This window comes from Mastacembelus armatus, chromosome 21 (assembly GCF_900324485.2).
Source record: "Mastacembelus armatus chromosome 21, fMasArm1.2, whole genome shotgun sequence".
Classification (NCBI taxonomy): Eukaryota; Metazoa; Chordata; class Actinopteri; order Synbranchiformes; family Mastacembelidae; genus Mastacembelus; species Mastacembelus armatus.
In genome coordinates, this window is record NC_046653.1 from 18,176,634 (window position 1) to 18,306,608 (window position 129,975).

A 129,975-nucleotide genomic window follows, 5' to 3' on the forward strand; every position below is an offset into this window, starting at 1 on the left:
CAGCATTGTCACTCAGCCATGCTACTAATCTGTCCCAGTGGTCACACACAGCACTGCAAAAAAAAAAAAAAAAAACAAATAAATAAATACATACATGCAAAGCAGCCCACAAACAATTTCCTTACAAGCACCATTACAAAAGAGATGTGTGACCTGTTCAGTACAACTTAAACTGCAATTTGATTATTGCTCTTTTTATTAAGATATTTTATTCAACTGAGATTTCATATTAAAGCAATGTTAAGTGGTAAAGGAAGTAAAACTTCCCAAAAGCCTAGAGAACTGATTTTCATATAAATGACATAATGTAGTTTGCTGTAATGACCCAGCTGAAACATAAGCTTTTACTAAATTTAATCGAAATGTTTGATTCATTCACCAACCTATCACACCTGTGACTTTCTTTCTCCACCTGAAAGCAAATAATGTTGGAACCTAGCATCTTATTCTTTTACTACAGAGCCTGGAGGGGGGAGGGGGAGCGTTGTCATTGTCTTACCTTCCATTGTTAATTGTCCTTTTCTCACTCTTTTAATAGCAATACACAATGTTGCTTCCTGTTGTGCTGTATTGTCCAAATAATCCCTCAGAGTGCAGGAACGATTGTCTTTCAACTAAAGTTGGGACACCTGTAGCAATTACTGAAGTGTGGGAATTCTCAAGGTTAAATTTACTTCCAATGCTGCAGAAAACTGTTGTAAATGAACATCACACAAAACAGAGCTACAGTCACTGGGGGCAGCTTGAAGCTGGTATCTCAATTATTTTGACTTCACTATGTAGATGTAGCACTATTTCTGGTTCGATTCTGCTGGCAGTGTGCTTTTTCTCTTATCACTGCCGACAGCAGAACTGCAGAATAATAAAATCTATTGTGTAGCTACTTGTAAAATTCTCCTCCCAACAGCCAGAGCTTGTGGGACATCTCCTGATATTAACATTTTAGTTCAGCTGGAAAAATATTGCACGGCAGTCAACACGTCATTGATGTGGTTTCATATAACATTCACAGAATATTTAGGTAACACTGGGACTAGATAACAAAATCATCCTATTGCAGCTATGGGTGTGTATGCGTCTGCGTGCATCTAGGTTCTTCCATCTTCCTACAATTATAAATACGTCAATTTGTTATCAGTAGAAACAGCTGTTGAAGAACACATTGTAAAATGATAATAAAATAAGCTGCAAGGACCTGCAGAGAATGGTGACAAGACAAATCTTCTACTCGGAAACATCTTTTTAGAAACCAAAGCGTGGTCCCTTGCAGTCGCTATCTCTACCTAGATCAGAAAATGAATTGCTGCTGTACATATATAGGAATCCCTCCTTTCTTTTCAGCTCTTCACACATGGGTAACACATCAGAACCTAATAATGTTTTTCATGCCAGTGTTTCTCTTAAAGTTAGGGCATGTGTGCATATGAGAGCAAGTGTTTGCCTTTACTGATGAAGAGAACATGATGTACTGATGGAGCAGAGATTTCCTTGATAACATCACATGCCATTTCTCTCTCACACACAGACACACACACATGCACACACACGCGGCTCCAGAGGGTGGTAGTAAGGGGCTAATAGCTTCATGAAGGATGAGATCCAACCTAATTTGCACCATGCAAATTCCCTGTGGTGACAGCACCTACAAGGCAACCATATTAATGTTCAGTCTGCATCTGTAGTCGCGTTGAAAATTTACTGTTCACATTTGTCGATTTAAGTGATGGAATAAGCTGGACTTCACGTGTGAAGACAGGGAGGGAAAACAAAAAGCCAAAAAAAAAAAAAACCTGAAAAGGTGTGATTCCCTGTTACTAACCTCTTTGACATCCTTGCTGTGACGATCTGTACCAGGCTGAGAAATGCTCAAATTATTCTTTTCGTTTTTTATTCATGACCTGAGGGACATCCTTACTTACCTTGTTACTGCTTTGCTCCTAGTAAGACTCAATCTCCCTCTGCCTCTCTCTGCTCCTCTTTTGCATTCTCCTCGTTTATTCATTTCCCGTCTTATCTTCCCTGTGTGTGATAACTCACTATAAGCTCATGTATTCATGGGTGATTGCTTATTTGCATAAAGTATAGAGTGCAGTAGTGGAGGTGGCATAAAGAGGCAGCCCTAAAAGAGTTAGCATGTATGTTTTTGTGATTAAAAGCACTGATAAAGAAGTGTCCATTTGATAAACTAATCATTAAGATATTTATTTAACGACTAGTAAAGTGGTTGCTGCCATCCCATTTTAAAAATATGAGAACATCTAGTTTAACATGTATTGTATCTTATTGTTTCTTAAAATTACTGATAAAACATAAAACCTTTACATGCAAGTGATAAGATGGTATGATACATATTATTTATATGTATTCTAAACAATTCACTTGTGCAATTCATTTCTTCTTTGTAGTGTTATATTCAGACTCTTTTCTGTCTTTTATGCAGGTGTTTCATTCTCATGGATTGATTAGGGTGAAAATACAAATGGGTTCCAGGTACAAGAACATTATTTAATTGGTTTACTTGTCATAATCTGCTGATAATGAAAATGTATCATGCTGTTTTCAGTTCAGACTATGAGTTGATAGCATGTGTTAAGCCACAGTGTAAATGCAGCTTCTGGGGAAATAAATCATCTTGAACCACAACAGTCAGTGCACACTATGATACTGATGGTTTATCTTTGGGAAGCATATCTTCTGGGTATGTTCCTATTGACTCGAAAAAGTTATCAACTGAACACATTCAGGGTTTTAATATCTGCATTTTTATGCACATAGAGAGCAGTGTGAATACTGTAAGCTATTTTGTTTGTTCATCATCTCAAGATTTTGCCGTCTGGTAACCCACCATTTGCTCAATACAAACACAAACATTTCTTCAAATGTAACTGCAGAAAAGTTTTATTTGTATTCATATGTTGCACTGGACCTATTGCATAACTTGGTATCTTTGAGCACTGAACTGTTATCCATCCATCCATCTTCTATACCCGCTTTTCCTGTTCAGGGTCACGGGGATCCGCTGGAGCCTATCCCAGCTCTCTCTCGGGTGGAAGGCAGGGGTACACCCTAGACAGGTCACCAGTCTGTCGCAGGGCCACATATAGACACACAAAGACAGACAACCTCACACACTCACACTCACTCCTACGGGCAATTTTAGAGTCACCAATCAACCTGACATGCATGTTTTTGGACTGTGGGAGGAAACCGGAGTACCCGGAGTAAACACTGAACTGTTATTTAAATTGAAATTCAGAGGTGAAGTGTCCCTCACACATCCAAAATAAACAACACTTTTTTGAAGGGTAGGAGCCATTGGTTTAATCTTAACAATACATTATCAGTTTATTGATAATACTTTGTTTTCTGGTCCTGTATTTTCCAGCATTTTCCTATTTTCTGGAAACGTTTCTCATAATATACTTTAAATTAGTTGGTATTTCCAAAAAAGCTGTAGTCAGGTGGGTACTATAAGCTAAATGAATAAATTGTAATTATAGTGCCTGCGTATAATTATTTTTAGTTTTAAAGAAAAAACAGGAAATCATGAAGTGTGAATACAGATCATAAATAGATGTGAATATATACACCATAAGGTCTTTGAGAAATTCTTAATTTAAAATTTTCATGACTTTTAACTGCCATTTAATAACCATCACCTTATACATAAATATTAATGTTTGTGCATATTGGTTTAATTACATGCTTATCTATAGCTTTCATCTGCATGAAACTGCTTTCAAACTGATATGATTAAGTGAAATGGAGATTTACTTAGGCTACATATGTCCTAAAATAAAGTGACTTTCTTGGAATTATCCCAGTTACGAGAGTCCTGGACCATAAAGCGTTAACAGTTTATCATATATTTTTTATGTAAAATCTAAATCTGAATCTTAATCTGAAAGTAAATAGTGACTGTATCTTCCTGATAAATGCAGTGAAGTAAAAACTACATACTGTATATCTAAGTCAACGTATTCTACTAATGATCTCTGAACAATCTCATCAGAAAATCATCTGTATGAACAAAATTCATATTTTAGTCATTGTATTCACCGTGTTCACCCAGTCTCCTATTTATTCATTCTGTTCAAATAGCATCAGGCTGGCATTAACAGATACAGTATGTCCCATCTAGTCTGTTACAATTCACTGATGCATTGATTCACAACAGAGAACATAAATTCAGAGGTCTGTAACAATGCACAGAATCGGATCTGTGTAAATGTCAACACTCTATTGTTGACTAACAATCAATAGAGGCAGTCATTTGAGGCATTTGGCCTAAGTTTATTCAATATTATTCTCACTGAGTTCCTAAGCAATTGCTCTTGATGGCCACTGAGAGCCTGACAGTGAGCTTGTACAGACTGCTGCTGTTTTTGAAATGGTCAAGTAAGATTAGGTCACATTGTTGGTATTTAAGACTGTTTTACTGTTGGACCAGTCATTTTTCTGTGCAATGCAATGCTATATTTGATTTCACTTTGGAGATTATTGGGTAATATGTTTGTGTAAAGTGAAGAATTAATGATTGAAAACATGTTAATTTTAAGCATGATTAAGCTTATGTTGACAAAACACAAAGTCCAAATAACCCTTAGACTGTTGAACTACTATACTGTAGTCGCCATTTTTAAAATTTCTTTTTCAAGAACTCCTTTTACCCTGTAGCAGGACTCTTAAATGTCATTAGAAAATGTGCAGGTGTGTGTTTTCAGATTTCAGAGAACATAAATTTTGTGTCAGAAAGCAAGGTCCAAAATACATTACATCCTTTTCTGCACCTACAGAAGCTGTAGCCAATTCATAAGCAGTCTGTATCCTACAAGTCTCATCTTATTAAGCTGGGTCACATAATGCCACACAGCCAGCAGGGTCCTATCTGACAGGTGCATTACCCAGACGTCTCCTCTCACCTTGTTTTGTGCCTCTGTGTCCCATTGGCGATGTATGTGTTGAGGCAAAAATATGTATGTGTTGCTAAGCCCCCAGCTGTGTGGATGGCCCTCAGCCCTATAACGCTGTCACTTCTGCAGCTAACAACAATCACTCTCATCACGTACCATAATTAGAAAGGGGACAAGATGTCATGTCAAACTGCCCACACTGCAGTCTCTGCTGTCTGCAGCATCAATAAGCTGTGTCCACACACTCAGATGTCTCACACAGGGGAGCTGCTATTCTGTACCATCTGCTGAAAACAAAATTATGTGAATAAGATGACAAATGTGGCATTAATATGTATGATCTCTTAGGTCAGTTTTGATAACTGTACTTGAACGTTGAAAGTTTTAACAGGGATGTTATATATCTTTTTCTGTTCATTTTCTAGAAAATCTTTGTGCCAGATACATTAGTTACCCAAATTAGCAATTACAGTTTGGCACTTTATTATCACTTTTATCAACTCACATAAAACTTGCAAAGGTTGCTGTGGCAGTTCACTGGAGAACTTACAGTATGTGCTTGCACTCAGGGCTAAGGTCATGTATTAAGTAATATTTCTAAGAAAAGTAGTTTTTGAAACATAAATTGTACAGTTGAAAAAATGGACATTTGATTTTTCATGTGGCTCTTCTAGAGAAATTTGGACTTTTATTACATAAATTTAATACATTTGTCAAGGACCATGTATTTAAAGAGTACTTTCAGTTAAGATGAATATTTGGGAGTATTAGTAGTGGCTATTGCAACCTTGAACTGCTATCCTTAAGCAGAGATAATAAACAGGCTACAGAGATCTGGTAATCCCAGTTATTTTTAACTCCACTCCAGAATCTCTTTCTTTTCAGCCTTGCAGTCTTCAAACCGAACTGACTCAGGTGGCATCACTGGAGGCAATCTAACAGTTTTTTGCACAGTCCCTCTGGAGCCACAAAAGACTTTATAATTAATTTTTTCACATATGGAGTAGTACACTGCAACACCTGTGATCAGACTTTGGTGTGTAGAGTTTCTCTTCTAACAGTTGAGAAAAGATCATTTTAGCAGGTTTAGCTACTTACTTCTTAGCATACTGTATGTAGTCCCTGTGCAGATAAACCTTTCTTCGTGAACTCAGTCTTTCTAACAGTCTTTCTTTGCTTGAACTTTTTCACCTCAACATGTCAACATCTCATCAGCTGTGGCTTTACATGTTTGAGACTGAGCTTGACAACATGTCATGCTATAACCTCTAAGATGTTGTTTCTTCTCCAGCACATTCTGTAGTATGTGCTGGAAACTAACCATGTGGTTAGACAGTTGTTGAGGTTGACTGTAACTGGGACCTATGCCATAACCGTCCCTGCTCTGAGATACCTCCCCTCTTACCTCTAACCCCCTGACACACCTAAAGGAAGGCATTCATTTGTTCATCCCATCTGTGGCCACAGACACATGCACTCAGTACCAGACACTCTTAGACAGTCCACTTCTATCATATATACTGACATATAAAAAATATTGTGAATATATATATATATATATATATATATATATATATATATATAACAATCACTCTCATCATATATATATATATATATATATATATATATATATATATATATATATATATATATATATATATATATACCTCAGGTTCATGTATATCAAACATGTGACATTTGCCATTATGAAATATTCCTAACCAACACATTTTTAAAAATATCTTTTGTCTTTTAATGTTAACTCATAATTTAAACACAGAGAATCCTTGAAACTCCAAAACATGACAGAAAGCAATAGCAACAAATTAATATTTGCAAAGTGTTTAGAATGCAGCCCATCTCCATGCAGGTCAGGATCAGCCAGATGCTCATTAATACAGCTCTAACTTGGAGACCTCCATGAGAAGTTATGTGTGATGAAGTTTTGAAAAGCTCAAGGTCGCTTCCTGTTTATTTGCACTTGGTCACATACTGGCTGTCAAGCCACTGACTACTTTGCTGACCCCCCTGTTCTGGCTGTGGCATAGCAACATGACAGTTACTGTATTTCATTTTATATTCATTTGAATCATCATTTTGCTCTTCAACTTTCGGGACTATTAGAGTTTACTTAAATACTTTATTCTCCTTGGATTGTTGTCCACTTATTAGACAAGGATATTGGACAATTATTCACATAATCAAACCATTTCCTGTTAATTAACTGTTTAATAGGTAAAACAAAGGGAATAAAATGACTTACTGTACAGATCTCAGATAAAGAAGAATCTACTCTTATCACAGTGGAAATACATAGTATGATAATATGGGATGCTGATGAACTTTTTCAAGACTGTAATTAGTTGGTGTCCATTCTCACTTGCTTTGTCATTCCTTTCTTTCTCCATATCAGGTAGGGATAAAATACTCAGTAAAAGAGAGTAGGATGGCATCCAAAAATAACACAACTTCTTGTAATCATTAAGATGAGAAAGTGGAGGAACAGCTGCTTACAACAAAATAAACACATTAACGCCAATGCTCCACAGTGTGCAATCACAGAGGCCCAAAGAGACAGCTGTAAGCCTTTAATTACAATGACATTCAGCTTCTCTTTCATTCTTTTTCAGCATTCTCACAAATTTCTTGTCTTATTTATATCCTTTTTTTCAGTGTTGCTACAGTATTATCAAACATAAATAAGAAGGATTTTCACTTAATGCATGCAGAAGTCTTCTCTATGAATAACAATATCCACAGACATATGCTCAGTGAAGTTCACTTCAAGTAAATTACCTTATTACCTTATCCATCTTCTCATCCACTTTTCAGCAGGAAAGTAAGTTAGTACATTTTTCAAACTATCAAACTATGAACTTGATTCCTGCTAAGTTTATTTTTGAGCATAATGTTGACAAGTATTTTCTCAAATGTGAAACTCCCTTATGATTGATTGAAGATTAAGGATGAAATAAAACAACAGGATTTTTGTTTTGGAAATTTAAACACAACTAAAACATTCTTTAAATTGTAGGTAACATATCATCAGTATTTTATTCCCCATTACAAAATGCACAGAATAACACTTTTTAATACTACCATTCCATCATCCATCATTCTTTTCAGTATTTTTTGCATTGTGAACTCTGCTATATGCTTTATTTTCCCACACTGTGCTTTCTCTGCTGCACACAGGTTGAATGATTAATACTGGAAAAGCAGATTTAGCAAGTAGCAAAAGTTTGGGGTTTTGGGTCTAGAGAAAAAGAGTTGTAAATTTTGTACAGAATATTGTGAAAATGAAGCTAAACAATGAACAGAGAGAATGACAAATGAGGAAGAGGCCTGTGTTCTACAGGAATGATGCTTAATTACATGCAAAGCTGCCATTTAGAGCCCATTGTCCCGCCTATATGTTGGCAGACCTCAGCGCAATGTGTTGACTGCATCCTTCCTTTTGCTTTCTTGATTTGTTTTTCTTCCCCCATTCTGAGGGTTACACAGCATAACCATTCTGAACCCTTTATAATTTTCCCAGTAATCAGTCTGTTCTTTTTTTGTGACAAAGCTTTAATCAAACATACATCTCATAGCCTCTACCAGCCAGAAATGTGCTATTCCGACAGAAACACAAAAAGGCATGCAATTACTCCCAGAGGACCTGTCCCTCCTCTCCGCTACAGCTGCAGAAAAGAGGGCACTATTCCAAACACGTCCTCCTCTTTTCTCTTCTTTTTCCTTTCTACTTCGTGTTGGAAAGCAATATCACCCAGCCCAAACCATAATGACAGAGGATATAAAGATGTGTAATAGTAGCTTACTGCTCTCTTCCTTTGTAGAAATCTCACCTTATTTCAAAAATTTTTATCCTGGAATTGTATATAGAATAAGTCATTTGTGCAAAGGTTAATATTTGAGGCCTTTCATTTGACACCTAAATAAAAGGCAGAAAGAACAAAGGCAACTGAAACAAAACGCTGTGTGTTTATTACTTTTTCATTTTTTGAAAATATTTTACAGTAGGGTATAGTGATAGGGAGAAGTATTATGGCAAATCAAACAGTCATATTTCTTCTGCTATCCCAGCAGTATGGATTTAATAAAATCTGAATCCGTAGTCTTGAGATGCTATATCTATTGAATGGCAAAAGAGAAAATAATGCAATTTGGTCTTTGTGACTATATAGCATTAAAATAGTCTTTAACATAAATTACACTCTCCTAAAACATGTCCTCCTAACTTTTAACAGCAAATTCAGTGGGAAAATTTAGTGATGCTTTAAAATGGCCCAGACTGTAAGGCAACAAAGAAGATGGAAAAGTCCTTGCTTGAAATAAGTGTCAAATTTAAAGTGATTCTGTGCACTCACAGGGGTGCAGACCAACTTAAATGAGGGCAGCAAAGTATTTAACATGGATCACTGATCTCAGTGCACGGCTCTCGCTAGGCTTTTTTGGTTATTCTACAGTCACTCTGTATGTTTATCTTATGCTTTGTGTAAATTATTAAATATTTTGAGTTTTTGCAGTCGTGGCTCTACCTCAGACAGATGACAAAGATTATCTTTATTAACCAAGTCCTATTAATGCAAAATGTACACATTTTGCCTAGGCTTTCCTTTTGCTATTAAAACAGAGAAAATGCAGGTTAAAATGCTGTGGCAAGCAAACACTGCTGACCAGGATTAACAATATCTGTCCATGTTTGGTTTTCAAGTTACTTTGCAGGCTGTTCTAAAATTAAAACTAAAAAGGCAAGTTACATTGAACGCATCATAATGTATGATAGTCCATCAAGCCCGTACACAAAACTTACAGGGGGGATTACTCATCACAAAGTAAAGTTAGGCTATTAAGTTGTGCATGGCGCAATCTCAGACCTATTTATTCTTCTAAAATGTTTAAGTTGCAATTTGAGCGTAACAAATCTATTAAAATTGGGTTTATGGTGTCTTGCTGATGAAACCACAGGCTAGCTACATGTTATCAACGTGTGGCCCGTGAACGCACCGCGGACCGTCTCTCAGCGGCACATTTGGATTGGGCCGAGCAGCGCTGGGGGAGCATGGGAGACGACCTGGGTGACGAGTGGTGGGAACACCAGGGTAAATTAGGTATTTTCTGCACTCTGATATTTTTTGTTGGCTTGTGCTTTTGAATCTTGGTTTCTGAGTCGTAACGTTAGCATGTAGCCGTTGCCATAACGCCGGTTTATTATTGCTAGCTGTAAGCTAACGCTAGCTAACTAGCCGCAATGTGTTGCAGTCAAACTTTAGCTGCACTCTGTTAACAACACACCATGGCAAGAACTATAAAACACAAACTACCGCTCGGTCTTTTTAAATAGCTTACATCTTATGTGTTAGGGCAGGGAAAGTTAGCATTGGCAGTGTATAAACACGTGTATGCATGTGGCTTGTGTTTGCGTTACCGCAGAAGGTAATTACGGTAACGTGTGTCCTATCTTTACCCATTAGCTTTCATTGAATGTAAGTGCTAACAGTTAGTTAGCTCCCTTTTACATTTTAGTGTCTATATGTTCACTCTGCTGTGAACCATCATCTTCATCTACAACATCCACAGAGAAAGTTTTCCTCGGGTGTTTCTTGCATAGTTTCATGCACTCTGCATACCAATAGAGGGCAGTCACGTATTTTAGGGCTTATTTCATTGGCCCGATGTGCTGTGTAGGACAAAATAGTGCCGAGCACAATGTGAATTAAGGTGTTAATAAAATGCAGCGTTTATATTTAGCCCGTTCATACTCGTTCTCTTTGTTTTCTCTTACCTGTTTAACCATACAAGCTCTCATATTCAGTCTGTGACACAAACACACATTTAAGCTGGCTCGGCTCTTCTGTTTGTTTATATACGGTATAAAAAGACGCTCTGGTAAAGGGAATGTGAGTATTAATTAGTATTTTTTATTCTTTCACTCTTTATTAGACCTAATAGTTTCATTTTGTAGTATGATCAACCTTTGAATATGCAACACTGTTGATTTTTTTTTTCTTTCCATTGCTGGATTAAAAAAGTAAAAGTCCATTACATTTAAGAGATGGTCTTGGTTTTGGTCTTAATGTCTGTTTTCTGCATCACAAAATTTTTTCATACAACTGTAATTGTTATAATATTTCAGACTTGTTTTTCAACCAAACTCCACCGTGGAGCAGTTTATGATGCCTGACCAGGCCTCAGTTGTAGTTTTATTTAAATAAGTTATGGTTGTTTTGCACATATTACTTCTTAAATAAATGGATGGTAAGCCATTTATCCTTTATCCTAAGTAATAAGCCTTGAAGATATTTTTGTTGGTGGTTTACCATCAGTAGTTTGCTTTTGTTGCCTAATACATTTCAGTTCAGTGCTATTAAAATTTTTACTACAGTGCACTTTTTGCCTTGACTTTCCTTTTTGCATTATAAATACAAGGGACATCAACGGATCACTTACTAGTGCTTGTTCCTGTTTATCTTGCAGTGTCCTTCTGATAATCACTATACATTTTATAAATAAGAATCACAATTTTTTTTTTTCCTTTTCACATTTTCAACATGAAAGTTGTTCTCCTGTAACATCTAGCTGCAGTGCTAAATATTGTTTGCAGGCAAGTTGGACATTCTGAGTTTGTTCTGAGTTTGGTGTTTTCCCAGTGTGCACTGTGGAAGTTTTTTTCTGTCCTGTATCAAGACTTCTGTTGCTTTTTTGTTCGTGCTGTATGCATTAGTCTTGGGAATCCTTGCTAAATCAGGCTTCTGTAGTGACCCCAGAGAAGCATAACTCTGTTAGTCAGCCTTTACTGGATATACACTTGTGCAGATTTATTTTTGTTGAATCATTTGTGTTTTTTGTGCAAAATGTAGAACTATAGTGCTTTTGAAAGAGCAGCATGTGGCTTTTTTTCCATAGGCCTGGTATGGCATGCTTGACCCAGCATGGGTATTGCATCATTATGGAAAATGCCAGTAGACTGGGAATACACACAGATGAACACAAACATAATCAATGTGAGCACGCACTTATTTGTTTAGATTGGCATTTTTGTAAGAATGTAAACGCAACGTGTAGAAAATGTGAATCTTAATATATTTATCATAGCATGTAAGACTTAAACCTTTATGTGATCACATGTATAAATCCATGTACTTCTTATGTTGAGAGATGTGCACAGTTGTTTCTTTTTCTAGGCTGCTCCTTTTACCCTGACTGACATACTGTCCTTACTTGTATTTATATCACAGAAACGCTTGACATAAAAGCCTTTAAGGCTGACTGAAAACTGACAAGACAGAAACAGAGCTGAAGTCTGTTAGACAGAGCAAAGGATTGACTTTGAAATCTTAAAAATGAAGTAGAGATTTGTAGAGGCATTGTGACTTTTATGTTGATGTGTCTTGTGGCAAAATGCTTACACTAATGATAAAGATTCTCATGAGAAACTCTGCCCTGCCACAGTCTGTCCCAAACTGTCATCAAATAGCTCATCTGGCCTCCACCTTGCCAGTTGGTGATGTCAGGGGAATTAATGTTTTTCCATGTTTGTCATCATGTATCTGCTATGTAGGCTCTGTGTCAGTTTCTCCTACCACAGAAGGTTTGATGGTACCCTCCAAAAGTGCCAGCTAAGTTCTTATTTAGGTGACAATTCATCACATCCCTTAAAAGCAGATAATTTTAAGTTTGTTATTAAAGCTTATTTACAAACTGAATAGTGCCTTAGGATGTTTATTTCTGCCACTCTGTGTAACCATACATTGTCCATGTATGTCCTCATGTGTGTGAATTTCTTTTTTTTTTAATTTTGTGTGTTTATTTGAAGGTTGAGAAACTATTCTTGTTTCTAAAATGGACTGCAAATTGCATAGCATTTGCTGCTCTTTCTTTGACCAGTTTTGCAATAAGTGTGAAAAAGCTGAGGAAATATCTTGGTTTCATACAAAAGTTGAAAAGTATTTCAGTTGTCAATTGCACATGATCATTTGAATTTAAGCTTGTAATTTCTACTTAAATAGCAAAGGCTCTTTGTAGTCCCTAACGCCTGAACATTCTCACCACTGCTAAGTGTTCCAGGTTTTATTGCAGTCAGCAAGATAAGTTGAGCTCAGTTTTTTTCTCACGCACACAAAGTTGTGAGGAATTTTGAATTTTGTGAGGTGTGGTTGAGATAGTAAATGACTCAACCTTTCAATTAAGATAAGATTCTAGCATGTTTTGGAACTATCTGATTTGTTGTGTTTTGCCATGTAGAGGAGGTTAAAAAGAAAAACATAAAACCAGCCTTTTACTGTTTTATGTACGTTCTAACATCCTGCAGCTCTGCTGATGCCAAATCTGTCATAAAAGTATTGAAGGTGAATAAATAAAAACAACACAACACACTTCTGTAAGTAAACTCAGGACACAGCAATTTTAATGAACAGAAGATAATATTAATGAAACAGAAAAAAAGCACACACATTTGGTTCTGATAGTATCTTATTTAACACTAATATAAGCACCAGACACTTCATACAGTCAGGCTGTTGATGACAGTAAACCTAGGGACCCACTAATTACATCAAGCAGGTTTTACATAGGCTGTCGTAGGACAAACGCCACCAAGCATTTATTGTGACCACTTATACCAAAACAAAACAAATTCTCATAAGAGTAAGTATGCAGTCATAGTTATCTAGTCTAGGAATGTCACTGAGAACACAGTACTGTATCTTCAGAATATACATGTCTGTGTTTTCAACTAATCACAAAGCCCACTTACTGTAATATTCGAGTGTGAGGCTGGAGAGGTAGCAGGGGATATAGTGATGCTACTTGTAATCTTGCCAACACCTTTTAAATGACAACCATTGGCAAGTACTTGAGTTCGTTGCTCATGTCGGAGATAGTAAGGTCCAACAGGTTGTGGGATGCTCTGGGTCATATTGTTCAGCGAGTGGATGTATGGACTTCCCAGGTGGATATGAATCTTATTATCCTCTGTGGTGATGATACTGGGACTTGAGTTGGTGCTGTTGGACTTCTGATTTTGCCAGCTGTTTGACCGCTCTGGAGTCTTGCAGTAGACCGCCTGACCAGTGGTCTCTGGTGGCTCTGGGGAACAGGTCCTGACTGTTACAATCTGAATGGGTGAGGTGTTGTGGTCAGGTGTCACAGAGCGTGATGAATTTGGACTTAATATCTGAGTGATGGGTGTTCCATTAAGTGGGGAGATAGTACGTTCAGGGCTTGAAGGCGGGCTCTTAACTGCACCAACACTTGTGTTCTGGATGATGGTAATTCTCTGTTTTGGTGAAGCGCCACTTGTTGGGACAACAGCCGTGCTGTTGTAGGATGTGGCTGTTTCTCCAGTGGGGCTGCTGATCTCAAGCATCGCTGTGTTGAGCATATGATTTGGTGTTACCTTGATGTGCAAAGGTTGCCCTGGTGTGTGTGTTAACATCATCACCTCTCCATTAAGTGCCTGGTGCATATCAATGCCCTTGCCTGAACGGCTGCTGTACTGGTTTATGTTGTTTGCACTGTTCAGGCTGTTCAGATTGTTGACCAGAGAGCTTCTTCTGTTTATGACTTCTGCATTGTGGTTTGGGTCCTCACCATTATTTTCTTCATCTAGGTTCTCATTGTGTGTGTTACAGTCAGGAAGCAGGCTGTCTGCTGTCTCAGTTTGTACCTCTTTAGTGGTCTGACGGTGGTCTGAAAAGCGTGGTCTGTTAACACCAGGTGTGTGACTCTTGATTTGTCGATATCTGTCTAACTCGCTGCTCAGGTCTTTCATTTCTCTGGCCAGCTCTCTGTTCCTAGCTTCTTGTTGTGTAAGTTTCCTCTGCAGTGAAGAATGGTCTGTCTGCACCCTGCAGATAGATTCCTCCGTCCCCATCAGCTTCTTGAGTTTCTCCTTCAGGGTATCTACTTCTCTGGCTAAGAGTCTGGATTTAACCTGCTCCTTCTGAAGACGGCAAAGGAGAAGGTGTTCCTGGTTGACCTCCTGCTTTTCTGCCTGCTCGTACCTGGAGAGTTCCCTCTTTGCTATCTCTAGTTCTTCTGTTAGAGCCTGGGACCTCCTCTGTTCATCCTTAAACCTTCTTTCCAGGCACTCAAAGTCCTCCTCCACCTTCAGCAATTCTCCTTCCAACACTTCCTTGTCCTGGAGTCTCTTTCGTAACCTGTCCAACTCCTGGGTCAGTTCTTTCATTTTGTTGTCCTCTGCTTGGCACTGACGGTTAGTGTTGTTTGTAACACAGCTGTGTGTGTACTTTTCCTCTTTCTCTTTCCTGTTCTCCAATACCTGTAACCTTTTCTTCATTATGGCTAGTTTACTCTGTAGCTCTCTGTTCTTCCCCTCCTCTGTTTTCAGTCTGTCTTGGAGGCCATCCTTTTCTTTTGCTATGTCTTTAATCCTTTCCTCCAAATCTGCTTGTGAGCTCAGTGCCTGCTGCTTCTCCTCTCTCAGTCTTTCTGACATTGTTGCCAAATTGCTTTGCTCATTTCGTTTGCCCTCCTTTCTATTGAGTTTTTCCTCAGCCTGCCGGAGCCTCTCTGCCATGGTCTTTCTGTCCTCCACCAAAGCTACAGTCAATGACCTCAGCTTGGCCAGATCCTGCTTAATTGTCGCCTCACTCTTTTCCAGTTGACCTTCAGCAACTTCTAGTTCTTGCACCCTAATTTTTAAAGTGTCAAACTCAACTGACAGCATCTTGCTAACCTCTCTCTCTCGCTCCAAGCTGCCCTTTAGAATGCTACAGTCCTGTTTGCTCTTGCCTAAAGCCTCCTCTATTCTGTCCAATTCACTGATCCGGCCGTTGAGTTTATCGACCTCAACTTTCAGGCTACGGCATTGACTGGTCTCTCTCTGTAGTCTGCGGTCCAGGTCTCGACACTGGTCCCCCATGCGTATCAGCTCCTCATCCTTCCCCTCCATTTCCACCACCCTTCTCCTCAGTATCTCCACCTCTGACAGCAGGCCTGGGGCTGTCATGGTGTTCTGGCTTTGGTTAAAGATGGAAACTTGGCTACAGTGCTCCACCTTCAGATGCAGGGATTTGAGCTCCTCCTCCTCTGCACTTGAGAAAGCAGGGCCAACCTCCTGCTTGATGTGGTCAGTGATGGCGGTCAGTTCTTTGACACGATGCCTCTGCTCCTCCAGCAGTTCACTCAAACACTCTTGCTCCTTTACAACCAGAACTGCAAAAGCCTTTAGCTTGGTCAGCTCCTCTTTTAGAGTTGATACTTCTTTTTCATTTTTCTCCTCCTTTATATCCTGGTATTCTCTCTCCTTAACAATCAGGAGCTTGAGTCTGAAAACAAATGAAGCAGATGTCAAACAATGCTTTACCATTTACTTTCATTTGAGTAACTTTTTAGTGTTAATATCACCATCTTGGCTACAACACATAATTTTCAGTTTTCTCCTCATCTTCTCTTTTGAATATCTATCTGTGTGTGTCTGTGTGTGTGTGTGTGTGTGTGTGTGTGTACATGCCTTGTTGTTTGTGGCCCTATTTCAAAACTCTTAAGTCATATAGATATGTCTGTGTATTTCCTTGTTGTTCTCCCACTAGGCGGCATGAGTTCTGTAGGATGTTTTGACTAGCATGGCAGATGGTCCCTTGGCAGGGAGTGTTTGTTAATTAAGAAGTTCCTATACCCTTGAGTACGCTCAACACTGCACCCAATCACCCTCCTTCTGTGCACCTTAAATGCTGTCCCATTTCCAGCAAAGAGACAGGATTTCCACCTGTTCCATAAGTAAGGACAGGCTGTCTACATTTACCAAAATGCTGTGGCTCCTCAGCTAATGCATCCCAGCAATGTAGAAATGCCTTTAATACATGTCATTTCACCTCATGTGTTTAAGGACCATTTGTTATGAGTGTTGCATACCCAAGGTATCCAGAGTGCTCGTTTTTATGTGCAAAAATATGTAGATACATAATTGGATTGCTTTCCTGTTTCCATCTTCCCAGTGTTTTGTTTTTTTTTTTTGTACTACAATTAGTACTATGTGGGAAGTTGTGCATCTGAAGTTAAGTGTAGAATATGAGACTATGCATAGTAGATAGTGAGCAGGATCTGAAAATCTAAAATGTATACTTTTTAATGAGGTACATGTCAGCCTATCTATCTCTGGACTAAATTAGCAAAGATGTGATGTTCTGAATGGAACAGATGGCAGGTCTGACGATTGGAGTTATACTATTGTAATATAGATTGGTAGGCTACACCACTTAAAAATTAAGATCTCTTTTCTGTAGTCTCACTTTTAGGTGTGAGGCTTGTTAATTATGTTTCTTTAAAAAGAACAGAATTGCAGAGTTATAAGCTATTTAAATACCTTAAACATTTCAAAGTGAGGTTAACGTTTTGGCTACATTTTTTAAATGTTCTTTGGTTGTTTGACAGGAATTTGGCATTGTAAAACTATCTAATCTATGCAGAGCTACGCAGCAGTTACTTTGTCCATAACAGCTCACATTGCAGTTACAAAGAAAGTTTCTTTTGAAGTGACAAATGTTCTGAAATGCATGTATCTTTCTGCAGTTCACAAGTTTTGTAGTTGTTCCTACCTGTTCTGTGCTGTTGGCTTCTGTCCTTTTAAAATTCTCAGAGAATAAATTGCCTCTAGTTTTTCACCTCTCCCTTTCCCGGAGATCCCAGTGATGTGGACATTCCATCCAGAAAACCAAACATTATGAGAAGGTCTCTGCACACGGAGTCTCACTTGCACTCAGTGGCGCCCATTACATCATCAACAAGTCCTTATATGGGACTGTGCAGGCTCTGCTGCTCTGTGTGTGTGTGCGCGCTTTTACTGGAGTTCGGCCCATTCCACATGAGGTCATTGTGTAACCATGCCAAACAGGCTAATGGGAAGGACAGAATGTATTTGTGTGTGTCTGTGTGCAAAGAAACTTCAATCACAATTGAAGCTCAAAAGCCTAACACTCGCAGTTTAAAAGAATAACCTGAGCAAACATGTTAACTTTGCTCTAATAAGTACAAAACCTTTTAGCAGGTCCCAGGAACTGTAGCTCATCTAGAAGCGTGCAAACTGGATTACATGTTTGTGTGTCGTGTTCTCATATGTTTTATAAAAAGACATGTTTTGGGAGTTGTTAGCTGCTTTGCCTGGGGCTTGATAACCTGACTGGGAGATGACATCATCAGTTCATTGACCCTCAATTACATCCATATGTCTCTTTTCTCTTTCCATTACCCACACCCCTCTCTCCTTATACTCTTTCTCTTATTTTGTCCTTCTCCGTCCTGTTTTTACTTTTACAACTGCAAGTTTTACCTTTCTTTTCAGTTGAGCAGTTTTTTTTCTATGTTCCCATGTTCCTCTGTGGTGTTACATGATTCAAATAGAGCTGGGAGGGATAAAGGATATTATCAGCATTATTTTCAGTGCTAGTTTATTTGCTACAATAAGAATGATAAAAGTCATAATGGAGAATAAATATTTTGGCTTTCTAGATAATAGTACTACCAGCGCTATAGGAAATAAACAAATATAGTATAATGTATATAGGTCTGTGTGTGACACATTTTTCCCTCTGAGAGCACTATGGCTCCTAGTTTCAGCTTTCACTGGTAAAAATATACCACATGCTGTATTTCTTGCTGTCAAGCAAACCCATTTAGTAGTAGTTCCCCTGAGTAATGTTATCATCACGTACAAATTTTAAGAACAGCCTAAAAGACACACTTATAGCTCACTTTTATGTTCCCAAGTTTTTCTATATAACATTGCTGTACGTGCCACTTATGTAAGTTAATGATGTAAGGCCTGTACTCTGCAGCTTGTTGGCATTCTGTCTCCAGATTCATTAACTGATTCAGCATAATGTTGGCTGCCGGTTTCGTAGTCGGAGATTACTGTGGTTGATAACATTACATCTTGCTTTGTTTTTCATTTGTTACGGCAATTATGAGTTTTATTCTATTACACTGAGTGCTGTTTTTAATATGACTCCCCGATTCACATACATTGTAACCTTTATGAATGTAGGCCTTTTGTATTAGGCTGTATGAGTTTTAGCTGAATGTAGACAACTGTGTATTTGTTTATACTCTGCAGCATTTAACCATCTGATGCTATGGTCTAGTGACAATACGTTAAATAATGCAGCACAAACAATTCATATGTGTGTGTGTGTGTGTGTGTGTGTGTGTGTGTGTGTGTGTGTGTGTGTCCGTCCGTCCGTCCGTCTGTCCGTGTCCTCCTTATTCCTTGGAATCTCTCCCAGAATAACCATTTCCCCACCCGAGGTCCTGTTTTCCTTAGAGGAGGGGCTGGTATTTGTATCACTTGCCCTCAATTACAAGCATGATCCAATCCCTCAAAAGCATTTCCAAGAAAGCCCTCAAACATTGCTAATATGTAATATTCCCCATATATAAGAGGAGCACTCCCTTCTCTGTTGTACCCTCTATATACAGCAAACAGTGTAATTTAAAGACAGGTTTTTTTTTTTTTTTTTTTTCTTAGCTGCTGTCTTTGATAAATCCTCTAGCTGTACTCAACTCTGGGTCATAGAAAAGGCATACTGATGATGCGAAAAGAAAAGCAGCTGGTCACACTCTGTCCTGGCTTTCTTCTCTTCATTTATCAGCACATTTAATAAGATTGAAGGAAAGACTATACTGACCTCATTATTTCAGTATAGCAAAAAATGGGCCCAACAGCTTACGATCACCCCAGCAGCTCTGCTCTGAAGTGCCAGACTCCTATGGTAATTTATGGAGATCTTCTAGTGACACATTATTGGCTGAGGAGGCAGATGTGTGAGTGTGAGGGATGGACAGAACAGCTGTGAGTTTCCGCTATGGCACAGGCAGTTTAACTTCTTTTTTTTTTTTTTTTTTTTTTTTTTTACAGATGTTTGTGGTCACCATAAGAGAAATCCTACTAACTTATATGACTTCTTGTCCTTTCCTTTTGCACCATTGCAGGTTCACACTTTAGTGAGATGTCATTTTAAACACAGAGGCAAAGCATTAACATGTTAAAGTACAGCCTAACAGAACAGTTAGTGTAGCATTCCTTTTTTGTATCAAAGCCACTTATTGATGAGAAGGAAACATCAGTGAGGGAGTGAAAACATGATTGATTTTAAAAGTGGTTTGCGGGTGCATGGCAGAGTCTGTGAAGTGTTTGTGATTCAGAATTTATGTGGACAGATGAGAGCATAGATGTCTTTTGTGTGTTGAACATGTGTGTGCAGTTAATGCTGAGATGCTGTCAACCCAGTGACAGACCATAGGAAACACACAGGCTTAGAATATGTTCAGATAGCTGAGGTTGGAAGAAGCAGATTGCTGCATTGTGATGTGAAGATGTAATCATCCTTTAACACGCAACAGGGATCATACCATGGCATAAAGAGATTATGTGCCTTTACTAGAATTTACCATAGAGTTCACAGTTAAAACAGGTCATCTGTTCTGCACATGGCACCTTGTGAAGCTACTTTTTCAGGGAAATGAAAAAGTCAGAGTGGTGTCGATTTTAAGCCAGGCTGAGTGTTTCTACTGCCTCAAAGCATATGCTTTGAAAAGAAACATGGAAGTAGATTGAAAAATAGTTGAAGAGGATTTGGAGTAGGAGGGGAAATTCTTTCAGTTAAATATTTAGGCTACTGCAGAGCAAAATGTTAGAAGAACAGTATGGAAAGAGAGATGAAAGAGACATGGATATCACCATGTGCCCTGTGTGGTTAACCCTGTTGATAGCTGTAAGAAATTACTCAGCTCAAACCTATTCTCACCAAGCTCAATGAAGTGCATTTGGCAAAAGTAAAAGAATGGATTATAAGCTTTTTTTTTTCTTTTTTTTTTAACACAAGCACGCCCCAGAAAAAATATAAATATATACGGGCCAGAGAGCATTGCTATGTGTATTGATGCGTGTGCAATGGGGATGAGGTCATTTATTCAGTTTTAGGGATAAGATTAGAGCTGCAATGAACGTTTATTTATCAGATCAGTCATTCTGCCATTTATTTTCTCAAATAACTGATGTATAAAATCTCAGAAAATAGTAAAAATGTTTGTAAAACAATATAGAACCCAAAATGTTAACGGCTAGCAATCCAACATTCAAAGATATTCATTTTTAGTATAAGACAAGGAAATACAGCGAATCCCTCAAAATGTAGAAGTGAATATTAGATAATGTTTGCTTTAGATTGGAGTGAACCAATTTATCAAGATGGGTTCTGATCATTTTTTTGTCAGTCAACTCATCAGTTCTTTCAGTGTCACAGCCTACGCTTGAGGTTATGTGATAAATTCAGATGTGATGTTTTAGAAATGTCCTTAAAGGAAATTCATAGAAGAGGGCAGGCAGGGATGAAAATCTTCTGCGCTCAAGCGGTCAGGAATGTAAGAGCCACACAGGGTTCACACCACACCACAGACATGCTGTCTACTCATGTATTAATCATCATTAGGCCAAGATGAACCACAAAGCCTTTATGTTTGCATGTTTAGGGTTTCCACATTGTATTTGAATAGACAGTGTTCTAGTAAACTTAATCACTCTGCTGGCATAACTATTTCAGGGCTTTAATTGCGTGTTTGCCTGTGGTAGATCAGTAAAGCATTTTTACTTTGACACACGGATGCAGACAACTAGTCTCCTCCCAGGGCTGCATGCCCAGTGTGAGTCCAGTCTCTACACAACAAGATTACAGAGTGGACTGGTGGTACATGAACCGAGACAACTGGGGGACTTTGACACAACATCCCTGTTGTAAGCCTCTAATTGTATAGGAGAACCAATAACCTTCATGTTAGACCTAGTTATACACATAGGCCACATCTAAATCTGCTCTGTATTTGGGAAAGGACTCTTTCTACCCACCAGCAAACCCTCATCCCATTTACTTAGTTTAGCAGAAGGCTTCATCCTGTGCCTTGTGGTATTGTTGAAGGGTGCCAATTTGGACTGTACATGTAATTGCATGTGAGAGCATGTTTATGTGTTTACAAGGGAGAGTGAACAGAGCCAGCCTGGCCACAAGGTCTAACCAAGTCCAGAATGTAATGGACTGTGTCTGAGTGGAGTTACTCTAAGTACAGTCTTGAGGTCGCATACCCTGTCTGGTAGAAATGCAGCAGCCAATAGTATTTTTTCTCTCTCACTCAGCCGTGAAGAGCATTATAGACCAACATAGACTAAAAGAATCTTAGCCTGCACAAGTGTACATCACAGAGCTCAGATCTGGCTTGTCCCAGTGTGCTGAAATACTTTAATCCCTTAGCTTCTTCTATCCTAGCTGTAAATCCTCATCTTTTTTACATTAGGAGGGATTCTGAAAGGCATGGGTGGATATTTCTATAAGTTTAGCTTAAGCTCAGCCTACCAATTTAGTGGGAGCAATAAAATATCAATGTTGTCTTTTCTTAGGCATTCAAAAGAGTGTGTAGGGTTTGGCACACCAACCTGTCTCTGTCCTGCTCCAGCAGAGTGGTAAGGCAGTTGCTCTTATGGACAAAAGCCCTGTGGCTCCTCTCTTGCTCCTCCAGCCTGCGTAGGGCACGCTTGTGAGAGCACGATACCTCTAGAAGCTGCTCCAGCATATGTTTGGATGCATGTTTCTGGGCCTCCACCAGGTGTTTTACCTAAGGAAAAGGGAAAACAAAACAGTGGGCTGTTAAGACAATGTTAGTGTACCTTGACTAGTGGAATGGCTGCCCAAGGTACATCATATGTAGATGTGGCAAGTCAAGCTCTTACAATAATAATAATGGCCCAATGCCAGGCTTACATTTCTGTGTGTCTCATTACCAGCTGTAATGATAAAGAATAATTTTACTTAAATATAATTTACAGAAAGCATATTTTCCATATGAGCCATGTAGAGAATTTGGGTAATTTTCTGCTATATTGTTAAGACCTTCACCTCACTTTTTTTGATATTATGTTCTTAGGAAATTATCCTTACAAAATTTGTGGACAGTGAGGTGTGTAGATTTGTACAAAATGAGATGAAGCAGCACGTTAGTTGACAGATGCATTATCATTGCTGAAAAATAGATCAGTACATGTAACACCTGCAGTGCAAAATAACAAATGTGTGCAATGATGCGGCAGCGATAGATGCTCTTTTGTCAGACAGTAATGCATTCATCTCATTAAATTTGATTATCCACTCCATATGGTGTTTGGTGTCTTACTATTGGCTGTTGGTACCTCAGCAATTGGTTTCTCATAGACATCCTGCAGGTGGTCCTGCTGGGCCCAGAGGGAGTCTCTCTGCAGGGCACGGAGCACATTCTCCGGTCCGCTCAAACCATAGTGAACCCCCAGTCGAGCTGAATCTGTCTTCTCTGATTTCAACACTGCAATTACCTCATCTCTGGCCTAGTGTGACAAGCATTGCAGTAGAAACATTGCTTTACCTTAAATATATTGAGGTAGCTGTTACAGGTAATAGTCTCACTTTAGTTTTTACATGCGCAAGGATCAACAACAGAATGAATGTATATGTGAAAGTGGGGAAGCTCATCCTACCTGTAGTTCTCCCTCCAGAATACTCAGCAGAAACAACAAATCATCATGGGACATGTCCTCTCTTGTGTGTCTTCCCTCCCATCTGTTCCTCTTGTGTCTCATATCAGACCTCTGGACAGTGATTTTTGCAAGGTGGGGTGTGGTGGAAGAGAGGCTCTAAATTCTGGCTCTTTGGCGCACCTTTATACCAAAATGACAAACAATTGAGAGTGACACCTGAACATGGGGACAAAGTGTAAGGTGTGACTCCAGTTGAAGAGGTTAAGCAAGGTCATACTTTGTATCTTTACATTACAAATAGTTATTGTGTGGCTTTAATAAGGGACCAGCTGATTCAGATTATTATTCAGCCTTTCTGGACTAATCCAAAATCTGAAGGCCTCTTGTCATAACAGTGTTACTGAAAGGGATAGGCCTGTATCTGGCATTACTTTCTGTGAGGATTATGTCATCTCATAGCCTCAGTCTTAGCACATTTACAGCAATCACAAAAGGATTAAAGTGTGCCACGAAGTAGGAAGTTGATTACTTCTCTAAATATGACTGTGTAGTGTGTTTGTGTATATATGTGTCTTTTTAAAGTATTATCACATTAACTCAACAGTATTAGCTAGCCAGCTTTCTGCCATTTGCTGTTTGGAACCCGTATTTAAAGAGTAAAAGCAAGCAGGTTTATATTAGTGAAAGGTGATGTCATCTATCTGGTCTTCGGCTCTGCTTCTCTAGTCTAAGCTCACACAGAGGCTGGGAATGCCTCTTATTCCCTGGTTGTTGGTTGGATTTCTTTAGATAACTAAATAAAGGACTGTGTGGTTTCCTGTCTTGGGTAACTTTCTGAACACAAATGTAGTCAGACTCTTTCGCATGCTCTCTCTCGCTCTCTCTCCCCACTTGCAGTACCTTCTCTTGTACAAACACATACAGACAAGCAGCATCTGCTTGTTATCACCAAGGCCTGAGAGCAGCCATGAACCTCTCTAAACAAGATGAACGCTGGTACATAAAGGACGAACATTGTGCAATAAAAAAAAAAAAAAAGACAGAACACAAAGCAAACCCTTCAGCTGGCTCAGATTGTAATCAGTAACATCTTTGAGATATTGAATTCTTATTACAGTGCTGGTTTACTTAATAAATGGTGTCAGAATAGAGATATCTTTATTGCTCTTGTGTGAAAATAAAAAGTATGCAGTTTTTTAAAAGTCTCTCCTTTGCTTTTGATACCCACTCAGTAGCATTTAGGAAGCCTGCGTTGTCTCTGTGTTCCTTTGCTTCACTTGTTTGCAGTGATGTGAAAGGATGATAGAAGCTCATAACACAATTGGAGAAGAGCTTTGGTCCTTTTTAAAGGTCCCTTTAAAACTATTTAGATTTATTGGACTCAGACATCATAACTACAAAATCTAGTCCTCCCTACTTCTACTGGACCAATCTCAGTAAATTAATTACATGGACTGAACAAGCTGGTTATATGTACTAGTCATTTGATATGCTTCGTCTATAGGGCCAGATTCCACAAAAGGCAGTGGTTTGGGCTAAAGTGATCCTTCATTGGTCAGTTGACATAAGTTTAGCCTGGGGTTTGTACACATCAACATGAAGACTTGCAGTAGAACTGATGTGAGTTGGTGATCTTTGGCACATATTTTCTCTGGTGGCCTCGAGTCTGATTTTCTTGGACATGAGTGTGTGTATATTTCTTTACTCTGCCCATTCAGTGGTCCTGCTAATGTGAGCAGTCAAGCCAAGACACGTGTGGCTGTTTCCTTGCCCTCGGCCTTCAGTTGACTGATGTTGATGGGGTCTGACCACCTTGCCTTTCTTTCTCTCACACATGCTCACACAGATGGCATGATTCAGACTGTGTTCTTTCTTTCGTGTGCTCAGTGTCTAGACGAGCACATGCATACTGATGTCTAAGCACACTCCCACACAATGCCAGGCATGTGAAAATACCTCTTGAGTTGAGGCTCAGAGCCAGAGTCAGACTTAATAATGGTTGCCAGGGTTGCCCCACGGAGGACTGTGCGCTTGCAGGCAGGTTGGCCGTCGCACATGTGGCTGGTTGCCTCTGTTTATTTATGTGAACGCTACCCAAGGCAACATGCCTGCATCCTCCTGTCTAGTCGAAAGGGCACCGTCTGCCTTAAGAATAAACTATTAACACTTACTAAACATTATCTCACTCACCACACCCTCTCTCAATATTAAATCTGGACACAGGTGACATCTTAACAGTACAGTACAGTAAAATTTGATCATTGGAACAGTAAACTGCTCTTTGTTCACTGTCACAAAAACTGATAAAAGGAGCCTTGTTCACCACTAGTGGCTTCTCTGTTAGCATCAGTGGTTTCATGCTAGTTCACTAATTGATAGCTTGTAATAATAACATGGCAAGAGATGCAGCAGTATTCCCATCAGCAAGGAAGGCGATAGCTTATAACAGGCAGATATGAATGTAGACAATATGGATTGAGTTCTTCAAAAAATAGGCTTTGCAGATGGTATGCAGGGAAGAAAATGCGTTCAGCACTGTTTCAGTAGAAGTGGACAAAACATTGGGTTGTTTGTGTGTGTCTTTCATTTTGCAGCTCTGTATTTTTGCTTACTACCTCATCTGCAAGGAGAAAGCTTTTCTTCTGATGGAATACAATATCAATTGTCCTTAAGGGTTTAGTTATACTTCTTGTAAACTGCATGACGTCTGGTCTGTTAATGTCTGTGTCCAAGTATTTGCCAAGTTTCTGAAATCCATAATTTGATCACCCACCCACTTGTCTACCTATGATTTCTGACATGGAAGAACAGCACATTTTAAAAGTTCTGAGAGACCACAAACCAGCACTTACTTTACTAAGCAGCGGGGGAGAGGAGAGGCAAAGGAACACTGCCCAGCTTCAGAGTGTATCCAGTGGTTGAAATTTATTGTTAGGAACAAAAACACCACTTTTTTTTTTTTCTTTTCTATTTCTTCTCCCACTAAGAGCAAACAACCTGGCCTGTAGCCCCAAGATAATTTAACTTTGAGACCCCTACTCTAGCTATTCATTCCCAACAGACAGCTCATATTCACTTTATATCCACCTGTCATGGAGGCTGGCTCAGCCTGTGCCCTGGAGCCCTCTTTGGCCTCTAATTTCAAGGGTCAAGTTGGCACAATACTTTGTAATTCACATTCTGTTTGACTGATGTATGTTTTGGCAGGAGCATGGTACAGCAGACATTATTGGTAAGAGTGTTACAACTGGAAAAATTATACAGTTAGCAAGCCAGCTAGAGAGAATGGAAGATGTTGACCAACCCATAAATTTATCTTGTCGCCAGCAATGCCGCTGTTGTATTTTCTGATTATGCGTGTGGTTAGGCTGCACATGCTGCTAAATGCTTTATACACTGTTAAAAAGAGAGAGCGCAGCGGCTGACCCCACCAAGCCATTTTTTTTTATCTCACAGGTTTCTTTAAGGCTTCATTTATAATCTAGATCTTTGCCTGCCACCTCTGTTGGAGATTTAATTTTAACAGTGATTTAATTTTGGCAGCTACTACATTATGCAAAGGTGCCATATACAACCAGCCCATGCAGTTCAACACAGGTGGACTCCAGTCAAGTGCTAGACAGCTCTTGTGGAAAGGTAACACAAACAGCCATCCATCTGACCACAAAGAGTGACACTTCTCTTAGTGCTTTTGTAAATGACAGATGTTAATGTTCAACTTTCAATCAATTTGTGAAATATTCTGCTCACAGGGTGTTGAGATTGATGGGCATAAATGGCAAACGCAGTAAGCATGTTTTCTAAAGCACCACACTTGTCAGGCCTTAAGTGATCTTTTTTACACTACTGATGTGAGCAAAACAGTTTAAGATAGTATAAGGTAATAAAGTAGAATGGGATAGATTTTAGTCTTCTTTTCAAAACTGTGCTTGGTTATTTGCTTTTTATGGCAAAATTCTTATAACTGTTTTTTTTATTATCGTAACTGGTTTGTGAATCTAATCCTAACAATAGCTGTGTAATGGAAAACAACAACCATTTCGTGGGCAGTGATGTAATGAAATATGGTCTAAATTGTTGTGCTCTGAGGTAAGCTGTGTCCCCTAGGAGTCATTTTTGTTCAGCAAGACATCTCTGGCAAAAACGTTTGTTCATTTACCATTGGCTCTGTGTACACTAGTGTTTGTGGATGTGCTTGTACACAGGCATGAGTTTTTCAAACAAACACACTTAACCCCTTAACATTATTCTGATATCAGACGCTAGATTCCATATGTATTTCATCAAAGTTTTCCATTGGTGATAGAGAACGTAGAAAGAGAGCAGTGTTACTAATATCATCTATGTGATACCTGCCAGTGGGGCATTTAGAGAAAAGCAGGAGAGGAATAGATGTAAAGATAAGGATTAGGTCTCCAAATTAAAGAGAGAGGGGACAAGAGACAAAGCTGTAATGTTAACAGGATGAGTAATGCCAAAAGCCTAATTATTTAAGCTAAAGTTTATCAGCCTGAATTAGTTACCCCCATTACATAAGTTGCAATATACCACCAAGGTAAGAAAAGAGTTTCATTGTTTTGGTCCTTGTGAAAGCTTAAAAGCTTTGGGTTATTTACATAACCCCGTATCTCCGATTAGCACCTCCTGTGCAACATCATCAGGAGCTCCTATCACAGTCTGCCAGGCAGGATTGGCTTGACTCAAACACGAGGATGTCAGTGTACCAGTATAAATTAGAGGATTAAATGACACAGAGGAGTCAATCAACAGACCAGAACATGAAGGCTGTCACTGCGACAAGTCCATTTAACTTTTCTTTTAAGATAATGAGACTGAGCTCCTCAGAGACAAACATTAGAGGTCAGATCATAGATAATTTGATAAACCAAATAGTTACTTTGACCGTAATAGAGAGGAGGATCGACTAAGACGTTTACAGACACAGACAGACACACACACACTGTATACATCAAAGATATGCATGCAAAAATTTACTTTCTATTTTTACTATACTTACACCCGTGCAATACCACTTATGAAGGAATTGCAATAGGTACCAAAGTCTACATTTTTCTTGAACATCAAAGACTAAATTTTACTTCGGTGAACTTAAGGTCAGAACTGTGTCTCAAAACCAAAATCTCAGTAATACACATCAGACTGTGTGTGTATAGTTGTTTCTGCCTGTGAATAAACATACTACGTAATGTTAGCCAGGAAAGGCTCTATTTGATCTACTTATCCAGATTTGGTGAGTTAATAAGGTCTGAGTTTGTGTGTGCATAGTAAACCACGCCTGCCATGGTGGTTTCACACCATGTTGTGCTTTGTAAATCCAAAATATTGAATATATTCTTCAGTTGGATAAAGAGTGTTGGCTTTACTGTGCATCCTGTACTCCTCCTACTGGTGATACTGTACCTCTGCACATGTCCTGTCACTGACAAACACTAAGAGGAGCTGGAAATGTCAGACAGCAGCTACCAGCTTTTCTTTTCTTTTATCTAATCTTTGCTTCAACTTCAATTAACCTGTTGAAAAGATTTGCCATTAGCAAGTCCTTGGATTAGTGCCGCATCAAGTAATTAAATACATAGTCAATGTGTTACATGAAACAGCTCGGAGGTGTAAGCCAAGTCATTCCACCATAGCCTGCATGCAAATTTTTTGCGTGCACTCTAAAGTACCTATTTGTTTAACAGTCAGACATACTCATATTGGGACTTCTAGTGGAAACTGCGGGCCTCCAAAACCAGTATCTGTTACACACACTTCTAACCCACCCCCACCACTCCCAAGGGCAGACAACAGTGCATATCTTGAGATGTGTTGTTGATTGTTGAAATACGTGCTGAATTGATTTAATTGAATGCATTATATTGTTTTTATAAAAGCACCAATATAACAACTGAATGTCATACAATATCTCTGGGGGTTGGGGTGACTATGTTTAATGGGACATGCTGAGGTTGCCGGAGGATAAAAGATGTAATTGGTTTGTCTTATCCCTCTGTACAGGCCAAAGTGGTATCTTTAATCAGACTAATAGAGTAAACTGCCACGGTGATTAAGAGCTTTTCTGAGGTCATGGCTGGCACAGTTTTAAGCAGTCATGTAGACACGGTGCCAGTTTACATAAGTGAACACATCACTCTTAAAAACTAATAACCAAATGTGAGTGTCGTGTCTGAGACTGAAACAATCAACAGTTTCCTTCAACCCGTCAGAAGATCTTCATTATATCTACCACTCACCACTATTAACTATCCATTAAAACCAGTCATCTCTATTGATCAACCATTAAAGATGGCTGGGCGGCTCCATTTCCCTGCATGTTTCATTGATCTATGGTTATCTGAGCTGTAAGCTCATTGCCCTTACTGTCTCCCCTCTCCAATCTCCACCATCTGGAGCACTCTGGCAACGAGGATGTTGGGAAGTAAGGGTTAGAGAACACTGAAGATATTGACCTTCTTATAGATCAACATCGGCTCTTTTCAAGTAACACTTAGCTTAGCTTAGAGTTAGCTTTGTTCCCTGTCATTTTTGTCATAACCGCTGTTCATTCACCATCCTTTTATTCCTGACAAATATATCCATCTGGTTCTTCTTTGCGTTCTTGGTTTAAAAATGGCTAGAGCTCCAGATAGTCATTAATATTACTTATTACTTTTGCATGCTGTCAGAGGTGACTTTAAACAGCTCCAAATGTTTTTTACATCTAGAAACAAAGCAACACAATCCATTTTAACAACTAAGCAGCTGTGCAGTTCAGAGGGATTTACTAACAATCTAATACATAGCTTTACCTCAGTGACTGCAAGCATTTTTCCAGAAGTCCTGACTTTAGAAGGTTACACTCTAACTCAAAAAAATAAGTGCCATAGCTGTTCTTTTGTGTGTTCATTAGTGCAGGTTTAGAGAGATGTGGGGGGGGGAAGTGATGTAGTCAGATTAGTCATACATATCCCTCGCTGTGTTTCAGTAGAAGATAATTGAGGCCTGAATGCATGACTTCTGCATTAAGTGCCATTAGTCTATGTAGAGTGAAGGGGCACAGTAAACAAATACCAGGTTATACTGAGTAGACCTTTGCTAGAATTTGTTCTGATATAACAGACAACTACCATCATTAAACATAATACAAAGGAATATGCTTTAGATTATAATGTTCATCTCTTCAGTACATTTGCAGACTTTGACTATGGGCATTGAAGCTGCTCTAGCACCAGCGGTAGCAAATACCTCATTAAGACATTTTAATTATTTTTTTCCCTTTAGTTTGTCAGTCAGGTATGTTGGAATGTTTTACTGCTCTATAGAGCTGCATTAGAGCCACATTTACTAATCTAATTATTGATCAGGATAGCCCAATAATCCTCAGATCAGTTTGTTTGTCATTAGATATTCATTTTGTGTGTGATCAATTTGTTACTGTGTATGTGTCTTGCAATTTAGGCTTTGATAGGTCAGTTGCTAATTAAAGATTTGCATTAGCAGATTGATTGACTTCACATAAATAGGAGCCTCAGGCCATGACAATTTCAAGCCTCCCTAATAAATGTTATGTTTGGACAGTATTTACAAAGATGGAGGAAATCACAGCTAATTTTCAATCTATGACTCCTAATCTCTGAATGACCTTGTAATAGCTTAGCTCGGGCAGAGAACAGATGTCACACTTTATGTGAGCGATAAGACGAGCCAAGTGAGTGGTTGCATTTTTAGGGTGATCATAAAGAAACCAAAGTCAAAAGCATTTTTAGGTTTGTGTATAATGGGACTATTGACTCTTATTGGCAAAAGTGTTAGGAAGCAGTCTTCAGACACAGTGCCACCAACCTCTGTGCTGCTAAATTGCTTTTACCTTCTCTCTGCTTAGAAACCTTGTAATTTTGGGCCAACTGACCCTGTAATGGCCATCTGCTAATTGTCCTCTCCACAGCAATTTCATGGGTAAGTGTTATGGCATTACTGTACCGCCATCTTACACCCCTGCAATTGTAAATTGTAAAAGCATATCCGTACAATCATATGTACTTCCACTGCATTAAATTTGTGGATGCACCTTATTTGATACCCTGTTCCTTAAAAAACAGCAAATGAAATACAGTAAACCATGAATCATGAACTTACCAGCAGTGTTGCTTAATGGTTCCTTGACCAGTGTGTTTGGGAGGTCTTTGTGATAGAGATTTGCTGGGATTAGAAATGTGTTTAAAGCCTGACACCAACATGATTCCCCTGTCAGCACCTTTTACACATCTTGGGTTTGGTTAACTTCAATTTTTATTATTGTATTTCACAGTTCATTAAACACAGCACAGCAATAGAAGGTGATTGCCTTTTGTGTTGTCAACCTAAGTAGCCTTCATAAATTGCATGTGTACATGGTGCACATTAGAAAGCTACTAAGAAACTTCTATTTGTTCCTGCAAGCTAAGCATTTTGTGTTGCAGATCAAAACGAGATTAAGCCATCCTATACTACTAATGGACACTTACACTAAAATGTTAATTTACTGGGTGGCATTTTTATCTCTTTCATACTACCTTAAGTGCAATACCTTGTTATTCTAAAGCAGTCTTTTTTTTACTATTAAACACAACAAACCCAAAGCCAGATTCAAATGAACAAAACCACTAGCAATATGGAAAACAACACTTACCCTGTGCAGGGCAGGACTGCTCACTAATCAATTATAGGACTGGACGTTTCTTTCTTTTGGTCCATTTATTTCCAGTGTTTTTGCATGAAGACCTCCATCTGTAATTAGTCTTCTGTCTTCCTTGTCTTCTCTTCCTTAGCCACCTGAGTATCCTCAGTTTTCCTGTGCAGAGTGAGAAGAAATGATGAGCAAGGGAAAGAGAGAGAGAGTGGTGAATAATTGGCTTGGCCCATCAATATTAAAGGTTGTCTTTCAGGAGAAGGAGTGTAAACCTGGAGAGATGACTGTAACAAATAAAGATGAAGGTCTTGGAGTGAGGAATGAAATGGAGAATGGGTGTGGCAGTGGAATAATAGAAGGAAAATGACCTCTGAGGGAGACGGAGGGAGACTATCCATCTTTTAGATTGTCTTTTTTGCTATATGGTCCTTGACTGTAATGGCCCCAAGGAAGAAGAAACAACAGATGGGTGTGATAATAAAGATCAGATAAATCGATTGTGAGACACGAGATTAGAGAAGAAAGCAGAAAACCTGGACTTAGGCATTAAATAGTCAATGTGGGGTGATCTTTTGGGAGTATTCTTGTCCTGGAGCAGCAACAGAGATCAGAGAACATTGTTCAACCAATGCTTGTCATTGTGTTAGACATTGCATAGGCTTAATAGGTCATTTGTGTGAGTCAGCAGAATGGGAAAACAGAAGAACCTCCCATTATTCCAACTTGGCAGTGTGTATGCATGGTTACCCCACTATTAGACTAGACTGTTTAGCCTTTGAAATCAGCTGAAATTATTGTATTAGTGTTAATAAGTAATTTTGGTTTTAACCTTCAGCGCTGGTGGCTTGCTGCCATTTTGTCAGCAGTTTTGTGACACCATTTTAGATATATCACCACATATCAGGCACAATGCTTTTCATAGTCACTTACTCTGTGGGTTATTGTTTCAATTATTCGACCAACAGTTTCCTTGCCTTGCACTGCTCCCAGAAAGTGAGCACCATAATGCGAAATATGTGAAGGACATTTCTCCCTCTTTTTTTTTTTTCCCCCAGATGTTTCTGGGTCAGAGGAAGAGGTGGAACAACAGAAACAGTCAACAGAAAAAACAAAGGCACAACCAGGGAAGAGGAAGAGGATAACGGAGAAAACGGTTGAAGTCAAGAAGAAGAAAAAGAATGACCAGGTATTTTAATTCAGATTCTAGTGAATGTTAACCCTTACAAAAGGGCATAAATAATGAACTCTGAAACATCACAAACAAAAGAACTCCTATATAGTCAGTTTAATCAACATAGGACTGTTACATTAGCCAGACAGGAATTACAGTTTCATTGACTGACTGCAATGTTCACATTAGACCATATTTACTGAAACATATTTCTTTGTTTGGTCTTAAAAATACATTAGTGAAATTGTATCTACTTCATGTGAATTGTGGCTTTTGCATGTGCTATTTTCACAGAAAGAGTTTATAATTCCTCAAAATAAAGAGACTGAGGATGAAAAGTCGACCAAACCCAAAAAAAAGAGGAAGGTGAGTGTGGTGACACCTGCTGTTCCCAAAAGAGACAACAAATGTTGTGTAGACTTGATCAATGCATTGGGGTTTGTCTGTGAACATTACATCAGTAAATTTTGTTTTCCAGAAGAAGAAGACAATTACAGATGTCTTGGCCACTTCCGAGCCAAAACCAGGCTCCCCAGCTGACCTGCAGAATCTGGTTGCACTGTACTTCTCAGACAAGCGCTCTGTGATTGAGCAGGAAGAGCTCAAATTGCAGGGTGAGTCAAGGCAGGTTCCCAATAACTCGAACGTTCAGTCAATATCTGCCGATCTCCTGATTGACCAAGGTCATTGTTTGCACTCCTGAATCTCCCAGGCTCCTGTTTCTTGTCCAGTAATGACTTGACACATAGCCTCTCCTCTTATCTGAAACAGGGTGAGTGCTACTTCTAAAACATAGTTTGGATAAATCTTCTTCTGTCATACGTTATCTAAACACAGACCTTTTTTCTTTTTTCTGTTACTCATAGTTTGTCCCAAGTGGGCAAAGGTTCAAAAGCAACATACAGAAAAGAGTTCAGTAGTTCTGCTCATCGTCTGTAGCTCTGCTCTTCGAACCATTGAACTCATCAAGTAAGTCATCAAGTAATTGACACAGTACATTTTCGCTTTTTCATTAAATTTACAAGAGCTCCTTGTTTTGTGTCTGTCCCAGGCAGCTGACTACCTTCAAGGGTGAAGCCAAAGCAGTGAAGCTTTTTGCAAAACATATAAAGGTATTAGAGATGGGAGCTACTTATTATGATACATGTGGATTGTGTGTAGTGACTAGTTTTACCAGAACATTCATCTCTGCATGGGTCTTTTGACTGTACAGATAGAGGAGCAGGTGAAACTGCTGCAGAAAGGTGTCACGCACATCGGAGTGGGGACACCTGCCAGGATCAGTGCTCTTATTGAGAAAGGTAGGTGTGGAACAGTAGTCCCATACAACATCAAAGCTTTTAAATTCAATCTAATCTGTGCAAACTGATTATTTTTCGCCAGAGGGTTTGAACTTGCAGGCACTGAGATACCTGATTCTGGACTGGAACTGGAGGGACCAGAAGCTCAGAAGGATGGTAGACATTCCTGAGGTGAGCTACTGCCCCCTGCTGGGCTGTAAAGATAATAGGCTTGTTTTGACTAATGACACTATTTGACTTAATAAAGTAGGATGTTTGATGGTATTTGATAATATTTTATATGTACACTCAAAATGTGTTTTCATTAATGTTATTTTGCTGCTTTTGAGCTTTACTTTGCATTTACTGTATATGCATAGATGCTATTTGTTATCTTAAAAGCTGACCATGGATTATTTATTTATGTTTATTTATTTTAATGAAGTGAGACAATATGTGTCTAGCAGTTTCAAAAAATGTAAACACATTTGCATATTTATAGATTCTAAATGTGTTAATTGAGAATGAGTAGATTAAAGAGGTAATTTTTTGTAGAAAAACCACATCGGGCACAATTTTAAATAAATAAACATGTCTGCTTGTCTCCTTCAGGTCAAACTGGACCTCATGAAGCTTCTGGAGAGTGGTATCCTGAATAACTGCAAAAAAGAAAAAGTCAAAATTGGACTGTTTTAACTGCACCTTGTAAAAACTTAATTATGGTTCACATCATAATATACAGATGTACTGATGTTCCTGAAGTCAGTGACAGTGCTGAAGGGGCTCATTCTGTTTGTCTTTCTTTTGTGTTGGTGTAAAAAACCTGTGCTATGCTTTTACTATCTTCAGAGATTTATACTATCTTCAGAGTTAAATGTGAGCTGCTGTTTGTTCACTCCTGTAGCCAACAGTGTCCTGGTGTGATGGATTAAATAAACAGACTGAATGAAACCAGCATACTTCTGTTTATTTACTCTGACCTCGGAAAATCCCTCCTACTGAGAATGTGAGGTCATGTATTTATTTGCCCAGTAGGATGCCCCATTTATCATAACATCCTTTGATAAAGCATTTTGTCGTGACATAAAGTGTACTCTTGTGTGTCATTTTGATGGGAATAAACAGAAACCTCTGTTTGTCTTGTAGGAAGGACCTTAAAGCATAGCAAAAAAATCATACGAAAAATGAAAGTAACAAGGTCGCTAAGTAAAGGATTGTGGTTAATAAGTAACAGACCACAATGGTCTCCCACGCCTGCAAGGCCTGCTGGGAAAGTCTGTTGGCAAGCAGTTGTGCAAGTGTATGTGTGTGTGCGTACGTGCAGAGATATCGCTGAAAAAAAGAACAGGAAGAGAAGATACTGGGGCCTTCTTGTACGCACTTTTTGGCTCTTCACTTGTACAGCTAGTTCCTCTTCTCTCCCATCCAAACGTTCATTCATGGGCAGAGTGAAGGGCAAGTCTGGGCCCCTGGCTCGGAGGCCAGACAATTCGGCTTTTAAACAGCAAAGGCTACCTGCTTGGTCTCCAATGCTAACAGCTAACACTGTGCTGCCTTTTTTCTATTTTATGGCGTTGACATGTATGCTGCTGGGTGTTTGGCTGCTTCTTACAGTGCAGAGCACACAGGAAATAAGGGTGAGTCTGTGTCTTTTTGAAAATTGCACTTGGTATTTATTTATTTTTTTTATATGGAAATGTTTAGCAAAATATATCTGTGTAAAAGTGAATAAGACAGAGCCCGTCTGTGTAATAAAATAAGAGGAAATGTCATGTTTAAAATTAGGTAATGGGAACAATGTAGTCACATCTTAATCTGTCCTGTCTTTTCAGATGGACTACACAGAGGCTGGGACATGTAATATATGTTTTGAAAAGCGTAAAAATGTGAGTAATGCAGCAGAGAGCTGCAGCTGCAAAGTGGTATTCCCCATTGAGAAACCATTGAAGGTAAATATCTTTTAAGTTTGACAACATAATGTGACGCTTACAAGCTATTTCCAGAGGCATAAGAGAGAAAATTAGTTTGACAGCCATGGAGTAGCTTGTAAGTGGATCTCGATTATGTTCCAATAGCAAAATTGTATTTGAACGGCAAAAATGAATTTTCACACTCGATCCCAACACATTTCCAGCTATTTCCCTTCTTGTTTTTCCTCTAACCCATTGGTGTCAATCAAAGAAGGTCTCAGTGTTTCTGTTCACACACCCATGCTGATGATGTGTGTCTTGCTGCTGTTCCAGGGAGATGTCTTTTTCTACTACAGTCTCCAAAACTTTCACCAGAACCTGCGCAGATACATGAGTTCCAGAGATGATGGACAGCTAGTTGGCAGGAAGAATCACTTAACGGTAAGTTCACCTTATTTTAAACATTTTTAGCATCTTTACTATTGGTATATAAAATACTTTGCTTACCTTTGATACTGTGATGTATGAAGTGGTCTAATGGTCGTCTAAAGTACAGTGATACTACAAGTAAAACCCCTGCATTTAAAATGTTATATTAAAAGTACATATAGTAAGTATAAGTGGAATATAAAGTTTGAAAAAACATCCATTATTCAGTCAATTAAACTAGAGTAGCACTCAGAAGGCAACAGGATTTATATTTTTAGAATGTTTTCTAAAAATTACCACAGCTGTAAAAATAGTGGATCAGAAATTTCCCCTGGAATGTAATGGAGTATAAAATAGCATAAGGCTGAAATAGTCAATTACAGTACTTACACATACAGATGTTACATTCCACCACTATTTAATGCTTATTTTATTGAAACAATCTACCTGAGTTTCTCTGTTAATCTCAATCCTTCACCAGCACCCAAGTTCATATTGTGAGCCATTTACAAAAGACCAGAATGGCCTCCCCGTTGCCCCCTGCGGTGCTGTGGCCAACAGTATCTTCAATGGTAAACGCCAAACCGTGAATTACCACATCTATACTCCCACTTTCTTCTCAATGGCTTCTAACTCACATCTGTTCTCCCAGATTCCTTCACTCTAACCTACTATGGCTCCAGTGGTCTTCCTGTTAAGGTTCCACTGTTAAGGAATGGCATCACCTGGTACACAGATAAAAATGTCAAGTTTCGCAACCCAAAGATTGACAACTGGACACTCCCTCAGGTGTTTGAAGGTAACTGAGATATAGTCTTGATCCAGCATAGAATCAGTTAGTTAGACCTCCAGTGTTTCAGATATAATTCATTTTTTTCTAAGTTGTTGTTACTCCTTAGGCACAGCAAAGCCACTGTACTGGCAGAAGCCTGTTTATGAGCTGGATCCCCTCAACTTGAACAACAACGGCTTCATCAATGACGACCTGATCATATGGATGAGGGCCGCAGCTTTTCCCAACTTCAAGAAGCTCTATGGGGTTTTATATCGAGCCAAAGAACCCTTCACTACAGGGCTTCCAGTAGGGAATTACAGCATCACAATATCCTACAGTATCCTTTCACTGCTGTTGGGGATGGCTTTATGTGGAAACTTTGGCTTGAGTTAAAGCATGTTATATGTCCCATTGTGTCCATTAGTTTCCTTTGTCCTGCGGCCTATTTTAAGACTGCACGCAGCTGTTTTCCATTGAACTTCTCTTTGTGATCACTTATTTACAGCCTTAACCTCTGTCCTACCAGACTTCCCTGTACAGTACTTCCAAGGCAAAAAGGAAGTAGTGCTGACCACGCTGACCTGGTTTGGAGGCCAGAACCATTTCCTGCCCATTGCTTACCTAGTAACCAGCAGCCTTGTCCTACTGATAGCAGTCATCCTCACAGTGGTCTGGTGGAAGTTTGGAAAGAATGGAAAGAACATGGAGGAATGAAGGGTAAGAGGTGCTCTGGTATGAAAAAGCAAAAAACATATTTAAGGATTTGTTGTCTCTTTAAAAACAACTCCTATGCAGCATAATGATTGTTGACATGAGCAAATGATGGATGAAGGGAATGGGTTAACAAACATTAATTTGGTACAATACAACAGCATGTGTTAAAAATCCAGTGAAGAATTCAGTTTGACATCTGGAAAATGACTTTCCTCATTAGCTAGATGATGCACATGTGACAGCTTTTATTGTGATGATGCACTGTATGTGTTGGCACAGGCCTCACGTTTCCTTGATTTGCAGATTTTACTTGAACATTTGCATTTTAATGCCATTTTTGTTCTCATACTGTTAATATTTATTAGCAAAACTACATTACATTCATAGAATGTCACTATAGAGCTAAGGCAGCTCATGTCTCAGTGAAATATTTAATTACACATTTTTAATTACAGCACCATTAAGGTTAGCCTGTGTGGAGATGCTTGAAATGCTGTTATTCAGCAACACTAAGAATCTACAACCATGCTAGTGGGTCTGTACATCAGCACACCTTTGAGTAAAATGCCCAAATGACAATGCTTATATGCAGATGCTTTGCAGGTATACCCTTATGTTCACCATTGTAGTTTATCATGTCTGTGTGCTAAAATTAGCTAATTAGCACTTAAAAGTACAACTCAGGGTGGAGGGAATGTCGTTACATCTGCAAATCTTAATGTGACTATCTAACTGCAGTGTAATTCTGAAGTCTGTACTTGTCAGCTACTGTGTATGTAGAAAGATATTTGTTCTATCTGGCCTACAATATATTTTGTTTTGATGACAGCTGGAGATTGTAATAAACCAGTTTCTTTCAAAAACTCTTTATTCCCTCTATATAAAATCAGTGAGAACCACATAAGCACAATCCCCTTTGTGAGCAAGGGGCACCAAAACTTGGTTATTGAGCATAATCAAAGCACGATTGGTGGCACAGCTGTGTGAACATCATCTTCCCTCAGGTGAGGTTGCTGTTCTAAAAAGGTATGAAAGCAGCTTGATCCATTTTTCACCATCTGCACTCCTGCCACTGAGCCTTTGCTCAGGTCAGAGCCACAGGTGGGCAGGAGAGGAATGCAGTCAACTGGAGCTACAGACAACTGAACACATCCCACTACAACTATGAGCCACATCATTAAGTCCATAAAACAAAAAAACACACAGGACTGAAATATAAAAACACCTTACCATACATACAAGGAAAATTCACACCAAAATGCATTATGACACATGGAACCCAGTACAATACGAGACAGTTACCATGATGCACCGAAAACTAAAAACACAGGAAACTCCATGAATTATCAGCTGTAACAGATTAACCCAGCTACCTTCCTTATCTGTACCTTTTCACTAGAAAATGATCTAACTAGATCTTTAAAACTGTCCTTTTCTCACATTAAGACTGTTTGTTTACACTTACAATGTTGGCACAGTTGTGAAAGTCAGTTCTGCAATTAATAAACATTGAATAAACAGAAAAAGGCAATATTTGGTCTCCACTAGTAAAAGTACTCTTTCTCTATGCAAAGTTGATTGGATTGATTCTCTCAATTGGCCTCTTCAAGTTCACATACAACATCTAACAGGATATATGAAAAACTACTCACTGTCAATAAGGTGTCTACAACAGTGCAACCACAATGCTTTGACCTGCTGCCAGTGAGGGTAGTGGTGGACAGGTTTAAGAGTCTCTCCTTATCAGCAGGATGTGAAATTAAAATAAATATCAGTAAATCATGAAAGTTTTAACAGGTTGGCAGTAATGGAATTATTAGAACTATACACAATTTCAAGTCATGCTTTTAAACAAAGTAAGACAAAACGTACCATGGGGAAGCAAGTTACCCTGGAAAGGAGGAATTCTTTGACTGTGAATTTGCAGGATGCAAATAATTGATTAAGAGAACCCTTACATTTGATGAATGTTAATCAGCAGGCACATTTTGGTTGAACCTGCTGCAATAAGTAACAATAATAATGGGAATAATGACAATCACAGTTTCAAAGAAGTAAGAACTATTAAGAATCACAGAACAGGGACAAAGTCTTTATCACATAGTAGTCAGCATTCTCCTTTTCATCCCTCATCACTCCATTCATCCATCTACGACTCTCACACCTGGCACAAACACATTCATCTTTGTGGTTTCAGTGATAGGACTGTAATGGCACTACACAAGCAGACTGTGGACATGCAGAAACAATTAGGCAATACAGACATCTCCAAATGAATCTAAAGCTATGGTAGTGTTCATTCAAGACTCAGGTCCAGGCTTCAGGGTGCACAGGTTCACACCACCTCTTCCTCCACCACACAACCCTTCTATCTTTGTCCATTGGGTTGTGCTGAGCAGTGCGGGGCAGATTAAGGCCATGTGCATCCCAGTGCTTCAGCTCTGTCCTGTTGCCTTCTGAGTGCTACTCTGAGGCACCTGATAGGTCAGATCCTCAGTGGCTGTGACTGGTCCAGTGGCATTTTTGGGTGTGTCATATGCTGACCTCCCCGACTGGCTGCTTTCTGTCCGTGTGAGCAGGGAGGCAGGCCCAGCACCCATGAAACTACATACAGTAGTGGGCTGGTTTAAAGAGGGGCCCCCTGATGGGTGGCAACCCATATCAACCACTATAGGTGTTGCGTATTCAGATCCCGAAGCCGGCAGGGGCTCTGCATAAGCGTGGTATACATCTGGCGAGATGGGAGCGTCGTACAGGTCTGGATCTGAGTATCCTGGGTCAGGACCCTCGTCTGGTTTAAACGTTGAACGTGCACCTAAAGTTGTAACACCACTCACCAGTGGCTGGGCATATTCTAGAAACACAGCATATCATAGTATACTCGTAACCAGGGTTATGTTACATGGTACCTGGTGTCTACATGTTCTGTTGTTAAAACCCTGCATGTGTGCAGATTCTATGGCCTTTTTCAGTGATGTGTATCATTACGTGAAGAAAATGTGAAAAAAAAAAGAAAAAAAAAAAAGCTGAGTGCATTGCTCATCTTAAAACATAGCAAAACCTTTTTAATCTTATGAAGCCTGTTTTTTTTTACATCAGCTCATGGCCTGATTTTTCTTTCTTGAAGTGGCTCTTTTGACTGTATGGAAAAAAGTAATATACAGCTCTTCTTGCCAATAGTGACCAAGACATCAGATTGTTGAGTGATGTTATCCCGTAAACTATTTTTAACAAAACTCCACAGGCTAGCTTAAACACAGATACAATGAAAGCCTCTCACAACAAAAACAAGGTGCTCACAGTAATAACACTTACTTTACTTCAATAACCACCACACTGCAAAATGTTTACCTGCAGGTTCAGCATGTAGTCTTGGTACAACGCCTCTACCCGTTAGCCGGCCCACCTCACTGCTGCTGTACCGAATTGAATCCTCGGTCTCCACCATTTTGGATGGCAGGAGCTGCTTCATGCTTTTCCACCAGTCTACAGCAAACACACGATGAGCTACGCCAGAATATTCAAAAAGCATACAGAGACATAATAACCTACAATGGAGAGCATTGACATACCTGTGCGATCCCAGTGAGGAAGATCATATGTTCCCTCAGAGCTTTTCTTCCTATGAAGAGAGAAAAATAAAGTCATAAAAGGTAAAACCGAAGTTGGCAAAAGTGATTTTATTTACCCATCATAACAAAAGGAATATCTACCTGTTTCTCCAATGACAAGCACAAACCACAATTAAGATGAGAGCAGTCAGAACCATAACCACCACAGGAACCAAAACTGCTGCCAGTGCCACATCTAAAAGCAAATATACCACAAATAAACATCAGATGACAAATTTCAAATGTAGCAGTGATCAAACAAGCTTTCTGACGCACCTTTGTTGGTGTGGGGAGGCATAGTCGTGTTTCTGATATCTGGGGGGGGTGTGGTGGTTTGGCCAAGCTGAGGTGGGCGTTTTGTACCCTTAGAAGGTGGATTCTGACGCGTAGGGGGTAACATCCTCGGCCCTGCCCTCACTGCAAAAAATAAAAACTTAAATCTGTGGAATCCATAATATTGTTGGTTGTTATGCAGAAATTAATTTTATCTGCTTACCTGCAGGAATTTGGCAGCCAAGCAGCTCTAATTTGAGTGCAATTCTCTGGTGCCATAGAGTGGGATTTATCCTCACAAACCGGGACGAAATTGGGGGAATGAAGTTATTTCTCACCTCATCCAAGTGGTTGACATTGCCTTGGAAAATCTATCATAAAATAGAGATATAAAGGTAGGTCAGTAGTAGTATTACAGAAGAAAAAAAGTTCACTGGAGTTTTTGTTTCAGACTTTGAACAAAAGGGCTATAAGCCATAAGCTGATTACTTTCCTTGACAAGCTAATAAATACCTTTCCCTACACAATAAGAGCTTGTAAGAATCCCAGCAGAGAGCAGCTTGTAGACAGCAGTTCCACTCTAACAACCCAGCCACTAAATCCATATCCATTCATTATTAATACCCAAGTGTCCTGACTTGTCTACCACAGCACTTAACTCAAACCACTGCTCTCATTTCCTGCCATGAACATCTCTTAGTCAATGCCAGTTGCCATGGAAACAGTCCAAGTATGTGTCCCTGCACCTTTCTAAAGTGACATTTTTCTCCATTTGCACTCATTTAAAAAAATTAATAAATAAAATAAAACATAAAAGCCAGTGACATAATTGTTGAGCAAGCACGGTTAATTGGTTTGGTGATTGTATTACCTTGTCTTGTGTAGAATTTGCTTCCCGGTAGATGTACCACTGCTGGCCATCATTACTGTACAGGACCCTGTATGCTGAGACATAGTACAAATACTCTCTCCAGGTGGAGCCTGTGGTGATGATGCCTGGATGGGTGAATAGCAGAAACATCCAAATTCACTAAAAACAAATCTAAGGCTATATCGCTGCCTCATTTGCTGAAATATGTATGTGTATAATGTCCTCAAAATTTTCATAGAAGCAAATTATCTCTACAGCTGTAAGTGATAAGTCAGAATGTATTGGAACAAAGTGTGAGAACTTGTATAACAGTGTGTCTTTGTACGTGTATTTGCATACCTGTGATTTTCTTCTCCCTCTTGAGATCGATCTGCAGCCACGGCTGCTGGTCACTCTGAGAGGGCGCCCAGGCTAAACCTGCCTTTTTAAGACGTGCCCCTGATGCCGCCCACTCGCCGTGCCATTCCCACACCGATGAAGCAGAGAGCTGAGTGTCCGCAACACCTCCAGACTCTAATCCCAGTGTCCCATAACAGCCTGCAAGCACAGAGACCATTAATAATTTAACAGGTTTGTTAAACTGAATGAGTTTTAGCAGGTGTTAACATAACTTCTTTTTGCGTTTCCATGTAATCCCAGAGTTTTATTTCAATAAAGGATGAAGGATCTCTACTCAATGCCCAGACACAGAAGTATTTAGTTTTATGTTATGTGGCTTAGGAGTTGTTGCCCACTCGTAGAGTTGGCTGTTCAATTCCTGGCTCCTCTGGTGCACAAATGAAAGGGCCCTCGGGCAAGACACTGAACATAGTGCCTTGCATTATGTGTGTGTGTGTGTGTGTGTGTGTGTGTGTATGAGAGGCAAACATTGTAAAATGCTTTGTCCATTAAGATAGAGTAGTGCTATTTAAGTGCAATCCATTTACCATTTGTCTGCCTTTATGCACATCAGAGATTTCAGGTCAGATGAGTGTGTTTGTGTACAGACGGCAGGTAATTCACTCCAGTGTTGCAGACTAATAAAATTACAGACATGGCAAGACAGTACAGCAATAATTACATATATATATGACTGCCCAGCAAAATTATTTTAGCTCATAATGATGCCTGACTGAAGACAAAAAAACTCACCATTTGTCCTGAAGGTGAAGAGGCTGTCTGACAAAGTTCCTCTGCAGAAAGAAGGGCAAGATTAGAAAGAGGCAAACATGAAAATGAATTGTTTTCGGTTTCTAACAATTTCCCCAAAATATTCCAATGTTTTGACTTCATCAAAGAAAAGTGTTCGTGTTGAAACTTTCTGTAACATGGTTTTCTGTTTTATGCAGTAACGTTATGTGCTGTAGTGTCTGAAACTCTTACCCAGTGGAAGTGACATTGTTAGCCAGTGTGCCCTCGTAATGAGGAATGCCTTTACTGCTGACCACACTGATCCTCCCTCCAACAGCATTGGAAACTACACCCGCATGGATGGCTGCCACACACAGAGGAGAGGACTGCAGAACAAAACAAGGAAACGAAGATGAGACAGATATTCTGGGTATGTACCTCTCTAGTTACATAACAGAGTCATAATAAATTAAAACGCACTGCTTGGTTTAAAACATATTTCATAAGACAAAACAACTCTGTGCTGCTCTTTGTTGTTCACCAAAAAAAAAAAAAAAAGACAGAAGCTCAATTTCCAGCTGCTTGTTTACTTCAAAATGTACCCACTTTGAAACAATTAGCAGATAAAGGTAACTAAAGTTTTGTCTGCATTGCCCACACACACTTTCTCCTGCCAGACTCGTCAGAACATTGGCTCAATAACTTTAACAGCAACAACAACAAAAACTTCTCACCACACATCCTAATATAGATGTTTGCTACTTTTACAGCCTGTGAATGAATGCTCAGCACATGTTGTAGCAGGCTCGAGGCTTGTGGGTGGTGTATTGAACTGTTGAGGGCAATGTTGTAAAATCAAGTGTGTATAAAAGTCATATTGGCATTTATGCAAGTTTGCTTCAGTGTGATAAAGTACAGCACATTTGTTTGCCTTTTAATTGGGTGGATTTGCCAAAACAGACATTATCTGGTTACCTTTAGAGCTATCAGTGGCCAGACTGATACACTGGCCAACATTTGCTTACTGCAGATATATTATCATATATTGTCAACCAAGAAGTAACAAAGTGCAGCACAGTGGGGAACAACATTCAGAGTCCTAATGTGCAAAAATGTATCCCAAAGTTTATGACGCTTCAGAGTTTGTAAAAACAGAGGGCTGTAGATTTTGTCATCAATTACAATTGGAGCATGTTGAAAAGGATTATTTAATGGTCACTCTGAGCTGGAACAACAGAGAAAGAGAAAGAGAAAACGGTTTTTATATTCATCTGACTGTCTATTATTGTAAGACACACTTGGAAATCTGTGAACCTATCCATTAATTAAATGGCACTGAACGATTGCAAACTGGGAGGATTTGTAGGCAAGTGAGTGGGAACAGGCAGCACTGTCAGCTGTTAACCTTCAGACTGAGGCAGATAAAGGCTGATGATTCAGCATGAAGTCACTTTTCTGTAGAGAGAATAATGAGTGGTACTGGTAATGATTCACTGCTGGCTGCATTCCTGTCCAAACCTGCTGCCACATCACTGAGAAATGGACAAAACCTGATTCCACTCTGGCCACAAGCTCCTTGCCATGAACAGCTGGGTGAGTGAGGTGGAATGTTATTACTGGAAAAATCCCACAGTGGAATTCACAGCTGACGAGATTTGGGGAAAACTCTGGTGACCCACAGGGTGACAAGCACATGTACACATGTATTCATATGCACTCTTAGTCCAATGCTGCCACCAGCAATCAACACTTGACTCTGTGACCCTTAAACTTCCCCAAAACATACACCACATCCTATAGCGTGCCAAACCACTAACACAAACAAGCACTGCAGTAAACTGCTGCACCCTACCTCCAACAGAGAAAACCACACTGACACACACTAACACACAGACATATGATAAATATATAGGAATATAAAAACACAAAACAGTATAAGAATCACATAAAAGCTGAGAGAGAGAATGCAAACAACAGTCTGGTCTGGGTGGGGCACTTGATCTCTGTATGATACACGCTGAAGTATGCATAATACTGTATTTGGCCCCCACTATCTCTGTAACATCACAGCCTAGTGACACGCACGCAAAACACAAATTACAAGCAGGACTGAATCACATGTATACATACAGCTACAAAAAAAAAAAAAACACATGCAGATACAGAGGTTTTCTCCAACATCAAATCCCACTCCCCAGAACAGTCGACACACAGTTCTGCTCAGCACCCTCTCGCAGCTGGACTATATTAGAGGGTTATTATTTTCGGCCAAACTATTATCTCACCTCCCTTTCACCCGCTGACCCCACCCCTCCGCTGTTCCTAAGGGCAGCCTCACTCCCTGAAGCACACCCCAACACTCCTCCCAGTCCTCCCAGCAGCCAGCAGCACCACACCTTCCTTCCCTCCTTTCGCAAAACCCAAGCTCTAAACATGAGGTCATCAGTCAGGGCCCTCACGGGGGGGGGGGCTTGTGAGGTCATCAGCCCAAGACAGGCATATCACAGAGCAGGGGCCAGTTTACACCAGTAATAAAAGGGGGCCCTTGCTGGTGGAAACCTTACTGGTGGCCATGACCAAACTGCACAAGACCAATGTGCTCCATGACTCATCTGCAAATAAGATGCTCAAGACAGTGACTACCACTAAGATCCTGACCTCCTCTAATACTCACCTCTCTGTATCCATTTGGCATAGTTCCAGAAATCCCCTCACTTGATGTCAAGCAGCCTGCCGGGCAGTATTTACTAAGAGACACGACAAACATGATCAGTTTCTGACAAATTAATCATTGCACAAATATCCAAACAAAGAATATGTTATTTACCTGAACTCTGCTTCTGGGAAATCAGTTCCTTTATCCAAGCAGGTGATTAGATCTGCAAAAGCCAACAGTGTCAAAACTGGTTTTTCCAAACGTTTGTACTAACCTGCAGTACCTTTTATTTATGTTTCACTCTCTGGTAACGACTGCCTGCCCTTCTTAGCTGTAGCATTGTTTTATGTATTTAAAGTAATGGACGACAGACATCACATGTAGCCAAAGCTAACAATTATTTTCATTATTAAATAATCTGGTTATTTTTTCTGTTAATCCCTGATGGAAAAAAAAAAAAAACTAAGGAATGTCGAAAAATATTTGCATGGGTGATTTTTTTCCTTGGCATGTGATAGACTAAACAAATAACCAAAAACTAACCTAGAGATTAACCTGTAATGAAAATTCTTGTCTCATTATTTTCATTTATTTATTTATACATCAGTGTCTCAAAGTACACTAATGTGTATATGTGTGTGTGTTGTTGGATGTTGCAAATGATGATGTGAGCCTTTCAGTGATGACAGAGACCAAATATGTCCAACAGGACTGTGCTGGCTGCTGGAAACTCTGTGTAAACCCTGTGGTGGTGGTCATTCTCCGTGATTCTTGACCACATTAACTAAAAGCCATATATCTGGTAAACCAACGGGTGAGTCAAAACGGACAAATACCCTCAAGTTCAACAAGTCGCCATGTTGACTGTTTTACTTAGTGGTGAAAACTGTCCATCCGTGCTCATCTGCACGATCAGTAGCACGAGCATTTAAACATGCAATTCAGTGGAAAAGTCAGATGGACTTGTTTGCCTCCCAGTGTGATTCACTCATACTGAGATAACCACCAAGACAGAGCCATTATCCTCCTGTGCACACGTCTCTGCCTTTCTCTTCCTGTGGTTTCAATGAGGTAAAGTGATTAGAAATATTCCACATGACGAAGCACAGTACTTACCAACAAAATGCTTACTGAAATAGTAAGACATATTTTAGCACAGGGTAAGTTACTGAAATTAGTTCCAGTGCCTTATGAGCTACCACATACAGGACAACAGTATTATATCTATACCTGGTCAGTAGAGTCTTTTTCTTACTTTGTCTTTAATCAACTCAAATCTACAAGTCTGTATGAAGGTGGGCTGACAAAGCTCTTCTCACATCTTTCACATTCACATGTTAATTAGCACCCTGCTTCAGTAATGTGATATCACATTTACAATAAAAGCACTAAATATTATCAAGTGCCACTTCTCTAAATTACTCTCACTTCCTCTCTCCCCTTGTTCTCAAAAGTCTCTAGTGACTTTGGGCTTTCAATGGCTCTTCTCACTTACTCATATGTTTGTCTGCATTGTCCCTGTCTGTCTCTGGTATCTTGAACCAGCCAACCGGAAAAAAACCAACAAACAGCAAATACAGTTAAGGATCTAGAGAAATCACTGGATGTGTATTTATATTTTGCATGTAGGAGCGGGATGCCTTCACCTGTGAGGAGCACTGGTGTTCAAAGAAAACCATATTGACCAGCTATAAACACCAGCTATAAACACAGCTGCTGGTGCCACCCCTCTCTATTCTCTTATTTAGCCCACTACCACAGTGACCCTGCACACTGCAGCTAGGATTCCAGATGTGTGGCTGATCAGAATACACATGTGCATGTGCCATTCACAGCAGATTAGGTCCTCTGATAGCATGTGTTTACACACACTCAGACTGCTGTAAATGCTTCTGTCGTTTTACCTTGAGCACTGCTACCACAAAACCGCAGATACTGGCGTCTGTTCAACTCCAGTCATCTTTAACTGCTAATCCACTTCTTTGTCCATTTTGATCATGTGATCAAAACCAGTAATTCCCAAATGCAGGCTCACCAGGGGCTATACATTAGCAACCCAGCTAATAGGACATGAGATAAATAAGGAAACTTTTTAGGTACTTAGTCACATTTTTCCACTTTTGGTAGTTTAGTTTAGAGAAGACGCCTCCTTGCCCAACCTGTCTGCTGAATGTAGAGACCACATTGATATCAGCCATCCATAAAATGCCCCAGTCTGACAGCAAACAAGCCAATCATTAAAAATGGCAACGTAACAGAGGATTATTAGGATGGCTAACTAATGTAATAACTACATTTCAAACTGTAATCCCTTACACCGCTTGTTACTGAAAAACATATATTACTGTCCAACATTGAAGTTGACGCACGGAGAGATTAAAGGTTTTTACACTACAATAGAGTTCAGGAAGGACACAGGTCATCCCAGAAGATCAATGATGATAAACACAGTCTGTGAGTGAGCTGAGAGCTTGTCACCTGTGTGTTCAGTGGTGGAGTAGGACAGGTAGACTCCACGGCCACTGTGGTGGGTCCCACTCATGAACTGGACAGTCACCTGGTTGCCAGTGGACTCGATCAGCTCTGTGATCTTTAGACCCAACCCGCAGTACTTCACTGGGAAACAGCACAGGCAGACACAGGAAAAGACACAGGAGATATATAGCAAAGAGGTTCTGATTAGTTACACAAGGCTGTTTAGTTTAACATATACACCAGTAAACATAAAACATTATTATAGTGGAAAATAATATAGAAAGCAACCTTGGTAAGTGGTTATGGGTAGTAACTCACAAAATAGAATAAAAAAATAAAATTTGTTAGACTCACCGATCTCACTCCTCTCAGGTCCAATGCCATTGTGGAGGCGGAGGTAGTTGACCTGGCAGTCTCTGTCTTCTATGTCCAGCTCAGCAAAGCGAAAGTGGATCCTGTTACCACGGGGCACACTGATCTCCCACTCACACACTGTGTTGTTTGGGTATGTCCCCGGGTAACCCAGAGAGGACAGAGTCCCACTGCTGGGGCCAAGTACACTTGGGCCACAGCCATCACCTGCAGAACAACACAAACAGAGAGTTTCAGGCTTCAGGGGGAAAAAAACACATATTTTCACCAAAGCTATGTAAATCAGAACCTAACCCTAACCCCTAACCTAACCCTAACCCTTTCATGACAATGAACCCACACAAACAGACTTGTTTATTTTGAATCCAATATACACTATGCTCCTGTGGGGAGGTTAGAAAGTATAGAGACAGACAACAGCAAATTAATCAGCAGTCATTTTTAATAATTAACCATTTAAGCCCTTTAACAATCACAACCACCAAACATTTGCTAGTTGTAGCCTCTTAAATGTGTGAATTTAATTTGTCTTTTATAACGTAATCAGAAAACCTTTTGGTTTGGGACTAAGCTATTTTAAGATGTCGCCTTAAACTCTGTGAATTTGATGTGCGACCTTAACTGTTTTCAAAAATAAAGCCCATACAATTAGTTGAATTGAACTAATAATAATCAGTAGTTTATTCATCCTTAGTTCTGCAGTGGTCGTCCACATATTCAGTGCATGTAAGGTTTAAAAAGAAATACGTCACTGTTGATAAAGCATCTTCAAACTGGGGGTAATGTAATGTAATTGGGTTCAGCAGACTTGTAGGTTTAAGGTTGGTCTGGGGTTTTACAGACAATCAAACCTTGTGACTCTGCAGTAGAGACTCAAAACATAACACTGAAAAAGCAGCCATCTGATTCTAGTTGTCTCTGGCAGTAAAAACCAGATAATTAAAATTTAAAACAATTTTATGACTCTCAAATTTAATTTTACAACTATAACAACCTAAGACTTTTTTTTTTAAGGAGAAGATTGTTTATGTGTCTCTTCAACTCTTGAGCTGTCCAAAAAACAGATGTGGTGCCTGTAAGATGCTTTGGGCTCATGGGTCTGAGATAACACTCCACAGTCACGCTTCATGGTGCTAAGTGGATGTTCTGTTGGCCTGCAGTTATGTAAGAGCCTCTCAGTAGACACTATCCAGATGAACATTACAAAAACAAAACTGCTTCTCTGTCTCTGACTCACAAATGTTTCTGAACAGCTGCGTGAATCTCAGCAGGAGTTACCCCTCATGCTGAAAAACAAACCACGCAACTTCATCAGAAATAAATAAATAAGAAATGCAGACATCATGAGATGATTCATGTGAGAAAAAAAAATACATTTAGCATTTTATGTGAAATTTAAAACTGACAACCTGTGTCCACGTGTTTACAGTCATACCCCCACTAGCTGCTACCCCACCCCCCATGCTCGGACCACCTGAGTCTGGTTCGAAAAACCTCCTAAAGCTTCTTGGTTAGATAAACTGTGATGTGAAGTAAACAGCACAAGTCAAAACAAGTCGAGTCTGCTGTTGCTGCAGCATTAGGTTTATGTTTTTTTTTATATCGAAACAGAGTTAGTGAAAGGACAGCGAGGCCACAAGCTGCCAAATGTGCTGTTGTCTTATTCACAGGGAACTTGAAGCCAGATTCCATTTAAAAAATCTGTTAATTTAAAACACTCTAACTTGTCAGACGACCCAAACAAGGAATAAACCGTGACGTTAAAGTTTTAACACATCATTTTAAAGCCACATGTCAATTCCGCAGCCGACTGCTCCACAAATAAGCAGTTATTGTTTTACAATCTCAGCCTTTTCAGAACCGGTTTTCCCGGCTTTACTGCTCGCTCCAAAAACACCACAACGGGCGGCGGCAAGCGGCGTCAAACTAAGCGGAGCCGCACGTAGTCCAGGCCATGTAAGGTACGTTTAGGTTTGGCGGACAATAACAACACACCGTGCCGTAAGATCAGACCCACACATCCAAACCCCCGTGTCCACGCTTTAAACCAGCATGGCCGCATGTCTCCGGGCTTGCACTCCCGCAGTTGTCACCGCAGCTGTGGCACCAACCTTTCTGCGCTCCGCAGCTTTCCGTGGTGAGGATGACGAGAATCGACAGGACGAGAACCCCGGCCCCTGTCGGTCCCCTGCCCACCATTACCGCTCTGCCCATAGCAGCCTGCAGTCTGAATGCATAATGCTCGCTGCTGGACCGGCTGCACCGCTTCAGCCTGTACCGAGGAAAATAATAAGTCACAAAAAAATATATCTTCAGCTTCTCGAGAGCGAGTTCACATGTGGTTTCCTCCTGAGGTTGTGTTTTACTTTTCGTTTAACAATCCAGTGATTAGCGACAGTCTCACTATGGAGGTAACTGATCCACACAAACACACACTCACGCGTCCAGGCTGTGCAGCTACTTCCTCCAATGAGGCTCCTCCCACCGCTGGATCTGGGAGACCCGAGTCCCCCAAGTGGTCTGAATGATCCCACGTTTGCCCACACCCAAGGTAAGTGAGCGGGGCCCAAGACCCTGAGAGGGTCTAGTTTCTGTTGCTGTACTGTGCTCAATGAGTTTTATTTAAGCCTTTAAATATCTTTTATTATTATTATTATTATCCCAGCACAGGATTACTGAGAGAATTTATTATAAATGATTATTAACCTGGTAGTTATCTAATTTATTTTGTTAAATAGTTAATAAATTATTTAAACAATCACTAGAGGCCAAAGCTATGTGTCCAACCAAGTGTCCAAAATCCAAAGATATTCAGTTTACTGTCATTATGTATATTGGAAAAGTTGAAAATATGAATATTTGAGAAGTTAATGGTGCTACATTTTTTGCCACTTTATCTTTAAAAAGACTTTGCTACAATTAGAAAAACACATTTCTGTGATGTCAACAACCCAGAGTTAAGACTCTCCACTAAATGTGGGTTATCAATGGTGCAAGGACCTGTCATTTATAATGAATGAATCATTTAAGGACTTTCCCACAGTTTAAATTGACATATTCAAATGTTGGTTTCTTGGTGTCTGGGTAAATAATGAAACTGCCACGTGTGGTCAGGGTCAGTAGGGACCCAACGACAAATTTCTGCAGTCCAGCCATGCCCCCAGCCCTCCTCGAAGTCATACTTTAACACTTCCTGAAAAAACTGCCAAAAAGTCTCCCAGGAATCTGAAATTTCACAGATAACATTGAAAACATTTGAGAGTTTAGTTGTAATTCTGAGGATAAAGTGACAGCAGTGTGAGGACCCACTTATTATTCAACAATACAACCCTCATTTGACAAAAAGGCTGGATGTGATGAACATGTCAGAGTAACCAATAGTAACATGTAGCAACAAACACCGTTTTAGCCTGTAGCATCTGAGTAATGCGTCAGATGATTCACAGTTTTTTCTTATGTTGGGCGGGTTGGCCTATGTATGTGTGTGTGTGTGTGTGTGTGTGTGTGTGTTCCTACATCTCTGTAGACAGATGTCCATGAGTGTAATGTTTAGGGAAGCAGCCAGATAGTCGCTCATGCTCTAATTGTCCAGGGCTACATTCTCTCCCATACACTCCCTTCACCTCACTTTCCATCTCACTGTGCTTCCATGACACATGTGCACAGCTCAGTATATTGACAGAGGACGGGCTCTACCCTGAGAGACATTCACAGTCCGGTATAGACGACAGGTTTGAAAATATATATTAATACATTTCACTCCAATTCACTCCAGCAGAATATGCCTGGAGCAAATGTTATATTTCTGACGATGTGTTTTAACCCATTTGATTTGCTGACCATGACTACAGTGCTACTGTGCTGTTAGTGATATCCAAAATCAATCGTTTTCCTTTCTGATCGTTTTCTTTGCTTTTCTAACCTTATTAAACCTCTTTATGTAGAAGTGAGGACCATTACCTTTGCTGCAATTCAACTGATGAAATGATGAAAATGACACAATACAGAAAATATGAAACCATGTCTTTACTAGTTTATATGTTTTATGGGCTAGAAATCCCACTCAGCATAACACAAAACCCCCAATAAATACTAACCTGGTGCTATGAATATAATCTAATTAACACTTTCATGATAGTTTAAAAACATTTAAGATAATAGGTATAAAAATTGATTTTATAGAAGAACAGTTGCATTAGATTGTTCCTAATAAACAGGCCACATACAGATTGCAAAAAAAATAATTCATAGACAAATGTACAACATGTTATTCTACTCTTTAACTTAATGCAAGAACAAACTGGTATAAAGCTCTAGTTAATAATACTAATAGATAACTAACATTATGTGTTATGTGTAAGCTTATTTTTCTCTTTTTACATTTGGCCAGTAACTATATGGGTCTTTGTGATTGCGAGCAGTATGTATAGTCTATATCTGGGGAACTCAAAATACTTTTTCTTTAAAGATAATCTACTGCTGCATTTAACAGTGTTTTACAGCTCAGGTCACAAACTAAGAATTGTCTTCTGAAGCAAGCCGTAAATTGAAACTCACACTCACCATACTTAAACAGCTTTGTAGATTATAAGGATGTTCTGATGGATAGTTTCTCTAATTCTGCAAGACGAATTTTTCAGTGTGTTCCCTAAAGAAATATTGAATATTACAGGCACCTGAGAAGTACAAGTGACTGTGTTATACTGTGTTAAATTGTTCCTTGTTTACAAAAGAATAACTGGTCTGTGACTGACACAATTACTTCAGGCATGCTTTGTCTTTTTCACACTTCAGTTGTTATAATTATCAAATGGACACAGTTTTCTGATTGAGAGGTTTTTCCTGTGCAAAGACAAATCTTTGTACTGGTCAGATGCTACTTTGAGACTGGGCAGTACGTGATTTATTTTGTTGGAACAAAGTCAAAGATCATAACTTCCACCGTCCAGGTGCACATTGTTATTGATACACAGCGTATTCTTTTGTCTTGGAGCTACATAGTGATTTCCTGGCTGACTGATTTCATGATACTGAGCTATTAAACATTAAGATGTTAAACCAGTTGTCATTATCGGAGCAGTCATGAACCAGTACAGTGAGGACCTCTGCTGGAAAGCTTGATATTTTGTGGGGATGGATGACAAGACCACAAACTACTGAAATGAGATTGTGCCACTCGGTGGTCACAACGTGTCATAACAACAGCTGCTCATTTTTATGTTAAACCTAATGACTCATATCTGAAACTAGCACTCTATCACGGCCTATTTAATATGGTTTTATTAATCACCCTAATCATACACAGTCTTAAGTTGTATCCTATAGTTTTAATGCAAGCAATATGGTAAGTTGGCACTATAAATGATTACAAAGTAGTGTGTGTTGGTTTGATAGTGACGCTTAGTTGAGTAGCAGTGGATCTTTCGTTTCATTTCCCAGGACATACAATATGATGAGGGCTTGGCACAGCCTCTTGGGAAAAAAAGAGAGAGAATAGTTATTACATGCCTGGATTATGTCTGTACTTGCTCCTCCAGACCTGGACAACAATAAACCCAGGTTCTCATAGTGGAAACAACAGACACAACCAAGCTTTCCTGCACTGTGGGTAATAGACAACATCAAAATATCTGTCTGCAGTTTTTTGTCAGTGAGGATACCAAAAGTTTTCAAAAGGTGTTTACTATGCAATCAGGTATAGAGGAGAGCTGTAGCAGTAGTAACAATACTTTAGGCAGTGGTGGAAGAAGTACTCAGATCCTTAAGTAAATGTACAAATACCAGAGTTTCAAAATACCCCATTATAAATCCTGCATGTAAAATACTACTTAGGAAAATTACAGAAATGTTAGTTAAATGTCCTCGAAGTGTCAAAAGTAAAAATATTTGTTCTGCAGTAGAATATCGCCTGTGACTGACATACAGTGTTTGCATGTCTGACATCATTAGACTCTTAACACTGGCACATCAATGTGTAAGTATCATTTTATTGTTGTAGCTGCTTGAGGTGATAGTGTGAAGTACTTTGTGTTCACCCATCCAACAGGGGTCAGGCCCTTCTCACTGTCAGTGTGTCTGAAGGATCTTGAGATAATTACTGAGGGAGCAAAGAAAAAACAAAGCTCTGCTGCACAGATCTGTTTTCATTTGTTGGATATTTATTTGATTGTTTTCATTTAATATTGGCTGACAGTATAATGTCACTGGCCTTCAAACACATTTATTACATGAAAGCTGAAATATTAAGAGGGCAAGTGTCTCTTTTGTGAAACTGATCGCAAGTCATAAACATTTGTTTGCTCCAAGTAGACCGATTTTTTTTTGTAAGGGGTCACAACTGTTTCATCTTTAGCAATGTGTTGTATTTTCTAAAAAATCAATATGTTTTTATGTAAAATATGAAAAGGTAACACATTACCACCATCACTGCTTAACTGTAACAGTGTTTATGCTTTTATCACTGTCCTCTCTCATGTTGGAGACTGACTCTCATCAGCACACACTCTTGAGTTGTAATAGAATTACAGTAAATGTTTCAGCAGTCAGTGATTATCTCCATCTCCTCTTACATGGAAGTGAACAAATCCAGAGTTTGAAGGGCATTAACCAGGCAGCATGTGTCAGAAGGTTATAAATGGTATCGATCTGTTATTGCGGGAACTTCCTGCAAACATTTGAAAGCTCAGCATGTAGCTGTTCTTGAATGGTCGTTCGAGAAGGTCAACAGATGCAGGGAAAGCCTGATTGGTATTCTAACACACTCAGCTGTAAAGACAGGACTGGACTTTGAAGAATTTGACCAATGTCCTGACAGTGACCACAGGGTCAGGAGTTTCCATGGTGACTCTAACAGAGAGTAGGACTCTCATTGATTTACACTGGACCTTCGTGATGAATCCAAACTGCCATCAAGCTGAGACAACCTGCTTGCACAGGATATTCACACAATCTGTGATTAGGAAAACCATCCATCCATCATCTATACCCACTTATTCCTTAACCAGGGTCACAGGGATCAGCTGGAGCCTATCCCAGCTCTCTTTGGGGTGGAAGGCACGGGTACACCCTGGACAGGTCACCAGTCCATCACAGGGCCACTTATAGACACACAAAGACAAACAACCACACCCACTCACACTCACTCCTATGGTGTGGTCTCCTTCTTGCTGTGAGGCAACAGTGCTAACCACTCAGCCACCATGCTGCCGTGATTAGGAAAACATTTTATTTAATGTGCTGAAGTTCTTGTTAACGGTCATTTGCTCTGCAGTATCCATAGGAATAAAATCAATACACTAAATTATATCTCCACTGGAAATGAGCACAGGGTTAAGACAAGTGCAAATCAATCACCTACAAATCATTCTTTGCCCTCTGTTTGAGTCCATTGATCGATTCTGGCTACCTCATCAGAAATATGTTTACAAACGAGCAAAACAACCACTGGTCCTGAGCGTTCTCCGGATAGATTTTGTCAAAGAACGTTCTGTATTTTGAGTTATTCACCCAATTTAAATTATGATATAAAGCTTCTAGCTGATAATGCAGAATCACTGCAAGGGGAAAATTAGGTTCCCTTACAGATCCTTGTTAATCTGATCAGGAGCTACCACAGCATACACACTGCACTGGGATAATCCTTAAAAGGCATTTGAGTGATGCTGGATAGCTGCATTGCACACCAGTGTGTTAACTGATTAATGTGTGAGATCCAAATGATTATTTCCCCCTTAGATTTATGTTCAACACAATCAATGTAGCATCAGTTATTCAGACAACCGCAGCCCTGTGTGTGTTCCAGTCGGTGGCGTTTTCCAAGCATGTGTGCTTTCGTTTGTGTGCAAATGTCTGAGTGTATACATGAGTGCATGTGAGCTATGTGTCATCCTGTCTGTCATTACAAACACTGGGTTATGGAACAGTATAGTCTAAGTATCTCTGGGTCTGTGGTCATCTGTAGGAAGGAAATCTGGTTTTCTAGCTACTGGTTTATTCCACGTATTTTATTCCATTAAATAAACACATGTGACTTGATGCAGTATCTTCCCCATGGTTTTATGGGAGATCGTGGCTGGTGGTCCACTGTTGTATAACTATTAATCACGGTGTCTGTTCACGCCACAGCACCCTCCAGTGGGCCCGTTGAAATGTGTACATTCATCATACATGCTTGTCTTTTAACTTGCTGAATTTTCCTCAGTTTTCTTGAATAATTAACAGCAGACCCTTGTGCTTGTAAATGATGGGGTGTCACTTTGCCTCAACTGGGATACTTTCTTCATTAAGAATACATACTAAATATTATAAATTAATATTATGTGCATTTACAAATGCATGCACAATAACTAACTGTAATGTCCATTTAAACTGTCTCCCTACAGCGTTGATACAATGCTGAATCCAGGCAGCAAATTATGAGGGAAAAAAATACTTCTTAAAAAAAACTGGTTTGATTAATAAAAGAGACCACAGATTTTTTTGCAAATTGTCAGAGAAACTATCATTTTTTCAATTAGCCTATATCAGCATTAACTTCTGTTTTGTTAGAGCTCAGTAATCTCTACCGCCCTTATATCCCTTCCGGGTTCAAAAGGGGCATAGTCACTTCACGTACTGTATATGTACACATATTTTGTATAGTTTCAAATATTAATAAAATATTAGTATGCGATATATTAAGGTGCTAAGGGATCACTGGAACATCCTCCATAAAGTTTATGGACCACACACATGCAAGTATTCACAAAGTTGATGTTCACAGAACTCACTTGTAGACTAGAAAACATGAAAGGCCTTTTATTTAAAATTGTTTTCTAAATGGGATCAAATGATTCCTGCTGTAAAAATTACTGAAGCATTTGTGTCAGGATGCAGTGCTGTGGATTGGCACTAGTTTAGTCACATGCAACATATTCGGCCTCCACATTCTTCATCCATTATGGAGAATGTTGTTACTGAGTCAGTAGAGACTCCCTTGTCTCCCCTCTGTCCATTGTTCTTCTTTCTGTTCTTTGCTTTTATTCTCCCCTCTAATTGCTTTTCTGACCTCTGATTGTCCTCCACTCTTTATTGTCAGCATCAAATTGTATTTGTTCATCGAGGTTATACACACTGATGCCTTTCTGCAGGAGAAGAAAGCACATGAACTGTCCAGAGCACAGAACCACCACAGGGCACACACATGCTCGATTCAACAGTTTTCTAAAAACTCGGAGCATATGCCAGCAGCACCTTTTTATTAGCGGCAGATAAAAACACAGATGTACATATGGTTTTAAAAGGAGCTATGTGGATAATTGTAAAATAGAGAATATGACTTTTTAGACCAGGCATTAATGCTCAGGGTGGGTAAGTCCCACATGACCTCTGACCTCTCCTCTGTGTTGGTGTTTGCTCTGATTTGAAAAGGAATGTTTGTCCCTTGTGTATGCTTCTTTCTGTGTTAGCAGCACCACATGTCACCCATACACATCCACCAATACTCACTGTAAACACACCAGCAGGCTGCTTTATTTAAATGTGCCAGAGCTGAAACAACACAAAATTCACCTGCATCTTTTGTATTTTATTGAACATTAACCACTTTTGGACATTATTGATGGATTATATCAATTGAAAGCTCATTGGGTGAACAAATAGAAATTCACCTGGCACTCCAGAAAACTGTGACAGGCAGTTTAATCTAATATCTCGTGTTTTATAGTGACTGATTAGTCAGTTAATAAAAGAAATAATCAAAAGGTTAATTGCAGCCCTTGACCATAAAGTCTATGTGGTCCCCAGTCATCCAAACTATTATGAGTATGCTTTATCAGGTTGAGTTGCCATATGTGTGTTTATGTCTGTACCTGTATGTACAAAGGAGATACATATGGAAACACGCGTACAGAAAAATAAACACTGATGGTGTCAGAAAAGTGATGAATCAATGTAATAGTATTCTGAGAATGCAGTTTGTGGTGTTATAATGGATGTGCATGTAATTTTCTTTTCTCTCAGTGTACATTAGTGCATAGACTTTGTGTGTTTGTGTGATCAAGGTATTTAAGTGATACAGTTTTATAAGGTGTGGATCCAGTCTAGTTCGAGATAGAATTTTAATGGGACATTTCTAAAACTTGTATATTTTTTTTTTCTCTCATCGTGTTCAGCGTTATCCAGTTTTGGATCAAGGCCCAAAGTTTTTCTTGTGGCTGAGATACTTGATTCTGAGCTACATGGGCCAGTTCTCTCTAGTGGCTCAAATCCCTTCTTGGCTTCCCAGACACATTCCTTGTCCAGGTGCTGTGTATTTTCTTTTTCATTGTGCATGAGCACCCCATGTAAACTCTTCAAGGCCAAAATTATTCATTATTCAAACACACAATAAAAAGTTTCATCTGTCTGGTAAACCAGCCCAAGACTTCATTTTTAAGATATCCTACCTTAACCTTCAGCTCTGTCCATTTAATCACTGTTCAGAAGAAAAATGAAATATGTCACTTAAAGGAAAAAACAATTTCACATAATAATACATAATAATAAATATTTTTTTAATGCTAAAGGCCACAGGCCATACTCCATTCACTCTCACAGCTAACTCTTTATGGTGGTATAGTCTATGATACCAGTTTTTAATAAGGGAAAAGAGGCGACATTTTATGGACAGTTCATCTTCCAAGACAGAATAAATAAACTGTAATATCTACACTTTTTAAAAGTTCAAAGGTCAACTTGTAGGAGGTCCATGTGGCCACACATGAGTCCCTTGTACCATATAAGGAACATGCTTGCATGTCTATTTATGTGTGGTCTAAAGTTTGCATATGTACTGGGTGTGTTTTGCAGAGGCACAACTACACATTGTTAAAAATACAGGTTTTATACTAAGGTGTCCTTAGTTGTGTTAGGAATGTGTAATGTGTTAAGTCTCTGCAGTAGAGACAGTAGGTTTACTAATGTTTTTGTAACTTTTGCAGCACTGTGATTTACCTCTGGATAAAGTGGTGGTGACCCTCTGTGAAGTCATGCCATAAAGGTGGTTTGGCTTTGGTGGTGAGGTTGCACTCCAGCTGAGAAGAGAACTCTTGTAAGTGTTTACAAAACCTGACAACTAGAAAGAGTTTCTGGCATAGACATAGGCACAGTTTGGTTTCCAGTGTCTTGTTTTATAATGGTACCTGACAAAGATTTCTACTCTCAAACTGATTTCATCTCATGCCTGTCTTGACATGCACTTAACCGATATAGCCTGAGGTGTTTGCGAAAAAAGACATGATTCATTGAACTTTGGCTTAAAAAATATGGAGTAAAATGTTTTAGAAAACAGAAAAGAAAAGAGGGTTATGTCATTTCATTTTGCTGCTGTTATAAAAATCCCATCATGTAAAGTTTGTTCTTTATTGTCAGTGGATCATTTCATACTTCATCCTTCAGTTGACACAAAATCAAAACAGATCACAGTAGCTACACACAAATCCAAGTATTATCACAGTTTTCTTTTATGCTGCCCTGTCAGAGCCCTGAGTTTGACATTTAATGATGGCAACAGTCTGCGTAGTGTTGAAGAACACACGGTAGTGCAGTGGGCTGCCTAATATATGGGCCATTAGGGACCTTGGACTGTATGCTACCTGTTCCCCTGGGCTGCCAAAAGTCCCAACATTTACAGTTGTCATACTGATTATTTCAAGGTGCTTTCAGTCACGAGCTGGACATTAAATGGTGCTTTTGTGTAAGCTGAGCACTGACTGACAGAAACCATGATGTGTGGGTTGGTGTCAGAGCATGAAATGCATGAAATAAATGGTTATATTGTCGGCATGTAGCATGTTTTTTGTCACATTGCCCTAAAGAAGAGGAGGGAGTGGCATTTGACTTGGATCAATCATTGTCGTCTTATTTTCATTGTTATAATAGTAAGATAGTGTGTCACACACATTTAACTTACGTACAACATGGTATTTTGTTTCTCTGATAGTCTTGTTTTGAGCGTGTACCAAATGCATTCATGTGTTTTAAGTAGTGACCACGCTCTCTTACAATTCTGGCTTGACTTGCCAATGATTGTCATGTAGGAGGCCTGGGAAACTGCAGAAGGCAACGCTGTCTTGTCCCCACATGCTGTACCCCAGCATGCTATCTGTTTGTCCCAGGTCAACACTGAGTCCTATGAGCATTCCACACATACTAACACCTCACTGCAGAAAACCCTACCCACAATGCCTTTCAGCGACCACTTGTGTTTATGGCCCAATACCTTATCATTTTTCCATTCTGTTAAAAATAGAGAATAACAGCAAACTGAGGCAATGAGAGGAAAGTCAGCATCATAATGACATATATGTCATATTTTATACATCTTGTTTTGTGCTTTGTGCTCTAACAGTGGGCATCCACCAAAAAGTCATTACAATTAATATGAAGCTATGCAATCACCTAATCACTAATAATTTATAGAGAAAACATCAGTAACAGCTATAGACTTTCATCATTGCTGGCAAAGATATTGTTAAAGGAATAGTTCAACCTTTAGGGCAAATATGCTCATATGCTTATCATAGAATAAACAAGATACAGTGTGTTAATTATTGAGGTGCCAGTGGGCAAATGTTGTTACTTTGTGATAGAGTCAGGGTGTCTATGTCCCCCTGCTTCCAGGTTTTATCCTAAGTTAAACTAATTGGTGGCTCACTCCAGCTTCATATTGAACATACAGACACTGAGTGTGGTATCGTGTTTCTCATCCAGACCTCAGCAGCAATTTGCCTGGTCTTCAAACCTAGTCCCAGTTAACACCAGTGTATCTCATCAGTATTTTCTTAGGCTAATGTTACAGTAATGCCAGAGTAAATGAGCTGACATCTCCAAAAACTGGATCTTTAAAGGTGCCAAAATGAAGTTTATCTCTAGCTTCCATGGTTGTTTAAATTTTATTTCTTAGTGAGAGAAGTTGCTGCTGGGCTGAGTAAACAAAAAAAATTATAGGCTGCAATTTTCAAGTATTTACAATAAACTACACATTTCCAGGGTCATTGATTACTGTTTTGTTGCTGTCCAGCACTTCTAGGTCACTGATCACTAGTTATCTGACTTGTCATACCTCCCAGAAAATAAATGGAAGGTGGAAGCTCCACCTTGCTCACTGCAACAGTGACCTCTGTGTACAGCAATATGGTTGGGGTTAGGGTGGGCTGTTATTCATAGCAGAATCGGTGGGATTCGTGCACAACATGACAGAAAGCGTTAGGGGGCTCCGCTCAGAGATGGAACATCGTCTTGTCTTTCAGTTCTCTATCGACAGAACAAAATGCTCAGGCAAAAAGATAATTAATCAGAATATTTGACTGGAAGAGCTAAAATCATCTCCCACCTGCACACAGTGTGCAAGAATTGGCACAATGCTACAAATACTGTTTCTCACACTCACACAACCATAACAAGTTGACTTGTGTGCAGTATGTGCTATGTACTCAACACACAAAGGAAATCAGTGAAGAGGGACAGACTAAAACACAATGTTTTCCAGACCTGAACTATGTACTTACCTTTTTATATGTGTATGTCCTACTGCACCTCACACCCTCTATAGCTGTAAATATGTTTTTCTGTCGCTCACCTGTTTCTCCTACTGCACACACCTAAAATCTGACCCGTAAATCAAACATGAAAGGTGTCTACAGACGGTCTGTCTCTCTCTGACATGTCTCACATTAGAGCACTATGTCTGTTTGCCAAGTTGTGGATGCAGATGTAAAAGTCGAGGGTCGAGGCAGTCATACCACAGTGTGATGAGGGAGTATGGGGTGTTCTGTACATATGTGTGACTGTAAAGTGTTTTAGATTATCCAGTCAGTGTGACTTTACATTCCTATAAATATTTCCTTCAAAAACAGGATCTGTGCACAAGGTCAGGGGTCACAACTTTGGAAATTTGCTTACTTACATTTTTATTTTCCTCCATGAGATGAGAAGAGGTGTTTTGGTAATTACAGAAACTCATATATGACACAAATGTGAATGTAAACACCTAGCATGGCTCTGCACCTACAACTCATCCTAACTTTGGGATGTTGTGCACATTTGTGGAACCTGGCTGTTCTTTTTTATATGTTATGAGTAAATTAAGAAAACAATAATGTGCAAAATCAGTTTAGGATTGCAAGTAGACATTTTCCATTTGAAAAGGGTAGGTTTTCCACCTTCATCCAAATTTTAGGCTAAGGTAGCAAGAACGTTCCATACTTTATGAATAAATATGAGATTGGTGTAAAGTCGTAGAACTATTCTTATAAATTGACTTGATCACTTGGTTCAATGGAACATCTGACAAATTTATTTCATTCTGTTTGTTTTCATGTCCTGTAAAATAGTTCATTTAGATTTTTTTCTACTAGTCCTGGAGAAAGAGAGCCTTTTGAGTCAGGCTCAACCGACCAAGCCACCTTAAACCTTGTAAACCGTGCACCCGTCTCCCTGTGCAGTGATGTCATCGTTCCCAGGTGAGAAACAGGAATGTTACAGCCTGTTGATTGAGGTAAAGCATTGTGGCTGGGTGCTGTGTATGTGTGTTTTTAACATGTGCAATGAGGAGACTTTGCCTCAGAGCCAGTGTATGTCTACAGTATATAAATAAATGTGGACTTTGCTGCAACACTGCTGTGTGAAGACCTGTCTAGGTGTAGGACAGCTGACAGCGGGGGAGAGCATTCACAGCAAACTTACAAACCAATATCAGCCCACAACATATTTATAGGGCACATATACATGTACAGTACAGTAGGGTGAATACATGACTGTAGCCAGCGGGACTGTGTTGCTAAGACTAATCCCCTGGGTAGACTGAAAGGAGACTGTGGTGTTTGGGGTCATAATGACTGGTCACTGTGTTTAGACCCAAAGCATGAGAGCCTTCAGTGCAAATACATTACACAGTTAGTTCCACATTAGGAGAAAATGTGTTTGAATGTGTGATCAAGTAGTTCATGTTGCCCTTAACCTAAATTCTACAGTGCTTGCACATTCTGAACATATGACAAATAGTTAACAAATATAAGATACAGTAAAGGTTATGGGATTTTGACCTTATTGGAATGCCTAATTTCTTAAACCCTACATTGTGCATGTGTTTCATGGGGTGGAGGTATGTGAGAGAGGGAGGTGGTGTTACAAGTCCTGGGAGCCCCATGGCCTGAGCAACATGGTTGTTTTCTTAAAAAACTGATTAACAAAACTCTTGCCTTGTTGGTGATGAGAGGGGCATTTTTGAAGTGGCGCAGGGGACTTTTAAACCCAATGATTTATGGCTAGACCTGTGGCAGGGGGAAACAACCAGGCAGTACCCACACTGAGTCTGGGCTGAAGGCTGCAGCAGTATGGTTGTTACAACCCAAAATGAAGAAACCAGGGTTAGGCAACTGTAGACCAAGAGTCGATCTTAACAAGCCAGGTATTATAAATAATTCTAAATTATTTTTTTGGAAACAATTCCATATGTGTTCACTTAGATTGGAAACATTTTTCAATTTCTCAGATGTAATAATAGACAACACAACTAAAGCCTACACTCATGCCAGGAGCCAGGTGAGGCTGTACTACACCTACATGCTAATGTCAGCATGTTAAGATGCTCATAGCCTCCTGAGACCCAGAAGAAAAATGGTTTTAATATTCTGATTGTTTAAAATAGAACTTAAGTCTTTGGGGTGTAAGAAACATGTTATGTGAAAGATGTCAATACTGTTATTTATTCTTTTGCAATAACAAGTCCCGCCTATTGACACCTCAACTTCAGTGACATCACTAGAACACCCAGGACACTGCAGGACATTAGGAGAGAACCAGATTGCAAGCATGGTGTTTTAAATAAAGGCCACATTGTCAAGTTCCCCACAGAGGACAAAAATGAATTGCCTTACCGTGTTGATCCTTGCTAATTAGAGCTAAAAACAAAGCACAGCTGAGGCTGTGGGAAATGTTATTAGTATCTGGATTCGCAATGCAATCTATATTTATTGAAATATTTTACATTGGACCAAAGTGGTGGCTCTACCAATGCAGTGATAATTCCTAGACTTGGGTGGCCACAAATTATGAGACGTCTTGGTGTACTGTCATGCCATATACACATGATTTGTGTAGTATAACAATTATTCCTGGCATAGTTTGGATTTTTTGGTTTACTGCACTCCGTTGTTCAAAGTGTTAGTTCAGTGTGATCTACAGGGTCAGAGAAATAAGGTCAAGGTTTACTATTCTTGGGCGCTAGGGCAAAAGTTCAAAATAGTAAAAGTCTAAAAAGAAAGAAGCTGATCACACACTTGCTGAAAAGCATTGTGGGTATAACCCCTGATTTACTTCTTCCATTGAAAGAATCCCCCAGCAGCTGAATGTCCCTGGGTGACGTCATGAAGAGGTAAATATTAACTTAGTGTGAGATCAGAATCTGGCAAGAGGAACATAATATTTCCAGACTATGCTTAAGTAATTATGCATAATAGGAGCCCTTTTTTCTTTGGTGACATAGTAGGAAGTATAAAACCTTTCATTTCCAACAGATGGATTAATAGATCACAGATATTTCTGGGTGCCTTCTCACAGATCTAAATTCCACAGCTCTGTGTCCCTATGAATGAGGTGACATGGACACTTTCAGATGTTTACTCCTGTTTGCACTGCAAATTCTGAGATTGCCTCATGGTGATGAGGGAGGGAGTAAGGAATGTGCATGTCTTACAACCTCAGGTTCCGTAAACTCATTGGAAAATGTGATGGCGCTATGGGACACCAAGTCTTAGACTGAATAACAGGTCCTTAACAGTGAGTCACTCTGGTGATGGGCTGATTGTCTCTGCTTTAAGACTGTAAAATGTAAAGTCACAGCAGGTCAAATATTTAAAAATGCATCTACAGTTACCATGATGCAGTGAAACACAGGTAGTGGGCAGTGGGTATTCACAACACACAAGCATTTTCAACACTTCAGCACATTTTTCCCTTTTGACATACATATTGTGTCTCCTGTCTAAATGCAATTTTGTCCTCCATCTATTTGTTTGGAGCATTATTAAGCAGTGTATATAGTATGACCAAATGGGTGGTGGTTGTCCAGCCTCAGTGGAGCTCCCTGAGAATGCTTACACAAAAACACAATTACTTAGCGTAACCCTCAGGGGCCCTGGACAATGTCATGCATAATACGCATCATAAACTTCCTCAGGGCACAGAAGAGGTATGCCAGCTGGTGGGGGAACAGAGCCACTCTCGCTTATATACTGCATGCAATGTAATTTGGCTAAGAGCATGCAACATATATGGAAGATCATATGTGGGTGTGTTTGTGTGCCAGGAAGTAATTACACCATGTTCATCACTGTGTGCGTCACACATGCCCCTCAACCCCTTTGCTTTTATCCACATCCAGAACACAGACACGAGCAACATGATATCAAGATTCACATTTATTAGGAATTTGTGGTAAATTTAAGTCTGTTGCCAAAGGCTCGACTATGTTCACCAGCTCTCTGCTGACTGCTTAATTTGTCTGCCTGCTTTTTGGTGCTAGGCAGCTATTATGCAACTGGTTTATCAGAGTTATTTTCCTAGAGCCATCAGAGATCTCTGACTTAACTGGAAATGAAGCTAATGAGAGCAGTGAGACTGAACCACAACAGTAACGTTATGTGCAGTAAAACAATTATTTTAAAGATTGTAAAAAGTTTAGTAGCATTAAGGGAAACTGCAAAATGGTGTGATAATTATTTAAAGGTCCCCAACTATGTGTGACTTCTTTCACATAACAATCATTTCTTCCATGTTTAACATCAAAATATTGATTAGTGCAGCTTTAACTCTAAATCAAGGACCTCATCTGGTATAGAACACAAGTAATGCTGAGTCAGTCTCAAGTGTGTATTTATGGGAATAACAGTACACAGGCAGCAGCAGCATAAAGTACAACAGGTGCAGGCCGAACGGTGAGAAGCAGTTGTGAGACCCATTGAGGCTTCATTATTGGAACAGGAAGAGAACTGAAGCACAAGGGCAAACACACACAACTCATTACCCCCGGGCTATCGTGTACCTTTCACACCGCAACTCAAAGTGTCTGCCTGTGTCTGTGTATGTGTATTTGTATGTGTATGTGTATGGTGTATTTATTGCATTTGTATGAGTCTTGTGTTTGAGTGGGTGCGTGGAGAACAATTACAAGTTATACTGCTTAGAGACAAAAAAAACTACATTTAAGTATTTGAACTAAGATGATGGCTTTAAAGTGACTGCCTCATTAATGATGGATGACCTCATTAGAACATTTTGACACAAATACAATAAAAGACATCATTATCAGATTAATTTCTTTTGTACTGTGTTACATACTCTAAGCATACGATGCTTAGAGAGCATCATCACAAAAGACAGACAGTCTTCAGCTTCCAAATCAGACCAGGACCAGTGAGCTGACTAAGATGACACTGGGCTGCTGAAGATGCAACAGGCCATCCAACCTTTTACACCACCGTGTCACTTTGGAACAGCACGTACTATCCCTCATACACACACACAGTAAGCCACCCTCAAACTGGATTCACTGCTGGTCTCCGTTCTGTATCTAAAATCACAAGAGCAAAGGGTGCAGGAATTTACGCAAGGAAATAAAAGAAAAGGCAGCAGTCATAGCAGAGATACAGTACAGAGAGTCACATTGTATGTACATACTGTGTGTAGTTACATGGCTGGATATACCAGAGTTACTAAGTTGTTGTACTCTGGTGTTGAAACTGCCCTGGAAAGTATCTGTCATCACAGACCAACAAAGAACCACTGAGAAAAAGATTACTTTTAGTCTGTGGCTGTGACTGAAAAAACCCTCTAAATCGTCATCATGTTTTTTTTTTTTTAGCTTTTCGTGTTAACTAAAATTTTCACCCTGCTGCTATCACAGGTGTATAAGCAAGAATCTTATTTTCCTTCTGTTTGCAGAGAAGCACAAAAGTTAAACTTATACAGGCGAAAAAAATCTTCACATGGCTGAAAAAGAGATCTTTGTATGTTTTCAGTGTATTGTACACTGTACTATAAGTAGCATTGCCACCATAAAAAAAATACATTATTTATAAGTTAAGTTTTGTAATAAAATTTTATTTAAATAACATTACAGAAAAAAAAAAAAAATAGTATCAAAAAGCAAAACTCAGACCCCAAAAAATAAGCAATTTATGGCATATATTAGTTTAGTTTCTTATTCATAGTATGCATGCGTATATATTTCTAATTGTACAAGTGATGTAATGTTTTATATAATTGATTGCATGCAATAAACAAGACCTTCTAAATGGCTAATTATGATCCTGTGTATGTGTGTATGCATCACTTGGCAGTTTTTTCCCCAGGTGTGTGCCAGGATAGGTGATCCTAAATGACCAGCTCCAGTGTGCCAGGGGGCTCATACACAAGAATAATATATTACTCAGATATTTATTGCATTCACTGGCCAGTATATCACAACAGTAATGAGGGAAACATTCCTCTTTATCATTGTCATCCACTGTGGGCGCTCAGCAGGAGGATGTGAACATGTTTTGCCACTATAAATTATGGGATAACCTTTTGGGAGGTTATATTTATTCTCAGTCAAGTCCCCAAATCTTCATGCCTCCCCTTTCCCCCGCTCTTTTTCTCTCTCCCACCCACCCAAGTGGCTCCACCCTCCAGCAGATATAAGCTGTGTCCACAAGGTGTGCATCTGTTATGTGCACGTATCTCAGGGTTCCCTCTGTGCAGTCTCCTGGCATTCTCTCTGTTAGTCTGACTGCAGTGAATATTTCAGTATAAACAGCGACCCGCAAAGGTAAGCACTGTCCTGTTCTCTCTATATTCAGAGTATATCTAGTGTATCACGTACATTTGATAATAATTTCTATTAGCAATTTATCTGCAATTCACAAAAGCATTTGTACATCAGTATAAAAGTGATTTTATTGTTTTTAATGAATTTTTAGTGCACTCTTTGACTTCACTTTTCATTATTGTTCCCTTCTACACTGTTCACCCAGTAGTTGTAGTGGTTTGCTTTCATTGTTATAATTTAGCAGGAAAGCAAAGTGAAATTACATGATTCTGACTGGAATTGTTCATCACAGAGATTCATTACAACTTTGAAAATACCATCTTTAAACCTCTTTTGAAACGTGATGGTGAACTGTAGAAAGTTTCAACTGAAGATTTGATTTAAGTTCCTAACACATGAACTCCTTTACATATATCAAGATAAATACACTTTCTTAGATGTTTATCATTCTAGCCCAAAATCATTGGTGTGTGGCAGCGATCATGGTTCGGGACATCTGTGGGATCTGCTAAATGCGGCCTTTAACTATGGAGTTTGTATCATTTTTCTGTAGATCACCATCCTGCAGAGAAGCAGACAGAACAGTGGTGTTTCTCGGACTAGAAAATGAACAGCATCCCTACTTAGCCTGCTTTCTTTAGGGTTTCAAAGAGCTGGAGTGTGTGCTGTATATCCCTCTGTGATAGAAAGTGTCCACTGAAAGTAAAGAGCGCCTGTGTGCATGCAGGAAGCTGAAGCCAAACTGTCGGATGCATGTGATGGGGCAAGAGCAGCAGTTTGGTGAGAAGAGACTGCAGAGTAAACACTGTCTTTGACTCTGAGCAGCTCTGTCTATCTGGCCTGATTTTCTTTGTAATGCTCTTCAGTTTGGTGAATGATTGATTTGTTACAATTTGCAATTTTTAGAACTTGGTTACATCAAGGATCACCTAGTGAGGGAGAGATGTGAGGGCAATGAAATATTCATGGTTTTTAGGCCTATTACCATGAGGCTACAGCTTATATGTGATTTGCATTAAATAGAAAATACAACACAAAATTTTTGTAGACAACCTGGGTTTACAGCAGGTCTGTTAGCTATCCACACATATATCCATACAATATCTGCCAGAAATATATGATAAAAATGCTTTTTTTTGGCATCTCACATTATTGGCACTTTCTTTGGATGCAGATCAGGTCTTGCACAAAAAGGGTAAACTTTTAAATGGAGAGTGTGTTTGTGTACCCATACAACATTGCATTCTCTTGAATGCACCATTCTGCAAACTTCAAGAATGTGCCGAACAAAGGTCCCAATGAAAGCCAACAATGATGGTAGGGTAAAAAGGAAGGCAAAGAAGTAAACACGTTGGTCATTTGGCTGCACAGCTGTGGCAATGTGTGTGTATGTGCATGGGTGCGTGCGTGCGTGCACGTGTGTGCACGTGTGTGGAACAGGGTTTGTTTAAACGAGGACATTTGCTGTGTGACTTGAAGATGTGTTAATTTTACAAGGTGTGCTTTGTGATAAAAGCTGCGTTTATGGAGCAGAGGAGCTGCAAATGTTTTACCCTTTCACTCAGAAACCACAATGTCAGTTGTGGATTGAGATGTTAACTGTTGGCTTAAGGATAAATTTATAACTGGTGGTTTGTCACTGAGATTTAAACACCTGTTTTTGGGTAGGCTGTCTGGTTCATTGATGCACAAAGAGAAACTTGAAGGAAGATTTGATTTGGTTAAATAACTAAATATTAATCTAAGTACCAAATGCCTTTGCAGTGCCGTCTTCATACACATTCCCACACAAACATATTATACAAACAAAATGTTCACATGAGAGCACTTAAATGCCGACAGTCAGTCTTAAATCTTTGACCAAAATCTAATCAGAACCTCCAAATTCTCATCACCACTGAACCTTTCTTTAGTTCTTTTCCCTGCTTGTTAGCAAGGTAGTGTAAAGAGACACACTTTCTAATTCTCTGACCTCCACTGCAGGCTGCATGGTCTCAGAGTGGCTCTGGGTCACTGCACTGGGATGTTTGCAAAAGGAGAAAAAGAAAAGACCCATGACAGCAATGAGACAAATGGAGGAAGAGCGTAGACAAGGAGGGAGAAGAGCCTGCAGAATAGACATGTCTCTGTTCACACAGGAAGAAAGGGAGACAGTGAGAGGAAAAGTTTCTTTATCTAAAAGCAGAGAGAATGGACAGATGTTTGAGTCATGGGGCAAGTGGACACAGAGCTAATATCTTGGAAGGAAGAGAGATTAAAAGTGCTTTTGAGAAAGAATGCACTACATTGCTTAGGTATGTGTATATTTGGCTGTCCTGTCCCATCAGCGTGTGTTTTATCAGTTTGTGTGTGTGTGCATTTGCTTACCTGCTTATATGCTCACACTGTGGAAACTCGTCCTGCCTTCTCGTTCCCTCTATGTAAATCACTGAACTTTAGAGGGACAACTCGTTTTAAGGATCATGATTCAGGCATGTAGTGCTTATGGATAAGGTTATGGTAAGTCCCAAGGAAATTAATGTAGTGACTATGAAGAATGGATAGAAATATGTCTGTGTCTGTGTGTGTGTGTGTGTGTGTGTGTGTGTGTGTGTGTGTGTGTGTGTGTGCATGAGTGATATAAATCCCGGACACCAGACGCAGGTGTGTTTCCATGACTGAGGACTCAGCCAGGAGTCACTTTCTTTTATTATCTCTTCTCCTCTTTCCATTGTGCATTGTTGGATGTTGACGTGCACAGTACAAATTACACCGATTTAAAAAGACATCAATAACATTTCCATTATTTACATTGTGTAGGGCTACAAAATATAACAGTTGTCTTATAGTGTTAATATTTTTGGCAGTAGCAATGTTGTGGCTGCAGCTGGTCGTCCCCTCTGTCTCCAGAGTAATAATCCCTCAGCCTTTCTTACAGAAATAGTTGAATTAATTCATTGATTTCTCCAAATTTTACTCTTGGATCTAAAGTGATGCTACACTCAAGAGCTCACCAATACACAGTTAGAACTTACACTGTAGCTTGACAATACAATACCCACCAAAATACTATTTTAATAGTACTCCTGATACTACACTTGTGTTGAGACCTTTTAAAGGCAAATCAACTTGCTTTAGTAACTTTCTTGTACATTAATATTTTTGTCTTCTTTCGTAATGAGCTAAAATTGAAAATGAATTCTTCTATTAAGTCTGAAGCTGTTTAATTCCTGTTGTAAATTTGTAAATTAACCTCAGTGCCCAAGGACGTGGGCATTCACTTCAGCATAATGCAGTTTTGATATTATTTTTATTCCCGTCACACTTGTTTGGGGAGCTGCACAGCTGCTGTGGTTTTAATGAGATTCTGGAGATGGCAGCTTGTATAAGCTGCAGTAGCCAACACCTCAGCCTCTGCTGCGTGAAGGTTGACTCAGCAAAAACAACAGCGTACAGACATATGAGGCCCACAAGTCCTCTCATGTTACACACCTGATGGACAATTTACTGTGTTTCGTTTCTGCAAAATGTCAAAAGATAGACATCTGGAAGTAGTCGGGTAAGCAGGGGCACACACGTACGAGTTCATACACACGACACACAGACATACAATGTAGACTACTTTGAGGTTTGCTTATTTATGAGACTGTCTGGGCCAGGCAGGACATGCTGAGAGCTCAGTGGTGTGTGACCAGCTACACATTAGTCTGGCAGCAGATGTGTAAAAATTAGGGTCCAAACCACAGATATTTGTACCTCTTTACTGACTAATAGTTAGCATGCTGAGTCAGAATTGAGCGACAGAAGTGATGGAGATGGGATTCTTTCATAGTGATGGGGATTAATTGACTGTCAGTTCTCAAGTTTTGTCCAGAGGTGTTGAAAAATCTTGACAAATATTAGATGGATTGTTACAAAGATTTGTACAAATATTTTATAGACCCCAGAGGATCCACACACTGTGGTGATCCCTATTCATTCAGTGTCACCATGTCACCATTTATGGTTTGTAAGGTCTCACAACCACTGCAATGGATTGCCATGAAATATGATAGACACATTCATGTCCCTCTCAGAAATTCAAATGACTTTGGTGATTCTTTAAATTTTTATGTAACATCATCATAAATTCAAATTTTATTTTTGTCCGATATTTTGCATGGCTAAATAATATTGACTAAATACCTAAACAATACCCTCAGCATTATCTGTACTGTGTGTTTAGTAACCAAATGTCACTAAATTGAGATGGTAAATAGTTTACCAGGTAACCATCAGCATGTTAGCACTGTCATCATGAGCACGAGCATGAGCATTGACATTAGCTTTTACTCAAACTGCTGCCTCACAGAACTAGATTATAAAAACTAAATCAATCATGAACGCACGGTTAAGGTATGGAACCATCATGGTTAGGTTAGGTTTAGGGACAAAATCAACTTGGTTGTTCAATTTAGGTATGGATTAAAATGTTATATAAAATGTTTTTCTCAAGGCTACAATAGCAAACATGGTTAAGGTTGATGCACAGTGATATGACACGGGCAAAAAACACATCTGACCCATCTATCCATCCCAACCTTCTCATAACATAGATTTTACAGTCAAACGTCCTCTTTTACCTGTGTCATAATTACTGTGAGGTCAACAACTAATAACGTAACCATCATTCATAATAAGAAGGACAGTTTTGTTGTGTACGTCTGTGTTTTTCTTTCTGTATACTTTATGTGTACGTGTGTCTTTTCCTGCCTCAACAACAAACCAGAATGAAAAGGGTGTGAACTGAATGGCACACTGGTGATAGCAGCATGAAAATTTTGAACACGGCTGCTGTTACAAATGATTGCTTGTCAGAACGTCACTGTTGAAGGAGCCAAATTGTTTTACACCAGTTTGTGAGAAATTAAACTAGACGTCTTACAAATGTGAGAAACAGATCAACACGCTACTCGTGCGTCACGACTTCTTACAGCTGTGGCTTCATGTCTGCCATCTGTATGAATACAAACAGAGGGATGACACTAGAAACTGAAAATAAACTCAAGAGGTATAGGAGACTTCTTTATAGTGACTTTGTTGTAACTACACCTCCTGTTTTTATGTTTACTCTAATAACAAGTTAAAATGTGGAAATTGCTGGTTAATGTTTATGTCAGAGTCTTAAAGTGACTCTGCTGTATGAATAAGTCATTAGGGAGGCAACGCGTGTGTAGAATAATGTGCACACCAGGTAAAGGCAGAAGGTGTTTCCATCATTCTGCGGTCACCATGACAACGTCATGGTGTTGCTATGTGACACCGAACAAACCCTCATTGTATGGTCCCTCTGATCTATAGTCGCAAGTTTTGCTGGAATATTTCCACTCCCTTAAAACACCTATTCATACACACACCCACACACACACATACGCAGCGAGGTTGACCTGGAGCTTTCCATAAACGTAGTAAAACTGTCAAATTTATTTTCTCAAACCACTTTACATGTATGGTTCTGTTTACATGTCACATCATATATCATATATTACAATTAACATGTCACTAAAGACCCAATCAGTATTACATTATACTGTGTTTTCATATCACATTTGAGGAAATAGAGTGAGCTTGATTTTGTCAATTCATTTTTCCAGGCAGAAAACTCTGAAGATTGTTGTATGTTGTGTTGTATATAAAACTTATTTATAAAATTTTGTCAGAAGTGCATTTAGAAGTGCATGATTTCCTCAGTCCCCTTTTAAGGTAATTATATTTGATATTAATTTGTAATATTTTTTTCACCTGTTGATATCCTCTTATATACTATAACTTTAATGGCAACTTTTTCTGGGTTGCCATTAAATGGTAGAAGAGTTTGCAACTTTTTTTACAAAATCCTAAAAAACCTGGGACTACTGTATTTCTTGTCTCTGAGAATTTGTTGGAAAATATGTGTCTGAATACTTTCACCTGACAAATGTTGCCAGATCAATGCACTCTATTGTCTAACCAGCCCCCACCACTCAGAGCTGTTTCATTTGTATCCTACATTGCATACTGCATAAGGACAGAACAGTGAGGAGAGAGAGATCAATACAATGATATGAAATGTTATAATACTCAGAAAGTAACATCTGACAATTCATTTATTTAGTTAAACTCAATGTGATTGTGTCACATTGACTCAAAGATCAATTCCCCCATATGTGTCTGCAGATCTCACAGATTCATAGAGTAAAATAAGATGTCAGGAATGGACCACAGCTTTTGCCCAGTAGGTAAAAATAGGTCCCAGTTCTTGTTGGGAAAACTTAGTGGTATTCCTCTGGACTCTCTGGCATGTCTGGCCTGTGTCTCTTCGGAAACTAGGTGGGCTTCCTTCAAAGACATCGGCACTGTCATGTCAAAATCACCGGTCATCTGAGAAAAAGTGAAAGCACGGAAAAGATCCAAAGAGCCGATGATGGAATGGACAGAAAGGATGTGGTCTAGGATGTAAATTAGAAAAACTACAGATGGCTGTCATCAAATTACAACTGGAATCGTGGCTTAACCTGAGGTGGGGGGTGTAGTGGGAGATGAATGGACTGAGACTGAGATGGAAATGATAGTTGGCAAACTACAGAATAAAACAACTAGACCAAGGAGCAGCTAAGAGCCATTATTCATGGGCTGTGGAGCCAAAGAAAACCCCTTCGTTATGCTCTGTTACTAACCATTTAAAGCAGAAGGCTTACGGGTCAAATAAATGGAAGTAAGACATAAACAGGTGGTCTGAACTGCTCAGCTGGACCGCAGCTCTGTTTTCCCAAAAATGCATTTGACTAGACATCTAAGTTCAGACCAAAAAAGACATCAGGCACCATCACATGAATGACGTGTTTTGAGGTTTGTGTGTGAATGTCTGTTGCGTTTTAGTCCTGAGAAACACCTGCAGACGATATTTTGTTATCTTTTCACTTTACTTTTTATGTCATTAACAAAGACTAACAAAGACTATTGGGATTTATTTTTGTGTCAGTACATGATTCATTCAATCATGGCAATAATACAGGAATGGTGAGAATGCTGTCATTAACACCAGCAGAAGTGGTGTTGGCTAGGAGGTGTCAGAAATTCTTCACACTTCACAAATAGAAAAAAGGCTTGAGTGTCAGGCAACGTATGTTCATACAAAGGCTCTCATTCTGACCTCTCACCACACATTTTCAGGGACAATTTAGGCTACATGCATTCTGTTCATGACGTACACTGTCCTACCTGTCCTTAGACAAATATATCAGTATACCTTGTAGCAATATGCACATTGTCATGGACTGCACTGTGCAGGGCGTCAGTGCTGACAACTCAGGTAGCAGAACTGTTCAAACATGGCTCCACCCGCCCCAGAAGCATTCAAGTGTTTGTGATCATAGTCACAGTTATGGATTTGTGACGTATTTGCTTGATGAAAAACTTGAACATCAGTGAGAAATTGAAAAGAATCATTTTGTTATGTGTAGTGTGTGTTCCCTCTTGTGGACTGATGCAGTAGGTGCAGTTTAACCCAGTTTAACATTGGTGGCCTTTTAGATTTAGGTTCTTGTTATTGTTGGACTTTTCCTTAATAGAAATATACAGAAATGCACAGTGAAAATCAAAATATATAAAATACTGAAAACTCCATTTTGTTGCTATTGTTGTTGATAATTGCTCATTGTTGTGTAGAAATGTACTGAATGAAATAACCGTGAAGGCAAATACCTAATTTATTCCTTAAAATATTAAGAGTTCTGTTTAATGTACATTGTTTTAAGTGGGTTTCCAGTAGGTTATGCGATTTGTGGTGATTTTATAAAAAAATGGAATAATGTCAGTCAATTGCAAAATACACTTGACTAGTCCAGTTATTTGCTTGATCTCTTCTGTTTATATTTATCAATGTGGAACATAATTGGGGAAAACATCTGTCTATGACAGTATTATACACGTAATACACGTTATACACGTATACATTACCAGAGTAATGTTTGATGTACTGAAAAGCATCGACAGCAACCCTCCCTCCCCCTCATATCTTGTCTTTTCTACCTCTCATACAGGCCTTGGCCATGCCTCCCCTCCGTGGCCCCCTCCTCCTAACACTGCTACAGTTTGTAGTAATTAATTATGTCAGCGGTGGGGCATACTATGGGCACAAACAACACCCTCAGCCATACCAGCCAATGCAGCACCTTCAACACATGGCAATGGGTAAAGAGGGCTATCCCCAACAACAGTACCTTGGCAAAGAGGTGCCCTATATGCAGTATCCCCACTACAGGAAGGAGCTACCCCAGATACCCATGCTCAAGGGCAAAGAAAATGCCCGTAAGGGTGGCGGGTATAATGGTGGTCAAGACAAAGGTGAGAAAGTCCAACAGTAACAAACAATGCTCCAAGAACGTACATTCAGATCTTGGACAGACGTTCAGTGACCTGATAAAACATGGCAAGGGTTCAAATATTTCTGGAAATAATGGTCTGTATTACAGCTAATGTGTTTTTTTCTTGTTTCATCAAGTGTCGAGAATATTTACAGAACATATTTCCTACACATGTGTTTACACTAACTTTAGAACTAAACCTGTCTGTGCATTTTCAGGCCACTTCAGGTTGAAAATTTATGTCATTTCTCACAGGACAAACAATTCCTAGTGGTGCTGAGGGAATTCCCCAAGGAGAGCCAGGCCCAGCTGGGCCTCCTGGACCTGAGGGACCTGCAGGACCTGCTGGCCCTCCAGGGATTGGACAGCCAGGACCTGTGGGACAACCTGGACCTCCTGGTCCACCAGGAGTGCCTGGCATAGGCAAACCAGGTTTGCCAGGTCTTCCAGGCAAGCCAGGAGGTACTGGTGAAATTGGAACACAAGGAGAAATGGGCCCTAGGGGTGAAGAAGGGCCACCTGGACAGCCAGGTCCTCAGGGTCCCCCAGGGCCACCTGGGCTACCAGGTATAGGTAAACCAGGGGCAAATGGACTTCCAGGACAACCAGGTCCCAAAGGAGAACCAGGTCACAAAGGCTTACCAGGACTACCAGGATTACCTGGACCCAAAGGAGACAAAGGGATAGGCCAGCAAGGACCACCTGGTCATAAAGGGCTGCCTGGACCTCCAGGACCAGCTGGACCTAGAGGGCTTCCTGGTTTTGGAAAACCTGGGTTGAATGGGGCACCAGGCCCACAGGGGCCACCTGGAGAAAAAGGACATCCTGGAGCACATGGACCAGCTGGGTCACCTGGTGAAAAAGGTCAGCCTGGCCCACCAGGTCTACCTGGTCAAGGAAAGCCAGGTCAAAATGGCCTGCCAGGACAGCCAGGTATGCCAGGGGCAAAAGGCCACCCAGGACCACCAGGTTTGCCAGGGAAAACAGGACTGCCTGGATTTGGAAAACCGGGACTCCCAGGGCCAAAGGGTGATAAAGGTATGGATGGGCCATCTGGACCTCCAGGACAAAAAGGAGAAAAGGGCCACGGAGGACTGCCTGGTATACTAGGACCCCCTGGGCAAAAAGGTCCACCAGGGCCTCCAGGCCCAATGGGACCACCAGGAGGTTTAGGTGCACCTGGTCCTAAAGGAGACTGTGGCGATGGAGGACCTAAAGGGCTTGATGGAGCCAAAGGTGAACCTGGTCTTCTTGGAATGCCTGGTAAGGATGGTCAGCCTGGAGACCCTGGAGAACCGGGACCAAGAGGTCCCCCAGGGCCAACTGGTGCCAAAGGAGACAGTGGGCATAAGGGTCTACCTGGTACCCCTGGTCCTCAAGGACTTCCTGGGACAAAAGGACAAAATGGATTACCTGGTGAAGTGGGACCTCAGGGTCCTAAGGGAATTCCAGGAATGGATGGTGCACCAGGACCAATTGGACCTCCTGGTCTTCTTGGGCCAAAAGGAGACAGTGGTTCGCCTGGTCCACCAGGTATTGCAGGTGAGGGAAGGCCAGGTCTTCCTGGTCCCATAGGACCCCCAGGAAAAGAGGGCCCATCAGGAACCCCTGGACAACCAGGTCAGCCTGGCCCTCCTGGACCACCAGGCCCACCTGGAGTACCTGGTCTGACTCCTGACATGTCAGGAGTACTCTCTGAGATGGGTCCTAGATTAGATGGTGTTAAGGCTGGTAGTTATGGAAAGAAGGGCAAGTATGGAGGCAATGGGGCAGAAGTAATGGGTGCTGGTGGGTTGGAAATGCCAGCATTTACAGCTGTAGCAACAACTCCCTTTCCACCAGTGGGAACTCCAGTCATCTTTGACAAGCTTCTGTACAATGGCCGCCAAAACTACAACACCCAGACAGGGATCTTCACCTGTGACATGCCTGGCATTTATTACTTTGCTTACCACATCCACTGCAAAGGCACTAATGTGTGGGTGGCTTTGATGAGGAACAATGAGCCAGTGATGTATACATATGATGAATACAAAAAGGGTTTCCTAGATCAAGCATCGGGGAGTGCAGTATTACCTCTACAACCTGGGGACACTGTGTATATTCAGCTGCCCTCAGATCAGGCGTCAGGACTTTATGCTGGGCAGTATGTGCACTCCTCGTTTTCTGGGTACTTGTTATATCCCATGTAAAACCACAAACTGCAGGGAGTGAGAGGCTTCACTGAGAACAAAGTGGGAGTATATTTTTGTATAATATAAAACATGACCATAAATGACTTTAGAGTCACTGGTCTCTTTAATGTATAGTCCACAAACTGTCAATGGGCAAGATAAAATACTTCAAGGAAAATATAAAGCATAATAGCCTGCATATACAGAAGCCTTTATACTGTGTTCAAACCTTATAGTCTCATACTTGGGAGAACAAACATTTTTTTTTTCTTTTTACAACTTTACTGATATAAAAGAATGAAGTAAATCGTCATCAAAAAGCAAACAAAAATATGGCTCCAAATGTATTTTCACGAGTGTCAACAGTGCAGTTTGTTATTAGGTACAAATGCATGACAAGAACATCTGAAGTGTCTTATACAATAAACAATTTAATTGTAGTTAGACTTTTTCTACAGCATCACATTTTTGTCCCAGCACCTATTCACAACTGGCAGCTACCCCATGTGGCAAAGAATGTGAAATACAGTGGAAGACATGAAGATATTTTGATAGCAAATCTATATTTTTGCATGCAGACTTTTATATAAATATAGTTTTTTGCTTCTTGCTTGATATTATAGGAAGGTAAAATGGCCTGAGAACGACGACACAGATCAGTGAAGGATTTAAGTAGGAGTACATGAGTAGGAGTTTCGAATACAGTAGGTAATTGTGTCCAATTTTGCTTTTTAATAGATCAATTGATTAAGCTCTCAAGCAGATTCAAAAAATAATAATATTATTAATGATAATAATTGACAAAGTACAGTGTAAGCACATGACTGTCACTTCACATACATGAAAGAATTATTTGTAATATGGACAAGTGTTACTGACTATTAATGCCAATTAATGTGTGGAACCATACAAAAATTAGATGGTCAAAATTAAATAGTCACAGCATTAAATGTTACCTGAGCATGTGTGTTGCTGACTGATAATTGTTCTCTTGAGTGAGAATCATAGAGTAAGAATGTAATGATAATTTTATGTTTTAATATTCAGATGGGTGTAGTGCTGTCAATAAACAATTTTGTTGCAAAAAAAACCCTAAAAACCTTGAACTATGAAAACCACTCTTCATACTTTATTTAACATTACAATATACAGAAAATACCAGACGTTACGGTGTTTCTGTTTCACTAACTAAACCACAGCTACACACACATATATGTCACAGGATAAATATCACAGAGCACAGACCTTGCCTTTCAACATGTCCAGTTCTGTGGATTAAGCAGTGTTCTAGTCAACCCTGCTGCTGGAAAACTTTGTTAAAAAATAATTTTAATAATTTGTCTGAAATTTGTTTCACTAGTTTTATTTCAAAACAAATCAAAATCAATTTAGAAATGAATTGTTACCTGATGTATTCTTATTCAAGTACTGTAATTAAAAAATCAGCTGATCATATTCTGTAACAGAGTTTTCTGCATCTATTTCTATGTCTGATGACAGTATAATTATACAAAACGGGGTGTCATATTTGGAAAACAAATTGTGGAATATGCTTTTTAAAGGAAATACTTTAATATTGGGACTTTAAGCAGTCCCTCTGGTGTGATTGCTTTGCAAAATAGGAACTAAATTCAGTTTCACAGTAACATTTAATTCATTTAATGTCTTGCTGATTTCAGTTGTTACAATTGTGTTACAATGGACACAAAGCAAGGAGGCATTGAATGCTGCAACAGATCATAAATGCAATTATTTTAATAATTTATTATCTTAACTGCTGATCACCGATAAGCCAAGAAAAGGACATCAAGCATGTTTCTCCTTTTAACCATGGTGCTGATATTGTCAATGTAATCGAATAATTAATGTCTTAATGTTTCATGTTTGTTTTTATTGTTTGTGTTGATTTTTTTTCTAAATAAAAATTCTTTAATAAAAAAAAAATATTTTTTTAATATTTATTTCTCTAAGCTCCCAGCCCATTTCAGTGAGGCTGGAAATGGACTATTACTGACTATTACTATTATAATGGTGACCTAGTTGGTTGATAATATTTCTTTCTGTAGAAGAGATGGATTCCAGAAACACCGAAAAGATAATACAATATGTAATACAGCATGCCATCTCTGCTGTAAAATGGGCTAGTCTTCCATCGCATCATGTAATCTCATGTAATCCCAGACTGACTGACTGACTGACTGACTGGCTGTTTGGTGCCCTTGTGTCCTGTGCACAGCACTGTAAAGACGAAGACAGCAAAGTTAAAACCATCTCGTCAAATTGTGAATGGGCTCAGATGCTGATGCTGAGGTGGGAGGGCTGAATATTGTGCGCATGCGTACAGCTGTGCAACATCCTGCTAGCTATCTTTTGTTTGTCTCTTTTAAACGAGGACGTGGATCAGACGTACGGACATACGCAGCGGTAAGCAGTGTTAGTGAGCTACATTTAACATGGTGTCACATTGATGACAATAGTAGTTGTTGATGATGAAACGACGCTGGCACGTAACGTTAGCTGTTTGTGTAAGGGTCATGCTGAACTTAGCATTAATTAGCAACCGCTGCTAAACTGAAACCAAGAGGCTTCGACAGCTCAACAGATCTACCAGAAATTAGTTAATGATGTTTTCAATTTAAACAGCATTTAGGACCCTGGTCTACATTAGAGAAAACAGTCTCTGTTACTGTAGTTTATTTCCTCTGATTGAATTTGTGTTTTTATCCTAGTCCATGGATCATATTGGGATATGTGGGATATGAACGGGCTGTCAAAAATAAATAAAAATAATAGTTCATAAAGCTATTTTCAAATAAAAAATACAAAGATTTTTAATGTTTTAAACTTTACAGAGTTTATGTTCCCTGTTGTGAAGGTGTGATACTTTTCTGTCTTTTATTGATGGTTAATTAAACACCTTTAGTAATTGTGACAGGCATTTCTGTCAGGTTTTGACATCTGAAGTAGAATTTACTTTGTGTGTCAGGTTTCTCTCAAAATGACATCACGCATAGGTCCCAGAGCTGCTGGTACTGATGGAAGCGACTTTAAACACAGAGAAAAGGTGGCTCCATGTTACCAAATGAGGCAAGTAACCTTTATCTCTATCTGATAATAAATGTACCTGTAACTTCAAATAGCCTCTAACACAGCTGCAATTGTCTGCTTTTTATTTTGCAGTGCTTCCCTGAAGTCAGAGGTGCGGAAGTTAAATTTGGTTCACCTTCTCATCTGGCTCCTGGTGGCGGCACAGGTGACTGTCAGCCACTGCAACCTGGTGTCACATGACAAAGTGTCCATGCCATACCAGTGGGAGTACCCGTACCTGCTCAGCCTCCTCCCTCTGATCTGCAGCAGCCTGTCACTTCCAAAGAACAATATCAGTTACCTGGTTATATCCATGATCAGTGCAGGGCTGTTCTCTGTTGCACCTCTAATTTATGGTGGAATGGAGATGTTTCCTGTTGCGCAGCAGCTCTACCGCCATGGAAAGGCCTACCGCTTCATTTTTGGCTTTTCTGCAGTAACTGTTATGTACCTTATCATGGTGATTGCTGTTCAAGTGCACGCCTGGCAGTTGTATTACATGAAAAAGCTGTTAGACTCATGGTTCAATGCCACTCAAGAGAAGAAGAAGAAATAGTGAAGTGAAAAGCTGTGGCTGGGCAAAATGAATTCTGATATTTATGAATGTCTTTATTTAATTTATTTGTATAATTTCACATAATCATTTAGAAACTAATAAGGTGTATATTTTTTTCAGAAACCTACGTATACGTAGTGTACCTAGGGGGATTGTTTTAAAAATAAAGGCGGTCACATCAAATATTGGTTTGGTTTAGGTTTTCCTGTTTGCTGAACATTTTGAAGTGATTTGCTAAATAATTTGTATTGTTTATGAAAGCATTTTCTGCTTGTAGTGCCCAAAGCTTTTACACAGTACTGTGCATTTTGCTTAGAGATTTCTAGTAAATCTGCTGATGTTTCCTTCAATAAATCTACCTCTCACAATATGTCTAATTAAAAATGAAGGTTGGAATCAAAAGCTGCTTCACTCAGCATCAGAAAAACAACCTGTCAAACCTGTACACATGACAAAAAATGTGCATTGTAAACCAAATAAAAGTGAAGGTATGGTCTTTAACTTTAAAGTTTGCTTCGTTTTCAACGTAAGGTGAGTCGGTGTCAACATATTTGGGTCATTGTTTGCGCCTGCGCAGAATGAATGCCACGTATTGGTTGACGTTGAGTCTGGAGGACACTTCCTGATGCTGGCAGCCAGCTAGGCTAACTAACATTTGATTTTCACAGTTTGAAATACGTGAAATACGTCGTGGTCAAGTCGTCTGATTCAGGTAAAGGCCAGTCCGGGGCCTGGGGTCCAACTGTATTATGTTTTAGTTTGAACTACATGACAGTTTCAATGCTCCAGTATCATCGTTTGCCTGCTAACGTTATGTTACTCGCTAACGGTAGCCGCTTAGCGTTAGCGTTAGCTGGCTAATATAATGAAATAACGCTATGGTTGCTTTGACAAACAGGTGCCGAGACCGATTTGTGAAGTTAGTAACGAAAAAGACCTACTAATGTTTTAAATATTTAAAGCAATGGTACTTTGAAATGTGACTAAGTTGACAATACCTTGAGTTACCAACCTCTGGGTGGCTTTTAAACGCAGCTAGCGTGAACTGCAAACCGATTTCTGATGACCCATTGTTAGAAAGTGAAATTAAGGCAGACTCTTTTTATTGCAATTTATGACAACTTGAGACTGGAAATTAACGATATTATTGCTTGTAACTCAGCATCGTTTATATTGTAACGTTAGCAGTTTACGGGGCAGTGGTGAGCCGGCCTAGCAAATGTTAAGTTAACAGTCACTGGTGGTTTGGTGTTGTTGGGCCACTGACAGCTTGACTGTCTGTCTAAACTGAGTTAGGTAACGTTATAAGCTGCTCCTACTTGGAGTTACCAGCTTTTCATCAAAAAATAATGTGGGAAAGCCTTTGACGGAGAAATGATGCATTGTTCCTTGGTAGCTAGTTCAGAAGCTAAACCTTAACGTTAGCTACCTCACAATCCCTAGCATCCAGCTAATTATTCATCTGGCTAGGGCAGGCAAAGTCTTATCTTCTATGGCATTAAATTCACAGTCGTAACTACCCATATATTTATCATTCTAAGCCATAAGGAGGTTACGTTATGGTTAATCCAAATGGTGACTACACACAATCAAAAAGAAACATGTTAAATTATCGCAGGCGAGCTTCACTTCGTGTAAACAATATCCAGAGTTTCACCCATCTGACATACAAAGGAGCACATCATTTTTTTAATGTAAGTCCACCAAGCTTTGATCCTTTTATCAACCCAGTTCATCTTTTGGGTCAAAGTCTGTAAAAACCTACAACAGCACTGAACAGTCTTTGCCACCTCACTGGGTGATGTTTGACCCTTAGACTCTGCAATTAATCAAATCTTTAGCTGTCTCTTCCACTTTTTAGGCTAATTTTCAAAATGTCTTTAAACACAATAGAGCTCAATAAAAAGGAGCTGCTATTTTCATTATAACTCCATTGTCCTTGTTAATGTCACATTTGAATTATGTACAACTCTCATGGCAACTTCTCTTCTGTTCGGTCGACCTACATACATAATCAAATACTGTACATGCCAAGACTTACCTCCTCAGTGGGACTATACTAATACATGTCGTGATTTTGTTTAATGTGTGATGATATACTTGTAGGGATGAGGCAAGCTGTTAATGTGCTTGAGCTGTTTAATTTTTACTGTGTTCTGTAATGCATAAAGGCACACAAGGATAACAACATAACTGCTCAAAGAAATCAACATACGACTGTTTTTTTGTACAAAGACACACCGAGGTAACGGCATCTTACCTGATGCATTAACAGTTATTTTGACAATTAATGTTACATTAAGAGTTATGTTCCATAAAGACCTCTAATATCCCTAGTCTGAATTCACCTGTCTACATGTGGTCATCAACATAAAACCACACACTGTTAGCTTACTGTCATTTGTTTGCTCCCTTGAGGCTGTTTTCTTACAATATGTTCTAAGTTTGACCTAAATGTAACCTGTTTTCTTCATCTATAGACAGTGACTTCAGCTGAGTTTCATTCAAATCATGTGCTGTGGAAAGCAAACAATAAAATAAATTATGACAAATATTGTAAAATTATTAAACCTTGACAAACTCTATAAATTGTAATTACATACGTACGATTTAATATTTTCAGATATATTTGAAAAAGTTTTTTTATGACCCTGACAAAAAGATTCATCACCTCCTTAATCAGTTTTTTAAAAAATTTTCCATCTAGTGTTTCATCTTGCCTGTTTAAATAAGGTTTAACTTATAATCCCTTTCATTTTATTTCCTGTGTAATCACAATTCATCTCAATTATTGCTTATTTCAGTATACCAGAATTGGGCTTAAATTGGAAATTAACCATAACTGACAATTAGAAAGGCAGAAGGAAACCTGACTTTTTTTTTGTTTTGTTTTTAAAACTTTTTCTTCGATTCTGTTAAGTGTTAGGAGCAGTACAGGTCGGACGGCACCATGAACGGCCAGCTGGACCTGAGCGGGAAGCTGATCATCAAAGCCCAGCTGGGTGACGACATCAGACGCATTCCTATCCATAACGAAGACATTACCTACGATGAGCTGGTGCTGATGATGCAGCGTGTCTTCAGGGGCAAGCTGCAGAGTAACGATGAGGTTACCATCAAATACAAGGATGAAGGTGAGTCACAGACACAGGCCCTTTGTCCTAATTGGTTTCTAGAATAGAAGTGTGTATACTGACAATATGTTTTCCTCAGGCCAGCTTATTTATCATGAACTAGTATATAAATTTATGATAAATACATTCAGTACATATGAATTACTTGAAGTTGATCGCAATTTCAATAAGGGCTTAAGGATTATGTAGACTTGGTATCTTACTTAGCTTTTTCTTGGGTAGAGATAGCTTGCCACTCAGTGAATCATCTGGTGTCTTTCCCTTTTTACAGATGAAGACCTCATCACCATTTTCGATAGCTCTGACCTGTCCTTTGCCATCCAGTGCAGTAGAATACTCAAACTGACTTTATTTGGTAAGATATTTGAGCAATTCCTTTCTATTGCCCCTTCAGATATACACACACATTTTATTTATTTAATGGGTGGTCTGTATAAATGACTTGCCCTCTTTGGGATTAATAAATTATTCTGAATTCTATCAGAATGTGAACAACAGTAATGTAAATAAATTTTGCTTTCAGGAATCTAAAATTCAAGCCTGTTGAAGTATTTAATCATGTGATAATTCCATCATGATTAATTGTAGACCAACATGTTTTACATCAGCAACACGTCACTAGAGGGCAGTCTAGTTTATGATTTAGACAGCAAGTCTTAACACTTCACTGTCCTAATAAAAGTTGTCTGTATTCCCTTGACTAATTTTGGGTGGTATTTTAGTGTGTTGCTTAGCATTGGTTCATCAAACAAACAATGTGTCAGTTAGTGCATGGTAATACTAACAAAAGATCTTGCTGCCAGTTATACTGGTTTCTAATCTTAATATGCATGCTAACCCTGTTAGGCCCCAGTCATTCAGTATATCCACTATATCAATGTGATTTGAGGTGTTAGTCATAGAAGAATTATTTATCTTTACCAAAAAAACCAGTATGCCTCACCCTAACATGTCGGGTGGAGGCCAGTGTTTGTCACATGTTGCGTAAAATTGTACTGAAATTATAATGTCTCTGCAGAACTAATTACATACAGTGCATTGCTTTACTTAGACTGTATTAACGATCCTGACTTGAATAGGGTTAAAGAATTTGCTTGCACCTAAAAACAGGAGTCCAAGCACATGCATCATTAAGCAAAGGTTAATTATATTTTTTACAGTCATAAATGATAATGCAAGAGCTGCTAAATGTTATTTATCAAAAATATATTTTCCAGTCTACTGATGTGACTGCAGTTTTGGATAATTTATCTTTCTGTACAACCCACGTTTTCCCCAGTGCCTCTGTAGTTGCACTGTATTCAGTTTTTAGGTATCAGCACACTTATTTGTATCCTCCGTCTGAATGTGCATACTTTGTGTTTCTTGGGGTGGGAGGCTTCAGAATCAGAATACGTTTTGTTTGTTTTATCATCTGCTTGGATACATTGTGCTGTCCCCTCATGGGAAATGATCACAATAAATCTCTTCCATATTCAGTAATGCACAAAAATGCCCCATTAATAATGGTATGGACTAGAAGATTGCCACATTCTGTAAAACCATTCACTTCTCAGTTGCTCTCCATGAAACTCCTCAAGCTTTAAAACGTAGAGGCCATTGGCTGTGCAAAGATAGAAAAAGGTTTGACTTTGCTCATCTATATTTCACAGATAAATACGAAGAATTAATTGTTCTTCTTATTATCTTATTATCTTCAGTGAATGGTCAGCCGCGGCCTTTGGAGTCCAGTCAGGTAAAATACCTGCGCAGGGAGCTCATTGAGCTCAGGAATAAAGTCAACAACCTCCTGGATAGCCTGGAGCCCCCCACAGAGCCTGGTCTGACTGCTACAGCACCTGACAGTGGTAAGTACTCCAATGCCTTATTGTTGGTTGATATAAAAAATAATTCCCATCATGTATTATTATGTCTGTATATTAGCATTAGTCATCAGAATCAGTAAGTATGTATTTTATTTACACTTTGCAATTTCTTGGATCATCCAAAGTATTTTCTACAGTACAGTACACAACTGCTCTTGTGTACACACAAGAGGAGATGAGCTTGTCAAGGACTGTGAGGTCTTTAATCCTTTTGATGGGGATTGCACTCCTCCCTTAATAGGTAACACTTTCTTACATACTGTCAGATTTGTAAGATATGTATCCCACATGGACACTGGCACAGGAGATCCTTTGTAAGACACTGTTCATATTTTACTAACTTGTTTTTTATGAAGATTTGTCTGGTTGTACATGTTATTTATTATATACTGCATACATAAAGGATAAGTCGGCTTTCAATGTGGTCACACACCCACACACACATACACTTAACTGAAGCAGAAAATGCCCTTCCTTTGTCATCATATATGGAAACAGGCTGCCACAGTTTGTAATTTTCTGTGGGATGGAGGTTTGTGCATCTTTTTTTTTTCTTACTTCTGAACAATACTCCTCTTTTCTGCTGGATATTGAACATTCTTCTGACTGTGTTTCTAGAGTCAGTGGATGGACGCGAAGGCAAAGTTATTGCAGCAGATCCCACAATGAAACAGGCCACGCCAGTCAGTGCAGCCAGCATGTCAGCCTTTGACCCATTAAAAAACCAGGATGAGGTCAACAAGAATGTCATCTCTGCTTTTGGCCTGAGTGAGGACCAGTCCCAAGGTACTGCACAATGTCCAACTGCAGAAAATCAAAGATGCTGTGTGAAAGTTTTGGTTTTGTTTTAGTGTAAGTCTGTCATGTAAGATGTTCGTATCTTCACTGCATGTCTCTCCCCACTGTCTAAATAGCTCCACCAGTGGTCGCACCAGAGGAGCGCTCAGGAACCCCTGACAGCATTGCCTCCTCCTCATCTGCAGCCCCTCAACCAGGCGTGCCCCCCCAGCCACAGGGTCCCTATCCTGGAGTACAGCAAGGACCCCCAGCTGGCATGGATGGTGAGGCACATGCACACACAAGAACAGACAAATACACCCATACCATTGTTAATGTAAATATGCACTAACTTACACAAACTTTAAGGCAGCTACTTGTTTGTCTAGGGAGGGAGGGACAGTGGGATAATGGCCTAATGATCACAGGGGGTCATAGCAATTGCACTTTTTGTTTACAGTCTTCCTGTCGTATGTTGTTTTCCAATATCCAATAGAAGTGCATTTTAATGTGTTGCCTCAAACTACCTTTTTTTTTTTCCAAAGACATACTTACTGAGATTTTGCAAAAAAGGTGGGAAGCCTGGAATTATATCCCATGCTAGTTCTTCACTGGTATGAAATCATGTGTTCCAGAAAAAAAGCATTAATTCTATTACACAAACAAGGAAAGTCAGTTTGTCAAAAGTACACAAAGTAACACAAAGTGAGTCCACCAAACTAACAGTTCCAAAAAGCTGTGCATCATCTCTCTGAGGTGTTAACTGCTCCACCATAAAAATAAATTACAATTTATGACAGGAAAACTTTGACCATTGGATCATAGACTTCATACTGCAATTTCCAAATTATATTTGTGTTGGTCATCAGAGTTCAGTCCTGTCCCAACTGTGGTCATGCATGTGCAAAACATACAAACAGACCTGTTACACAGGAACATGCACTTTTTCTTTTTCTATTAAGGATTTTCTAGGATTTAGTCCAGGATCATGTGTGGCCATTGCCACAGTCAGTATGTTCCCACTCTCTGTGAGATGTAATTTCATGCCACTCTTGAGTAGTTAGATAGATTGGTATCAGAGTGCACACAGTCCTTTTATACTGCTATTGTTTAGTGAGCTATGTTGTCCACTCGCTTGCCTTTTGTTTTTCAATTGAATAAGGGCCATGTCATCTCCTTCTGCCAACAAACCTCAGTTGATTAGATTAAGTGATATGACGTATATTGTTTTTGTATGAGTACTTAAAATTCAGGAAACAATTTTAATCAGATGAGCAATGTAAGGTTGAAGGTAGTGTGCAGGATGAATATACAGTGTCTTTTTAGCCGATTTGTTCTGACATATGTTTGCAGTCTGCAGAGGCACAGTTCACTGCTTGTACTATAAGCATGTTACCTTTTTTGGCAATCATATCCTGTGTGTTGTTGAAGCAGCAAGTTTCACTGGATGAGTAATTATCCTTAAGTCTCACCGCAGCAGAGTTTTAATCAGCACAGTGAAAAGAAAGAGTATTCCTGGAATTAGAATTTATCTTACTCAGATGAGGCCTTATCACAGCTCTCTTCTCTTGCAGTGTTTATCACACACATGTTGGACCAAGACCTAAGGCCTAGAGAAAGATAAATGAATCAGGATCAGGCTGTACGTTGGCCTGAGGGGTCATTTGACATTAGCGAATAGTCTGGCTTGTTTCTCCCTTTGTTGTCAAAAAAAAGACCTACCGGTAGTCGGATGCAGCTGTGGAGGTAAAGTATTTTGTATTGTTTACCACATTACAGTAAGCTGATTGGATGATGATGAATGCGGAAGCCACCTCATGAGAGTGTTAACTTGCTCTCCAAGGGCGGCATCACTGCTGACGCCCAAACACACCTGCAGCAGTGAAGGCCAGCGCACATTTGTTCCATTTAACTGGTGGTTTGTGGCTTGCCTGGTTAGTGTTGCAATGCCGAGCTACAGGCCTCAGTAAGAGATGATCCAGAAGGAAGACTTATTAGGTCACTTGGCTAGCCAGTCACACACAATGTTTGTATAGGCAGTGGAATTGTTCTGTACCCAAGGCTGCAATTTGACCTCCCTGTGGAAGGAGACAAGTACAAAGATAATACACCCTCTGAGATCCATAAAGTATGGTTAGTACACACATGGACAGCTCTGGCTAGTTACTGTCTTGTTTGTCCTCTTCATATCATTCATCTTTTACATTGCCTCTTCTTCATCTCTTGTAATGTTGCTTCAAGGCTGCAGATGGTTGGCATACAAAGATATTAAACTAGATCTTCCTAGTCTTCTTTCCCACTAGACCTTTTCATTACTCTTCGTTATTCCTGTCTCTGGTTGCAGACTGTTTGTCAGTGTGACAGCCTCAAGGCAAACAGCCAGCCGATGCAAGAGAATTTATAAATGGTAATACAAGATTGGACACTAGTTGAGCACGTGTGGCCTTTCAAAATTAGCCTTGAGCTCACTTTTAATGGAAACTTTAGTTACTTGTTACCATAAGAATGCCGCTAACAAGATCCGTACGCAGATGGTAAAGATTTCAACCGTTGGCAATAATTTACATCTGTGCAAGAAAGAATGAAACTGTAAACACATGCGTATGTAGTGGGCTTAGACATTTGCAAAAGGCTGTTCATCAGAAGGGCAGACGTGTTTGGTGTGAGTTCTTTATTTAAAAATAGGACCATATTCTCATGACTGTTTCTTAAGTTATGCACAGAGGGAGGTCAGCAGAACCACAGCCAAACTCTTCTTTGTTCCATCAAACCTCATTCTCCCAATTTGGGGTTTTCTCCTGGAGCAAGGCTGTGCTGACTTCAATGAGCCCCCAGTCCTGTCTTTGTTCAGGTGGCTGACCTCTTGGCTACACTGGAATGAAATGAACTTCCAGGCAAAAGCAGGTTTAGCAGCTATGCTTACTTCCATCACTCAGGATGGATTACAGACTGAGGACAACAGGAAAAGAAGGCTCTTCACACAATACACGTGATAAGGGTGTGAGTGTAGGGTGTTCACAACATAAAACAGACAACAATGCTTAAAAGACACCAAAGATGTAGTGTTTCTAGGGAAATATTTTGTTGTCAGGCCTTTCCCAGAGTAGTACAAAGTAATACTTGTTTTCTGACTGCAGGCACATTGGCTTATAGTTTCTTGGATTGTACAGTAAATAGACTAAATGGGCCAACATAAAGTTAAGCTTATTGTACTGTATGTGCTGCATTTGTTATAAATTATGGTCAAGGATTTTCTTCCAGAGTACAACGTTATTGAGTACATTGAGCCTCTCTGACAGTACAAAAGAGTTTAATAGTTCATGGGAGTTCATAGTGTCCTTTCAGATTTGTTCTGTTTTACACTCCAGAATATCAGTTCTTCTAAAGAATGGAAAATCTGCACCAGTTTCGCCAGGATTCACAAAGCCAGAGCACCCTAGTGTGACCTGCTTTCATTATTCCTTCTCTTTGTGCTTTTCATCTGTGGTCACCCTGATTTATATGCCAGGCATGGGATTTGGAAGTGTGGCCTTGTTAAGGGAGAATACCAGTTTGCTCAGTCTTTGTATGTTCACTTAACATTCAGGCACTTGATGGAAAAATTGATAAGCAGATTAAAATGAGGTAAACAAGTTTTTGAAACATAAAGATGTACAAGTTGTTAGTGTGATATTCAGCTGTGGTTTGTGTTTAAAGCTGGTGTTGCGGAGGACAACTGCAGGATAATTTGCCTGGGTCAGCCACAGTGTAAGGACTGTGTCCTCTTTTTGTCTGTTTCAGTGTGAAGTCGGGTCTTCCTGTAGTGTAGTACGGAGATTTCTGTGGGTATCAGGTTTTTACAATCAAATAGTTATGTATTATTACTGTGTCCAGATGCACAGGTGTTTCTGAGGACACAGAGACCATTTACACTTCATGAGTCTTGGACAGCAAATTGAGCAACTATCAGCAGTAAATGCATCAGCACTCAAGATGAATTTGCTGTCAAATCCAGATGCTAAAAACTTTTCAAGGTTTCTTGAGTTGTTGTATCTGATCCCTGATTAGTAATGACAGCATGATCTAAGGCAATAAAACTTTGCCTTGCTTGTAGTCCTTAGATTGATTTGTGTATGATGTATTTGTGTTAGTTCATGGATATTTGTAGTTAGCTAAGTAGTTGTTAATAGCTGATAGTTTTCGATCAGATTTGTGAATTGGCCTACAGAGACCCATTTCTTGCAACATGTATATTAATTCATATGGTTTTTATCATGATGAAGTCACGTGAAATGACTAGTGTAAATGGATAACTAGTAAAAATAGATGTATTGAATGGTGAGTAGCTTATTTTATCTGGTTCCAGTGTACTAACAATACTTATCCTTGTCTCTTCAGGTCAGGTGTACCAACAGTACCAGGCTCCAGGTGGATACCCACCTCAGCAACCAGGTGCCCCACCACAGCAGCAGTATGGTATGCAATATCCTGGTAAGAGTAAATATGATTAGGGCTTTAAAAAAGGAATAAAGGTAGTTGCTGTGTTGTAAAGTAAGGTGGACTTATTCCTTTCTACAGTGAATTAAAATAACTCTTCTTCATTCTTCTCCCAGCAGGATACAGCCCTCAGCCCGGAGCCCCTCAGCCTGGCCCACCACAGCAGCAACAGTTTCAAAACTACACGCCTCCCTCCTCCCAGGCTCCCGCTCCTGGTCCGACCCCAGCCCCAGGCTTTCAGGGTGGCCAGCAGCAGCCCCATCCATCTCAGGGAGCCCAGCAGTATCCACCAGGAGCCTTCACTCCCCAAAACTATACCTCCCAGGCCTCCCAACCTGCCAACTATAGCATGCCACCCAGTTCCCAGCCTGGATCAGGTTACCAGGCCCACCCAGGATACACCCCGCCTCCAGGTGCCACTGTCACCCCCCCACCAGGAGCTGCTAACCCATATGCCCGCAACCGCCCCCCTTATGGCCAGGGCTACACTCAGCCAGGTCCTGGCTACCGGTAAAGAGAGGATTGTGGATGTTACTGATCATGTCATATCCCCAAACCCTTATCCTATACTACACTTTGGAGTGGGTGCAGCAAAACGTGGTTTACTGTTCTGCAACCCTGTCCCCCTCATACAAATATCAATATGAAACAAGCACCTCCCCACCCTCCAACACAGTCTGATGGTAAGTGTTAGTGTGCTGTCTCTCCAGCATCCCACTCTGTTCTGACCCTGCTGTAGGTTTATTGCATTATTTTCCTGTCTGCTCTGCCCTCTTGTCATTGTAAAACTGTCTGTATGCACACAACTGGGAGACCAAAACAGACTGTTGGACAAACTGTTTATTCTTTTCATGGTAACACATCTTGCAAGTGAGATCAGCATCCACAGTCTGCATTTGTGTCATACATGTCACTGACAAATGTCTCAATTGGCTGTGTTGAGTTTGCTGTGCACAGATGCATTTATAAGACACTATGAAAACCCTTTTGTTGTTTTGGTTTCTGTTGATCAATTTCACCACCATATTGGTATTAATGATATGTCAGTGAAACTGCCCGATGCTGGGAACACTAGCTAAGTGATGATTTGTGGGAGGTGTAGATCTCCCTCATGAAGGAGACTTCTTTTGTTTAGCTTACCACCTCCAGTAACGATTGCTATTCCTCTTTTTCTCTTTATCCTATCACTGGTTTTTACTAATATCAAATCAAATTCCACATTCAAGTGATATTAGTTGTTTATGTACAAATTGTAACATTTTTTTTCTTGACTCTAATAAATGATCAAGACAGAGCTAGAATCCGTTTTTAATCTTTTTCTTTTGATATTGTGTCGCTCTTGGCCTCGTGTTGTCTTGCTGTTGTTCTCTCAACACTCTGTCTTTGTGGTTTCTGAGTTCATGTCTGTTAAGTTTGGCTTTTCTCGTCTCGTTCTCCCCACCCATATTTGGAAAACTGTGGTAATGCTGGTATTCCTATTTTGATTTTTCTGCCTGTGGTTGTGGTTGGCTGGGACATGTGGCATGAGATTATGTGGTTGGTCTTTCATGTCAAACTGTCTCAGTAAGTAAGAGGAATTGAGTGCACAGGATTTATTATAAATAATTTAGAAGGATATTTACTACCTAGCCTGTCCAAATTGAAATCTGTCTTTTCATTGGGTTTGACTGCTGTGAATGCACTGCAGTGTTCATACCATTAGCCCAAGGTTTAGGATTTATATAGTCAGGCTAACATCTGCCTCTGGGGTTGAGTTTTGTATTACATCCAGAGTTTAAGTACAGAAACTAGAGTGCTGGCACCTATGCACACGACTGGATTAACCTCCTGTTGATCCCGTCTGTAGAGGCAGTTTCATTACTTGCCTGGGCGTCTAGAAACTAAACAGTAATCTGATTAGACAATTGGCAAAAAAATGTATACTTGATAAATCATTTATCATATCTTAAACCAAAAATGCCAGACTTCTAAAATTGATGAAGGTTTTGTCATGGTAAGTAAACATTTTAGGGTTTTGACTTGATCAGACGAAACAAAAAAAAAAAATCTTTGAATATATTACATTGGTCTTTGGAAATGTAGTTCACTATTTTTTGACACTGAGACATTTAACAATTAACCGATTAAAGTAATAAATGGCAACATTTACTGATAATGAAAATACTAGCTCTCATCTAACTCTTAGCAAGAAAGTGTATTTCCTAAAATGTAAAACATCTCTTACCTTAAGAGGCACCGAAGTAAATGGAAATGAACATCAGTATATATATAAAAACAGGATTTATTGCTGGAAACATACATTCTGCACCAACTACAGTCACAGTTGCAGAAAACCTATCGGTGTTTCTCCAATTGTTTAAAGCTTTATGTATATGTTGCAGTAAATTTGAACACAAAAATATAAATTACTGTTGAGTCTTTCTGAAACTGAATATAGGACTAAACAGATTAAAAATGCAAAATTATTTTGTTTCCAAGAGGCCCCATAAAAACTCTGGGCTCAGTCTACACATAAACAATTTAGCTAAAGCGGTTATCAACTTTTCTTACTTTACCTGAAATTTATCAAACTATCCATTATCCCTGGTATACAAACTACATTTCACACCATATACATATAAAAACAATTAGTGTGCAAACCGCAACTGCTAATAATCCTTTAGGGCCAGCAGAAGCTCAGTTCTGCATGTCTGAATACTCATTTTACACAGTCCAAAGTATGGAGTCTGAGTGGCATCATTATGTATACTGTATATGCCAGTACTGGGAACAAATTTGACTTTCATATCTCCAAAGCCAGAGCACACAAGATATTCAATAACAATCCCTTGATAAATAATATCATACATGTTATAACAATTTGGGAGCCAGCTTCCCAACATTTTCTCCTCCTACTGTATATTCAACATTTTGGTTCACTCAAATTCTTGCATTCTTTTGTCCATCTTAACATTTTTGATAAATAGACCAAAGTTAAAAATGCAATCAATACAGTTTTGTGACATCTAATAGCCCTATAAAGTGTTCACACTGTGGAGTTTAGGCTGAGTTCATACTGACCCATTTACACTGTCCGTGGTAACATGAAAGAAAGGGCTACCTCCCTTCCAGCATAGATAGGCATCTTTGTCTTCCTCCCCAAAACAGGAAATCATCTGTCAGCTCTGTGAGGTTTTACCACTTCCCAGGTATGGGTGTGCCACACTCGTACCAGCCTACATAGGTTACATGTGAATTTCCTCCTATCTCTCCAAAGCTGACAGGTTCCTGTCTCAGCGCTCTGTAGAACCCTGGTAAAAACAGAAAGGATGAGAGTTTTTAGGGCTGCAACAAACGCCTATTTTGATAATATATTAATCTGTCAATGATGTTTTCGATTAATCTGATTTTTAAGGGGGGCTGCACAGCAGCAGGATAAGTTGATGGATTCTGAATCCTGGAATCAAACGCGACTTTCACTCAGACATATAAGTAGCCGCCACTGGCACCAATTAGTCCCTTTTTTAATGAAAAATCAGCGCCGATTACTAAGTCACTATTGTTGCCATAGTAATCATTGTGACTTTGTTGTCTTTGTTTGAACACGCTCATAATATTCCTAATTTTTATGTCGATGTTTGCGCCGTAACATAAGATATTTGGGTAAATAACTGACCAGGTGCCTCCTTTTTATCTATGTCGCCTCGCTCATCTCCTGCTTGGGGATAATTGACACGCTTAATTGCTTCACCCATACACAAATCATCGACGCCCGCCATTTTATACGTAGAATTAATTGTGAATACAGATATTGATATTTAGGTCAAATCAGGTCGTATCTTTTGACACTTCAGGGGATGTGTACGTTCAACAAGCTCGCTGCTGATTGGCTCAGTGGTCGCTATGGGAACGGTCTCTAGCCACGGTTAGTGGTTCTGTACTTTTGGCTCCAAAAAAAGCAACATGGCGACGTCCATAACGGCCGAGAATGGCGCCTGAATTGGCCTAATTCTCGCGGTGCGTAACGCTTTGAGTGACGTCACACTGCGTAGGTCGACCCCCTTTTACACCGTCAATCAAACACGTGCCAATTCAGGTGCTGTATCCTTCGAAGGACGCAGTCTACAAAGGCGTAGTCTTCGTAGTCTACGTAGACCACACAGGCCTTCCCGTCATTTTTTCATCCACGCAATGCATGATGGTCTATTCTGGCCGTCTAGTGTCCATCGCTGCTTGTGACACTGCCCCTGAATTGGGACACAGCTAATGAGTAGTGCCAGAATTTTAAAAAAAGGAATCATAGCTTCTCTCTCGGCAATGCTCAAATTCTCATGAAATTGTACGAAGTTTATATGTGAAAACGAAACATTTCATCCACATCGACTCTGACCTGCATCATAATAGGCTGTCAATTAGTTGTTGCAGCTCTAATCACTGAGGCTCTATAACACAAAATCCAGACACACATCAGCATCACAGTAAATACTTGGATAGAATAGTCTTTTAAAATTATTACATAAAGTAAGAGTTTAGTTCCAGTAGCTTACTCCATTTGTATGGAGCATAGTACCTGAGACCTGTTTGTATAAGTGTTTCAGCTGATGTTAAAGTATCCTGCGAGCTGACACTAAGTTTTTTTTAACCATATAGGTGAGTAAACACAATGCAATTCTCTGTCAGTTAATTTTGGGGTTTCACAAATTAGTCTCTTAATTAAATGAATTAAGTCTAGTGTCCAGTCAGTACAACCTTGAAGAGTTTCAATTTGCGAACCCTCAACAGTATGTTCAGGGACAGTGGACTAGACGCTTTCAACTGACCCTGAGCATTACAATCACTTTGACAGAACGGAAAACATTTGTTAACATAAATTTGAGAGAGCCTACAGTGATTCTAGAAACGTGATGAAAGAATGTTAAAGAATCGTTTTAATGGTCAAAACAAACCACAGTACCTTGTCTACTTGGTAGCTGGTCAGCAAACAACTGGGAGCCGGTCCGTCCATCGAGGAAGGAGTCTACAAACTGGCAGTGGTCCTCACCGTGTCCTGTCTGATCTCCAATGTTGTAGAACTTCCCTACAGAGATGGAAGTGGTAGCACCTTAAGTATTTGCCTATTTAAAAAAGTCATGTGATCACATTTCAAATGTACAGTAGCATTGATAATAGCTTTTAGCTTAAAAACAACCAAACTGTAACGTTTAAGTCCATATGGACAAGTTTTAAAGACATTCTCTAGAATTACCATTGAGAGAGTCACTCAGGTAGATCTTGTATCTCAGGGAGTTGCAGAGCTGGATCCCTACAAACTTTCTGTACCACGTTCTCTTCACAAACTGCTTTCCACTGCATTCGGAGTAGGCATCGGCTTTAAATGGGAATTGAGTCCAGATGGCATCTTTGCCTATCAGGAAACCATTAATATCAAAGGCTTATGTTGTATGTTATCCACGAGGTCCACAGCTAGAGAAGGCTAAACATTTAAAACAGCTTATCTAACACATTACAAAGAAGAGATAAAGACAATAATTACCTGAAACATATTCACTAACTCGTGGATCCGCTAAAATGTGAGAGAAAATTGCAATGAATAGTCATCAAAACAATGCAGAATTAACAGTCATGAGGCATTTTGAATCACTGTGTTAAACAAATACAGGCTTGTATCAGAGCTATTCTGCCAAAGTATTTACAATGGTTTGCCCCCAAAAAGCTGTGCTTTGATTCCATAAAGAGGCCAATTAAGCAAAATACTCCCCTCGCAGTAATCAGGAGATTAAAAACATTCGATCAGCACAGCTACTTTACAGTACGACTGGTTCAAATTGAACTATCATCAAGCCTCTGTTAGAAATGTGTCTCAGAGGACATCTGCTGAGCTAACAAGACACTTGAGTCTTAATCAGTTAGACCCCAGTGCCACGATGAAATCATTAGACTAACAACTGCTTAATAACTCACCTTCTGAGATTCAAAGCAGTGCTAATTGCCTGTTAATTAGCAATTTATATGTACAGTAGCATTAGAGTGCAACCAATTATCCTCTTCACACATCAGGGTTTATTGTCTGCTAGTATAACTTTTAGTGGATAATATGGTTTGTAAAACTTGCCTGATTCTGTGCTAAAAGACACAGGATCACTTGAGGGTCCTGCTCCCAGCTCATTCCTTGGTGTTACTGTGAACTCATAACTGAAATAAAATACAAAGTAAGAACAAGAAATATGAGTCACAAAAAAATGATATAGGCATTCTTCCCGTCGTCTAAACGAGGATGCATAGTTTCATGCCCATGATGGCAAAGAATGAGTCTCACACACTGTCCCTCTCCCACTCGCACTCGCACACAGAGCTGATGGTTATTCCACATGCTGCACTCAGATGTCCTGGCAACCATTGGGTCAGCAAACCCAGCCCAGGGAAAAGTTCTGGTGAGTTTTGGGACTGCAGATGCTAAGATCTAATTAAAAACTGTGTGACCCACTCCACCCAGTTTTCCTAATATTTGTGTTGCTTTGGGTATTTTTTCTGTGCAAAACCAAATGTGAATTTCTGCATGAACTGCAAGAGTATGAATTAATGTGAAGAAACATGTAAAAGTACTACAGTATCTTATTACTAAGTTGGTATTTAAAGTAGTTGTTAATGAGAAGGTTATACAGATAACCTTACAGTAATGCAAACCCTCCCTGACCAAGTAGAAGAATAAAGGATTCCATGATTCCCATGACATGATTTGCTCAACATAATAATGTCTAAGCCACATACCTGCTCTCTGGTTTGAGATTCTCCACAGCTGTGTGTGTCTGGTTGGTCGTCAGAATGGACACCTCCTGTCCATTTGGTCCTTTAGTAGTGGATACAACTTCATATTCTGATAAAGAACCAGAATATCAGTGTGAGATGTGACTTTGAAAAGCCACCAAATCATCCAAATATGATTTAGCACTTCCTAATGATGATATAAAGTTTATAGATTAGCTTTACCTGTTAAGAAACATTTTTTTAATATTTTACAGATAACTTGCTAATGTTAATGTTAATTAGAATTAAATGTCTCATTTCCAAAAATGGCACACAGGAGGGGTCTTGATTAACAGATAGAAAGAAACATTTCTAGGGAGGAAGAGAGTTTTAACAGTTGATATAAGTGTATTATAAACCAATGATATTTTATCACTAGCCATAAATTACAAACTTTTTACCTACTCAATTAATTGCAAAGCAAGTGTGGCTTATAAAAGAGTGGTTCTGTTTACACCTCCTGTCATAACCTTCAGCATCTTCTGGGTGAAAATCACCTCTTAAACTCTATTCATGGGCATCACTTTGTCACAACTGTGAAAGAAACAAACCTAAACATATTAACATATTCTGTACCTCTGGTTTCATTGTCAGACTTTTGCCAGTCAAGAATGACAAAAGATGGGCAGCCCTCCACTGTAACTACAGTGAGGTTGGAGGGTGGCACCCGGGGAGGACCTGTCACATTCTGATCACTGCCCTCCTCATCAGGGAAGTAAGCGAGGGAGGTGGTGATGGAGCATGGTTCATCTGGCTTCTTATCCGTCTTGTAGATCACATGGGGAGCTGTACGCAGGAACAACAAAAACAGCAGGTATTCATTTATCTGTGCTAGCTTTCATGTCATATCCACCTCAAACCTGCAGTGGAGATATGAATGGCTGAAATGATTTCTTACCCACAAAACGCTTCTTGCCCATGATGTCTACCTCAGATGTAGGTAGGGGTCTGAATATAGAGGAGTTTTCATATATGTCAAAACGACTGCCTGAAAAGGAAACGGGAGAAAAGATCTGGGCTTAGTTTTCATGTGCCAACAGTCCCTGGCAGCTCTCTCTGTCCTCATTTTTACAGTTCTGGCCTTTGTCAATAACCAGCAAGCCCAGCACCTGCTCTGGCCTGAACCCAGGATCTTTGCTTGCCTCTTGACATCAAAAATATTTTTCTTTTATTCTCTCATAACACTACCAAGTGGCATCACCAATAAATCCTAATTATTATCAACGTGCATAAATGGAATCATGCTTTCACACATAGGTTTTTCAGTCACTTATTTCCTCATGATTTTGGAGGCATGCAGTTTTGCATTCAGGTATGACATCTTAAAAGTTGTGTTACTTATACTGTTTATTGCTGGTGCAGAGGTGGTTGTCTGTTGTCTGCGCTCCTGCTTGGGCTTGGCTGTGACCAACGGAAATGGCTTCAAGATGGACTCCTTCTCTCCTAGTTTGAGGTCCATGGGTTTATCTGAGGACAGAGAGGAACAAGAGGAGGAGGAGCAATCAGTTCTTCATCATCTGACTCAGTCTCACACACAGTTGTGATCCATCTGCTCTGGCCATCTTCACTGAGCAACCCAGTGGCCTTTTACTGGCTCCTGAAAGATCAGAGATTGCTTGTTTAGTAATATCTCTTGTGGTCTTTAAAAGGGGGGAAAAGTCTGCCAAATTACATCTGTTGATGCTCAGAACCATGCATACATTCCCACACAAACGCAAACATAAATTTAGTCCTCAAAGTTCAGAAAACATGCAGAAAAATATCCTAGCTACAAGCCAAAGAGATGAGCTGTATTGTCAAGATAAATGCTGTTTTGTGCACACTGTACATTTCATTGCAAGTTCTGAGAGTTGTGTGCACTTTTTCATATGCAGACAACAGCCTATGACTGTGGTTCTCAAATTGCAAATAGTGTAGGGGCATTGCATTGGCCAGTTATGTAATCTTATTGAAACTAAAGCCAAATAAATCAGACCCATGTGGGACTAATAAACAAACAAAATTAAGAATGCCTTCACTAGCAAAGTTATAAAGATCAGCAAGCGTCATCCAGATAACAGAACAGCATGAACAAAACAACGGACTGAGGAAGAAAAGGAAACAAGAGGTTATCATGTGCTTGATATTTGACTAAAATAACACCTTGGCTTCTCCAACATGGTAAATGGTTGACAAAGACTAAACAATTACTGAGGGGATGGGGTGGGGGACATAAAATATTTTTTAGTAGTAAATGAAAGTAGTGTTCAGTGGTTAGTACATCTATCACTGTTGCCCTCACCATGGTTACTTGGTTTTCCCACCAGGTTGGGTCTCTTGTTGACAGGTTGAGCAGGATTCAGAACTGCAAGGAATCATGGGAAACAAGAGTTCATTTCAGATTCGAAATCACAACTGAAAAAGAACAGACTGTGTTACTGAAAAAGATCAACAAAACAGCCGCTGATTCTTTCGCAACAATGAAAAATTAGCTTATAGATTAAAAAAAAAAAGAGGAAGACATTTAGCAGAACAGAAGACTGCAGTGATGCTGTGCTGAAAAAAAAATGAGTGTAAAACAGAAATAACACACAACAATAAAGCACAAAAGCTGGGCAGACTCCATGCTCCAGACTCTGAAAAATCACTTTGTGAAATGCTGCAACAAAGGACTGCCATGGTCTATTACTAATGAAAACCATGTCAGTTTTCAATAACCTTGGAGCTATAAATCACAGTCTAGCCACTTTTTCTAAAATCCCAGATGAATTTAAAAATCCTGAGTGGGAAAGCAAGGTATCAGGTCCAATAACTGTGTATAATTTTGACTCCCTTCTGTGAAAATTATTTTGCATTTGAGGCAATTTTTTCCCAAAATCTTCCACAAAATTCTCACTATACAAAAAAAATAGAATAAAATCAAATAAGAGCTTTGAAGAAAAGAATGGATCAGTCTCAAACTGCTTTAATGAACAAGGAAGAAAGGAACTGGCTTCAGTGAACTGGATAATCACAAGATGAGCCACCTTTGCTACATACCATCAAACGTCAGATGCCAGAGTACCCAAAGAAACCCTACACAGTCATAAGAACATGCAAACTCCACAGAGAAAGGTCCCAGTTCAAATGGGGTTAAAACCGAGAACTCTCTTGCTGTGAAGTGACTGCTAACCATTGCATTAGCAACCCCTTCATGTTGTTAAACAAGCATAATCTTCCTGAATCTTTGTTGTCATATTTTTGAGGAGAGGCTAGATTAAAATCTCCATTACGTGTTTTACACTTTGGAAATGGATCCTTCTCTAAAGCCTGATTATCTCCTAGAAACCAGACTTCTTTCACCATTTTTGTATTTCAGAGTCATTCTGTTATGAAGATCTTATAACTGTCTATTTTCTGGGTTAATACACCTCAAAATAATTTATCTTGGATTTGTTTCCTCCTTGCTGAGGCTGATCTCCCCCTGGTTTGCATAAATCAGTGATCACTTACATGTACTCCCAACAGAAAAGAGCTGAGTCTATCAAGACAACCTGAAAAATCTGCCAACAAGCCTCACTGATAAACACTGGAGTATACATTCTAGCAGGCCCTCGGACTCACACATACTGTACCAACTGACAGCTAATGGCAAACATATGCTAATCATGCATACAAGGTATACAGTATGGTGATGCAGTAATTTAAATGCCAATCAAAAACTATACAAATGCAAAAGCAATGAGTTGTCATTAAGTATGAGCAGGAAATAGCAACAGAGCCACAGTGACGTAATGTGATATGATTCAATGTCCACAATATGTGTTTACAATGAAAATAATAGGATCTGGTCCACATTCTACAGTTTCTGTAGCTGTCTCATAATAAACCCCTCAAACAGCAGGCCAAGATTCTGACGTGTCAAAGGCCTCAGACTCAGATTTGTGATTTAAAACAGCAGCAGTGGTGTGAGCTCTGGTTTCTGTCAGATAACTTCATCTTCAGGGTGAGAATGTGAAAATATATGCAACCAAAACACAGAGATTTATGTTCAGTTCAGAAAAATATTCTCTCTGAAATACATAGCAGTGACTCAACAATGTGGTTGCTGCCTGTGCAAAATGAACTCATGGATAAACAGTGTCCATAACACACCTTCAGAGTTTTGAAACACTGTCAAATTGAAAAGCCAGTTCTCTAAAACTGATGTGGAAAAGCTCAGGTTTTTGTCAGAAACACACGATGTGTAATACAAAGTTGCAGAGAGGCACTGGGCATATGAATTAATAACGATAATATTTTTGTACATTTCAGATGAACAACATGTAGATGATGCCTTTTTAAAAAGGTCTCTAGGAGCATTGTGCTCAGATATATGTAAAGGGTGGCAGGCAAAACAACTACAACTATTTTTTTCTGTAGAGCTGCTTTCAGAGAGCCTTGCGACTCCTTGAAGATCTCTGAAACCATCCAAGTTTCCAGAAATAACACACCATGGGACTGAAGCACAACCTCTCTTCACAACTCCAAACAACAAGGAGTGAGCAGAGTGTCACTATTAATACATGCAGTCCAGTCGTGGTATGCATTGCTATTTGAGATAGATTAAATTAATTAACAGAGCCTGCCTGGAAGAACTGAAACTATGTTACTGACCAAAAAAGGGAAAGTAACATTCACCTTTCACAACAAGCAGACCAAAACTATTCTCAGACTAATTCAAACCAGTTCCTGAATATAGTTACATAAGTACAGTAGTCAAAATAATGTGACAAGGACAGGTGTATGACAAAATTGAAATCATACAGTATATGGCTTCAGTCTCAGTCAAGTATAAGTTATTAGGACTATACAAACTTGACAACACAGACCACAACCAGACACAAAACATCACAGTGACACACATTTTGAAAATCAGAGAGCATGAGAGAAACGTGACACAAAGCACAGATCAGTGTGAACTATGTGGGACGGGACATAACGGTGCCTCTTAGGTTAGTGAACGAGGAACACTGAAAGGTGATTATCTTGGTTTGTCTTTACCAGGTTTCTCTTTGGACCACACCACAGGTTTAGGAAGAGCATTGCCCCTATGATGCACCCCATCAGCTGCTGGAGGGAGAAAAAGGTCTGTTATAAGATGCTTTGAGTCTCCATGACAAACATACTAATACTAAAGAAAGTTTTGTTTTTCTTACTATATATTTTCTGTCAAATACCAGTGACAAATAAAGATGGTGACTTGTTTTTGTTTTCAAACTGGTTTTACAGATGTCCTGGAAATGAAAATGGAATTGGCATATTTTTAAGACATAAACTTCATCTCTTGGCATATCTCACTCTCCATTCTTCTTTTCAGTTCTTTGGGGAATATGCGTGTTTGTGTTTGAGAGAGGAAGAGATGCAGAAAGGAAAAAGATTGACTTGGCCATAGTGATTTTACGGTCTGAGCAGCACTTGACTTGGCATGTTAAAATGAGGTGTGTCCTGGCTAGTGCTGTGGCCAGCCTTCCCACCCATCCAACAGGAGCGACTATAAATCAAGTTAACAATCCTGACCTCAGACACGCCACTGCTGCTTGCGGTAAAGGTGTGAAATGCACACCAAGCACGTGGCACAGAATGAAGAACATATGGACTATGAGAAGAGATGAAGCAGAAGATCAAGCAAGGGACAGCAAAAAGCACAAGCATAGATGTGTATCTGCATTTACAGTAAACATAGATTATGCCGTGAGTTTGTCTTCATCTGTAGATGCACAGCTGCAGCAGTGAGAGTGCTGACAGGAGAGGATAAACTGAGGTAGCTGCTTGGGAAGAGGGAATGACAGGAAGGGAAGTGAGTACTCCATTACCCCGAGGTGTGCTGGAGCTGTGGGAGGAGGTGAAGGTCTTGGATGGTGAGTTTGGTCTGACACCAATACGAGTGGAATGAGTAGGAATCCGGGTACGAGGCAACGTGGTGTTTTTTCCTGCTGGAGGAGCTGATGAGGTAATGGGAGAATGAGGCACTTCAGCAACAGATGATTTGATGACGCCAGTACCTAGATGAGAAAAGTAATTGAGAAGGTTAAGGATGGTCCGTTTCATAGTTTGACAGCTTTACCGAGACGGAATAAATGATAGAGCAGATCAGTGAAAAAGAATGTAGAGGAGTGGACAATGAATGAAATGACAGAGAGGCCAAAATGAATCGAAAGCTAGCCAGACTGCCGCTGGCTGTGAGAGGGCAGGAGTGAGGTGACTGTGCTGTACTGACAATGGAAGCACACATGGAGTCAGGGATAATGATGGGGTGAGGTGTGTAGGGTGATAGGATGGAGATGGAAATGGGGAAGCGGTGACATCATCCAGTTGTTGGAAGTACAATTGAAAGCACTGGGTTCCACGTGGCTTGACAAAAAAAGCAGAGATGATAATGGGACAAACATGTCATGGTGTTTACCATGATTGTAACTACCAGCTTTCTCTGTAGCCAGAGCAGGTCTTGGTAGAGGCTTTCCCTCTTCTGGTGGACTAGGAGCTGTGTGAAAGAGAACTCACAATTTATCTAAGATAATATGTATGTGAATATATTAACTTTTAAAGGGAGCATATGTTAGACTTACTGTTTAGAATACAATGAGGTTGATTTTTAAAAAGTGCAGCTATAGAAGGTGTTTGTTGTGTTAATATTAATGAAAAGTAAATTGTTGTAGTCAGAGTGGAAGACGAATTTAGATGCCACAGGCCTACATTGACTGTAGTACCAGCTTAAAACATTTAATTGTGGTTTGGAGGAGTTTGTCAAAATACAATTTTTCGCAAATACAGATTTTAAGCAACTTATTAAAATTGCCTGAAAGTGCAGAACTTAGCTAGATTCTTTCATTAACAGTAAAAGTCTTTTTTTTTTTTTTATAAAGTTTCTTTGAAAACACAAACCTATATATAAATAACACATTTCAATCAATATGCCCCTTTTAAAATTTGCTGATGGCAAAAAGCAGGGTCTTTACCCGTAGAGACTGCCTGTCTTGGAGTGACCTTGGTGGGCTCAGAGTAGGTCCTGGTCTGAGGCTGAAACTGAAGCCCAGGTTGAGGTTGTGGTTGGGGCCTAGATGGAGCATGTGGCTTTGGTAGAGGTGCAGGTTCGTACTGAGTCTGGGTCTTTGGTGGAGGTTGTGTGTGGGTAATGAGTTGAGGATGAGGTACAGGGTGGGTCTTGGTCATTGATGGAAGTTGTGATTGGGGTCGTGGTTGAATCTTTGGCTGATGTTGCTGTTGGCCCCAGGTTTGGGGCTTTGGTTTAGGCTTTTGTTCAGGCTTTTTTGGCTGAGCTGGTATTTGGGGCTTGGGTTGGCTCTGTGATTGAGGCTGTGTCTTAGGTTTGGATTTGGAAAAATTTTGGTTCTTTGGTTTAGGCAATGGTTGACCATTAGACTGCTGCTTGGTGTTTAGTTGAAGTTCTGGGGTAGTCTGTGGTTGAGGCTGTGTTTGGAATTGGGGCTGAGTTGTAGACTGAAAGTTTGGTTGAGGCTTTGATTGAATATGAACCTTTGGTAGTTCTGGTTCAGTATGAGGTTTGGGCTGGGGTATGGACTGAGGTGTTTGAGGATGTGACGAGTACTTGGGCTGGGTAGTTGACTGAACTTGTAGTTGAGGCAGGGTCATGGTCTTTAGTTGAGGTTGTGTTTGATTATGAATTTTTTGTTTTAGCTGGGGTGTTGGTTGAGGTTGTGCTTCAGAGTGGTGCTTGGGTGTGGTTTGTCGTAGAGGATGCAGCTGGGGATGGGATGGTGACTCATCTTGAATCTGGAGCTTGGGCTGGGGTTTTGGTTGTGTTTGACTTTGGGTTTGGGATATGGTCTGAGATGTTGGCTGCACTTGTGGTTGTCGTTGGGTTTGGCGTATGTGGTGAGAAGTTGGTTGGGGTTGTGGCTGAGGTTTGGTCTGGGTTGTGGGCTGAGATGTTGGTTGGGGTTGTGGCTGAGGTTTGGTCTGGGTTGTGGGCTGAGATGTTGGTTGGGGTTGTAGACGTGGTTGGGTCCAGGGTGTGGGTTGAGATGTTAGTTGGGGTTGTGGCTGAGCTTTGGTTTGGGGGGTGGGCTGAGTTGTTAGTTGGGGTTGTTGCTGAGCTTGGGTCTGGGGAGTGGGCTGAGATGTCTGTTGCGGTAGTGGATGAGGTTGGGTTTGGGATGTTGGTTGGGGCTGTGGTTTGGTCTGGGGCGTGGTCTGAGATGTTTGTTGCGGTAGTGGATGAGGTTGGGTTTGGGATGTTGGTTGGGGCTGTGGTTTGGTCTGGGGTTGAAATTGTGATTGCATTTGGGAATAAGGTCTTGGTTGAGGCTGGGGCTTCAGTTGAACAGATTGGGGCTTTTGTTGGGGCTTTTTTTGTGGCCGATACCGTAGAGTGACTTGGGGGGTTGGTAAAGGTTGTGCAAGGGGCTTTTGTTGTGGCTGACTCAGGGGACGCCCTCCTCGTTCCTCCCTATTTGTCGGGGGTTCCGGCACAAATGCCATGGTAGTTGTAATGTATAGTGGTGGAAGGAGCTTAGGAGCTATTGGGGCCTTGAGTAAAGAAGGGAAGCCAGATCTGGTGAGGCCTCCTCCTCCTGGGTTGTCAGAAAGAGAAAATATGGCCATGAAACTGACATTGCTGTGCAGTAAAATATAATCTCATATATATATAATATTATTTAGGAAAGTTTTTTTCTACAAAATGAAATAACATTATTTTTAGTACCTAGAAAATGAAGAAAGCAAAATATAAATACCATTAGGGGCGGCTGAAATTTAGATCACCAGAAGTGCCAATACGTACTCAAACAGAACTCACGGAGATGATTTTGGACTAAAACACAGGTTACACAATAACTCCTATCTGGCACAAATGTGATAGAGGCGGCCCAATTCCAAAGACAGACAACCATATGGAGGTATTTGCAGCATTTCTACAGACAGACTGTGCTACCAGGGCCAGGATGCCTGTGAGTGATGGCCATCCAAATCCATTGGCTATACCCCTAAGAAGCTATGAACCATGAGGGTTTAATAGCTCTTGATTTATTAATTGCTGGGGGAATTTGATGGACCTTTTTAACATGACTGTCCATTCTGATCAGATGTTCCCCTTCTTATAAAGAACAGAGAAAAAAAAGTCAGAAAATAAAGAGTGAAAACACAAGGTGAATAAACAACAAAAGGTAAAGCCTTATAACCTAATGACTTTACAAAGATATCTGAATGCTGCAGTGAACATACTACTTGTGCAACACTGATTGTGGGATAACGGGGGTTGCAATACAATAGCTGGGTCCTTTAAACTGAGACAACATTTGAAGGAGGCGCTGAAATTGAATAGATCTATTTGGTTTTATTCAGCTACCAGGCCTGAACTGGGACACAGTATCTATGTGGAAAAAGTAGAGTTTTATTTAGAAATAATTAACATTACTAGCCCTGTAATAGACTGGAGATGTATCCAGGGTGTACCCCACCTCTTGCCCAAGCAGGATAAGCAGTAGATAATAGATGGGTTGATTAATGTTACCAAATAAGGTTAATCTTATGAAATAATAGTGTTGGATTACAGGGTAATACAGGTAGAAAAAAGAAGACTGTAATGATTTTGCTGGAATTCCTGTTGGAGAGAAACAAACATCTGGTTCAAGCAGTTTTGTCATGTAGATTTCACACCATCAACTGCACTGAAAGGCATCATCCTGAAAGAAAATTTATTCAGTAGTGAACATGCACAACATATTAACTCTTAGTTTCCAGGTGAATGGTGAATTTTTAAATGGATAATACATATGCAGTAGAAAAATACAATGCATATATTTGAGATTCCCAGTCATCTCTTTCTTACAGTACAGGGATCATCATGACTTTTGATTAATTTTGGCAGATTACATCTTACAATGTAGAAAAAGTAACAGTAGAAACAACTAACAAGCAGATTCTTAAAAACAGTGTGTTTACCAATTGGTTGTTTGGTGACCACAGGCAGTGCAGGGGCAGGAGTCGACGGAGATTCCCGTCTAGTGGTTGTTGGTGGAGCTGAGAAATATAATGGAGATTGGCAGAACTTTGAGAGACGTTATTCAAATATGTACTCTACAATGTACAAAAATAATATATTAACACTAAACAATGAACTGGACAGTGATAGGCAAGTCAAGTAAACGGTGATGAGTTTTTTCTGAACTATGAGGTCAGTTTTAAATTAAAAATGTCATTACCAAGAGTCGTCTTTGGGACTATGATCCGGGACACAGGCAATCTGCCCTGGGTCTTGTTGAGAACTGACAAGGACAAGGGAGGAGAGATTAAAGACAAGAAGGCAACAGTTGAGATGCTTTCAGAGTGGTTAAAAACAGATTGAAATGGTGGTGACAAGGCTGGTGACAGTGATTGAAAACAGCAAAGTTGCAGTCCATAACGCGAAAACACTAAGCTGATAGAGACTTCAATTATAGAGGTGAGGAAAGCTGCTGAGTCTGGTGAGAACTGGCTGTGGGATTATCACTATGAGTGAGTACTTTTTGCATTACATGGTGATTTGTCTGATCTGTTGTTAATTAGGTCAGTTTAAAAGGTAGGTAAAGTAGATCTGCCTCACTAATGGAAATGTGCTGAACATCATTACAATTTATGGTAGAATGGATTGTGTTTATTGTTTTTTTTAACATAATATTTTGTGCTAAGCCTGTCATCATGGACACAGAGTTTGAAAACAGTTTCACTTAACTTGGCTTTCATGATCAACTGAGAAATCATTGTGAATTGGAAAAGAAATGAGTGGTGAATGTGATGAGATCCTGTCTGCAAAACAATATATCAAATTTCTAGTCTGATACTTCCATTTTTTAATTCTACCAGTGTTGAGTCTTAAAAAAGGGGTTAGGTAAGGGGGCTGAAACAGAAAAAAAAAATCTGCAGCTATATTAAAAAGCATTCAGTGAGTTTGACTCTTAAGGCAGTATATTGCGTTTAGCTTACCATGGTGAGGACCAAAGGGGAAGGAGAGTGAACTTGGTATTAAAGGTTTCTGGTGCTTGGAAGACAAGACGACAAAGCCAAGAATTTGTTATTAGTCTTTCATCACAACAAGTCCAAATATCAGCATTTGCCCTCTATGCACCTCTTTTTCTGCATTCTTCTCTGCATCACATAACTCTTACACCCTTGACTCCATGTCATATTAATAAAGCCTCTGTTGAGAAATTTGTTTTTCAAGGTTTCCCTCTGAAAGATTAAGTGATGTTTAATGAGTTTAGGGTTCAGGAGCATGTGACAACAGCCCTGCACATTCAGACAATCAATGCCACCTTTCTCCTATCAACTCATTTCTATTGGGCTATCCTTTGTTGTTTATCCTTCCATTTCATCTCCCTTTTTTTTCCTCTCTTTTATTCCCCTCCAGAGGTTTGTTAGCTTCAGATTGCTCTCGTGGCTTGGCTGGCCCTGTGTGCACTGATGCTGTTTCCATCCAGCAGCTGGATGGAAAATTAATGAGGCAAACAACTCCGAGAATAGCATAAGCTCACTGAAATGCACAACATGGGCTCTAAAGCATATTCCATGTTCCAAATACACACCCTCTTTCCAAAAATATATGAGTAGAGGAAGTGTACCCACACAGTGTGTCTTCTCTCACTATTATGTTTATTTCATTTAGCATGTTCATCTACTATTACCAGCTGTATCAACATATTAATGTAATCAAATCTGTCATAATATTAGTTATGATGCTTTAGTTATTTTTAAGATAAATCATTTTAAAAATACATACCCCAGGGTTATTGGGACGTTTAAAGATTTTCCTGACGACCTTCTCTAGAGACACAAAATAAAAATCAGTAATCAGTAAAGTGGAACTAACAAAACGAAGAAGCAAAGGAAAACCACACTTTAAACATGCTGTGCTTTATTTGAGATTATTTAGTGAGAGGGTTCCTCAGCAGTGGCTTGAAGGTACATCAAATTAGACTGTACACTTTGTCTGATGTCCCAAGTTCAGTAAGTACAGGCCTTCTATTATTCCAGCTTCTCTACTCTGTATTGTCAAAGTGTGGTCTGTAGATGAGCCCTGCTTGCCACCTGGCAAATTTGATGATAAGCAGATTTTGAACCACAAATAGACCCTTTGACTGGCCATCAATGGAGGAACTATGGCAACTACAAGTCTGGCCATGTTGGAAACAGTGACTGTCAAACCATAGAGAGTACGACAAAAGAAACAGGAGAAAAAAGGGTTAATATCTCTTTGGCTTTAAGATGGAGAATGTTAAAAGTTTGTGATTCTCACTAGGTTCTCTTGTGTTTGAATAAAAATTCAGTAGATAACCAAACCTCACAGGGTTTGATTAAGATGCTCTGTTCGACTTCTAACAGATTATATGACACTTAATATGCATGTTATGTCGTTCAGCCACTTCGTTGGTGAGCACTTGGTCAGCATTTGCTTTATGACTTTCAGTTTTCAAAAAAAAAAAAAAAAAAGTCAAGGAAAAAATTATTAAATTAGCAGAAGAGGTGCTCTCTAAACACTAGAAAGAACAAAGGAGCTTAACACTAGAAAAACAGGGTTTTCTTGTGAAAATGAAGGCATTTCTCTAAAAATAGTACAGGCACTTGTTTTGTGCCAAGAATAATGGCAAAACGTCCAGTATTTTCTCATACTAAATATCCAACTGTTCTTTCACTCAGCCAACACAAGGATTAAACACCACCTCAGAATAATCTAAACAAACTATCAAAAGAATTCTCTGAGGAACTGAACCACATAGAAGTCTTTCATTGTTAATGAAGCATCACCATACTTCCTACTTGCCTCATAATTCACATAAATCTGCTGGTTTGTTTGTTTTCCCAAACAACGTCATCAAACATACCTACTGTGCCTCCCGTGCTGATGTTGTGAACAACTGGCTTGCTCCATATTCCAATGCCATCCTTAGAGCTGGGCTGGACACCAAACTCATAGAGAGTGTTGGGCTTCAGATTGTCAATGACCGTATCTCTAGTTGGGCAGGTCTGATAGTTCCACTTCCTGTTCTTCTCACGATAACGCACCGTATAATGTCTGGCACAAAGACAGGCCACAACAGAGCAATACCATGTGTTTAAATTTTATGCAGATGATAGTGTTTCTTCAAGTAAAGGAACTAGATTTTCTCATTTTCAATATTTTGTTAATTTAGAAGGCTTCATGTGTAGGCTTCCTGAATGTCCCCTGGGGGAGTAATAAAGTTTTTCTCATCTCATCTTCATCAGCTCTGTGTTTGCAGGCACTTCATGCTTAAATATCACAGTAGAACTGATAAGTAGCTTTAAATACCATAAAACTTTTTTTATTGCATAGCTGTCCCAGTAATGTTGATAATGTTCTAGTAACTACAGGTTTGATCTTAGTTCAGGCTTATGAGTTATACTGCTTCTCTTCCTACAAAAGGATGAGTGCATGCTTCTATTTCTGCATTCAGAAGTCTATGTCTTTTACAGCAGGAAAACTGTCACCTAAGTTGTGCAGGTGGACTCTCCTTAACACCTGTATGCACAGCTTGTCCTCAATGTGCTGGTCAGTAACCTGAGAGCCTGCAAGGAGTCATTTACTGTTCATGCAGTTATACCCGAGTCTCTGCACCAAATGTGTGTGTGTGTGTTTGAGAGAAGGAGAGTAAGAGGATGCAAGAGTATGTGCATCTGTACTCTGTGGTATGCAGTGTGAGTATTAGTGGTAATCTCACCCATCCTCTAGACAGTCATCCATGATATTGCCTTCATAGGGGGTTTTCAGCAACGTCCCCCAGGACAGGAGAACAGAAGTAGGTGTGACCGACCCAATAACCAGGTGTAGAGGCTTCTCCAGTTGAACTTTACCTGAGAACAAATAGACATCTTAGTTAAAAATACATGCCCATCTTGAGAAGCAACATCTTCTGAATGTCATTTTAACCATGTCACTTTTAACATTATAACATTTTTGAACAGGATTACCTGTACACTGCTTTTTCACTTCATTGGTTGGGATGGGTTGGACAGCGATAAGGTACTTGGGTTCAGCATCTAAAAACAAAAGAATAAACAAATAGAGATTAGGTCTAATGATTATTTGAGAATCCACAGAAATAATTTCCCCTCAGTAGTCTGAACTACATGCAACTTTGCAAAAACTAATATAAAAAGCTTTTTCTTACCAAACTCAGTCTCATACGGCTGCCCATTCTCAGGCAGTTGAATGAACTGTTTGGAGAACATGCTGCCGCCATAGCCCAAGATGTAGCCCTCAAGCTTGGTGTCAGCGTTGGGACGCAAAAACTTCATCACAATGGTGTCCCCTGTTGCACTGATGCGGACTTTCATATTCTGACGTCGCACTAGTGATGCAGGGGAGGAAAGAAAGAGTTAAATGCTGCACATTCACAGATTCAGCACTTCCGTTCTTTGTCACCTCACACACAGGACTACCTACAGTAAAAGCAATCACAACAAGGTTCCCAACAAAATGCACACACAAAACAAAATGGGATCTCTAACCAAAACTGTGACAAAGATGGGTAGTATATAAAAACTGTCTGCATGGTCCTGTTTTTTGTCTGTAAGTCCCATGTCAAATGATCAATCGTGTGTTGCGTATGATGGATGTATTAGAAATGTTAAATGTTTTAAGTTGGAAAGGCTAGACTGCAGGGAAATCAGCTGTTCGTCTCTCACATGGACAAACACGCAGCATGTTAACATTTTGTTAAATTTTGGATATTCATCTTCTGCAGTATCTATGCCAGAGCGGCTCAGATGATAGTCTGTCATCCATCTAAACTCCATTCTGTGCCATCTGTTAATTTTCAGCTATTGCAACCCAAACACTCAAACATTCTTGGCTATAATTATAGTTAACCTGCATATTTTTGATAAATGCATGAGAGCAGTCTACATGATAGTGAACAGACATCAATTCTATATCTCTGCAACCACAATGCATGAAAGAATTGAATTAGCTTGTTCTCCCACAGCCTGCCTGTGGGGATGCTAACAACAAGATAGTAGAAACAGACAAATAAATAAACATCAGAAAACTCAGATAAGTGCAGTTGGGCCAGGAGTGTGACTTTGGACTGGCAGCCAGCCAGTGCACATGTAAATAATCACAGATTTGGATGAAAAATTGGGAGCAGTAGTGATAAAAAGATATACGAGATTGTATTTATTGAATTGTCGTTCTGCATTTTTAGAATTGACTAAATCAACCAATTAGTGTATATATCTATATCTATATCTTTCTATCAATTTTAATTCCACAGTGAAATTACAAATGAGCCTATTGGGCCTAAACCACCATCTCTCACAAAGGCTTAAAACAATGAACTTTTTGATTGGACTTATAACTTGTATTATACTTTCCAAAGCACATGCCCTTTGCACATATTTCAGTGGCAAATGAAAAAGTACAATTTTACATGATAAACAATGCCAGCAACTGCCAGACAGAGACCAACAGTAAAAGACATGGATGCCCTGGATTTTAAAAAATACCCTCATGCTTTTCCAGCTGTGTGTTTCTTATCAAAACTGCATTTGTTTTCATTCCCTCATCAGTATTTCCAATAAAACACAAGTGAGGCTGGCTCTAAGGGAGATGGCTAAGGGTGCGTGAAATATTAGGAAACTTTTGGCAGCACGTCTTAAACTCCAGTATAAGCAAACACTGGCTTGGTCCCATGACGATCCATCCAAAGCCAGGCCATTTGGCCCACACACCACACAGAGACTGTGAAGAGTTACCAGTATTTCCAGAGTAAAATGAATAAGGTTTTAGGAATGGGTCCAGTCACAGTCCTGGTAACCAATCAACTACAGTACAAAGGAAACCTATTGATATTTAACTAGCTAGAAAAAAAAAGCTGCTAAGCCACAAAGTCATGTTTTGTGTGTTTGGTGAATAGAAACAAAAACAATGATAGCTATGGGCAGCTCTTCTCGTGACTCTGAATGTCACACCCGAGATCACAGAGGATTTATAGCCTCATCAAAAGACATTCAACTAAAGTGTAATTAAATTTATAATATCTTTAATAGCAATGGATGGATCACTGAACCTGGTAGAAAGAAATCCACTGCTTAAAGTGAAATTTGATAAAATGACAAAGCAAACACATACAAAAACACACAAAATGTGACTCAAAGTTAGACAAAAATAGCCATAAGAGAAGAAACTTAATCACTAAGAGACAAAAACAACCATAAAGAGACACAAAATAACCACAAAGAGAAAAAATGACCCCAGATGCAAAAATACTACTACAAAATGCAAAACACTCAAAGCAAAACGACTAAGAGAAGGAAAACAATTACAACAACAAAAAACAAAGAAGGAAAACAATTACTGTCTTAAGAAACACAAAATGCTCACAAAGAGATGTGAAGCAACAGACACAAAACGAGATGCAAATGAGAACGACTCCTAAGAAAGAAAAAAGGAGGCATATAGTGACCACAGACATCCTAAAAAACACAGAAGATCCACAAAGAGACACAAAACTAATAATTAGTTACCTTGTGGCTGTGTGAAGGTATTTAAGTCACTATTTAAGTTCATGATGCTACCAACAATAATCTGCACTCTAACACAGGTCATCTGTATGTCATGGAGAGCTGATGATGGATTTTGGAGACAGCGTCTATTATATTAATAGACTGTAAATGAAATAGTGAAGACAAACCCTGTTCATGACAAACAATCAATGCCCAAATAATCACAGAACATTCATCAATGATTATTTTCATGCAAATCTATCATGATACTGGGAGTGAGCCAATAAACATGTTAGATTATGGAGTAAACAATGCCACATCATTCTATAAACATTCCACCATTGTGTTCATCCTGTTTTGGACAAGTAGTCTGGTGATGTAATTCTGCTGGCCTGAGAAAGAGAAACACCCTCAAACTGGAAACTCAATCTTGGACCAGCAAAGCAGCTATCCTGGATCATCAGCAGTGATGGATGATCCTCTGAAAAAGGGAGTGGGGGTTAATGGGGTTGTCAGCATAACATGATCTCTTCACTTTCAACTGCGGTGCAGCATGAAATTCTTATGTGTGTTTGGTGTATGAAAATAAACTTTAAAACAAACTTCTGTACAGTATGCAGCTTTAGCATCAACACCTCCTGATGGTCAAATCCCAGATTTCATCTATTGGCAGGTCCCTGTTCCACCATCTCCCTCTGCTCTGTTGGTTCTTAAACACTGAGAATAAATATACTGAGATCATCTCAAGGCTTTTCCAACGAGGATGATGTATGAACTGCTGATCTATAAATATCGGAATCAAAACCACAAAAAAATCTTGGAATAAAACAATAAGGTCTGTCGTCTTCTCGAAATATACAATGGAAAAGAACCTTTTTGATCTTAGTTGAAATGAATGTGGTAGAACTATAGTGCGCTACAACCTCCAGAATTACATACACACAAAAAAATGCCACCTTTGTGTCTGTGGTGCGTGTCAGGGTGATTTTATGCAGCTCTAACATACAGTGTGTCTGATGAGCCAAGTCTATACAACAGCTGAACTGATCATACCCTGAGAGCCTGCAGAATGGGGTAACACAGCCCTGTGAATATCTTCTGCAATCCACCAGGTGCCTCTTTGATCTTGTCCCTTTCTGGAACAATCACATCAGCTCCCAGGAGGCCTCACCTTTCAGCCCAGCAGGAAAGAGCACGCTCACATTTTCCCTCCTGCTTTGCCTTAGACATAGCAGATGTCTATTCTCTCACCCTATATATCCTATTCTGTCAGATTCTACCCGACAACAGCTGTTTTCTCTTCCCATTCAATCTCTGTTGTCCTACACCGTATGTGTCAGCAGCCATACCTTCCATCAGTCTGATCCTGTTTCACCTTCTACAATACTTAATTCTTCTTCTTCCTTTTTTCTCGTTTCAGCTTAGTTAATTCATCCTGTCATTAATCTGTACATGACATTAGGCCATTTTTTTTTTGTCTGGCTCCACTATAGTTTCTAGGCCATACATTGTTCTTAAGTGAGTTACCAGTAAAGAATTTATTATATTACAAGACATCCAAGTCCTTCTAATTCTAACTCTGACACCAGTTATGTTATGCTATAGCAATTGCAGTATGGCACATAAAAGAAAAGCACACTTATTGCATAACAAGTTTCATTCTAAAACTATGGGTTTGCTCCAAGAAGAACAGAGACGATGTCATTCAAGTCTCTTCAGAAAGCATAAACTCCTATAGCTCCTTTCATCCAGCTCCCAAAGCTACATATTGAGATTTGTCTGGAAGCCAAGTTCAACCAGCAAGTCACTCACTGGAAGCAGCGTTTTGCACCATTCACCTCAAATTATTTTTACTACCATCAAAATCTTCACACAGCTACAGAGTTTAAGTCACAATACAGCGCACTGGTGAAAAGCACAGTGTCGGAGATAGAATCAGAATTCAGTGCGTACACGTAATTGTTCCGCAACTTATTAAAATTAGTGTTACATTTCATTTATGTTTTACGGCTTCCTTCATGGCATGTTGGAAAAGAAAACACTGCACCAGGGTCTAAGGACATCTCTGACATCAGTTACACTCAAACTCGATAAAAATCATCTAAGTGATTTGGCTTGTTATTGTTTTACATAATACAAAGATGATGTGATAATCTCCATGTTACTGTTGATATTTTGGAAACATTTTGGACATGTGGCTTGCACTGGCCAACAATGAGAGAGTTCTGACTGTATTTAATTTGAAAGACTCTTCAGGTGGTTTGCTACAAATCCTTTAATGAGAGCTGTAATGAGAAAATCTACCTGAAGCAACAAATGAAAATAATTTGCCAACTTATCAGATTGTCTTCTTGGTGGGTACAGTTCCAGGAAATCCATCTTATCAGATTGTCTACTAGTCAAATCCATGACCCCCCAACCTGAAAACAAATTTTATAAAAACCTGTCAGCAGGAACTGATTTATTTTACTGTGACCGTCTGTTCATCTCACTTCAGGGAACTGTGGCTAAACCATGGGCATAGTAAAAACTACTAAGAACTGTGCTCAGATGCAGCTTGAAAGTCTGACAGGTGGCTCATAAGAGCAAAGGTGATTTACCTTTTAGAGCTGAGGTTCAACAGCATTTTGCTGAATCAAAAGTCAGTATCACGTATTGAATGTAAATTCTTTGAAATCCTCTACTTGGTCTATTTAGGGGCTTTGTTTTATGGTAAGCAATATGTACTGTCTTTGATCATTTGGTATAGGAATTGAATAATTTCCATAGCTTAAAGTCACACTAAAGTATAAATATAGGAGGAGAGAAGTCTGATTTAAAAAAAAAAAAAAACTCTGCTCAGAACTTGTTGCCATTACTTATCTGCATAGTTTGTCCATTGTGTCTGCATGGGAATTTGGGGATTTCTGCAAATTAGAAACAGCTAAAACAGCTTTTTGCAAGCAAGCCACTTCCAACTTTTCTATGATGTTATAAATAAGATTTAAATGCCCACATCACTAAATGTACCTCGGAGTACGTGGCTGTCTCAGTTTGATTACAAAGCCCTTATTTCTGTCATTTGTCCTCAGAAAAGATATCCATCTCACTAACTATGACATATTGTTTTTCCAAGTCTATCTCAGCATGCAGAGAAAGACCACAGTAAAGACATCAGTACATTGCAGAGCTAACACATAAAGACATTCACACTGATATTTCACATTTACATATACAGTAAGAGCATCAGGAGCATGATGACCAAGCACTGGTCACTCCAACAAATACAACATTTAAAAGTGCTTCCATATGTGGATGTTTCAGGGGAAAACCATAACATAAATACATGAATGGCCACTTACCTCTGCTCCTGCTGGGAGTCAAGGGACCAGACAGAACAATCTCAGCAATGAAGACCATGAGAAGAAGGAAAGCAAAGCTGTGTGAGTGCTTCTGCATCCTCATCACCATCTCTGCTGTGGTTGACTCGAGTCTCAGGTGTAACAAGCTGCTGCAAATTAATTGCACGATACAGACACAGAAATACGACGCAGTCACTTGGTGTCACCACACAGGCTGCAAAAAAGTCTTCAGTAACAGGTGAGGTGCACTGTGTGCTGCTGCTGCAGGAGCCAGACTGGATGTTTGTGGCGTGGCTGGACTACTTCTCTGAGCTGGTGTTTCTCAGGACTAGTGCAGCACGCTCGACTGGACTTCTGGATGCAGCAGGCTGCTCCTGCACCATCTATACCTCTGTAATAGAGGGAGGGAAAGACAGAACCCGTCACACCCACTGTTCTCCCCCCTTTTTTTTCTTTACTTATTCTGGAAAAGGAAGGAATGTTTTTTCCAAGCTTCCCTCCCAAACTTAGTCGAACTTTTTTCCTGTTCTTTTTTTCCCTTCTGCTTTATCTGGTGTGTCCCTGCCTTCCATCTGCTGAGTCCTTTTGACACTTATCAATGTTTATTTTCTCTCTCTGTTCCCCATTCCTTAGTTGTTTTGACATTAAGTTTACATGTACTCTAATTTCCTGGCTTTTTATTATAATCAAGAATTTATTTAAATGCAGAGTGAGAAATCTGGATATTTATATACATGTATGCATGGTTGTAATAATATCCAGACTTCCAATCATGCATGCACGGAATGCAAAAGTTTGCATTGGCTGGTGTATGTAGGTGACATCTTAACTACTCTGTCTTTTCTGAACTGACTGAGTTACCTCAGCAGTTGAGGATGAAATCACTTTGGTTTCTGGCTGTATGGATGCTGCTGTCACATCGCTTTACAAACTTTAATGTTAAGTTGCACAGCGAAGGAAAAAATACAACTAAAATAAATTTTGGATCAGAAAATGTGGTTGAGACAGTCATAAGTGAAAGTCCACCACTAATATACTTTGATGTGTCCTGATGAGAAACCTGATGTTAGAATCAGGGATATTAATAAACAGGTGTCTTATATTTCATATCATAAACTTGATTAAAACCAGGATAAGACATAACACAGGAGTAGTATGTATGTAAAGTTTCCAGTTGACAGATGATGGCGTGACACACAAGAGATGCTGGGTGAATAAAGTTACAGGAAAAGTATCAAATATTCTAATGAAAAAAAAAATTATTATTCTCTCCCACTCACTACACAAAACCGGTCTCACATATTAAGACACACTACTGATTACATCATTTCGCATCCTCTTACCGCAACTTAAACCTGATCGTAACCTCAACACTAAAACTAGGCCTAATTCTTGAAGGAAAAAGATTTTAAAAAAAGTAAACTCATGAGCACCATCTTTTTGGCCACAGAACAGAGGTAGATCTCCACAGCACCACCGGGCTTCCATATTTGAGTCGATGTGATTTAACACAGACACACAGTTTAGTAAATCATATAAGCAATGTTTATCCAAAGAATTACGAGCACGCATTGTGGCTGCCATTATATTCCATGGAAACAATGTCTCTCATCATCCTATCTATAAATATATTCTCTGGCAAAAAGCACCTTAACATCACGTGCACCACAGACCAGCTGATAAAAACGCACTTCACACACACAAACATTTTCTCAGGCATCCTAAACATATTGCATGGGAGTAATCATTGTTTACAGCCAGTGAGTTCAGTTTTTCTGTCCTCTGTTTGTCTGCAAATGTTCATGCTTTTCTAGAGCCAGTGTTAACTCTGGTCAGCCAACACACTCAGCCAGAACTGGGCCTCAAGGATGAGAGATGTGTATGTTTGTGCAAGGCGCACACATGTCTTCTTGTATGTGCATATGTGTAATGTGTGTATTCCCAACATCTCCACTCTCCAATGTAGCTGACTCTAACCCACATGTCATCACACGAGACAGGAAAAGATGCTTTGTGCCAAAAGGGGGTGTGTCTCCCAAGGAAGTCCCTGCAGAGATTGTTGCAGTGGAACCCCAGTCTTTGTTACGCCAAAACCCATTAAATACAAATGAATCATAGACTGCACACAGTCAAAAGGCAAAAAATATTCTGGAGTGTAACCAGGTGGACTTAAAATGGGATTTGTTTATCTATAAAGTCACAATAGCACTGGGAAACATGGCTGACAAAGACAACCACATTCATTTTTTTTTTTTTTTTTTTCCTTTTACAGTGGTGGAAGAAGCACTTAAATCCTTTACTGTACTCAAGTACAACTACTAATATATAAATGTCCAAATATTTCATTTCTGCATTCAAAATACTACTTCAGCAAAGGAATATAAACAGTATGAGCAAAATGCATGGAGAGCTGCATTAACTGATTTTTTTAGCAGCAGAAACAAGTCCAGAACAGCATTGACATAAATGTACCTTTATATATGGCAAACCTGTTGGCCAACAGATGCATATCCATACATTCAGTAGTAATTTGGAGTTTTTCCTGTTACATAGAAAAGGCCCAAATAAGTAAAAGTCCAATAGTCACTGTCTTTTACAGTAGCTCTGTTTTTGGTTTTATTAAGTCCTGAGGGACATATTTGCCTCTTTAGCTGCTAAATGCTTCATTATAATCGTCATCTAGTCTCCAACCATCTTTGCTCCTCCCTCTCCCCTAAGGGTGTTTAAAAGATGCAGAAGATAGAGAAAAAGTCTGATTTGTCCTTCCTTTTATTAGTTTTCATCACATCATCAGCACCACCTGCTAACATACGCCACGCAGCCAGAAAACTGTGTCAGATATTGGCACCAAAAAAAGAAAAAAAAAAAAAGAAGAGCTTAGACACTTGCACTTTATTTGTATTATTTCAACAAATTTGGTGATACTGAGAGATACAGTAGGATTTCTTCCTCCTCATCGCCAGGCTAATATGAAACAGACATGTTGAAACTTTAAAATTATGACTTATAATTATTTATTTAGCATCTTCCTTCACTTTTTTCTCTCAGTAGGTGTAGACGATTGGAAAACATTTGCTGCTGTGGCCAAGAGCAGAAAGCCTTTCACAGCTCAGGAGAGTGGGCAAGTTTCCTCAGTTGGACTGCTTGTGATTTTGAGAATGGAAAAAGACCATTTAAATTTTTTTTCCACTCAATTTTTCCAATCTGCCAATGCCATGAATGGAGTGGCTTATTAAGTTACAGTGTTCCATACCAGGTCAGAGCGGTTTGAGGATTAAAATGCTGCAGGTATGAGAAGACATTTCCATAATTCTTCTAGTTTACATTACGGCACAGAAAAGACATATTTTCTGTCATCATCATACTACCACAGTGCCAATGACTTTAGACCCTGCTGCATTTTTTTTTGTTTATTATGTGCCTGTGTCAGGATGTGTGCCAGTGCAGTGTTTTCCTGCCAGAAAACCCTGCTCTGCTCCACATCTTGAAAAGCCAACCACAAAAGTGTTGCAAAAAGAGGAAAACTACCAAATACACAAAAATCAGTGCAAAAAAGGAAAATACCACCTCAGAAAGATGCAAAGGGTTATCGCATTTCAGTGTTTAGTGGTTTTCTCTTTTTGAAGCTTTTTTTTTTTTTTTTTTTGCATCATTTGTTTTTGCACCTGTGCTGTCAAATTGGTTATTTTCTGCTTTTATTTTGTCTAGTTGCAAGTGTTTCCTTAAGTTGCAGTGCATTCAGCTCTCAGGACCACTGTAGTCCTCACAAAGTTAGAAGTATAAGTGCACACAACATATACCACACATCATCCCACATCTGGTGAAGTTTTAGAAAATTCAAAAACTGCATAACAGACAGTTTTTGACTGGTACATTTAGACAAGTCAGGACGAGAGAAAATGAGACCTACATGATGACGTCTGATGGACAGGTTAGTGTTACTGCCAAGTGCCATGTGGCAATCAGTAATCTTTTTTTTTTTTTTTTTCTGGAAAGCTATGGTGGACAACACAGATGTGGATGATGAAGCAGAAGGATTTAAAGGCACTAGATGACAGAAAAGAGACCATTATAATTCATCCACTCTAGATTTGTCAGAGCACAATAGTGCAACCAAACTCTCAATGTGGTTCTCATTTTAGGTGCCTTGTTTGTGTATATATGCGTGCACACTTACTGTACAAGCGTGCCGGGACGAATCCTCCATCTGAAAGACAAAGAACCACATTACATCGGAGGATCAGACCTACAGCTTAGAGCTGGCAGCAGAGCGAATACCAGACAAATCCACAGGATAATGTATGACTCTGGCTCCGATATGGCAACACAAAAACACACATATGTCGGGCTCATAAAAGTCCCACTTTTGACACACTTTATCCTCTGCTACTGCACTGTTATTTCACTGCCAATACCTTTAAATCTCCTGCAATACAATGTGATGTCATTCATATTTAACGGAGATGAGAGTCCTATCAACTGTTTAATTCATTCTCTGGAAGAAATCAATAAGTAAATTTCCCAAAATCTTAAACTATTATTTTAATATGAATCAAAGGTTATTCAAGCTAAAGAAAACAAATGTGCTGTGAATAAGAGAGAAGATATGCATCAAGAAAAAATAAAAAAAACATAACCTAAGGCTGAATGAGTTGAGCTATTAACCACTCAGCTATCATATATTACAGTATGGACTGCATTCTCCATGATTCCACTAGTCCATAAAGAATCGAAAATGCAAAACACAGATGAGTCTAACAGGGAAGAGGGGTCACGCTTGACAATAGTTAAAACAGTGATATTTTATGCAACACGTTTAGGACAAAAAGCAGATGCACATCATGCTAAAGTCATTTCAAGCCCTGACACATTGAAAACCATTCACATCTGCCTTTTTTCAAGTAAAAATCCAGCTCCACATTCAGTTTTATTTACAAAAATCTTTTTATGATGGAACAATCCAGCTATGAGAGCAGCCCTGTACTGTACACTAGTCCTGCAGTGTGCACAAACAATATACTTCATACATTTTTTAACCTTGTTTGTAAACAGTGCCCACCTCTGCATACTAAAGGTTTGTGCGTATAAAAACATGTGCAAACTCTATTGCACACGTAAATAAATCTGCAACCTGATCAACAAACTGTGTGAGCGCAGAATTGCCTCGTCTGACTATGCAAAATAAAGCGCCTTGTCCATTTAGTAAGTTTGACTTAATGAATATGCAACATGAGGCGTGTTTGTCCTACGGTGCAAAATAATGTGCGGAGAAGATGCAAATGCGAATGGGCTGCACATCACCAGTCTCTGTGTGATGCTGCACCAGTCCTGACTGGGTGCAGTCATTAGCTCACCCATATCTGGGTCCATCACCTTAGTCTTCTAGACAAAGTAACAAAACATATCCCACTTCTAACACCAATGTAGCAATCAACAGGTTACTATCCAACTATACTGCAGTAGCAGCTACTACCTACCAACCTGTCCAGGTAGGATGCACACGTCTGTGTTTTTTTGGTAGTGCACGTGCCCCATACACCGCAAGACCCTGCGCACTTTTTTTATTTATTGCATAACAGCCCAACAGGCATCATAACCAGGGAGGTCCTTCGCACAACAACCCCCCCCCCCCCCCCCCCCCCCCCCCCCCCCCCCCACACACACACACACACACACACACACTTACGGTGCCACTGAACTAACTCCGAAAACACGTAACACACACATTCTCCTAAATCAATCCCAAAACACACAATGATCAATGAACAATTAGCACACGAACAGTGAGAACAGCAAAATCAGCCACTTCTCTTTTACCCATAGTCGTTTTTCTGCAGTTGGCTCCAGGAGTTCCGTTACCTGCTCATCAATGAGTGAAAGCTGCACCCGCTGCTCAGTGCGCGTCCTCCCGATGCTTTGTTTCAAACCAGTTTGTCTTTTGCAGGTTCAATATGTTTATTTACCTTTTCCACTGGCGCCTCTAACTCAATCGGTTCTAACCTACTTATCCCCTTGCGCACCAAACTCAACGTTAAAACGCGCAAAATCCTCATTTGATCGGTGCGGTCTGCAGCAGGTTTGCACGTGTTTGCTCAACTAATTTTAGTTAATCACCCGCAAGACGTTCACTAAGTAAACGCGCGCGATCTGTAAGCGCGCACACGCAATTTAGTGCTCGTTATTTGGGGTCTTAGTAAATCAGGCCGTCTGCTCTACATCATTTCAGTTATTGTTACTGCTGCACTTTATGTTTTCTTCCAGTGACAGTGACAAACTGTATCACCCCATGCAAAGCTAATGGAGAGTCACTGTATAAAGGTCCTGTTAGTCAAAAAGGGCCCAAACTAAATTATTAGAAAGAGGTTCAGTGACTGTTAGAGAAGTGGACAGACAGAAAAGGAAGGAGACGACAACCTCTGAATGGACCAAGTTTGTTTTTCTTGTCTGGTGGTCTGATTGTACTGCCTTCCTTGGTCTACACCCTCTCATTGTTCCTCGGGAGGATTCAGACAAATAAACCATCCGATCAAACCACTGGAAGCTCTGGAAGACAGATGAAGGAAGTCAGGGGAGATTTGGACGGTTTTGGTGCCATGGGTGAAAACAAACCAAAGTTCAAAGCGCAGTGGACTGTAGAAAATAATCACCCACACCACATCACATCATTTCACACTTACTGAACAAATGCTGCAGTTTATAGAAAACAAAAGCCTAACAAAGCCTAAAAGTGAAGAGTATAACTGTTTCTAGATACACAAGTACACACACCATTTGACTTTGTGTACTTGCACCACCAAAAAGAATGAAACTATTCCCAGAAACTACAAGGACAGAATCCAGATTGCATGATACTTATTTCCTTATTATCATTGTTCACAATCGCTCTTTAACACTCAGCCCACACTGGATGCAATCGGAGGTCTGGATGTGATAAAACCAATCATCGCAGACACTGCTGTATCTTGTCTTAAGTTAAAACACTCTGCGTATCCTCAGGAGCTGCATGTGAAGAGAATCTAAAAGACAGCTGATGATGAGAGAGTAAAGCAAAAATGTTGCTTGGAGCAGCATTCCTGATGCAAAGGGATGTCAGAGAGACCCTGGTGCCAGAGAGACTCGTGAGCCAGTGGTCTGGAGTTGTTTACTATGTTTTCAATCTCCTTTAATGACAAAAACACACCATTCACATGGACCCACATGAAGAGTGGATTTCTGCTCTGCAGGCAAGGATTACAAACGATACAAGCTGGGGAAGAACTGGAATTGGAAAATGTTTAAGATGTGATAAGTTAGTAGAATCACCCTGCAGCTTCGAGATCTATCAAGCAGCAACAAATCTTTACGCAGAATGTAACTGGACTTGTGAGATTACAGACTTCACAGTGCTGACAGATGGTTCAGGCTTTAGAGACACTTTGCTACTCCCAAGTGATGACTTTTATCGCCCTCCAAAGACCATTAACAGAGAAAGACTAAATATTCAAACTACCCTACCTCATGCAGTGAAAAAACAGAGATCAGGGTGAGACGTATTATTAATTCTTTGGTCCAGAGAAATAAATGACATGCTGTTAGCTTCAGATATTTTAGACCATTAACTGCAAATTACACAGAATATGTTTTGCTTCCCAATTTCCAAAGCGCACCCCATGTTTTTTTAAATTGATATTCTAAACTTCCAGGAAGCTGCTGGTTTCAGTTTGCTATGAAAACAACTTGCAGAAACTTTTAATTTGTTTGAGATGGAACCCAGCACAGAAACCATGTTGTCAGCTTTATGCTATTTTACTACCAAGCGATGTTATCATTGGGTGTTGATTCATTGGATTTCTACAGTCCATGACACTCTGACATCCAAGCTTTGAGAGCCAACTGCCGTGAAAATGTTACGGAAATGGCCAAATTCATGTTATCCAATTCCCTTCCACATTTTTGCTGTAAGAAAACAAAAGAGGAAGAATCAGCAGGTAGGAAAGTACTGCCATGAAAACCAAACTGAATTCCTCTTAAAGTCAAGGCTCCTTATCACCTCCACTGGTCTTCTTCATTGTCAAGAAACAAATAAACGAAAAAAATAAATAAATAAAGTAAATAAATAACTAAAGTACAAGCTTCAATCAAACACACATCATCAGCATTTACCAAAACCCGTTGTTTGTCTTGCAGGTTTTGCTTTCTGTCTAGAAGAGGGGAACACAAGTGAAAACCATCAGAGATTCCTGGAACAAATCCTGACCTCACTTTAACTTGTACAACCATTTCCAGCCAAGAGCGAAAAAGTAAATGAATACACACCTGAAAGGCTCCCACCATATTCTGAAGTAGTGAAGTGCAGTTAAACTGATGATTCTGTATGTGCAGCATATGGGAAATATTCTCCACTGCAGCACAGAGAGCCAGGTCTGTAATGACTATGCTAATGCCTGATTGTATTTAATTTGATACAAATTAGCACATTAGCCATCAATTTACTAGCAACAGTTGTTACATAAAATCTCATTTCGTTACCAAACAGGTTGTTATGACTGGCATGTCACACCAAACACAATTGTTAATCAATAGTGAGCTAAATTTTTTGTTCCTCTCGTTCTGTTTCTCTTACGGGACTCTACCCTTCACTGTGGAGAGGAGATGTGCCGCTGCCGTAATAAACTATGATTCCCTGAAAAAGTGCTGAAAGATTCCTGACAGAAACAGGCCAACATCTAATTGGACGTGGAGAAAAGGGAAGTACTTGTGCTTAACTCCTTTTTTATTATCCATCCCTGTGTTTCCCATTAAAATAGTTTCCAGCCATTGAAAAGAGGATTTGAAAAAGCAAGCCTCAGGTAGTACCTGGTGGAGCATTTTTCAGACAGTTGGGCTGAACTCTAGACCCTGTTTTGGGTGTTGGAGTTTTTCCACTAAACTTTAACATTTTAGATCAGTCTTTACCATTTATTTTTCTTTTATAAATCCAAAACAAACAAGTCTACAAAAAGTCTGGAAACTTCAGAATCAGAATGAAGACAGTGAATCATGTGCTATGCATGAAATACATTTTAAAGATGAAAAATAATCTACACTCTTCCATCAGTAGGAGCAATGCAAAGAGACACAAGGTCTGGAAAATGATCATTAATAACAACCAATCCTATGCAATAAGTTTATCCTAATATAAAGTGGGTGCTGCTGAAGCCGGGTGTATAGTTTGTGTCAGAGTTACACTTTTGTCCAAAAACCATTAAAAACAAATCAGTGACTTCCCATGTGTTATATACTGTAGTAACCCCTAATGCAAACAGGAGCAGAGCAGCATCTTTTGAGTCAATCCCACATCCATAAATAATCTCAACACTGCATCATTCTGCATGTGGAAATAGTTTCTATA

The 129,975-nt window shown here is 39.6% G+C and overlaps 8 protein-coding genes across 28 annotated transcripts; 5 read left to right on the forward strand and 3 right to left on the reverse strand.

Annotated features, from left to right (window-relative positions):
• Nucleotides 1-9,928: 9,928 nt before the first annotated feature.
• Nucleotides 9,929-35,504, forward strand: cmss1 (cms1 ribosomal small subunit homolog). 4 transcript variants are annotated; one of them, XM_026295545.1, is made up of 10 exons: nucleotides 9,929-10,027; nucleotides 33,154-33,284; nucleotides 33,564-33,635; nucleotides 33,751-33,883; nucleotides 33,982-34,041; nucleotides 34,136-34,238; nucleotides 34,321-34,381; nucleotides 34,483-34,570; nucleotides 34,653-34,741; nucleotides 35,162-35,504. In XM_026295545.1, exons 1-10 carry the CDS (start codon nucleotides 9,979-9,981, stop codon nucleotides 35,243-35,245), a joined length of 870 nt encoding a protein of 289 aa, XP_026151330.1. In that variant the 5' UTR covers nucleotides 9,929-9,978; the 3' UTR covers nucleotides 35,246-35,504. The 4 variants fall into 4 exon arrangements, with proteins under 4 accessions (XP_026151330.1, XP_026151329.1, XP_026151331.1 ...); XM_026295544.1 differs by having other exon boundaries at nucleotides 33,748-33,883; nucleotides 35,162-35,503; XM_026295546.1 differs by having other exon boundaries at nucleotides 9,979-10,018; nucleotides 33,748-33,883; nucleotides 35,162-35,503.
• On the reverse strand, nucleotides 13,302-17,630 carry LOC113123450 (filamin A-interacting protein 1-like). Its single transcript, XM_026295538.1, has 2 exons — nucleotides 17,477-17,630; nucleotides 13,302-16,207 (listed from the first exon to the last, which is right to left on the reverse strand). The coding sequence occupies exon 2, from the start codon at nucleotides 15,886-15,888 to the stop codon at nucleotides 13,651-13,653; it is 2,238 nt and encodes a 745-aa protein (XP_026151323.1). The 5' UTR covers nucleotides 15,889-16,207; nucleotides 17,477-17,630; the 3' UTR covers nucleotides 13,302-13,650.
• Nucleotides 35,505-35,588: 84 nt separating the features above from the next.
• Nucleotides 35,589-43,633, forward strand: tmem30c (transmembrane protein 30C). Of its 3 annotated transcripts, none has more exons than XM_026295541.2 (8): nucleotides 35,589-36,186; nucleotides 36,382-36,498; nucleotides 36,793-36,900; nucleotides 37,370-37,460; nucleotides 37,541-37,687; nucleotides 37,788-38,000; nucleotides 38,190-38,380; nucleotides 43,497-43,633. In XM_026295541.2, the coding sequence occupies exons 1-7, from the start codon at nucleotides 35,734-35,736 to the stop codon at nucleotides 38,375-38,377; spliced, it is 1,317 nt and encodes a 438-aa protein (XP_026151326.1). In that variant the 5' UTR covers nucleotides 35,589-35,733; the 3' UTR covers nucleotides 38,378-38,380; nucleotides 43,497-43,633. The 3 variants fall into 3 exon arrangements, with proteins under 3 accessions (XP_026151326.1, XP_026151328.1, XP_026151325.1); XM_026295543.2 differs by lacking the exon at nucleotides 43,497-43,633 and adding an exon at nucleotides 41,735-41,753; XM_026295540.2 differs by lacking the exon at nucleotides 43,497-43,633 and having other exon boundaries at nucleotides 38,190-38,532.
• Nucleotides 40,813-51,959, reverse strand: dcbld2 (discoidin, CUB and LCCL domain containing 2). The gene is made up of 15 exons (XM_026295539.1): nucleotides 51,857-51,959; nucleotides 49,728-49,952; nucleotides 49,377-49,514; nucleotides 47,070-47,121; nucleotides 46,917-46,989; nucleotides 44,495-44,628; nucleotides 44,264-44,304; nucleotides 43,472-43,669; nucleotides 43,133-43,257; nucleotides 42,485-42,632; nucleotides 42,265-42,405; nucleotides 42,091-42,184; nucleotides 41,950-41,999; nucleotides 41,729-41,863; nucleotides 40,813-41,231 (listed from the first exon to the last, which is right to left on the reverse strand). The coding sequence occupies exons 1-15, from the start codon at nucleotides 51,957-51,959 to the stop codon at nucleotides 40,813-40,815; spliced, it is 2,076 nt and encodes a 691-aa protein (XP_026151324.1).
• On the forward strand, nucleotides 51,884-81,951 carry col8a1a (collagen, type VIII, alpha 1a). 6 transcript variants are annotated; one of them, XM_026295533.1, is made up of 4 exons: nucleotides 53,248-53,476; nucleotides 60,704-60,813; nucleotides 77,613-77,916; nucleotides 78,192-81,951. In XM_026295533.1, exons 3-4 carry the CDS (start codon nucleotides 77,622-77,624, stop codon nucleotides 80,126-80,128), a joined length of 2,232 nt encoding a protein of 743 aa, XP_026151318.1. In that variant the 5' UTR covers nucleotides 53,248-53,476; nucleotides 60,704-60,813; nucleotides 77,613-77,621; the 3' UTR covers nucleotides 80,129-81,951. The 6 variants fall into 6 exon arrangements, with proteins under 6 accessions (XP_026151317.1, XP_026151318.1, XP_026151321.1 ...); XM_026295535.1 differs by lacking the exon at nucleotides 53,248-53,476 and adding an exon at nucleotides 59,905-60,026; XM_026295532.2 differs by lacking the exons at nucleotides 53,248-53,476; nucleotides 60,704-60,813 and adding an exon at nucleotides 51,884-52,296.
• jagn1a (jagunal homolog 1a) lies at nucleotides 77,829-84,196 on the forward strand. Its single transcript, XM_026295548.1, has 3 exons — nucleotides 77,829-77,916; nucleotides 83,097-83,197; nucleotides 83,291-84,196. The coding sequence occupies exons 1-3, from the start codon at nucleotides 77,875-77,877 to the stop codon at nucleotides 83,751-83,753; spliced, it is 606 nt and encodes a 201-aa protein (XP_026151333.1). The 5' UTR covers nucleotides 77,829-77,874; the 3' UTR covers nucleotides 83,754-84,196.
• A 136-nt stretch (nucleotides 84,197-84,332) lies between these two features.
• Nucleotides 84,333-95,629, forward strand: tfg (trafficking from ER to golgi regulator). Of its 4 annotated transcripts, none has more exons than XM_026294550.1 (8): nucleotides 84,333-84,465; nucleotides 86,674-86,887; nucleotides 87,159-87,242; nucleotides 88,588-88,734; nucleotides 89,371-89,538; nucleotides 89,667-89,813; nucleotides 93,907-93,999; nucleotides 94,122-95,629. In XM_026294550.1, the coding sequence occupies exons 2-8, from the start codon at nucleotides 86,704-86,706 to the stop codon at nucleotides 94,517-94,519; spliced, it is 1,221 nt and encodes a 406-aa protein (XP_026150335.1). In that variant the 5' UTR covers nucleotides 84,333-84,465; nucleotides 86,674-86,703; the 3' UTR covers nucleotides 94,520-95,629. The 4 variants fall into 4 exon arrangements, with proteins under 4 accessions (XP_026150335.1, XP_026150336.1, XP_026150337.1 ...); XM_026294551.1 differs by having other exon boundaries at nucleotides 94,125-95,629; XM_026294552.1 differs by having other exon boundaries at nucleotides 93,907-93,984.
• Nucleotides 95,630-96,266: 637 nt separating this feature from the next.
• Nucleotides 96,267-120,977, reverse strand: abi3bpa (ABI family, member 3 (NESH) binding protein a). Of its 8 annotated transcripts, none has more exons than XM_026294545.2 (23): nucleotides 120,606-120,977; nucleotides 114,930-115,109; nucleotides 114,730-114,798; nucleotides 114,480-114,612; nucleotides 113,625-113,815; nucleotides 112,523-112,566; nucleotides 111,730-111,784; nucleotides 110,970-111,032; nucleotides 110,710-110,787; nucleotides 107,745-109,340; nucleotides 107,207-107,269; nucleotides 106,602-106,790; nucleotides 105,790-105,858; nucleotides 103,070-103,132; nucleotides 102,127-102,255; nucleotides 101,687-101,776; nucleotides 101,365-101,574; nucleotides 100,753-100,858; nucleotides 100,097-100,176; nucleotides 99,518-99,547; nucleotides 99,230-99,388; nucleotides 98,939-99,061; nucleotides 96,267-97,295 (listed from the first exon to the last, which is right to left on the reverse strand). In XM_026294545.2, the coding sequence occupies exons 1-23, from the start codon at nucleotides 120,712-120,714 to the stop codon at nucleotides 97,180-97,182; spliced, it is 3,945 nt and encodes a 1,314-aa protein (XP_026150330.1). In that variant the 5' UTR covers nucleotides 120,715-120,977; the 3' UTR covers nucleotides 96,267-97,179. The 8 variants fall into 8 exon arrangements, with proteins under 8 accessions (XP_026150330.1, XP_026150327.1, XP_026150326.1 ...); XM_026294542.2 differs by having other exon boundaries at nucleotides 105,790-105,855; nucleotides 107,192-107,269; XM_026294541.2 differs by having other exon boundaries at nucleotides 107,192-107,269.
• Between the last annotated feature and the right edge of the window lie 8,998 nt (nucleotides 120,978-129,975).

What these genes read in the sequence shown, in the direction of transcription:
- col8a1a (XM_026295532.2), top strand. Translation starts at nt 52,270, where the DNA reads ATGATCCCACGTTTGCCCACACCCAAG. An exon ending in CACGTTTGCCCACACCCAAG is followed by an intron (nt 52,297 to 77,612) that starts GTAAGTGAGCGG and finishes CCTCTCATACAG; the next exon opens with GCCTTGGCCATGCCTCCCCT. An exon ending in TAATGGTGGTCAAGACAAAG is followed by an intron (nt 77,917 to 78,191) that starts GTGAGAAAGTCC and finishes CATTTCTCACAG; the next exon opens with GACAAACAATTCCTAGTGGT.
- dcbld2 (XM_026295539.1), bottom strand. Translation starts at nt 51,959, where the DNA reads ATGGGCAGAGCGGTAATGGTGGGCAGGGGACCGACAGGGGCCGGGGTT. An exon ending in GAGGGAGAAGAAAATCACAG is followed by an intron (nt 43,258 to 43,471) that starts GTATGCAAATAC and finishes TCACCCATCCAG; the next exon opens with GCATCATCACCACAGGCTCC. An exon ending in TCCTCACTGGGATCGCACAG is followed by an intron (nt 41,864 to 41,949) that starts GTATGTCAATGC and finishes TGTTTGCTGTAG; the next exon opens with ACTGGTGGAAAAGCATGAAG.
- LOC113123450 (XM_026295538.1), bottom strand. Translation starts at nt 15,888, where the DNA reads ATGACAGCCCCAGGCCTGCTGTCAGAGGTGGAGATACTGAGGAGAAGG.
- jagn1a (XM_026295548.1), top strand. Translation starts at nt 77,875, where the DNA reads ATGCCCGTAAGGGTGGCGGGTATAATGGTGGTCAAGACAAAG. An exon ending in TAATGGTGGTCAAGACAAAG is followed by an intron (nt 77,917 to 83,096) that starts GTGAGAAAGTCC and finishes TTTGTGTGTCAG; the next exon opens with GTTTCTCTCAAAATGACATC. An exon ending in GCTCCATGTTACCAAATGAG is followed by an intron (nt 83,198 to 83,290) that starts GCAAGTAACCTT and finishes TTTATTTTGCAG; the next exon opens with TGCTTCCCTGAAGTCAGAGG.
- tfg (XM_026294550.1), top strand. Translation starts at nt 86,704, where the DNA reads ATGAACGGCCAGCTGGACCTGAGCGGGAAGCTGATCATCAAAGCCCAG. An exon ending in ACTCAAACTGACTTTATTTG is followed by an intron (nt 87,243 to 88,587) that starts GTAAGATATTTG and finishes TATTATCTTCAG; the next exon opens with TGAATGGTCAGCCGCGGCCT. An exon ending in GTATGGTATGCAATATCCTG is followed by an intron (nt 94,000 to 94,121) that starts GTAAGAGTAAAT and finishes TTCTTCTCCCAG; the next exon opens with CAGGATACAGCCCTCAGCCC.
- cmss1 (XM_026295544.1), top strand. Translation starts at nt 9,979, where the DNA reads ATGGGAGACGACCTGGGTGACGAGTGGTGGGAACACCAGGGTAAATTA. An exon ending in GGAAGAGCTCAAATTGCAGG is followed by an intron (nt 33,884 to 33,981) that starts GTGAGTCAAGGC and finishes TGAATCTCCCAG; the next exon opens with GCTCCTGTTTCTTGTCCAGT. An exon ending in CTCCTCTTATCTGAAACAGG is followed by an intron (nt 34,042 to 34,135) that starts GTGAGTGCTACT and finishes TGTTACTCATAG; the next exon opens with TTTGTCCCAAGTGGGCAAAG.
- tmem30c (XM_026295541.2), top strand. Translation starts at nt 35,734, where the DNA reads ATGAAAGTAACAAGGTCGCTAAGTAAAGGATTGTGGTTAATAAGTAAC. An exon ending in GGCCAACAGTATCTTCAATG is followed by an intron (nt 37,461 to 37,540) that starts GTAAACGCCAAA and finishes CTGTTCTCCCAG; the next exon opens with ATTCCTTCACTCTAACCTAC. An exon ending in ACTCCCTCAGGTGTTTGAAG is followed by an intron (nt 37,688 to 37,787) that starts GTAACTGAGATA and finishes GTTACTCCTTAG; the next exon opens with GCACAGCAAAGCCACTGTAC.
- abi3bpa (XM_026294541.2), bottom strand. Translation starts at nt 120,714, where the DNA reads ATGGTGATGAGGATGCAGAAGCACTCACACAGCTTTGCTTTCCTTCTT. An exon ending in AAGACAGGCAGTCTCTACGG is followed by an intron (nt 107,270 to 107,744) that starts GTAAAGACCCTG and finishes TCTTTCACACAG; the next exon opens with CTCCTAGTCCACCAGAAGAG. An exon ending in GTCTGACAATGAAACCAGAG is followed by an intron (nt 100,859 to 101,364) that starts GTACAGAATATG and finishes GTTCTTTATCAG; the next exon opens with AATATGAAGTTGTATCCACT.